At 36.1% G+C, this 122197-nt stretch overlaps 4 protein-coding genes and 2 pseudogenes across 5 annotated transcripts; 2 read left to right on the top strand and 4 right to left on the bottom strand.

The window, feature by feature from the left end:
- Positions 1–3919: 3919 nt before the first annotated feature.
- DAPP1 (dual adaptor of phosphotyrosine and 3-phosphoinositides 1) lies at positions 3920–46184 on the top strand. The gene is made up of 9 exons (XM_039848885.1): positions 3920–4183; positions 20419–20541; positions 24079–24212; positions 34156–34286; positions 41949–41996; positions 43242–43304; positions 43967–44052; positions 44573–44660; positions 45981–46184. The coding sequence occupies exons 1-9, from the start codon at positions 4086–4088 to the stop codon at positions 46047–46049; spliced, it is 840 nt and encodes a 279-aa protein (XP_039704819.1). The 5' UTR covers positions 3920–4085; the 3' UTR covers positions 46050–46184.
- Positions 45877–68448, bottom strand: LAMTOR3 (late endosomal/lysosomal adaptor, MAPK and MTOR activator 3). Of its 2 annotated transcripts, none has more exons than XM_039848887.1 (7): positions 68255–68448; positions 67889–67934; positions 65320–65354; positions 60577–60635; positions 58796–58929; positions 57611–57674; positions 45877–46131 (listed from the first exon to the last, which is right to left on the bottom strand). In XM_039848887.1, the coding sequence occupies exons 2-7, from the start codon at positions 67895–67897 to the stop codon at positions 46124–46126; spliced, it is 309 nt and encodes a 102-aa protein (XP_039704821.1). In that variant the 5' UTR covers positions 67898–67934; positions 68255–68448; the 3' UTR covers positions 45877–46123. The 2 variants fall into 2 exon arrangements, with proteins under 2 accessions (XP_039704821.1, XP_039704820.1); XM_039848886.1 differs by lacking the exon at positions 45877–46131 and adding an exon at positions 55316–56188 and having other exon boundaries at positions 68255–68447.
- Positions 51475–55174, bottom strand: LOC120591251 (glutaredoxin-3-like; annotated as a pseudogene).
- Positions 68449–73244: 4796 nt separating the features above from the next.
- On the bottom strand, positions 73245–113370 carry DNAJB14 (DnaJ heat shock protein family (Hsp40) member B14). Its single transcript, XM_039848863.1, has 8 exons — positions 113139–113370; positions 99156–99327; positions 92438–92583; positions 83395–83580; positions 81819–81913; positions 80922–81031; positions 79918–80090; positions 73245–78124 (listed from the first exon to the last, which is right to left on the bottom strand). Exons 1-8 carry the CDS (start codon positions 113269–113271, stop codon positions 78000–78002), a joined length of 1140 nt encoding a protein of 379 aa, XP_039704797.1. The 5' UTR covers positions 113272–113370; the 3' UTR covers positions 73245–77999.
- On the top strand, positions 109929–110047 carry LOC120591364 (uncharacterized; annotated as a pseudogene).
- Positions 113371–114723: 1353 nt separating the features above from the next.
- H2AZ1 (H2A.Z variant histone 1) lies at positions 114724–117017 on the bottom strand. The gene is made up of 5 exons (XM_039848864.1): positions 116800–117017; positions 116294–116371; positions 115902–116015; positions 115432–115561; positions 114724–115162 (listed from the first exon to the last, which is right to left on the bottom strand). The coding sequence occupies exons 1-5, from the start codon at positions 116800–116802 to the stop codon at positions 115101–115103; spliced, it is 387 nt and encodes a 128-aa protein (XP_039704798.1). The 5' UTR covers positions 116803–117017; the 3' UTR covers positions 114724–115100.
- Between the last annotated feature and the right edge of the window lie 5180 nt (positions 117018–122197).

Genomic DNA, 122197 nt, shown 5'->3' on the forward strand with positions numbered 1-122197 from the left:
ATTAAAGTGATGGGTCTACAAGCCAAGGGGTGTTAAGGGGTGCTGGCAACCACCTGAAACTGTGAGAGAGGTACAGGACAGGCCCTTCCCCAGAGCCTCCAGAAGAAACTTGCGCTGCCAACACCTCGATGTCACACTTCTGACCTCCTGAACTGCGAGAGAACGAATTCCTCTTGTTTGCAGGCATCCAGTTCATGGCGCTTTGTCATGACAGCTCTAGGAGCCAACGCGCAGCTCCTCGCTGTGCTCCGAGGCTCCCCTAGCCTTCCACTCTCCTGCTCCCCTCTGTCCTTCACAGGCACTTCCACCCAAGGTATGCCCTGCACCTTTCATTTCATCTTGGCATCTATTTTCCAGAAAGTTAAACTGACATAATGCCTCAAATAAAAAAAAAAATAGCCCAATTTTCAGCAGCTTTCAATCGAAATCTTCAGAAAGCATCTTTACCATCAATTGAACAAGAATTGTCAAGCTGCTGGTTCTTCTTAGGTACTGTGCTGAGTGGCAGGGGCATAAAAACGAACAAGACATAAGTTCTTCCTACGCGCTTTCGCAGCCTAATGAAGAGTTTGTCTTGAGGAACACTTCAAGAAAAAACGACTTTAATCTCAATACGGTAGCAACAGTCTTACCATCAAAATATGTAAATTCTATATGGCAGTATAGATGCTTGGACCCAATCAGAAAACCACCATGAGGACAGGCAAAACCTATGCTGAGACTTGAAAACTGGACAGAGTTCAGGGTGAAGGCGTTCCAAGCAAAAAGAGAATGTTACAACAGTGTATGTATTCTTTATGAGACTAAAATTAGGCAGCGTTTGAGTTTCCTCCGCCTTGGAGAAAAAGAAAGGAGAAAGCATGGCCAAGTAGTTTCTCAGAGGGGGCTTTGAGTTGTGCTGGAGTTGAACCTACAAGGTGGAGCGTCCCTAAACCTCCCCTCACGCCTCACACCTTGTTTGGCATGGGGTTTTGGAAATTCTGTCTGGAGTTGGGATTTAGACAGACATACATGTGAAAAACGGTCTGAGGATTCCAGGAGAATCTGTTTGCTTAAAATCAACGAGAGGAAAATTTCTAAATAAGGAAGGAGTCTGATATTATTTAACAGTGAGGCTCGAAAGAGTGGTTTTGGATAGACTATGAGAGAATTCTCAAACCTAGCCTTATCCAGTTCCCTGGAGGCACCCATGCTAAATCTGTCTGGATGTGGCTATAAGTCACCGACTTCAAGGTATGGGTCACTTCCAGCCATTGCAGTGCTGTGACCACTTCCTTCTTCCCACCACACATCTTCACAAGAACGAACCCTGTAGAGACAGAGATAAGGACTGTACATAGCTGATTGAGTAGCTATCCGAAGGAACATTGGAGGTCCGGAAGGAGCAGTGACACCACATAGACAGAACATGGAACATGGCAGCCTGGCGCAGTCCCCTTAAATAATAAGGGATCTGGAAGCAGACTGTGATGGGATTCCACACGCAGCAGCAGAGAAGAGAGGAGAAACTAACACACAAGTCAAGGGTAGGTCAGTACAACACGTGTCCTATGCAGGTTGGCAGAAAAAAATTTAACCAAAGGCAAGTAAAATGACTCCCAAAAAGCTGTGGTAACCTCAGTTCATGATAATCTCAAACCACAGTGTCCCTTTCCAGAATGTATTCTTTACTCCTCACCAACATAAATAATTGAGAACAGATCATGCTTGGTTAACAGAAAACAAGTAACAAATGGAGCTCAGAGAACCACTCCTGCTGCAGAAGGCGTGAGTAAAATGGCCACTGCCAGGTTGACCAGATGACAAACCGACATCGTGGTATGCGAGCTTTCTGTAGAGATAAATAAATTAGAAAAAAAGATCAAAAAGGGCCTTCAACTACATGGAGTTGTTTCTATTAAATAGTTTTCCTTAGAGAAGTCCTGACTGTTAGAAGCCCATTACCCTAATAAAGAAATTTGAATCTGGACGCAACAGTTCTCCTTTATGAGAAAATTGATAATTTGAGTGTGATCGCCATTCCAAAAAAGGTCTAATATTTTTGATAAATGTTTTCTAACAAAGAACAAGAAGTTCCAAAATTGTTAACGTAAGCTTGATTGTGTCAACGTCTACGTCCAATATTAGCACAGAAAGAGTTAGGGGCTATGAATCAGCACCACTGACAAGAGATTATCGAAATAGATAAGAAGTGAATTATGTGTTATTTAAATATATACCTTGCACTCATTTGAAAGGTGTGTGGAAGCAGAAGTTGCTATTTCTTTAACAAAAAATAACATCCAAACAATCTCATGCAAAATATACTACCGGATATTTTATGAATGTCCAGCATTGTGTGGAAGCCATCTAGTTCCACCGCAGCAACGGCTCCTGCTGGAACGCTGAATGTGTACTTAGCCGAGCAGGAGGACGATAGGGAAGGGAAGCATCCTGGGGAAAATGGAATGAATGATAAAATGAAAGAATGGCATTACAGGAGAGAACAACAGATGGGAAAGCAAAACGAAAAAGAGAATGACAAGAAGACCGTAAAAGGGAAGAGAGTCATCTTAGTAAATTCTGCTACTTTTCTGGGGAAAAAAAAAAAGGCTAAAAAAAGAAAAACCAGAATTTGCTAAAACAAGATCAAAATAGATACTAAGACATTGAACAGAGGGCTGTAGAAAGGAAATGGGAATCTGCTGCCCAGCTGGTCCCCTATCTCTGCTGCAGGCACATTTGGCCCCTCCCTTCCCCGGTTTCTTTGTGAGTGGATCCTGCCTTTCTCTGCGAACATAAAGAGAATTTTAAATGCTCATATACAATCAGTTAGTGTGTGTTTTATCAGAGTCCAGTCTTCCCCGGCTGTCTCTAGACACTCAGGAGTTTCTCCCTGACCGTCAGAGGAAGTCAGGGTCTCACCAAACGCTGACACGCAAAGGTGATAGGCAAGGGCCTTAAGGAAAGAGAATGATGCCAGGCTCAGATCGCCCTCTCCTTAGGAACAGCTCTGCTGTCTTGGTATCCTGTGAAGATGTCTCTTTAAACTTTAAAGTGCAGGGAGTCATCTTGGGAATCTGGTTCAAAAGAGCTGGGATGACCCAAAATTCTGTGCTCCGATACACTCCAAGTGATGCCAATGCCACCGATCCTCAGATGGCACTGGAAGAAGCAAGTTACAGAGCACTCTGGTGAACCCAGAGTGAGGAAACAACACATGTCCTTTTCTCATTTATTACTGTATTTTGTCTGATTCCCAAAGATTCAGAGTTATGACAGTTTTCCTTTAGGACTTCCAAGCAGATGGAATTCTCTACCCATAGCGCGGGACCCAAAGCAGTACCAGCTGTGAGTAAGCCCAGCGAAGAAGAAAGTGGCACTCAAAGACTCCGGGAGTTCTAACACGCCCCGGCAGCTGGCAACAGGCTGGCCCCCTCCCACATTTCCCACCCTCTTCTCACTTAATCCTTCTGCCATGGGAGGAAACAATATTGAATCATTGTTTCTGAATCGTGCCAACCTGAACGTCAAGGGTATGTTGGAAAGCCTGGATGAAAAAGGCAGAAATATCGAGAAACTGCTAAAAACCGGACTTCAGGATCAAAGCTAGTGGCTTGACTGATTCCTAGATCGACTCTAAAAGTGTTATTGAAGCTTCCTCATTGTTTTGTGTGGGATATGGAACGTGGGGGTGAATGACTGCATGAACCGCCCTCTACAAACCAGAGGTCAATAGCACTAAGGAGAAACTGTGGTCTGGCCTCATGAGAAGAGTTTGAATTAACAGTCCAATCCCAGTTGAGTGCCGTCTTTTCATTTCCTTTGACAGAAACTGCAGGTTGCGTGATGAAGTGTGGGTGTCCTGAGAGGTGGCTACCTAGTTTGCATACTTCCTGACTGACTGCACACTCCTGCCAGTGCCCTGGGGCTAGGGTGGCGAGTGTCAGTGGGAGGGGTAACCAAGTTTCACTTCCTTGCTGGTTGGAGACTCACAGCCACAGCTGGCTTCTCTTTCAGAGGAGGAGAGTGTGAGGAGCTGCAGAGCCCATCTCTGCCTCTTCCCACAGCACCTGGCAGGGGCTTCGCAGACGAGAGGAGCGCGAATGGGCAGAGCAGAGTCTCTGGAAGAGAAGATGAGCGCCCAGGATCCTTCAGACCTGTGGAGCAGATCAGACGAAGCTGAGCTGATCCAGGACTTGGGGTAAGAGAAGAGATCTCCTTTCAAAGCCTCTTGGGTGAACATTAACTCCCCACCCCCACCCAAATGCTCACTTTGATTAAGGATTACCTTTAGCACTCTGCACCTTAACCTTCTATCCCTTCCACTTGACTCATTTGCGTCTGTTAGGTGTCTCCCTGCTTGGGGACAGTTGCATTGTAAAGCATATATTATTTTTCTGGATGTGAGAACAGGTAGATGCAGAAAATAGGACAAAAATCAAATAAATGTAGGACATTCTTTGAGACCAGGGACAGAATTGAGTTGTTGTTGCTCAGTCTCCTTTATATTGATTCTGGTTTATGAATAAATGTGCTGTGAAAAATTTTGAGTTCTAAGCCTTTGACAGTAAAAGGACCATAGTGTCGGTAAGATAAACAGAAAGCTTACCCTACTGTACAGGAGAGGGACTTTTTCAAAAGAGAAAGAATGAGGAAGTGTCTGCAGCCACGTCCCATACGCCCTTCTTTCTCCTGACGCCGCATTTGTGAGCTCTTGTGTGTGTGCATGTCTGTGTATGAGATGGAAAGTGGGGGTGAATGAGTTTAAATATAACAAGGCAGAAAGAGGATACAATTTCTGCCTCCATCAGGTTATGAGTCTGGGTAGGGAAAGTCATCATAGTCTCATCTGTAAGAAGGGACCAGATGAGACAACTCATCAGTACATTTAATCAAAGAAATAAGTATTACACAAGAGGGGATTTCCTAGAGACACTGAAAGTTCACCCTAAATCACTGGGAATATCCTGGCGAGGCTGGTTTCAACACCTGTGCTTCATGAGGGGCAAGACCTGCACCCTCTGTCTTACTAAACAGCTCTCATCTTCACAACAACCCAAAGACATGGGAACTGTTACCATCTCCATCTTACAGAGGAAAAAAATGAGCACCAAAGGGGTTGCCCACATCATACATCCATTAAATGACAAAGCTGGGATTCAAACCTGCCAAAGCCTATGTTCTTACCCGAAAAAACACTGACAGGGATGAAATCTCTCTGCACTAAGATTGCAGAGATGTTGTCTTTTGTGTCGCATCATTGTAAAAGTTCTCAATAAATCCTGTCTTTAGATTTTAAATTTGGGGTCTCAGAATCAAACTCTACCTTCTAGCTAGATGATATCCCTTCTCCCCACCATAATGCCCATGGCAGGAAGCAAGTATAGGTGAAACCCACAAAAAAACAGATCTGTGTCCTCCCCCCATGCGCAAAGAACAGATGTTCAATACAATTCAGAAACACCACCCCCCAAAAAGGCGCGTTTATGTCCAGACTTCTCTATTTCAGAAGGCCTGGGAATTTATTAAACATTTATTAAACTGTTTCAGCGACAATAGACGAGCTACCAATATCTGGGGACATTGCTTCGTAGTTGTGGTTCTTAACCTTGGCTGTGCACTAGGACCACCCAAGAAGTTTTTAAAACTTCCTGTACAGGCCACAGGTCAGACAAATGGCTTCAGTCTTTTGGGAGTGAGCACTTTCTTTTTAAACTTTCCAAGTGAATTCCAGAGTGAGACCAAGGTTGAGAATCACTGCATAGACTATAAATCCATCAGCAGCACTAAGTAAATGTGGCTTTATTTTTATTTATTGGGTATGTACCTGAATCTTAAAGCCATTAATACACGTTGACATCTTGTTTGTTGGTGTAGAAGCATTTCATTGACTAATTTTATTAAAGTATATTTTAGAGATCATAAAACTCCTTCGTTTTAAGTGCACAATTTAATAATTTTTAGTGACTTGAAAGAGTGGTACAACCATCACCATAAATCAATTTTAGAACATCTTCATTCCCCTGAGAAGAACTGTCAGGATCATGGTTTATTTAAATATGCTCAGTGGTGGTGGTGTGCTGATAAACCACCTAGGCTGGGGGCAGCCCTGATTTCTATAGTCTGCCTATTTCCCTGATGTAAATATTCCTATCTTGGGCGATGTCGTGCTGCCAAGGATTTAACAGCCAGTTTGCAAAATTCCTGAAAAATAATCGACTCAAGCCCCTCCAGGACACACCTGATATAACTTTTACAGGTAATAATATGACCTATTTCCTCTGGCAGAATTCTCAAACATAAATGAAACGTTTTTTCCAACCTTTAAGTCATGGGCTAGGTATGACCTATACCAAAACTCCTGGTTAATTTAGTTTATAAAAAGCTCCAAAAAACAAAATGAAATAATGTACTTGATGCATAAAAAGTAGCTGGTGTTAATGACTTAATTTTTAAATTATTTTAAATATGTTACTTGATTAGTCAGGCAGATTCTTATGTTTGTATTTTTGATGGATATAAACAGATAATGTGACAGTTAAATCAGAGAGATAATATGTATCTTTGTTTTTTCAGTCCCTATTTTTCTTCAGGCTCTGGAATACATAAGCTCTAAAAATTAAACCCTGAACTGCAGCAAATCCGTTTCTTGCCTATCTAGGATACACATGACTTGCTAAGAGGACAAACTTACTCCTTTCTAAAGTACTTAAATCAAGTAACTCACATGGATTTCTTTGTCTCATTTATAGAGTGTCGAGCTAAAAACATTTATTTTCTTCCATCTTAAATATATTAATGTGTCCAAAAGCAAGAGGACATAAAACCATCTTCAAGTGTTGCTCAGCTTCACTGGGGGAGGAGTGGGCAGTGGTGGACGGAGGGGCAAGGGAGTGGAGAAGGGCCCTTGAGAAGTGAGAAGTGGGCTGGGAACTGTCAAGTTATTTGTTGTTTTCAAAAGGAAGCGATAGGAAAATGAAACAGTAATGAATATTAGAGACATCACCTAAGCAACAAACGTGTAGAATTACTAGTCAGTGAATAATTCAAAATTCCAGGGGGAGATAGATGGGGGAAAAAGTTTAAATCATTTCTTCAATTAAAAAAATTAATTAATTAAAAACTAAAAAATAATTTAAAATTCCAGAAATTCTTTGACTATAACAAAGTTTTCTATGAGATAGCGTAATAGCAGTATAGTTACATAGTTTATAACGGCTTACCTCTTTAAAAACTATATAACTATAGGTGCAAAAGGGATACCGTGAAATACAAATATTTTAGGATTTTTTAAATTAATCATATTATCTAGTCAGGCATAATTCCTTCAGGTGAGAAATACAATAACTACCCTCTTTTTTCTATACTTTCCCAAATCTCAAATTTTTTAAGGAAGTGTCAGTGTTTGGCTGTGCTGGCCAGAGACAAGAAGTGAAACTCTAAGCTCTGGATATATAAGTAAATAAATCAAAATGTCTCTCATTTCTCTGTCCCGTAACCTCCACATATAAGAGAAGGTTAGCATAGATCGGGGATCAGCAAAATTTTTTTGTAAAGAGCCAGGTAATAAATATTTTAGGCTTTGCAGGTCTTATGATCTCTGTCAAAACGACTCACATCTGCCTTCGTGTGAGAACTGCCAGAAACAACACAGAAACAATGACAATGACAGTGTTCAAATAAAATGTTGTTTCTGAAACCTGAATTTTATATAATTGTCATGAGTCACAAACTATTCTTATTCTCTACCCCGCCCCTCACCCCGACCCCAGCCATTTAAAACCATAAAACCATTCTTTGCTTTTAGTCCATACAAAAACATGTGCTCTGGCAGGAACTGGCCCTCAGGTGGGGTTTTGCTAACCCAGGGAATAAATGATAATAACCAAAATGAGTTTTTATTAGGCAGACATTTTGCACACACTCGCTCTAGTCTTCAAAAGGTACTGGTATTCCAGCTTTAGATGCCAGCAGACTCATTAGCAGACATCCCAGTGAATCTGGGTCCCAAGCTCTTGCTTATCCAACCAAACCAGCATTCTTTCCTGTCGATGGTCATTCTTTACTGACCTCCTACTCTGTGCCAGCACCATGCCATTTGTATCCATTATATCATTTAGCCTTCACAATAACACCTTTCATACGTACAATTATACTCACTTCATAGATGTAGAGGGTGACTTCAAATAAGTTAAGGGAACTGTCCAGGTCACCAACCTCATAAGTGGTGCAGCTGAGGGACATGCCTAGATTTCCCCAAAGCTGAAGCTCTTTCCGCTGATTCAGTGAGGTATATGTTCTAATCACGGCAATTAGTAATTACTTGATGCTCACCATGTGCCAGGCACTGTATTAAGCCCTTTGCATGTATGACTTATTAAATTCACACATCTTTGTGAGGTAGATACTGTCACTAAAGTCATTCTCATTTACGAATGAGAAACATCAAGGGCAGAGCTTTTATCTCATGCCCAAGTTTACATGCTCAAAAACCTTTGAATCCAGGTGATTTCCTCCAGAACCCACATGCCTGTCCACTAATGCAACTTCTTAGTTTCCATCAAACTTCTGTCTTCTTATACTAGCACTATATACTAGTGCTAGCGTAAACTGAGAGAGAAAAAGAAAGTTCTGTGATTATTATGACCAATAAATTTTATTACAAAAGACATTATTCTTCCACATTCTTCACATAATACACACGCACATGCACACAAAACCAGGTCAATATTCTAATTTATGAGAACTTTATTAAATTTTGTGTAGGCTTCATTTTTGTGGGCTACACAAATTGACAAGGCTAGAAAAGTGTAGTCAAGTCAAAGCTTTAAAGGAAACTGTTTACAGATCTGTGATGCCAAGTAGAGCAATAATGCTTGTTCCTCTTCTGTGCACAATTCTGTAACCTGGGAGTGAAAACGGAAGGTGAGTCTCTTGTGGCTGTAGGAGAGTTTGTAACTAGTGTATGATTTGATCTCTCTTTGACTCAAGCGAATTTCCTCTTCGGTTGTTTTGTTTTTTGTTCCTCTGTGGGTGATGGTGACTTCCTTCTACTTAATGTGGAAATCTGTCCACACAGGTTCTCCACACTGAGGAGGGTCACTTTGTTTCATTCATTCACTCTTCCATTCATTCATAGGTTCATCTGTTACTGATGACATGCAAGGGAGTGTGGGGGATACTGAAATTAAGAAGAAATGACTGTCCCCTTGAGGACTTTACAAGACAGAGGACAGAGAATGCACATGCACGTAATTAGAGAATGCAGAATAGAGTGGGCTGAGGGCCGTAACAGTGCCTAGATAAGGCACACAGCATGTGACTGGACATAGAGAGGATGACCTTGTAACCAATAGGATTTTGTCAGTTGAAGTCATAAGACATTTTCTAAAGAGAAAATGGCATAAGTCAAGTGGTAAAGTGGCAAAATACATGAGCGTTTAGAAGATAAAAAGAGCCCACGTGGACTCAGACCCTCCAGTCTCTGAGACCCAGTGGTCAATCAGCGTTTAATCACTCTGGTTCCGGTGTTCACCTCTCAGAGTCCCTATCTTCAGCCACATTCTATGAGAAAGCTTCTACCTGGCTTTCTTCTTCTGGTTTCTAGTACACTTCCATTTTTTTTTAAAGCCTGAGTTAATTTCTTCCTCCCATCAACTCCCCTAGAGAATAAATTCCTATTCTGAGCCCACACGCTTCTGGCTCCTTGCCCCTGATATGAACCGGTCTGAAACTGACCATAAAATACTTTTTTCTAGTCAGTCTTTGAGCTTTGGGTCCTAGTGTAAATCAAACATTCCCTGGCCCCAATCACTAGTGATGATGCACTAGCCTTGCACTGTGCAGGCTGACCTGGGGACAGCAGCAAGGACTTCTGCTGGAATGAGATGCGATTGGCCACCCCTTCCTCCAGTCGGTGGCTCTGCCCCTCCAGTCTCTCCAAGTTTCTGACAATTCACCCTTGATCTACCTCTGAGTCAGGCTCTTTCAATTTCTCTTTATGCATCTACATCTTTCTCTCTCTTTGGCTTCTGCCTCTGTCTCCTTGACCACTCTGTTTGGGTCTATGTTTGTGTTTTGAAGTCACTGTCCTGTGTGCTTCTGGCTATCTATGTGCACTGGTGTGCCTTTCTCTGTCTCCAAGTTTTGATCTCTATCTTTCTGCCTCTGTCAACAGTTCTTAACTTCCATGTCTCTGACCTTGTGTCACTCTATGTCTCTGAATCTCTGAGTCTCTCTCTCTCTCTCTCTGTTTCCATCTTACCCCATTCCTCAGACTTCTTCAAGAACAGGTTTACCTGGCCTTCAACTCCCATATAATTCTCTTCTTCCTTTCAGTCCTATTTATCTTTAGCTGAGCATTGACTGCCACCAAAAAAACTTGGGACCCGCCTTTAGTTAGTTCACTGTTTGACCAGATACTCAACGTAGTCTGCCTCTGTCATCACTCAAGTATGCTTCCTAAAGCCTCAGGCAGCTGGCCTCACCATTTAGCTCTGCTATTAGCACGTGCAAATGTAGGCATTTAGAATGGCAATATAGAAAGCCACAGGTAAGCTACTTCCATCACAGAAACCTCCTTATTTGAAAGACTGTGGTGAGTCTTTCTTTCAGCCTCCCCTATGCATTACAGTATGCCTGTCTGAAGCCTCATTAGAAATATAAAAACTTTGCTCAGCTTTCTCTACTGGACGAGTCCACTGCTATGATCAATGAAAAGATAAGCCCACATTTGTGAATATGTGACTTAATGCATGTCTATGGATGCCACTATCTTGTCTTAGATATGTCACAGCCTGACTATAATGCAAATTACAGCATTGTTAGATCTTGAACCAAATCAGACAGTTCCTTATCCATGATTTCTGTTGGCATAGAGGGCCAAATGCTTTTGCCCCCCAACAAAAAGCAAAGAATCTAGCACCAACCCTATAAACAAATGAACATGAATGAAATCAGCAGCTAAGCAATCCAGTGGAATGACTCAAGGGCCTAGGACAAGTTAACCCAAGTTAACATTAGTTAGAGTGGAATTGCTTAGTAGAGTCATCTTATGTTCAATCACCACTGTTTTCAGAAGGATTCTGAGGCTGAGTATAGGCTTAGCAAAAAAGAAGACAGATCAGTGAGCTTTATCTATGGCCTTAGAAAAGGGGAGTGGCATCATGTGCTATGTATTTGTCATCTTTGGTGTGGGGAGTTCAGAAAGTGTGTCACATCATTCGAAATTGAGAATAACGAAGAAAATGAGAAAAAATTATCTAGAGTTCAGAAGGTGTGTCTGTGTCATTCAAAATGTCATTGAGAAAAATGAAGAAAAAGAAAATTATCTAGAGAACAGTGCTTTTGTTGACTGTTCAACTCCAGGGCCTTTCAGCTGCTTTTACATAATCTGGAGTTTCTGTTCTTGCTTTGTATGTCCTCTTTATAATTCTAATGGGACAGAATCTAGGTTCTATGGTACGTCTCTTTGCCAGGAAGGAGAAAAATATGTCATTAAATATACAAATCATTTATAGACATTGTTTACTAAGGAATTTTCTCACCAAAACTATATAATCTAAATGGGTGTGTGGCTTATGTCTTAATATGCAAGATCCACCGTGCTCACTATTCTAGTCGTTTTGCATTACTCCTCATCATAGTCCCTCTATTTTAGCCAGGCATTCTGTTTCCTGAATGTGCCATGCACAGTCAGCCTCAGTGCCTTTGGTTATGCCATTGCTCCTTTTCTCTCACTACCTAATAAGTCCTATATTTATTTTTCAAGCTCCAACTCATGATCTTCTTCCTCCATGAAGCTTTCCTTGATCATCCCAGCCCCCTGCGAGGTCTGCTTCTGGTCCATTTTCTGTCCACATCACTAAGAAGGCAGCTATTTGGGCATTTTCTGATAATATTAGCCTGTAAGTCCTTCTCTTTTCCTCCTCATTGGTACTGTAAAGCCACTTAGTACTTTGCTTTGTCCTCTTTGTCCTTTGCTTCAGATGCCACACACTGTGAACTCAAACCATCAAGTTTATTGAAACAAATTAAAGTTTTCAGGACCAAGAGTCCTTCACTTCTGTGCTTCCCAAATCTAAACTGCATATCAACCACACAAGGCTGTTGATGAATACTGACTAAGACTCAGCAAGTGTAGGGGGCCTGAAAATGTGAATTGCTAACAAGATCCCAGGACACGGAGTGCCAAGACTTTGCATTGTTTTCAAACACTGTGTTCAACCCATTAATGTTCTTACAGTCAATTTAGTTAGTCACAATCAATATATGTTAAAAAGAAATTAAAAAGAGAAGAAGAAACTGCATATAGAATAGTGTTTCCCATAACACTTTTTGGCTTTTTCTGTATGTTTATAACATATATCTGTGTGTATCTATGTCAATCTATCTATCTATCTATCTATCTATCTATCTATCTATCTATCGAGAGAGATTGCAAGATTGAGAAAGAGAGAGAAATGTATTTTATACCATGAGCTAATTCAAAAAATTTAAAAGCCTCTCCTTTAAAGGACAGTGCAAAATGAGATATAAATTTATATCAGCGAATTAAGACAGTAAAACCCAATGGGATAAGAATCTATGAAGGTTCAATATGCTAGGGAAATTTCCCAGAAGTTTCTAGCATGAAGGGGCACTGAGAAGACCAGAGAAGAGGCTGAATTTGGGGACCAGCTTTCTGGATCTAGCTTGTCTACTTTCTCTGTGGTTGAGCTTATTTCCTGTGCCTAGCTGAGAGGCAGCTATGAAAATTCTTTAGTGGGTGGATGTTTCCTAATTTACTACTGTATCATAGAAGGGATAATACCACTGTTTCCTTCAAAGTCAACTGCTGGTTTTGATAAATAGTAGTTTCTTGATCTTTTTTTATTTCTTCAGGGAAAACAAGACCAAAAGAATTTTAAGTTTTAGGACAATGAAACTTATCCCAAATTATTCCCAGCAGCTAGCACAATGTCTGGTATATTCATAATATGCTGTATAAATCAGCAAATCTTGTATCTTATTCTCTTCTGCAAAAGTGGAAGAATCATATAAAAAGTTTATAAAAGAAGACAATATTCCAACTTATGAAAATAAGAGGTTTTTCTTACTAGGTGTTATAAATGACTTACTAGGGAGATTAAATCAACATTCAGTTTAGAGCAAATCAGCAGCAGGATGGAACTAACTGCCAAGAAACTAATGCAATCTTGGGTTGCCTTATCCAGCAGCTAGAATGAGGGAGACCTGTGAGGATTGGTTTTGCTCACCAGACCTTAGTGTTAAAATAGATTATAAAAATTTGGAAGGTATTCAAAGGAGATAAGGCTTCTGGGTGATAAGGTCTCTGTGTCCTAAAGGGACTGATAGCCTGTCATAAATGGAGAAGTTGAAGATGACGGAAAGAGAAGAAAGTACATTCTAAATGCTTTTAACTATTTAAATACCATCATTTTTTTTTTAAGTTTAACTTTTTCTTTTTTTTTTAAGTTTAAGTACAACTCCAAAAAGTCGTTTTTGGACCATCTGTTGAAAGCAGGAAATAGCATTTCAATATAGGTAAGAGTTTTCTGGCATCAGTCATAGAAGTATGGAATGAACTTACCTATAAAATAGTGGGCAAAGATTAGATGAGAGTCATATTAGGGTTTTGATTTTATTCATACATTTTACAAAAATTAAAAGAATTATAAACCAAGCTTATGGAGGATTCTACGTGGCTTTTACTGATTAAGTTAAGCATTTAAAAAAATTTTTTTTTAATAAAAAAAGCATATATAACTTTATAATCACCAGAGATGAGTTTACTGTGAAGACAATGAAGTTTCAGCCTCAAGGCCCCTCCCTGGAGCAGACCCTAGCAATGTAATTAATAAATGTTGTCAACTTGAAGAGCATTTAATATTAGTCCCTGTACATGAACATTTAAAATGCCCTGGAATCTTACAATTCATATTGGAGAGAAATTTGATGGAAGTCTCCAAATTTGCCAACAATCTTAAAAACTTCATTACCAATAAAGCTGAAAATAACTTTTCTACACTATAAATAATTGTTTTAAATATTCGAGGTGAAAGATTGAATTATTGTTCTTTTCTTTCTCTAGAAAATTATATTATAAAATTATTATTACATGAAGAAATAATCAAAGACAATACAACCAAAAATATAAAGGGAAAAAGTATTGGGGTGTGTTAAACAATAAATGAAAATAAATTATTTTTGTTACATTTGTGATGTTTGCGATCTTTGGCTTTTTAAATTTGTAATTCTGATTTCATATTCTAAATAATTAATGTTTTCTTATTTTTCGTAAGTTTATATTAAATTTATTAATGAGACTTCCAAGTTTTACAAGCTTAGAGCCCCTTAAAATCTGACTCTTCCTCCTAAAATCAGCATAACAAAACAAAAACTTTTAAACACAGTTCCAATTACAGGAAATTTAGGTCCATGCAATTAGGGTTCTATGTAATGAGCTGTTGGACATGCGTATTAAGCCATTAAAAGCCCTTTATATAAAGCCTCTGTAACAGCCAAGGATCTGTAGGTATCCAATCTCCTTTTGGCTTCATGACACCAGGCCCAACACTAGCTCTTTGGACACTGACCCTGAATTACTCACACCATCATGTAGTGATCTGACCCTATGCGCACCTGGTATTCTCTTGATTCAAGCCCTTGCTCTGGTTATTCCCTTCTCATGAAATAGCTCCCTGAATGGTTCTCTCTCCAAACCCTACCAGACATTAAATAGAAGAAAACTTCTGTCGCCCGCATGTGAACATGTTCATGCGCTCTCTTTTTCTCTCTCCTCCACCCCCATCCCCACCTCCTTTACCCAAGTGCTGGGTCAATTCCAACATTCAATAAACTTAGATGAATAAGTGAAAAAATAAAGCAAATTATTAACAAGGTTATCTCTGAAGGTTGTATTTAGGGAGAAATTAACTTTTCTTTTTTCAAATTTTAGTTACCCAATAAATATGTTACTTGATTTTATTATTGTTGTTTTCATTAGAACAGATACATTAGGAAAATGTGATCAGATTAAAATCTCCTTTAACAACACTCTCAATCCTGATTCCTTCCATTAAAGAGAACATACTTATGAGTTTGTTGTGTATTTTTTTTTTCGGATTTTATGTTTTTGTAATTCTTTATATGTACACATATATGTGTTATACAGTTTTGAGGGAGAAGGGATGATTTTCAAAAACTAAGTGGTATTATACTGCACCTGCCACTTGTTCCTCTAATTTACCAGTATGTTTTGGGATCTACCAACTTTTTATTTTGCAAGTTGCAATAGCAATGTTTTTATTTTATTTTATTTTTTTATTTAGTTTCAAGTATACAGTACATTGGTTAGACATCTACATAGATCATAAAACGATCCCCTCAATCGCACCCTCCCTCCCCTGACCCTCCACCTAGCCAACATATTAAAGCTATCTTCATTCCCTCTGCCATGCTCCTCATCCCTGTGACCATCTATCAACTACTAATTTGTACTTCTTTAACCTTTCACCCCATTCTCCCAGCCCCGCAAACCACCCTCCCCTCTGTTCATCACCAAATTGTCCACTATATTTGTGAGTCTGTTTTCAATTAGTTTGTTCTTTTTATTTTTTAAATTCTGCATATAAGTGAAATCATATAGTGTTTATCTTTCTCTCTGTGACTTAAATACTTTCTAGGTCCATCAAAGCAATATCTTTTTCCATCCCCTTCCTTTTCATATGTAAGAGTCGTGTTTTCTTATTCTTTCAGCCACTCTATCTTTTGGTTGGAGCACTTAATTCTTTTCCATTTAAGGTACTTATTGATAGGAAAGTAGTTGTTACCATTCTTTATTCCTGTTTTTGATATATGTTTTTTCTTCTTAAAGAAGTTCCTCCAGCATTTCCTGTAATACTGGCGTGGTGGTGATAAATACCTTTAGCTTATTTTTGTCTGGGAAGCTCTTTATCTGTCCTTCAACTCTAAATGGATAAAGTATTGTTGGTTGTAGATTCTGGGTCTCCATCCTGTCGAATATTTTTTGCCAAGCCCTTCTGTCCTGCATAGTTTCTTTTGAGAAATCAGCTGCCAGTCTTACGGGTGTTCCCTTATATGTAATTATTTGTTTTTCTCTTGCTGCTTTTAACATTCTTTCTTTGTATTTAATCTTTGGCATTTTAATTATGATGTGTCTTGGTGTGGGCCTCTTTGGATCCCTGATTTTTGGAATTCTCTGAGCTTCCTGGGGTTTTACGTCCATATCCTTCACCAGGTTAGGGAAGTTTTCCATCATTTTTTCTTCAAACAGCTGTTCAACATTTTGATTTTCTTCAGTAACATCAATCGGACGCATATTTGGAGCCTTAGTAGTGTCCCATATCCTCCTTAAATTATTTGTATAGTCTTGGCATCTCATCTCTTGCCATTCTGATTGAGTGTCCTTGGCTTTCCTGTCCTCTAGATAGGGCACGTGATCCTCTTCTTTATTCACTTTGTTTATTCCTTTGTTTTTCTATTTAATGTACTTCTCATCTCAGATAATGTGTTCTTCACTTCAGACTGGTTCCCTTTCATAATTTCCACTTCCATTTTTATGTTTTTTATCTCTTTGTTGAAGTTCTCACTGAATTTATCTACACTTCCCAAAAGTTCATTGAGCATCTTTATAACCAGTTAGGTTATTTGAAATACATAATTCCTCTTCTGTGAAAGACTCTTTCTTCTCTATGTGCATAAACTCTGCATTTGTTAGGTTACTTGACTCCATTATATCTAGATCTCTGTTCTTTTTTTCATATGGTTTCTGTTTCTTTGTCTTCCCATTTTTGCTGCCTTTTCATGTCTGTTTCTATGTACTAAGCAAAGCTACTAAGTCCCCGGTCTTATTAGTGTGGATTTGTGAAGTAGATGTCCAGTGGCACAGTCCTGAGAGGGGTTCAGCTGAAGGCCAAACTTAGCCCAAGCCTCTACTTCCCTGGGGCCACCTGTTAAGATTCAGCAAGCAATCCACGAATGCTGTGCTTATAGTTATCTCAAAAGGCTACACCAGAAACCAAGGTCAGCTGCCTCCAGTATGAGTCTAGGCACTTCCCAGCAAGGAGCACCTGGCTCTCTGGGGATGTACCAGGTTGTGGCTTGGGTGGAGCTGTGAGTTGTGGGAGGTGGGGTTTCAGGGAATCCTGGGCTGAGCGACCTCTGTTACCCGGTTTGATGACATTACAGCTATGGCAGTGATGTGTCCGTGCACTGGGAGTTGGGGAGGGCTCAACAGGGAACAATAGATACCGCTGGCACTTCTGAACAGAGGGAGTCTTGTCGAAGCCCTCACTCTGACAGTGTCTCCCTGTAAGTCCCTGGTGCCCCCTGCGCGCAGCTAAATCAGCACCGGTGCTCAGAGAGAGCAGGTCCATCACCGCAAACGTCCGCTTTCAGACTCTTGGCCCCTTTATGAGGCGTCTGCCACTGCTGCAGCCTCCGTCTCACTCAGCTGCTGGAGACCGGGCAGCCCCACATCCTCGCCCCATCCTACCTTCTGCTGTTGCAGAGTGACTTCTCCCTAGTTGTATGGCTTGTTCCTCTAGATCCCAGGCAATTTTTCCTTGCTGCTGCTCCTTATTACTGTCACAACTTTGATTTGGTCGCCAGAGGGATGAACAGAGCCTCTATCATCTACACCATTTTTTTCTCCTCTCAGGATCTATCAGCTTTTAATGTGTGTGTGCGTGTGTAACACCCTCAGTGTTTCTCAGTGGGGATGCAGCTGGCATTCTGAGTAGGACAAGTCTTGATTGCTCAAAACTGTATCATTCTTGAAATGATGTTAAGTCTTCCTCACCTAATGCTGGTAGCACCCAATCCCCTGCCTTCATCATCTGACAACCAAAAATGTTCTCACGCCTTTTCAAACACTTTTGGATGAGTCTTTACATAATCTCATCCTATGAGCACTCAAATTTATCATCTCACTGTTACTTCATATTTACAATGGCTCCAAATTTTTACTCTCACAAACACGACTGCAGCAAACCCCTTTGTTCATCTTTCCTTCTGTTTGTGTGTGAGTGTTCCACTAGTCAGACATGAGAAATGGAATTGCTGGTCACCTGTGCGTGTTCAGTTACAGTGCATGTGCTAAATTCCCCTCCAACTTACACCCCTACCAACAGCAGACAATAGTATCCATTGTCTCCAAATTCTCCAGTACCTAATACTGTCTAACTCTATTAGCCAATGTAGTGGATAAAGAAAATAGCACATTGTTGTTTTAATTTGCATTTCTCTGATTAGTATTGAGTTAGATTATTTGAAATACATAATTCCTCTTCTGTGAAAGACTCTCTCTTCTCTATGTGCATATATTTTAATTTTTACTACATACACTTTATGATCAGAAAAAAATTATACACACTTTAAAAAATAACTTACTTGTCCTTTGAGGCCCACTTAGATGTCGGCTCATTTAGGGAACGATCCTGATCTTTCTCCTGGAAAGTCTGTTGGGTGCTTCCCTCTCCGGTGTATAGTTTGAAAAGTATTTGTCTCATCCTCCTGACTAGATTAATGGTTTTTTGAAGCCCATCCTGAGGCTTTTCCATTTTTGTCCTTTTTGACCTGCCTAGTGCAATGCCTTACATGATGCTTTGCATAGATTTGAAGCTTAATAAATAAAGATTTATACTGTTGAATGATAGAAGGTAGAGAAAGTTGATTATGGGAAAACTGCCAACTTCACTCTATTATATTTTCGACCTTTAGTTCTTCATGCACACAGGTGGACATATTCCTACAAAAGATATGTAGTGTTGTTTGGATTGATAGTCACTTCCCTGGAAGACACGCTCATCATAAGTTTCTGGGAAAGAAATGCTTAACGCAATTAAAAGAGGAAATTTAGGAATTTGTAGAAGAGCTATTTGGAGAATGAGGATCCTCATTGTCCCATAAACATTATGAAGTGTAGGTAGCCATGCGGCAGGCTCTGTCTTAGGTTTGCCAGGGCCCAGGACTCCATCAAATCCAAGAGATATCAAGATTCACTCAACCAAGCCTCCAACCATTAATTAACACTTACTGAAATGTTCCATATTGGAACACAGTGCAATTCTTCTTGCTTTATACTCAAGTATTTCATGTGTGTTTATGGTATATAGTTATTATTTAAAAGATTGCCATAAAAATTTCTTAGTAAAAACTACCATCAAGCTGTAATTATCAGAAGAATTCTGTAAATGCTTGAAACACACACTTCAGATCTCATTGAAAAGAATCCAAAGGAATGTCGAAATCCTTTACATTTTAGAAATTTTTTGATCAAATTTTGTTGCTTCGAATATATTGCCTACAGGCTCAAACTGAATCTTATTCTGATACATTCATCCAAAAATTAATTATTGGCAAAAGGCGTTTAAGAACTGTGACTTTATGGAGATTTCACCTATCCAAAGAAATAGAATTTTGGCTGTAGCCAAACCTGTTTTTTGTTTGTTTGTTTGTTTGTTTTATAGTTTTTCATTTTTAATTCCTCCAATTTTTTAATTGACATACATCATTAGTTTCAGGTTCTAATTATCCTTTTAAAGCATTTTGTGGTGAGAAGATTTGAACTTGTCAGTGAATCAGTTCAATGAATGAGGCTGCTTTGTGAGTAAATAACTCAATGAGTTTTCTAATTAGCTGTTTTTTCTTGCCATTGCTTTCAGCTAGCAAATACATTTCCAGTACAGGATGGAGGCATCTCTGCCCTCCAAAGGAAATATGCTAAAGAAACATCCATTAGGAAATGCAGATTTAGAATAGAGCTTGGAAGCTTATGTAGAAACTTCCTTCCACAGATGGCCTTATGTTTACTGTTTATTATCAGGCTAAAATTTCAGACCATGGGGATGTCTCAGTGGATACCAGTGTGGCCCATGACAGCAAGACTCCTCACCCTCAGAGTCAGTCTCTTCCTAGAAGTTCTTTTACCTTATACACATCCTGCTTACAGTCCTTTGTTCACTGACAACATTGATGTTATTGCCCGTGTTTCTTTTCTGAGGGTTGTGAGGGAGAGATCTGTTTCAGCCCTTTCTCCTTGGCTTGCAGACGGTCATCACCACATTCACATGGCATTCTCCCTGTTTGCAAGTCTGTCTCCAAAATGTCCCTTTTATACAAGAAGACACAGTCATATTGGATTAGGGCCAACACTAATGATGTCATTATAATTTGCTAAGGACCCATCTCCAAATAAAGTCACATTCTGATGTACTGAGGGTTAGGACTTCAACATATGGATTTTCAGCTTTGCCCAGCAATTTCCTTGTCCTGATGTTCTGGCTGAGAGCTTGGTCCCTGCGCTACTTGTGTGGGGAATGTTGCTAAGGTAATCTCTGAGGGGAAGAGCTGGAGAAGGAAGTGTCACCCTGTGGTCTGCCCTGAGTGAAAGCCCTGTCCTCTCCTTCCCAGGTGGTACCACGGCAACCTCACCCGCCATGCGGCCGAGGCTCTTCTCCTCTCAAACGGATGTGATGGGAGCTACCTTCTGAGGGACAGCAATGAAAGGACCGGGTTGTACTCTCTCTCTGTGAGGTAGGATGCTTAAGAACTCTATAAATTCAACATGGTCCCCAACTCTTACTTACATGGCCATCACACTCAAATTGCCATATAACAAAATTCTCTTGATTCCTGTTAGACCAGCAGACGTGAAGATTCGAAACTCTGAGTGGTGACACTATAAAAACAAAACAAAACAAAAAAAACACTCTTGCTCCTTCCATTGGCAGGGGAAAAATGTTAGTGCTGAAGAAGACTTCATGAATTGTTTAATCCAAGCCTCTTGCTTGACTGATGAAGAAACTGAAACCTGAAGTGGTAAAGTGTCTGGCACCCAATACATCAGCGATAGAAACAGCACCATATCCCTGAAAGCTGGTCCGGTGCCCTTTTAATATTTCTTGGTTCCTCTGGAAAATAAGAGTGATTTGAGGCTGTGTAACATTCATAATCACAAACTCAAGCAGGCAAAAGGTCAACTTTTTTTTTTTCCTGTGAATGGACTGACCTTCCATCTCCCCTGAATGTTAACAAAATTAATCCAGTCCCTCCCAGGTATACCCAGCTAAAAACTGATTGTCCAGTCTCCCGGGGTCTCTCTCCTCACCCATCCCTTCCGGCTGGACTCCCTGTCAGAGAAGTTGACCTACCCATGAGATAATCAGGGGGAGTTGTTGGTTCAGGATCCATCACCTTGGCGTTTGCTGGCATGTAGCAAGTCTTTGTAAGCTCGTGGGCAATTGCCCCAGGCTTAGACTGGGGATGTGAGGACTCCATGAAACTGCCCTCGGCCACCCACTCATTAACCTCAAACTGTCACTATTTTATTGCTGTTCTGAGGGTGCCCACAGGTGCCCTTGAAAGAAAGTCACAGGTTCCCATCCTGCTGCAGTCCCTCACACTGATCACTGACGGGGCATAAGTTTTTCTCTTTTCTTTCCCGCTCTGCGTGGTCCAGGTCTCCTCATCACTCAGTAGCAACTCCCTTCTCTCTGAACCCTTTTTTTCTATCCTACTATTCAGCTCAGCAACATTTTTTGTTTGTTTGTTTGTTTGTTTTAATCTCCTCTTCCTCTGATATGGGGGAAAACACTGGCTACAAATGCATTTTCTTAAATAATTGATGGCAGACCTCTATGAGCTCAAAAGCCAAGAATTAACATGTTTTCTTATCTTCTCTTTAGACTTGGGGCCTTCCATATTTTCTGTGCTACATAACAAATAACCTCAAAACTTAGTGGCTTAAAACAACATAAATTTATTTCCTCAGAGTTTCTGTATCTCAGAAGTCCAGGCATGATGTGGCTGGCTTCTCTGCTCAGGCTCCTACCGGGGTGAGAAAGAGATCTTGGTCAAGGCCATGGCTTATCCGGGGCTCAGCATCTGATTCCTTCAGTCTCTCTTTTCCTCTTCATTCCTTTTCGTTTATTTCCTTGCTGCTGTTGGACTTAGCTCCCCATTTTCCATAAAACTATGAGCCAGAGACCACTCTCAGCTCCCAGAGGCCACCTGCAGTTCCTTACTGGTGGTCCCTCTAGGCAGTTCACATGGATATTTGCTTTTTTCTAGGCCAGCTAGAACAGGTCTCTCTAATCTCTTCTGTGACAACCAGAGAAAACTCTGCTTTTACCAAAACGTTTGACCTCACATGATTAGGTCAGGTGCACTCAGACAAGCTTCCTATTTTAAGGTCAACTGATTTGGGGCCTTAATTATCTGCAAAATCCCTTCACAGGAGCATTTACATTAACATTATATTGAATAATTGGGGAAAGTTATGGCAGGTGTGGCAGGCAGCATTCTAATATGGCCCCAGGGGCCAAGAACCCTGGGGCCATATTAGAATGCTGCCTGCCACACCTGCCATTCCCAGGATTATCAGAAGGAACGCTGCGGGCTACTTTAAGTGAAATGGGAGAAATCGGTGGAAAGGTAGTCCAGTAAATACAAGGGTGGGGTGGGGGGACACATTAACATTTTTATCCTACTCTGCTTTATTTTCTTTACAAACTTTCTAAATAACATTAATGGGGAAATTATTAACCAAAAATAGAATTCTGTTTAAGCGGAAGCAGGAATTGTGCTTTTTCTGATCAACTAATGTTAAAAGTTCATCAAGTACTTAGGCTGCAGATCTTTTATTGCATGGATCTCCCCAAAATCTCAAACAAACCTGTGGAGTAATGGAATCAAAGAATGTTAACTTTTCACTTCTATATGTCTCATCTGAACAATTGAATCATAAGCTCATTACAAATAGATGGCATATACATTACATCCATATAAAATTGTAAATATAAATTATTAATTTTCATCACAAGCACTTAGAAATGCCTTTAAAAAGGATGCACCATCGGAGGTGACAGAAACCACAGACCAGCTCAGGAGAATGACTGTTTTCATTCATTCATTCATTTATTCCTTAAGAATAAATATTTAATAGTATCTGCTCTATGCCAATCACTTTGACACGTGTTGCAAAAGATTCAAAGACCTTGTCCTCAGGAAGTGTAGCCTAGCAGGGGCAATGAGACCATTTACAAATACTTCACTACAAAGGAGAGTGTGGTAAGTGATGTGAAAGAAAGCAAGATAAGTGCTTGGGCTGTTGAGAAGAGAAAAGCGAGTAACTCAAGCTGGACGAATCTTGCAATACTTGATAGAGTAGGTGGTATTTGAATGGACACTTGATCAGAAACAAAGGGAAGAAGGTGCAGGCGAAGGGAACTGTGTGAGCTAAGGGTCAAAGTGGAAACTCCTAGGGGAATTGCAGGTTTGGCTGGACTAGAGCAGCAGATCTCAAGATGTGATCCCCAGACCAGTAGCATCATCTGAGAATGTGGTAGGAATGCAAATTCTCAGGCCCGACCCTGGACTTACTAAATCATAAAATCAAGGAGTAGAGCCCAGAAATCTGGGTTTTATCTAGGCCTCCAGGTTATTCTGATTTCTGATGCATACGAAAGTTGGAGTGTGCCCTGCACAAAGAGAGGAGAAATAGTGGGAGTCAAATAAGGTACATATACTATACATAATTTATAATTTATTTAATGTTCTGCCTCATTCCAAAAGTGAGGTGAAAAATGACAATGTAGGAAATTTGATATTTTAGTCAGTAGGCAGTGGAACAGGCGTGGAAGAAAAAGGGCTGGAATCACATAACTAATTAAGTGACAGAAGCAGAATTCAGACTGACTCCCAAATTAGAAAGGGTGGAGGGCCAAGGCCAGAGGAGAATTTGGGGAAGGTGAGTCCTGCCATTTCTGTCATCTCTCTTTCCTGCGTTTCTTAAACTCACGCTCCTTAAGGGGGTTAATGTTCAAGGACTCCTTCAGTAAGTCAGAGAATGCACAGGGAGAATTGTCTCATCTTCCATTAGTGAAAAATGGAGAAAAACGCACTCTGCCAAAAGAAACTGTGCTTTAAAAATGCCAATGGTTTCAACAACTGTGTCATAATTCTCAATTTTTAAGAGGGTTTAATGGTGATACTAATACCTAAAGTTATTATTTCCCTTCAAAAATGATATTTATTTATTAAATAATGTTAAATATTCCTTTTTTCTTTCAGAGCCAAAGACTCTGTCAAACACTTTCATGTTGAATATACTGGATATTCTTTTAAATTTGGTTTTAATGAATTTTCATCTTTGAAAGATTTTGTCAAGCATTTTGCAAATCAGCCTTTGATTGGAAGTGAGACAGGTAAGTTATGAATTTAACTTATGAAACATTGTTTCAGAATGCAGGAGATGCAAGGCAGATATCAATTAAATACTGTCACTTCTATTGAAGTATGTGCATGTGACATGCAATTGAAATATCTTTTCCAATTACTGTGCCCTATCCTACATTAATCATTACATATATCATTATTTCAATAATATCTTTAGAAGAAAATATGCTTTGCACAAAGTAGATCATTTTTTCAGAATATTATTTAAAGGATTGATTAAAAGTACACAATTTCTTTAAAATGAACTATTCACTTTAAAATAATATATATAATAAACAAAGGAAGAACAAAGGTAAGGACAATGTTTTGATTCTTCATAATTTTAGGTATGGGTAGTCCTTTTATCTTCTAACATATTGTAGTTTGCATATCAGGGATACCCATGAAAGATAATTTTGAGCATTTTAAAAATAAATTCATACTTAAATTTCCATAAAGATCACTAAATATTGAAAATATTGACTTGCAATTGCTCTCCTGAGCAATTTCTTCATTTCATCATAAAATATGTTTCTCTTGTTTTGGTTTCTCCTAAGTTTTTAAACTGTACTTAAGTATTGCTGGAAAAATTTGAATTTTCCTGTTCGAGTGGTTAGAATCAAACCAGAAAATTCAAGTTAATAAAGAACCTGTGGCGGAAGAGGAACTAAAAATTGAATAACACAACTAGTTACCGTGAATTCGTACATATTCCTTTTCTTGGTAAACATGGCCAGGGGGCTTTTCGTAAATTTCAGTGTAGTGGGAAGAGATACCACCATTGCTTTTTTCTTTTCAGCTATTTCTGTGGTCTGGATAGCCCCTGATATGAATCATATAGTGTCGAGCATAGATGAAAAGTACAATGGAAACCACAAATAGTTGCCTTACTTTCCACTGACCACACAAAGCCTACGAGAGAATATTCTAAACTATAAAATTAAAACTATAATTTTCTTTCTGGTGGAAATTTTTCCAATCAGACCTGAAAATTACTTTATCATTTAACCAGCAGTAGTTCTCATAAACAAATGGCAGGCAAAGATATATTTCTTTTCATTGCTACTTTGACTTTGAGAAGCATTTGAGTTTCTCAAATCCCTTCACTTCAGACTTATTTTCTGTGTGTGTTTAACCCTACACTCAATTTTGTTCAATTCTTGGTCACTGGCAATGGAGAAGAGATTTTTGAAGCCAAGAACTTTATTTTGTCTACCTCTGTTTTTGTTCTTCTCCATGTCCCCCAGGTCCTGGTACAGTGGATGGCACTTTGAGTGAATGAATGAACAAATAAGTGAATGGATGACTATGAATAAGACCACTTTGTAGCTTTCAAAGCCATTATAATTGTTACCTTTCAGCCTTATCTTCTTTCTCCAAGCGAAGTCAGCTTTCTTCTCTTAAACTCTCCTCCTAGACTCTATTTCAACTGCATTGATCATTCTCTGGACTCCTTCCTAAAGTTTCTTGAAGTTAGGGAAAAGGCACACATTCTGCCTACCAACAGGTTTCAAAACACTTTAAGATCAAAGTGAATGCAGTTCTTTTTGGTTGAATCTTTTGGCACTGATCTAATAACCAGGCAATGAGATCACCTAAGACTGCTCCAAAGTAAAGGCTCCTTGATATTGAGTTTGAGACAATGTTCAGCTTCCCTGCAAATACATTAATTTAGCTAAAGGTTTATGATTGATGTTTTAGGGATTGTAAGGATTTGTAATCCTGACTACTAGTAGTTATCTCCAAAGCTAAAGCTTGCTATATCATTATCATTACTATAATTCTTTTATTTATTGCAAAAAACCCAGATAACTAGGATTTTTATCCTTTCCACTGCATCTCTTCTGTTCTATTCATTATTCAATAGGGAATTTGTTGTCAAGATCTAAGCCTCCTGACAACTTTAAGATTCTATTATTATAATTTCCCCTTTCCCTGGCTATCACCTGCATTTAATCTCTACAAGCTCCATTAAAATTTCTGTTCACTCTAAATTTTCTTTATTCACACCCATAAACACTGATAAATGTTTATAATCCTCAAAACCCAGTCATTTCCCAAGTACATCATAAACGTATACAATGTACTTTCTTGCTTTCCTTTCCTTAATAGTCCTTTTATCTTCTAACATATTGCATATTTCACTTTTTCAAAAATCTTTGCACTAGTATCTAAACTTTTTGAGAAAAGGGATTTTTGTCAATTTTGTTCCCTGATATGTCCCCGGACCTAAAAGGATAAGTGCTAATAATTATCCGGAACGTTTCATGTTGAGTATCCTGTTACGAATGCCTGCATTGCGGCTTGCATGGCCACACCACAACCAGCAAACTTCTGACAATAAATTTTTACTTCCAAAATTTATACAAGGCATAATTTGAAATGATGTTTTGTGTTGTATGTATCTCAGTAATGATTAAATTCAGAATTTGCCTTAAATTTATAATAGTAAGATGTTATATAAAACTCCTCTTCATATTTGTAAATGGCTTCTAAATTCAATTCAAATGAACTTAGAAATTTGTGACTTTTTTATTAGTATAGATATGTATGGTCCATTATTAATTTTGATCGTATCCCCTTATAATTAGCTAAGTTTCATATATTTACTCTTAAGAATGTAAAGTGTTTATCTTTATGTTTAAATGGCCAAATATTTTTTAAAAATTACCATTCCCATTACCTTTTGTTTCTGTTGCAACACTCATGTACATGAAACTGTCATATATATATATATTTATTATAGGAATTACTGCGTTGTGACTTTAACCAACTAAACAGCATGAAAAATTATGATATAAGTCAAGTGCTGTGTTTGTGCTTACCCTTTATAGAAATTGGTTCTCAGTTTTAAAGATCCTATCTGGTTCTTTTTAAAATGTTGAATTTCCACGTCGCTTTCTATTTTGATGTGGGGATTCCGAACCTCTCAATAACTTCTATTGTTACTATTATTTTATTTAGTGATACCAGCCATTTTACCCAGGTGGCATTATAAAATAATTATGTTAAAATTAATTTTAATTTTAGAATTATGTGACATTTCTAAAAATAATTGGTGACTACTTGGAATTTTGCCAAACCATGACCAGGAATCACTTCTTTAGCTTATGTTTGCTAAAAATGTATATTTTCTTAGTTTGTAATGAGGTGTGTTTGCAAAAGGAAAAAGCATGCAAGGAAGAGAATGAAACCAACATTTGTGGAGCATTTACTGAGTTCAACGCATTCTATTAGATGTTTTGACATATATTACATTATTTAATCTTCTGAACCAACCACAGCAAATGTGCAAAGTCATCCCATTTTCAGATGAGAAAATAAAAACTCAGAGTTTTTAAGTTTTTTGCCTAAGTTTGCACAGCTAGTAAGCACCAGAGCCAAGGTTGGAATCCAGGCCAACCTAGCTCGAAAGCATAAGTTCTTTCCTTGCACCTAGCTGTCTCCTGAAACTAGTCTCGTGGTGACGCTGTAGTACAATAGTGCCACAGCACAGCATAGCCTTAAATAGATTCAGATAGGAAGAATCTCTGCCACAGTGATACAATAGGATGTTTGTACGATATGGAGGACTACAATACGTCTTATCTCTCTGTTTCTACATTTAGTCTACAATAATATTTTTGGTTGTGATAGAAAGCCATTGCTCTAAAACTGTGAATCAACTTGAACTTCTGTCTTTGTATTTATTGCTGTTCTTCTTTTATTTACATAAGTTGCCATTTAAGAAATTATTCTAGAGGATCTTAAAACATGAAGAGATGGACTAGAGAACATCCAAATACTTTGGCCCATTTCATTCATGTCTCCCCTGAAAGGATATAATACAGCCTATGTAAATATAAGAAGGTAAAATAAAATGTCAAGTTTGATGGAGAAAAAGGAAAGTGAGACACGAAGATAAAATGGCATCAGGAGTAAAGTATTTCAGATGAATATGGCATGTCTCCAGTAATAGGGACACATATTTGGTTACGAAGCATGCTAATATTTCTTGCCCCCCACTTGGGCTTCTGTGTTTAACTAGATTTATGAATGTTAGAATACACAGAGATCTCAGATCATTTAATTCCTTCTTAAAAAATGAAGAAATTAAGCCCTTGTGAGAAATGTTGAGACAAAAACTCTCATCTCCTTTCCTGAAGTCTCCTCCTAAAGAATCCATTTCTTTGAATATTGATTTATACATATATTCTCTTGCTCACAATAGACAGAGTGCAACATTTCACCATAGAAAGTTTCCATAGTGGTGATCACACCAAGGCTGAGAACAATATAAGGTCTAATGAGTAAATATGAATTCCCAGTTCAACTCTGGTCTCTGCCATTCACCAACTCTGTATCCTCAGGCAAGTTATGTAACCTGTCTGAGTTTCAGAATCATCATGTTATATGATTGATCTAATGGTATAATAGTTTATACCTTAAATGTTTATGACTTGCTGTGAAGATTGAATTAAATTAGGTATGTAAGACATTTAGAATGATTCTTAGCATGGCATAATTACTTAATCATTATTATTGTAATTTAATGAAGCCCTTTTATGGTAAGTTATTCTATCATATTATACATAAGAGCTGTATATTCTTTGGTATATCATGAAGAGATTGTTTAGGGACAACTGAATTTGTATTTATAAAATGTTTATATCTTCTTCAAATTTTAAGCCAGTTCCATAGTGAATTTATATGAAAGGTAGAATCAACCTTTTGACCATTCCAAAAAGGGTGAACTGACTTGGCTTGGTTATTTTAACAGAATATTATATATTTTCTCTTGCCCTGGTTGACTGGTCTGCTTCTCTTACCTCAGTATATTTCTCCCTGTGAAACTAGAAATTGAATATTAAAGCTTCTTTGTATGTAAATGAATGTGGTTTAACTAGCACCATTTTATGATAGGTTAAATAAAGTCCATTTGCAAAGCAGGTTGCAAAGAAGAAAGGAGAAAAATCTTGAATCTTAAATCTTGTTAACCCCGCCTCCAAAAAGAGCCACTTCCTATTGGCAGGAAGAGACAGAGGAACCCACATGCATAAGCCAGTTGCAGTGCTTGTTTTCTGAATTTGGGGCAATAATGAAACATGAATAGGTGTGGTCTTATTTTAATTTAATTCATCAAAGAGATACTGAGTCTAACTATGAACTAGGCACTATTAGCCACTGACAATATAGTGATGAATCAGATATCATCTTCACCCTCAAACACCTTATAGTCCAGCTGGGGAAACTGATGGGTAAGCAGTAGATTTAGTCATTCAAAACAAAATTTTCCCTTTCAAGAGTGATGTGTGCTCTTGCACTACACTCTATTTCAGGTATCAAACCAATGCCTGGGGCTTGAGACTGTTCTTACTCTTCCTGCTGGAATACAAAGTGGATCCTTTCAATGCAACCTCACAGTATTACATACAGAGTAGGTGTCCTTAAAGTTACAGTTCAGTCAAAGCAAATTGAAATGCCTGCTTTGGTCCTGCTCTGATTACCTCAAAAACGAACCTCCGCTGAGCATTTCTGAAACCAGGTCTCAGTCAAAGGCAGGAAACAACAGTCTTCTTTATGTAGTTCAGAAACTGCAGTGAAACTTGCAGCCACATTTCCAAGACCTGTGGTTGCTAATCTTCCTTTCTCTTCTCCCTCTAGCAGCTTTGCCTCTTTTTGCCTTTTATCTGAATCATCCAGCCAAGTCCTAGAATTAATTTGATTTGAATATCACTAACCCAGAGTTTCTCTCCTATGGAGCCAAGGCACTATCTTGGACCTTGGGTAAAAATTAGGAGTCTGTAGTGGCTACATTAGATAAGTTTCTTTTGATTGCAAATCACAGAAACCAACCCTGAGTAGCTGTTTTTGTTTTTATTTTATTTATTTATTTATTTGTTTGTTTATTTATTTATTTATTTATTTATTTATTTATTTATTTGAGGGGTACAGGGAGAGAAGCGGAATTTTTTGGAAGAATATTAGTATTCCCTCCCAGAATCTAAGGACAAACTGAATAACAAGACACAATAAGAAATTAACCCAGTGATCATGAAAACTCTGAAGCTTTCAGCAAATTAAAATGCCTGCCTTGGTCCTGTTCTGATCACTTTGAAATGTACCTCCACTGAGCGTTTCTGAAACCAAGTTTCAGTCAAAAGGCAGGAAGCACCAGTTTCCTTCCCATAGTTCAAAAGTTGAAGTTAGTGAACCTTCTCTCCAGAGAAGTAACTGAGCAGATCCCTGGGAAGTAAATCCAATGAGTATGGTCCAGGTGAGGAGCTCAGAAGGACGGCCAGGGTCTGTGGGGCTCTACCTCTGTACTGAGGTGACACAGTCTTTACAGAAGGAGAAATTATTGTAAGCCTAGCAGCCATATGAGGAAGTCTGTATATTGGCCCTTTCTTGGGCAGAAAGGTCAGCTAAGGAGACCTGTTGTTTAGTTGGCCAGATTTTTATCAACGGAAATTATCATTTTATAAGTAGCTTCTCATTTTCTTCATTTCACCATTTGATTTAGCCTCATTCACAGTCTTACTAGTGAAAGTCAATCTATAGTCAATTCTTCTTTCCTATTGACTCAATATCATTTCCTTCAGTTTAGCTTTTGTTGGTCTAAAGTTTAATTTAGAGGAGGCTTTCAAAATAAAATTTGGATCCCTGCAATGGAGATCTGGAGAGCCAAACTTGAAGTTGTTGCCCTGTCCTTGCCCTTGGCCAGGGCAGTTGTGGACCTTGGGAGGCTGGTTCACCTCAGGTTCTTCCCTGTCCTAAACTGAATTATTGTGACATCCAGCCATCCATCCAGCCATCCATCTAACCACTCATCAAGACTTCATTTTGTCAGAAACTCTATCAAGAGGTGGGGATACAAAGATAAATTTGGAGTCACACCTGCTCTGAAGGAGTCCACAGGGCTTGGAAACATGCCTATTGGAAAGGCAATCACTTTATAATACCAAGTGGTTGTAGCACCACAGGCCCAGGGAGCAACACTGGCCCTGAGATCCTTACATGGAAGCACAACTGGCCCCTAAGGCTATTCTTGTCTCCCCATGGACTGATATTGTGGTAGGCAGGATAATACCCCTGCCTAAAGAATCCCACATCTCTCTCTGGATCTGTGAATATGTTATGTTACATGACAAAAGGGAATTAAGCTTGCAGGTGGAATTAAGGCTACTAATCAGCTCACCTTGAGATGGCAAGATGATCTTGGATCATCCAGGTGGGCCCTGTGTAATTATAGCATCCTTATAAGTAACAGCCAAAGGCAGAAAAGGAAGAACCAAAGAAATGGCAGCATGAGAAAGACTTGGCTTGCTGTTGCTGCTGGCTTTGAAGATGGAGGAATGGGGCCACCAGTCAAGGAATGCAGGCAGCCTCTAGAAGCTAGAAAAGGCAAAAGAATGGACTCTCCTCTAGAGCCTCCAAAAAGAAACAAAGCAGTCATGACAAAACCTTGATTTTTAGATTAGTAAGACCCATTTTTGTCACTATGTTTGTGGTGATTTGTTATAGCAGCAAAGAAGGAGTATTCCTAGGAGTGTGCCTAGTTATATGCAAAAAGAGGATTGGCTAGGTGCATCTTTCTAGAGCATCACTTAAAAATTATTTTCATACTGAGCATGTGGAATAGGATAAAAATTTGAAGAAAAAGCACAAGGTTTTACATTCTTTCTCATTAATGAGCTGCGTTGATCCCTGGGCTCCTCCATTGTCTGACAGAAAGGTCCAAGAGGCACTGATATGTCTTAGAAGTGTGGTCAGTGACTACTAGATGACTGCCATTTTCACTCTTAGCAGAATGTTACACACTGGTCATTTTTAACTTAACGTTTTCAAATTCATGTTCCCAAAGATGTGATTATTGGACTTTCATTTAAGGATTTAAAAATATCTTTATCAAAGCATAATAACATCTAACATTTTAAAATCCTTTCACAAACACTTCCTTTTGATGCTTAAAACAGCCTTGTGAAGAAAGGGTAATTATTCTCACTTGTCAGAGGAGGAAACAAAAGCTAGAATGATTGTCCAAGATCAGCAGGTACTGAGTGGCGCCACGGCGATGCTAGGCACATCACTGGAGGTATTTCTCTATGGTAGGTCACAGAGGCGCCAGCCCCAAATTCACCAAGCATCTGCCATGTTATGACTGTTCACACAGCCCTGAGCCTGCACAATGGCTGCCCTTGATTTAGGTGGTGCTGCTTTCATTATGACTGTAAAACTGTAACCAATCCCTTTTCCTGATATGACTAGATCTGTTCTCATGAAAGGATCACATTGATAAAAGAGAGCACAGACAATCTGCAAAAGTGGACTGGGGCTTCAGATAACTGCACAAGTGCTTTTTCATTGTGATTCCAGTGCTACTGACGTGAGTCAGATGCAGGAAGAGGAGGAGACCAGAGTCTCATTCTTTTCTGGGGCCGAGTTCAGAGATCCTCTTTTGGCTTTTCTCAAGGCCCCTTTCATTTCACAGCAGTGCACTATGTGGGCCCAGGTATCAGAAGCCACGGTTGTGTTTGTGCAGTTAGTACACTATGTGTACTCAAGCACTGTAGAAAGGTTTGTTTTGTTTGTAGGTTTATCATTATTATTAAGCATTTGATAGCTGCAGAGGAACTATTTTTCTTTCCTCATTGTCTTTCTCTTACTGCAGTTTAAGGTCCATACTTTCTATATTCTTTCAAATTACCTTTTCGAAGAAGTCGTCTTTCTGACCACCCATAGAAATATCGCTCTCACCCAACCATACCCTTTTCATTCGCCCTGTATCCTTTTACCTTGCTCTCTTTGTTTGAAACACTTCTCTCACCTGACATATTTTTTTAAAACTTTTTTTCTGTCTCCCCTGCCACAAGAGCAGATGCTATATCTCCTTTGTTTGTTGTTGCATCCCAGTGCCTAGACAAGTGCCTGGCACATGGTAAAGCTCACTAAATATTTGTTGAATGAATTATTGAATTCTTTATGTCTCCCCAGTGTCTAGTACAATCCCAAGCCTGCCATATAAAAGACTCTAGTGGAATAAAAAGCAAGAAGCCGTAGCAAGGGAGACAAAATTCTTAACTTACTTTTTCTTTGGTAGTCAGTTTCTAGTTTCTGATTGACTGATTAACTGGGGAAAGGGAAGGATCGGCAGGGGAAAATGTCAGAAGTTTTGTGTCAGAACCGCTTTCAGCCCCGGAATGGTGTGCCCAAGCCCCAAACCGGGCCGCTGGGCAGAGAACATTTCCCACCTGGACAGACTTCCTCCAGATGGAAGTGCAGGCGATCATGCATGAGCGCAGCCCACTCACATCATGTTCACGTAAGATTAGCAAAGGCTTCATTTAGTTTATTTTGTTAATTAGATGGTAGAAGACAGTAGGGAGAACACTGTGAGTCCACTTTTTTGAGATCCACTGATTTGTTACAGGTGTTTTTAAAACTAGTAAGAAATAAGGGCAATGAAATAATACTCCTGTATCCTGATGCATTTGTTGGGTTTTGTTTTCATGGTTTTTGTAAAGCCTACCTGGAAAACTTCCAGTTATTGCTTAAGGTCTAGATCAATGCCGCCTCCTCTACGAAAGCTTTTCTGAAGTGTTGTGTAGAAAGGTTCTTCAGGGCCTCCGGGCGCCACCACATGAGCGTGCTGTGTTCACGTTGCTGACATCGGCCGCTTACCCCATTCATTTAAATGACTACTCATTGAATATATCGGTTGATAGTTCTTTCTGAATATTAGGAGACCAGAAATCATCTCATCACCCTTTATATCTTCAGTGTCCAGCTTAAGTGCCTGGCACATCATTGGTACTCGATACCCGTTGAAAAATAAACAAGTGAACAGGTGCAAAGAGCAAGAGACTACAATCTAGCCACAGTTATCTGGTCATTAGCATTTGGATCGTCTTTCTGGGGAAACTATTTGAATATGGGTTTTTTCCCTTCATTCAGGTACTCTGATTGTTCTGAAACATCCTTATCCAAGACAAGTGGAAGAACCTTCCATTTATGAATCCGTCCGGGTTCACACAGCAATGCAGACAGGAAGAACAGAAAACGACCTGGTGCCCACTGCGCCTTCTGTAAGTGGCCATCAATCTGACATAGCTTTCTCACTGTCTAATAGAAAAAAAAGTAAAATAAGAACGATATACTTGTTAAAGTATGTTTGCTCACATAGAAATTCTACTTGAAATTTAAAACTTGTAAAGGAACATGAGGGTTGAAGCTTATAACTTAGAGTAAATCATAAAAAAAGTACAATGAGATAGTGAGAGGATTTTAAATACTTAGAATGCCCATCCTTATTTAGCCAAATTAGTTCACAGTAGAAGGGATATTTAAGTTCACATAGTTGGTTAAACTGTTATTCTTCAACGAATTTCTGAAATGAAGAAAAATATTTTCTTTTACATTTCAACTGTCTATGGAAGGAAAATATTTTCCACCCTTGCTGTAAACCCCTGAGATATTATTTTTTCCTAGTCTTGTTTTCTTTCACTGAATGAAGGGAACAGACAGAAAACACTTGCGCTTCTTTGCAACATGAGCCATTGTTCAGCTTCAGTGACCCCGGAGCACTCACTGTTCTTCTAAGAGTCCATTTCTGTTTATTCTGTGAGCTATGACCCTGCAGACTCCTCTCCAGCTCCCTCTTCCCTTGATTATGCTCAGGGCTCTTCTATTCTTTTTCTCTTCTTTGTTTGCTAAATATTCCTAGTATAAGACATCTGGATTTTTGCAGATGATAAAGGGGACAACACAAATGGAGTATCAAGAGCTAATTCTAGACAGCAACCATTACACTTGAAAAATAATCAGTTGAAGATGGCCACTGCAAATTACATTAAAATATGAATGGCTTGTCTGTCTCTTTTCACTCTGCCACCAGAAACATCTCTCCTAAAAAGCAGATTTGCACATGCCCTTCCTGCTTAAAATCCTTCCACAGTGCCCATGATCTTCTCAGCTGGCCTGGACCCTGCTCACCCCTCTATCCTCACCGCATGCCATTCACGTTGTAGAACCTGCCTCCTCAACGGTGTGCATTTCTGTGACTGTGCTCCCTCTCTGCTCCCTGAATCTGGAATGCTATCAACAGCGTGCTGTCTCCTCATTTTTCAACACTTGCATCAGGGATCAGTATCTTCCAGGAAGCCTTCCTAGACCTCTCCTATAAAATGCCCCTCTTCTCTGCTCCCAAGCATCCTCTGCAAACCTTTATTCTAGAAACATCATACTGGAAGTTGCCCTCCCCAGCAGCCTAACACTTAAAAGGATAAGGATTACATCTTGCCTTTGTAGCTTTATAGCCTGGCCAGGTTCATGGCACACATTGTATTTTTGTCACTATGTTATATCTACTAAAAAATAAAAATCTTGGAATTTGATTGAGAAAGATAGTTTAGCTTTGTTAGAGTAGAAGGAGGAAGCATCAGATCTCAGAACTAAAAACACTTATGAAAGGAAGATAATAAATAGTTGTCAAGACAGACCAAAAAACAAAATAAGATCTACCCTCTGAACAATTCTTTGTTTCCCAGTCGATCCCATCATTTCTAACTTTTCTCTTTACCCATCCTTGCCCCACCATCGATCACTTCAACATCTTTTATTTGTACTCTCAGTTTAACTTCACAGTCTCCTCGGTTACCCTTCCCCTCAAGATCTCCACTCAAGGCCAATCGAACCATACCCTGCTATGTGTGTCCTTCATCAACAGTAAAATGTAGGTCATTGCTAATATGTAGAGTTGGCGTGAGTGTGAGATGTAGCATACTTAGACCAAATCTGAAAGCCTTATTACTTACCTTTTTGCTCACTCTACATTATCATATGAATTCACTTGCCCAAGTATCTAAATATGACCATACATATATAATGGAGTTTTTGAAACAGTGGTGAGTGAATGGTTGAGAATGACTGTATTCACACTATATCATGAGAAGTCTATGAAGTTTATTGTGCATTACTATAGACAGAAAACTATAAAAGTTTTTTTAGTGGATACTAACATGTCTTTTATTACTCTTAAGTAAAGAATGGTTGATAATTGGACCAGCTGGCCGGGGCAACAGTTCTGGTCTGATCAGGGGCTCTTGTCCCTTACTGAGCAGAAGGGCTCTCACCCTCTACTGTCTCCCCCAATGCCCACGCGGTCCTAAACTTCCCTCTCCAAACAGAGTTCCAAGGGCTTCCAGACTTCTGTCTTCTTTTTGGGAGATGCAGGTCTTACACAGCTCTGGCAGTGGAGAAAGAGAATTAAATTAAGTTCTATTTACAGAAAAAAGAACTTCTTGCTTGAAATGAAAATGAAAACAGATGTCCTATTGCCCAGAAATGCAGATGCTTGTGTAACACTGCTTAACATCCTTTGGCAGCCGCATTTGGGGAAATTACATATTTTATAAACAACATGGGTTTGGGTTTCTGAGGTAAGATAAAATTTAACTAATTCACTTATTTAACAAACTTCTTTTTTAAGTGCCTACGATATACCCAAGACTGTTTTAAAGACTTGGGGTTTGGCAGTAAATTAGGCAAAGTCTCTGCCTTCATTGAGCTCATGTTCCAGTGGGGAGATCACAGACAGTGATCAGTGTAATAATACAAAACCAATAGTAACCCGTCATAAAAAGAAAAAGTAGAATAAGGGAGGAAGGAAGCAGGGGAGTATCTTTAAGGAGGTGACATTTGAACAGAGTCTTCTCTGAAGGGAAGGAAACTCATTTCAAGATGTGGGCAAGTGTTGCAGGCAGAGAGAACAGTACAAAAGCCCTGAGGTGGGAACTAAATTGAGGTGTTTTAAGAACTAGCTAGAGGATCATTGTGACTGGCCTGAAATGAGCTAGAGGGAAGTGGTAGGAGATGAGATTATTGAGGCAATGTGGGGTCAGATCACGTAAGACAATGGAGTCAGTCTTCAAGGGTTCGTACCACCCAGCCGAGCATCTGAAAACTTCTATTTTAGTTGTCATGGTGCTTTGGGGCACTACTAGCGTTAGTGGGTGTCAAGAACTGCAAACAGTCTGAGAACTTACCCGACTTGCAAGCTAACAGGTTAGCCTGCTACTTACTGTTTCATGGGTGCTGATAGACGGCACCAGACTTCCAGTTGTCTGCCTTTCCCTCCAGAGGGTGACACTGTTTCTATCTTCTAAGGCTGTTTGCTATACAAACATGCTTTAAAATTTGGTCTGGGATGAAGGGCTGTTAGTGTTTTGCTCATAAGATGTACAGAAACATGAGGGACACCCGGAGAATTGTTTCCCAACAATGAGCAGGAGTCACGGAGGCAAAATATGCTGCAATGTATAGTGAAGAAGTATCCTGCCTGAAACGTCAGTTGTACTTCCTTTACACGACACGAAGGACCTATAGGACGAGGAAAAGAATTTATTTTTGTTCTAAGTGTTGACAAGAAATTTTGAGATTTTTGAGTAACATAATTTAAGTTTTTAAGTTTTAAAAAAATCGTTCTTACTACTAACTGGAAAATTAAGTGGGGACAGAGTTGGAGGCAAGGAGACCAGCTAGGAAGTTTTACCACAGTCCAGGTAAAAGATGATGGCAGTTGAAACCCGGGGAGAGGGATAAGAATGAACAGTTAGACAAAGAGGAAGGGATAATTGGTTAACTTCAGGATGTGTGTTGAAAGTAGAAGAGATAAAACTTACCGATGGATTGAATGTGGTAAAAAAGAAAGAACAACAAAGTAAACACTCCTCCATTCACTGAGACTGCTAAGATTGTAGGAAGAGTGGGTTTGGGGGTGGGAAAGAGGAGTTCTATTTTGAACCTGGGAAATACGAGATACCAGTGAGTTATGTTGGTAGACATTAAGTGAGGTAATATGTTTCAAGTGCCTGACGTAGAATATGTCCTATCTAAAATGTTAGCTTCCTTAGCTTTCCTTTCATGGTAGTGGATATTTTTAGCAACTCCCTCCTACAATTTCAACTCCCTTTGCTTCTGCAACATCTTTCTCTCTTTGAAGCTCTTCTCACAGTTAAACTTTTAGTATCTATTCTTCCAGGCTTCTTCTTGAATAAATATATATTATACATAATCAATATGTAATATATACACTGAACTCTTCATTGTAAATAGAGTTACAATGTTTGTTTAATTATATATTGTGAACATTTTTCCATGTCATTACATAGCCTTCTAAAACATCATTAAAACAAATTCCTTAATATTCCATTATTTTGATCTATCATACTTTATTTAATTAATCCTCTGTTATGTTTTTACATGCTATTTTTGTTGTTGTTCAAGCTTTATTGAAAATTCACATGTGGTATTATTTTAAATAATTTCAAAGTTGCAGAAAAAAATGCAAGTATAGTAAGTACAAAAAAATTTATTTGTTCCTGAGCCAACAAAGAGCAAATAATTACCTACGTGATGTCCCATCACCCCAATATTTCAGTGTGTATTTCCTACACAGAGGGACATTTGCCTACAATGAGGGACCTCATAGAGCCATTCAAATTAGGAAGTAACTTCGATAGAGAACCACAGTCCCATCCACAGATCTCATTCAGGTGTCATCAGTTTTCCCAGTAAGGTCCTTCAGAGCAAAAGTATCCAATCTGCAATCAAAAGTTGCATTTATTTGTTCTACTTCTTGAGTCTTCTTCACTCTGGAACACCTTCACAGTTTTTCCTTGATTTCATGACTTCGCACTTCTGAAAAATTACAGGCCAGTTATTTGTGAACTGTTTCTCAGCTTTGATTTGTCTGATGTTGCCTCATGATTAGATTTAGGTTTTGCATTTTTAGTAGAAATACCACAAAGGTGATGCTTTGCGCTTCTCAGTGTACTGTCTCAGGTGGAACATAATTTCAATTTGTCTCATTATGGTATGTTTGATTATTTTATTAAGTGGTGTCTGCAAGGTTTCTTCACTCTAAAATCACTTCATTCCCTTTGTTATTAATAAATATTTGGGAGGAGGTTGAGATTAAATAAATATCCTGTTACTCATTACACTTTTATCAACCAATTTTAGCATCCATTAATATTTCTTTGCTGTTTAATTATTACCCTATTGTTGCCAAATAATGATTATATATATATATATATATATATATATATATATATATTGTCATTCTATCAGAGAAAAAGCTTTATATTTTTTGAATTTCTCCAATTATTTATGTTTATATCAATGGGTTATAATCATGACTATCATTATTTATTTTGATCCTTCAAATCTTCCCAGATTTCCCCAGTAAGAGACCACTCAAGATGACTTCTGAATAGCCTCTTAATCCTTTGAGGATTTTCTTATTTTCTGGTATGGCAAAATGTTCCAGGCTTATCTTGCATATTCCTTATGTCCAGCTCTAGAATCAGCTATTTCTCCAAGAAATCCTGTTTCTTTTTTCCAAGAGAGCAGTACTTTAGAAATTAAGATCTAGATGCTACATGCTTATTGTTATCAGAATGTTACTCTCCCAGCCCACTCTGAGAACAGAGCTAGGAAAAATATGTATGCATATACATATGTACACATACCTATTTTGCTGTCTATATTTATTTCTCTTTCTATCTATTTTTATCTATTATCGTTATCATCTATCATCTGTGTGTCTATCTGTCTGTCCATATATCTATCCATCTATGTATCATCTATCATTCATCCATGGCTTCACACCGGTAACTCCAATTGTAATTATATACCACAAGGCTCATTGTAGTTTTTTTGCTTTTCATATTTGTAACTCCTTTCTCCCTCAGTAAAGAATATGAATTCCATTATCTTCAAAACACTTACTTATTTGTGATCAATCAAATTTAAGCAATCTTATTGCCCAGGAAACACTCTCTGGCCACTGCCATTCCCACCTGCACCCTAGATGCCCATCTAGCCTGACTTGGCTCTGAAATTGTGCTCTGGCTGCCACCTCTACCCCTTCAGGCAGAAGTTCTCCTCACCCTTCCAGGCTTCAACACCTCTCACAAAGCTGCTGCCACCATCATTGTCCACATAGATGATCTCCGTACCCTGCTTGGGTCCCTCCTGTACTAAGATGCATGAATACCCTGCACACACTCACAATGATGCCTACCTTGCTCTACCCCACCTGGTGGCTTTTGACTAAATTTAAGGCAAACAGGTAGGCAGGCAGATAGAAAGAGTGAGAAGAAGGCTAATCCTTTATTTTCAAACATTTAGGTTGTTTCCAATTTGGGAACACTTTTCCTATTACAGATCATAGATTTTTTTAAAAAAAAGATAAATGTGCTACATAATTATTTCCTTTCTTACCTCTTGAGACCATGAATAAAATTAATATTTTCAGCTCTTTTCACTGCTGCCTTCCACTTATTTCTAAAAACTTAGAAAATTACTAACCATATTGTTTGGATGGAGGTAAGATGAAGTGAGTAGCATAATTTCTTAGCTCAATTTCAAGAAACAATTCTGTGAGGATATTCTACATAAGAATTTACCCTTAAGTATTTTGCCTCAGCAGACATTAACCTGCAACAACCCAAAATATTAATTTTTGCCATTTCCATAATATAATAACCAAACTCAGTTCAGTCAGTTCAATTTCTTTTAATATCAAAATAAATCAAACTGATAATGTGAAATCAAATTCACTAATATTGTTTAATAATATTTAAATGAATACTTGGGAAATTCATCTTTACTTTAATGCCTTAAGAATTTTAAAAGAAGTGGTCTATACTATTTCTTGCTTTAAGTCTTTTCACTGTGGTGGTAGTTGTTCCTCTTTTTGTTTGGTAGGGAGAATTCACTTCATGAAAAAATAATCTGGAAACTCCCATAGAAATAACCTTGACGTCAAATAAGTTATTTCCCAGTTTTTTTCATTTTTTTCTTATTAATATGTTATAACACCATATTAGAACAAAATGTACTACCAGAAATTCTATTTCTATGGAAATTTATGAAATTATACATTTCATCATTTTAGGGTCCTTGTTTTATACAAATTTCTATTAATGCAGTTTCCCACCATTCCTCACATTTCCTAGGTGCTAGTGAAGTTTGTGCTGTTGTTACTCTTGAACCAATGATGTGTGAGTTAAAAGAAATGACTCATTCTCACTTCAGATCCCTTTTGAATGAATCAAGTGTAAATAAATCTGCACTCTTGGAAGTCTTTCCCATGGAATATAAGTCTCAAGAGATGGCCTATGAAAAAATGGAGAGGGGGAGGGAGTAGTGGAGGATTATGTGATAAAATAAATGTTGGAAATGTGATTTATAATGTTCCTTCTTAAAAATTCACAAAGCATATTAGCATAATATAGACTCTAGAAAACTCCGACGTAAAGAAATCCTTTACTTTGGTTAACCCGGGTTTCCCAGATGTATAGACCCAGTGTCAACCTTTACGTGCATGTATATGTGCCTAACGCCCCTGACAATCCAAGCCGCGGGGTTTTGCATGACGCCCTTTGCCCAACACTAATCTTTATAAGTGATACGATATGGTTCATTATTTACAAATAGCTAACTCCAGTTAGAAGAGAGTATTTCAGTTGTTGCCTGTTGCTACAGAATTATGCCAGACTGTCCAGTCTTACAGTCTCTAACACCACAAGGAGGATTTTCAAGTGCCTAGGAGAAGAATGAAAGGTGATTATTTGAAGACCAAAGGCAAACTTGTGTTTCATTTAAAAACAGAACAGAAACAGAAAGACAAAAATCATGTCGTAATGGTTGTTGGCTTCACTTGGTGCTTCTTTCTTTTTCAGCTGGGCACCAAGGAAGGTTATCTCACCAAACAGGGGGGCCTGGTCAAGGTAAGGCGGCATGTGTTTGCTGGTGCCAGCCACCGAAAAAGGGAGCACATCAGTGACACTCAAATCTGACACTTTTTAAAGCATAATTGCCTAATTATGATATTTACCTGTTTCAATAGTTCATCTTAATGGCTAATATTCATTAAAATTCTGTAAAATTACCTGACTATTCTTTGGGAAAACCATATGTATGAAAGTAGCCTACGCTTGATACCCAAGGAAAAACTACAGTCCTTTAATGGAATGATTGAGGATGAAAGAAGCAAGTGAACTCTAGCATATTTTTTTTTCTTTTTAATTTTTCTTTAACAAAGAAGAAGTCAAAATTGTATAAAATGTTACCCAAAAGTAGGCCAAAAACATCACTGGCAATGTAACTATGTTAAAAAACTTAACACAATTTAGTACTTTACTAGTCTGGGGGGTGTTTAATTGTTTCTTTATTTATGTGATCGTACCTTTAAAGTCACTCTATGTCATTTTACTATGCCAAGAAGACCTTCGTGAAATATCTCTACTCCTTCCTAAGTACAGGGCACTTAACCTCTCTAGCAGATACTGGCCTGCTTGAATTGAACCTAAATATTTAGTTATTTGGGACCCTATTAGACTAGATGCTTCCTAAGGACAGGAAGTTTTCATATTCATAGCATATTTATTTTTAAATCCATTGTTATTTATTTTAACTGGGAACCTTGCCACCCGGGACAAGATGAAGGTTCTGTTAGTAAATAAGAAAGAGACAGTGAGAAACAACAGTTTTTGCCACCAATGCTATGGAATTCTTAGGCAAGTTTTAGAAGATCATGTAGTTTGAGGTTCTGAAACCTCAATTTGCCTATTTATAAAACAAGAATAATAATATTTGGCATTATATGAGGATTGGCTATAATGTATAAAAACCTCCAAGGATAGTATGTAGCTCATAGTAGGTACATTCTTATTATCGAGTTAATAAGAGAAATTTTAGCGGTTTGTTATGAAACACCTTGAATATTTTATGATAGGCTATTTCTTTTTATTTGTTTAAATATGCTAATGATATCTTTACTTTCATGATGACCTAATGCACAAATCACTTTCATTTTTGTAGATATTTTGAAACTTTTTCTTCAGAAATGACACCAGAAGAATATTTTATTTTATCGAATTTTTTAGATACTTTTAAAACAAAAGGACAATATTTAACTCACATATTGCATTCCTGCATTCATAACCTACATGTTCTAATTATTTTTTTCTCAGACTTGGAAAACAAGATGGTTCACTTTACACAGGAATGAACTGAAATACTTCAAAGACCAGATGGTGAGAAACTTGGTCATACATTTTCCCTTTAAAAATCAGCTCCCTAGTCAGCTCCCTAGATGAAAGGAACATCTGCCTTTAAAATCCCTACGTTTTTCCTTATGAGCATCTGAAACACCCAAATAATGAGTGGAGACATGAGTTCTTTCTTGGTTCCTGATATGAGCTTGGTTCCTGATATTTTGCAAAGACGAGATGTGTATCCCATGAACTTCTCTCTGGGACTGCTAAACTTGGGCAATAGAATTGTTCACTTGCCACAATATATTGGCTGTCTCTTGCAGCAATTTCCCTGTTTGTTAAAAACATGTTCATTTCGTATGCCTATTTCATTAAGCCAGTTTAAATTTATTTTGTTTCTTCTTACTTTCCCTATACAAAATTTCTGAGAAAGCAGAAGTTTAAAAACGTAAGAGAAAAATGACTCCCATGTGTTAAAATCTACCTCCACCAAATTTAAATTGATAAATATATGTCTTCTTAGTGCCTAGTTTCACGAAAGGCCAACTTCCAAACCAGGAGTGTGTGACTGCCTTTGTAGGTTTTCTGTACCCTTGGTGAAAGAAAAATTGACAGTTTCACATAGTGGAAGATTTGTTAGGGGAAAAAGTGATGAAAAGATTTGTGTATGTTTTGTGATGACATAGGTTTTTGTTTTTAAGTCACCAGAACCAATTCGGACCCTAGACTTAACAGAATGTTCGGCCGTGCAATTTGATTACTCACAGGAAAGGGTCAACTGTTTTTGGTAAGTTGTTTTATAAAGGAAATATTTTTTAAAGTCTTCTTGTCAGACACTTTAGCTGAGGAATAAAAATTTATATGTGTTGTCCGTGGCCATGCCACCCTGAACGCGCTCGATCTCATCTGATCTCGGAAGCTACGCAGGGTTAGGCCTGGTTAGTACTTGGATGGGAGACAAAAAAACTATTGTCTTAATGTGCACAAATGTTCTGATCTGAGGTACATGGATTTAACCATTGCAAAGGGATCTGGGGTGGGGGCGGGGAAGTCCTGAACATCATTTTTTCTTCTTTGAATTCTTGTTAGAAAATATAAATCTGGCCTGTAACAATAGCATGAATCTACAGCGTCCTCAACACTTCTGCACAGTGGCAGGAACAGCTCCATTCATACCAGTTCTACACGTTGCTTTCCCAGGCCCGTTGTCAGTTCTTGTTTCCTTGGGATACTCTAATTAGTGTTCAACTAATATGTATTCGACTAACCATCTGGAGTATCTTACTTTCTTTCTTGTGTCTTATCAGCTTAGTATTTCCATTCAGGACATTTTATCTCTGTGCAAAGACAGGAGTAGAAGCTGATGAGTGGATCAAGATATTACGCTGGAAATTGGTGAGTTATACAAGTCTTCCGGTTGAATGCCTAGTCCTCAGACATAACATGCTGATGATTTGAGACTTACTTCTGTTGAATGAGTCAGACCCTCCCTGAGAATTGCTGGGATGTCTACTTGCAGGCTTGTGGAATAGTCTGTTCATTCTTCTGGGACATGGAAGTGATGGAGACAGGGGTGAAAAGAGAAAGGATGGACCTGCACCGGGGTCTCACCGCAGAGTCTTAGCCTTGCTGCTATCAGCCTTCCTTTAAGTGTGCAGGCTAGCCCAAATTTGCCTGGAGGAGGGCATGTAGGACCAGAAAGAAGGTCGGACAGAGAAAAGTTGATAGATTTCTATAATAGGAAATCCTTTAAAATTGTCAGAGAAGGAAGCTTGCCAGAGGAACTTAATTTAGTTTCCAGTGTAAGCGTTACTTTGCGCGGGTCAAGGACAAAAGGTGATTTATTTTATCTGCTTTCTACATACCTCCCAGGGGGAAAGACAGAATGCTTAAACAAATTTACCAATCTCATACTTTTTAAAATATGTTTGCAAGTTAGTGGATTGTGAGCCAAGAGCTTGTCTTTAAAGCTTTATAAAATTTCCTATAGATATCATCTTGAAACCATAACTTATTTTCAAAAGTAAACAATTTTTCTTAATTATTTTTATGAAATTAGCTGATATAGAGCATCTTGTTGACTGTTCCTTTCTAGATACTGAAACTTTTGCTTTTGGCTCTCTTTATAGCTTGAAATGCAAATATATATACCACTCATTTTGAGATGGTTCCAATGTATTTGATATTTAATGGGAAATATTTTGCTTATGACGCTTTTGCTCAGATATGAATCAATTTTTTTATTCTTTCCGTTTTGTACTTATGCAAGTGACATATAAAAATTTAGGTAACGATATATCAAATGCACACTCTTTCAGACTTCTCCCTGTGCAAATAAATACTTAAAAAGAAAATACAATCATTCTCTAGTGTTCTTTACCTGCTCACTCCACTTAACAACCTGTTATGGACATCTTTCCATACCAATACATTTAGATCTATATCTTTACTTTGATTCATTGAATAGCATTGCATTTTATTGATTACTATAGGTATTAGGCCGATTCCAAATTTGTACATGTTTTAGCAATCACTTTACTGTATTTCTCCTGAAAAAAATATAAAAAACACATTAAAATTGGGGCATGATAATTAATTTATAGTTGTATGGTTTCCTTATAATCAGCAGGTCTTATTTAATATCTGTTAAAGTCAGAGTTTGTTGTCTTAAAATTGCTTAATAATACATACACATGTATGTGTGTTTTATTACAGTCTCAGATAAGAAAACAGCTCGAGCAAGGAGAAGGCACAATCCGGTCTCGGTCATTCATCTTTAAATAGACCTTCCCTGACAGGAATGTCGTGGCCCAGGAGTGGGACAGCATTCTCCCTGATATTGTGATCCGTAGCAGGCTTCAGTTTTCTTTAAAAAAAAAAAAAAAATCAAAGGCAGATGCTGATTTGGATCTTTTGGAACATACTACATTTGCTGACTCATGGAAAACTGCTGCCTTTCAAGCTGTTGTCATGTCCTTGAGAATATGCAATAGTCAGTCATCGTTCTGATGGAAACCGATGAAAGCACCATGCCCAGTGTGCTCACTCTTAGAACACACAACGTAAGACGAAGGGTTTGTGTTTTCCCACATTGTGGTCCCCAGGCTTGTGGACGTTTTTGTCCTGGAGTCCCGCTCTGTGTCCTGGTCATCTTGTCTGACATCCAGGTTGTACTGTGAACCACGAAGAAAGCAGCTGTGTACTTTGAGGCTTAGGCTGCCTCTTCAGAAAATATATTGAGACAGCATACAACAAAGATTGGGAGGGCAGAGTTTTTTTGCTTTTTTTTACCCCTTTATACAAAGAACAAAACAATTTCCAAAACTAAAATGGAAAATGTTTGCAGTATTTATTTTCTCTTTGTAAAAGGCTCAGAAATCTAGTGGGGCCTTCTTTCTCTTCTAATGATGAACCTGTGAGAACTAAATGTCTTATGGGTGATTAAGTAGGATGATAAAGATAAAAGAAGGTATAATCTAAAAAAATCTCTTTGTAGTCATTTTGGAAGAAATGCTTTATAAAGTGAGAAAACATAAATTGAGGAAGGGTAATAAAGTTGTAGATGACTTGTAGGTAACAATAATCAATCACTTGTAAGCACTAAGTTATCTTCATTTAACATTTCTCCAAACAGACTGAAAGAGCTTTTTCAAGGAGAGTGTGTTATAACAATCCCTTTCTGAGAGTGAGCTGTAGGTGTTGGCCCGAGAGAAGTAAGAACCACGTGGCACCAAGACGGCTGAGCACCCTGCACCACATTCAAGAGCAACTTCTGTTGCCGGTTGAGGGAGCAACACTAAATCCACATGAAGTGGGATAGCTACTACTGCCCCTGCGTTTATTACACAGAATTTTTAAACTAGAATAAGGGGATTGAAATAGGGGAATGAGAAACTGTCATCCAGAGCTCATAAGTAGGTTCTATTACCTTTATTAACACTGGTTTTTAATATAGTTTGGAGGAACCCAAAAATAAAAAGATTATGGTGCAAAGCTATGATAGGACACTGTTCTTGTAGTCCAAAGTGATACTTTGTTAAATAAATTTTTTTTCTGTTATTTAAACATCTCGGACTCAGAAATTGCATTAAATTTTTGTGTATTACAAAAAGGTTTTAATGTGTTTTGTTATGTTTTTATCATATGCATAAAGCAAATGTCAAGTAAAAATGTATTATGTAAAGTCTGAAAAGTAAGGAGTTACAGAGGAAGCCTTACTGAGCTGTATGGTTTTATGTTTTGTTTTCTTAGAACCACAGGTGTTCCTTGTGTAGGTAATATTGTTTTTACCTTTTGTAAAGTATGTCATGTTTATTTATACTATTCTTTGGTTATGTTCATTGAAAGAGCATGTTTTTTCTGTGTCTGTAATATTTTGCTATTAAAATATATTTTAATATCTTTAAAAGAAACACAATTGATTAATATCATAAATAGCAGTAAAGAATACAGGTTGGTTGGACTATGAGCCATGAAGATTTGGAGTTGAAGAAGTAGTCTCATCCTCAAGGATTTCTTAGTTCAATATGGAAAAGATAATAAAAATACATAATAATGTTTAGAAGTAAAGATAAATATCACCAGTGAGGTACACAAAGCTATATGATGGAGAGTGTGCTGCGGTGGAGATAAAACCATTTTTTAAAGGGTTTAACATGAAAAGGCCGAGCTAACATATATCCACTATGCAACTGGTACTAGGCTTTACCTGCTCTCACAGCCTTGAAAGTGGTCATGATTTCGCCTCCTGAGAGGAGCCTGGTGAAGGACCCTCAGCTATTTCTATAAGCCCAAGATGAGGGAAAATGTTTTGTGCCAATTGCCAATGCAAGTAGGGTTGTTTGGGAATAGAGACAGTGGGATATCTGTGTCAGACCACGTCTGCTAACAGGTATGTGCTTATCATAAAGGAAGCACTCACTTCATAAGACACAAAGTATTAGCAGTTACAGTAGTCCCCGTTATCCATCGGGTATATGATCTAAGCCCCCCAGTGGATGCTTGAAACCACGGATAGTACCAAATCCTACATATACTATGTATTTTTCCAAAAACATACATACCTATGATAAAGTTTATAAATTAGGAAAAGAGATTAACAACTAATAACACAATAGAATAATTATAACAATAGTGTAATAGAAGTTATATAAATATGGTCTCGCTCAAAATATCTGGAATTTTTCATTTAATATTTTCAGACCATGGTTGACTACAAGTAAATAAAACCATGGAAAGCAAGACCACAGATAAGGGGGGACTCCTGTAGTCTCAGAATTCCCACTAAGAATATCTCGCCCCACAGAAGCACCATTCCTTCTGGACCAGAAGAGTCACCCCTATGGTGGGGATGGCTATTACTGCCCCTGGAATAGCTACCCCCTATTCCAGAGCCACTGGACATCAAAATTCTCAGTGGCCAAAGCCCTTCTCTTCCCACCCAAGTAGCATCTGAGAGAGTGGGCTCTTAGATTATCACCTCTCAAAAATGTGAGGCAGGCAGGTCAACTAGTTAACGCTGTGTCCCTGTTTGAGGTAGGGAGCAAGAGAATAATTAGAGTGAATGTCAATCCTACCTCCCGCCCCCTCTACTACTTTAAGTCAGCAGCAGCAAACCCATTTTTGTCAAACTCTTCCCAGCCAAGTACTGTATCTAGCAGAGTTCCAGGCTTGAGCCTATCCTGCTTACTACAGATTCAGGCTGTCTGGATGTGATGTCAGGCAGTTTCTTTAAATCATCTGTGGTGAAGGATCAGATTTTCCTTTTTAAAAAATTTCAGACTGGGATTTTGTAATAGCTGAAAAATGAAATAAAAAATACAAATATCACAGTCCCATTTTTTTATCAGACTCTGCAGACCTAAAGTTACTGTCATATTGCCGTAAGATTTTAAACTCTTTGCTCTCAATTTCTGTATTTCACTTGTCACGTACTACAGATGGACAGAACAGCCCAGTTTGTGGACCACATTCTGAGGAGCTCTGGTCTGACGGACTGGCAGGTAAAAGGAACCAAGAATCTTCTTGAGAAAGAATTCATCTGAAGGTAGAGAGGATTGAGGCGCGTGTTTTACTGATTATGGACATCGGTTATAGGGTGATTCTGAACACATTCTTCTCTGTTCCTCAGCCGCTAAGCAAAACCTAAAGAAGTTATTTCACTAGACTCTTAAGGGACAGACACTGAGATTGTAAGTTGTGTCACATTTATAACTGTGAAGATGGTGCCCTTAGCCTTCAGCAGGCTCTAGGCACCCATATTCTCGGTCAGGAGCAGCAGCCATGGCCTGGGTTTGCGGGCGGAGCTCATCCAGGAGAATAGAAGAGCAATTGGAAACTGGTTAAAGGGCTCTATGGGGACTCCCAGAAATGTGTGAAGGCATTTGAGAGGGACTGGATTTTGCACAAAAGCAGCAAGGATGGAACCAGAGAAGTGGCCCAGTGGACTCCTGAACCGGTGGTCATTTCCCCAGTTCCAGAATGCAATATTGGCATAGACACACTCAGCAACTGGCAAAATACCCACATTCGTTTTCTGACCCGTGGAGTGAGGGCTATTATGGTAAGAAAGGACAAATGTAAGTCACTAGAACTGCATCTGCCTAGGAAGAAGTAAAACCAAAAGCAATAGCACATTTCTGGAGGGATTTCAGAGATTAGTGCTACCACGGAGGACCGGAAGGATGCAAGGGCGGCGATTCTCACAACATCTCGCTCAGCCCACCTATTTGGCCTGTGCAGAAAACAGATGAATCTTGGAGAATGACAGTGGATTATCACAAATGTAATCAGGTGATGACTTCAATTGCAGCTACGGATGTAATTCTATTGCTTAAACAAATTAACACATGCCCTGATACGTAGCTATTGATCTGGAAAATGTTTTTTTTTTTCTTTTTTTTCCTTAACACTTTGTTAGTAAAGAGAACCAGAAACAGTTTATCTGGCAAGGCCAGAAATATATCTTTACCATCCTACCTCAGAGGTATATCAGTTCTCCAGCCCCATGTCATATTTCGTCCACACAGACCATGATCATCTTCCACAAGACATTCTCACCCTGGTCTACTGCACTAATGACGTTATGCTAATTAGACAGAGTGAATAAGCCGTTAACAACTACTCTAACCTTATTTGTAATACATTTGTATGTCTGAGGGTGGGAAATAAATCCAGCAAAAAATTAACGGCCTTCCACTTCACTGAAATTTTAGGGGTCCAGTGGTGTGGGACAGGTCAAGATATCTTTTTAAATAAAGATTAACTTGTTGCATCTGGCTTCTTCCACGACCAACCAAACAAACCAACAAAAAGGCACAGTATCTAATTAAACTCTGGATTGGAGAAAATATATTTCTCATATTGCTCATGGAAGTTCATGGGTCTTACCATGTTCCCCACCATCCTGAAGCATCTGGCCTGACAGAATGATGGAATAGCCTTTGAAGACTCAGTTTATGGCACTATCTAGATGGCAATACTTTGCAGGGCTGGGGCAGTGTTCTCCAGGAAGCTACATATGATCTAAACCAGCACTCAGTACATGGTGCTACTTCTCCCATAGCCGGGATGCCCAAGTCCAAGAATCAAGGGGTGGAAATGTACATAACACCACTCACTATTAACCCGAGTGACCTTCTGACACAATTTTGCTTCCTGTCTCTACGTCCTTAGGCTGTGCTGGTCTTGAGGTCTTTGTTTCAAAAGGAAGAATGCCTCTAGTTACTTTGGGCTTTTTGTGCCTCTGAATCAACAGGCAGAAAAGGGATTACTGTCCTGGCTGGGGTAATTGATGCTGATTACCAAGAGAAAATGGCTGCTACTGCACAGTGGGAGTGAGGAAGAGTATATCCAAAATAAGACCTCTTAAGAGATTTTAGTACCACCAAGCCCTGTGACTAAAGTCAATGGAAAACTACAAAATTCAATTCAGGCAGGACAACTAATGGCTCAAATTCTTCAGGAATGAAGGTTTGGGTCACTCCATCAGGCAAAGAGCCATGACCAGCTGAAGTGCTTCCTGAAGGCAGAGAGAATATGGAATGAATAATGAAATATAAGTTATAAATACTAGCTATGACCATGTACCCAGTTGGAGAAGCATGGACTGATTATTGTGTTTCTTCCTTATTTTGTAATGAATGTTTTTATGTACATATATCAAATATGTATATATTATAAACGCACACACATATATATATAAAGCAAATGTCTTTCTTCTTCTCTCTTTTATTCTCCATCATAGGTGCATCAAAAATGGTTACATTATAATATTTAAGCTAAAGTATTACAAGGACAAAAGTGAACAACACCCAAGGACTTTGCATCCTCTTTCAGAGAAAAGGTTAACATGTTCTCAGTTATATGCAACGTAGTTGTATCACATTAAAAGTATGACTTGGTTTTTGTCTTTATTTGGAGATTAAATATGAAGATGTGTACAGGTGCTAAGCTGACAGGGGTAGACTGTGAAGGTTAGTTACATGTGTCATCTTGGCTGGGCTACTCAGTTGCTCATTCAAACATGAATCTAGCTCCTGCTATAAAGGTATTTTGTGGATGTGTTTAATATCTACAGTCCACTGATCCTCCATAAAGTGGGTGGACCTCACACAGCAGGTGAAAGGCCTTAAGGCAAAACAGGTTTCCAAGGGGAAGAAATTCTGCCTTAGGATGACAGCACCAGATCCTGCTGAGATTTTCAAGCCTTTTAGCCTGCCTTATAGATTTTGCCAGTTCCCACAATTACATAAACGAGTTCCTTAAAATAAATTTTATAGATTTTATCTTACTAGCTGTTTCTTTGGCTAACCCTGTTAAAACATTTTCCCCCCAATATCTCATCATTTTATTATAAATTTTGTTTGCTGAAACATTTTTTTATTTTGTAATTTTTGAATAAAAATTCAAGTGTAATTAAATTTACAGTGAAAGCCTCACTTGGGATCCCTGTTCTCCCAGGTACCTAGTCCACTCCTTGGAGGCTACCAACGTGACTAGGTACTGTGTATCTAAAGAGATAGTCTATCACATATAAGCAAATATAAAAACAAATGCATATATTTTATTTTCTACATAATTGTAGCATACATTGTTTCATACCATGCTTTTTTTCATTGAACATTGTCTTAGGGATCATTCCATCTCAGTACCTAAAGTCATCATTCTTTTTTCCATTTTGCAAATGTAGCAATTTAACTAATCCTCTATGATTGTATCCATATAATGCATCTAAAGTGGGATGCCTGAAAGTTGAAAGGAGCTCCAATAATAATTATACCAAGAGCAAGTATAAAGTGGTACTATTTTTTTTTAAAACATATGGTCACTCTATCTATGCTGGATATTTTGTTTCCAATCCTTTAGTAGTACTAAATTGCAATGAATAGACTTGTACATAGATAATTTTGCACACGTACATATGCATCCATAGGATAAATATCTAGAAGTGGAATTGCTGGCTGTGATGGTTAATTTTGTCAACTTGACTAGCCATGAGGTACCTAAATTAAATACTATTTTGTGTCTGTGGATTGTTTCTCTGGACGATCTTAATACATTGGGTCAAAGGTTATGTATATTTAAAAGTTTGACTGCCCAATTGTCCTTCATAAAGGGTATAACAATTTTCACTTCCATACACAGAGTATCAAAAATGCCTGCCCTACTTATTAATCATTGCCTCACTGACCTATATGTCATCTTTATGTTTTAAGTCCATATACGTACTAAAGTCTGTTCTTGGGTTAGTCCGTTCCATCGATCTCTCTTGTGCACCTCATCTAGTTTTATACCATCTTTTAGAAAGTTAATCTAGTTTTATATCACCTTTTCAAAAATTTATTAGATTTTCTATAGAATAATTCATCTATTATACTTCAAATAGAAATTTCAGATAGACGAACTATAGAATAATTCATCTATTATACCCTTTCAGATAGAAATTTTAATAGTAACAATATTCACCATGTAAAGGTCAAGTATCTCCATTTATTAGTTTTCTTTCCTGGGGTTTTTTATTTTTTATAATTTTTAAATTGAATTTGAAGATGTTTATTGCATTCTATTTTTGGTGGAAAAAATGAAACCTACATTTATATAGCACAACCTTGTGAAATACACAAAGTGAAACTGGGAAAGAAGCATTTTTCCTCTCCTAGTCCTTTTCTGAGGACTAACTCATGAATGGCTCCACTGTAATTAAATATTTCTTGCAACAGTTGGGCACCAATTTTAACATTTATTCATTCCAGTACAGGCAACAATTCATCACTTTCTTTCAGTTACTTCGCAATATCCAACCCTCCAACAAACTCCCTTTCACATACAGCTAAGGGTATATCGGTCAATTGGAGTATGTTTTTAATCCTTGCCGAACTTCTTCATCCTCCAATATACCACATGTCTCATATTAAACAGTACTATTTAGTATTTCCAAATTTGTCTGCTGAATCCACAATTAGCTTCCTGTTTCCTTTCATAAAGAGCATCACAGAAGCTTTATTTGTCAATTCTTTGAGCCCTTCCTCTAATTTAGGAGCTCTGGGGCAAATTTTATCTAGTTCTTCAGATGCTTCTAGTTCCTTAATTATATCAAGTCCTCCTATGAGCTCTCTGGAAAGAGCTGGAGATAGGTGGGCCAATTGGAATAGGTTTTGAGGCCTTGATGAACTTCCTCATCTGAGAAGGTATCAAAACTGCTAAACTGAATGTTGTTTGTTAAGAATTTCCACCATGTTTGCTGAAACCACAGCGGCTCCTGTGGAGTCCTTTTCATAAACAGCATGCAGGGAGCATCCTGAGTTAACCTCTTCAGGTGCAGGCTGAGGTCTTTAAGGTGCTCCTTACTGCCGGTGGGAGGGAGCCCACAGATGTGTGTCATTGAACTTTTTTGGTCAACTTTGGGGCATGTGCACCATCTAATTAGTCAATTTTCTGTGAATTCTTGAAAAACAGAAAGGTGGAACAGAACTAAATTCATATTTTTCAGATACTTCAGGAACAGCTTCTACTTATAACTTAAATAAAACTTGGGCGTGTTCTTTCGGTTAACTGTCATCGCATTGTTCATCTGAACACTGTAGAGCCCATGGTGCCCAAAAATGGAAAAGGAGGGACGTGGCTCTGAAATACAGAAGGTCCTCAAACTACTGGGCTGAGCAGACCTCCACACCTGCAGCTACTGTCCTAGCCTCCCCCACCACCATGAAAATTTTGGTCACCTCAATTATAAAAGAGCTTTTTTTCATGAATCATTGCATTGGCAAAAATTTCCTAGATGCTACTAAATAATCACCCAGATAATGGAAATTCTAGATTTTAATGGGTGTGTCTAGTGCTTCATTAGGTTGTAAGAATTATTTTTCCCTACAGCTAAAATATATCTCTTGCCTCTATTTCATTGTAAAGGCTGTTGGTCTTGTCCAATTTAAATGCCTCTATTCTGTTTTTATAGCATCATCACAGAATTTCATATACATATTTCATTTACTGAGCTATAAATTCTTTAAGGGGTGGGTTACCACAATTTAGTTTCATATTTGCATAGGATGGAAGGAGGGAGAGAGGGAGTCAGGCAAAGAAGCATGCAGGCACAGTGCCTGGCCGACCACCTCACTGCACAACTCCACGAACTGCATTAACACACATTCCATGTAAAATGCACTCCTGGAGTACAGTAATAGATGTGAAATGTGTTCCTTAGAATTCTGCACTGTGGTAGCACCGGTGAATGGTACATACTAGGTGTTCAGTGCATTTGTACTGAACTGTACCAGTGACTGACTGGGAAAGAACCTAGGAGGAAAGTAACAATTTCTAATGATGGACTGTATTTCTGAATATAAAGGGCATATTCTAGAAGTGTGTTAGCAATTTCAGAGATTAAATTAGGCTCATGGATAAGGTTTATTTTCCAACTGAAAATAAGTCTCTAAACCAATATCTACAAAAAACACTCAGTACTTACTCATGTGGTTGAAAGGAATGAATTATATTCTTTAAACTTTTGAAAGAAGTCAGGAGAAAAAAACTATATAGTAATCAAACTATACTTTTAAAAATACTATTTTATTTATACCCATGTATGAAAAAAATGGCTGTACTATCATGTTTACATACCAATACTGGAAACAGAGTTTGATAATAAATCACATCTAAATTTCATAAAGAAACAAAAAAAATAACAAATTTTATAAAGAACACACAAACATTAAAACACTGATTGGTTATAGGAAGCAGAGTGGAGGAAAAAAACATTAGCTATCATTTTCATTAAAGAGCAGCACCCTCTGAGAAGAATCATATCGATTAGTAATATTCATCTATAATGCAAAATAATATACATAGAAAAGTTAGTGATTGTACTGATTTTATTACTTTTACTAAGCCATTTTATCTTCCTCACACTCAATGCAAGAACTAAAACAATATGAAAAAAATATGTCCTCATTATTCACAATAAAAAGGGTCTGCTTCATTCTGCAGGCCTGGGTGTACTATACAATAGGGACATTTCATGGCTCAAATGGATCAAAGTACCATTTTGATTCTGACCCACTGCATAGAATTTCATGCAGATTTGGTGACTGGACTAACTCCATGGGAGCTGTGAACAGCTGAACCATTTCTGTATCCCCAGATCTCAGTAAATAAGACTCTATACAAGAAAGGATAATAATCAATCCTTCCATAAATTATATCTACAGGCTCTTTCTCTAGTGTAAGGTGGAAGAAGGGGCCCTTTCTTGAGTACATAGATACAGGTATTGGTGTGGTCTAAAGATTGCTGGGTATGACATCGTTGTCTATTAAAATCAAGATATGATAGACATCAAAACCACTGTCAGGTTAAGAAACTTCCACAACTTGTCTCAATTCTTCAAATAATGGAGCAAGTTCTTTTTCTAGGCTGACAATTAGTCCTAAAACAAAGAGATTAAAAAAATCAGAACATCAGAAAAAAAATGTGCCTAAGACAAAAAGTCTTTGACTTAAATTCCCTCTTGTCAAAATTTGGTTGCTAAAGAGTAAATGAGACATAGCTTATTTCCCATAACTAAAACAAATATTCTAGGTAACCAAAAAACCCACATTCATTATGAAGTTTACATACACTTCCACGTTTAAAAGGAAGTTCAACGATGAATCTAGAAGACAACCAAGTCTAGAAATTAGCATATCTAGCCTTCTTAGTTTACCAGAATTAAAAGCTATACACCTTAGACGCTATTATTTTATGTTCAAACAAATAAGCATCTTCCTCTGTCTCAAAGAATATTAAAAGCATCTGGGGTTCCCAAGGAAATGTTCTAAGTACTAAAATATAATTCTGTACATTATCATAATTTATAATACAAACCGATGATTTAGTATTATAGTTGTGGTGATTTATCACAACAGGTTTAACATACTTAAAATACTGACATCATTACAATCCTATATAATTTACAAAGTGTTTTCACATTGAGTATTTTACAGCTTTAAAATATTTAGAAATGGAAGAGACCTAATAGATCATCAACTCTAAATCCTTCATTTTAAAGACGAGGGATCTAAGGACTGGCTTCAGTGACACGGGTAGGAATAGAACTAGATCAAACAACTGGGAAAGAAAAACAACAGAAAAGGAATGTATAATAGTTCTAAACGGCAGTCTAATCTGAAGTAGACAGACCTTTTAAATCCTACTTTAAAAAGAGTAAAAAAAAATTACAATTCAACTGAATATTATCAGTTTATACATAAATATCCAGGGAAGGCTACTGGATATAATGGGATCTTACTATCTTCTATAGAAAGTACAGCTTCCTAGTGTTTGTTTTCAAATTCTTCAACACTCGAGAAGAACATGAATTATGTCCATCCTATTCATACTCTTTTAAATTCCCACTTGCATTCAACTTGCTATCGTTCAAGATTTTTAAAATTCTAATAGATTGGTCTATACAGAATTTAACTCATCCTTGCCCAATTTATGTGTTTTGTTTGGTTATCTTCTCTTTTTGTTTTCTTAAGCTGTTCTAATGTGAGCAAGATGTAGCATTAAGAGTTAAAGATAAAGTTTAATTTTCTCTTTCTATTTTAAAGGATCACTTACCCATATACTATCTCATTTGAACTAGAAAATAACCCCATAAGATGGAGAAAGCAGATATAAGCTCATTATACAGATATGGAAAACAGAATTCGGAGAAGGTACTTCTCCAGAGAGCAAGGAACACATGGTGGAGCCAGACCATGAGCTCAGGTTTTTCAACTCTAAATTTACTATTTCTATCATATTAGACTGTTCAGATAAGTATTATATAGAATTAAAAGATGCATTTAAGGTAATTAAAACACACCTGTATTGGCACTGCTGCTGGCTATGAAACTCACCACCAAAGGTAAACGATTGAACTGAACCACCTAAAAAGAAAATAAGACCTAAATAATATGCTGTATTGTTAAAAGGTAGCATAATTCAAATGCAGTATCTTAATCTTTCAAAAAAATTTCAATAGTCGATGTGTAACATACTAGCCCAACATCATGGCACTACATCATGAAATATGAAAAGAGCTGAAATTAAATATTTTCATAAAATGGTTACTTATTTTCTCTTAAAGACATTACTACCACTTAGCCTGGTAAGTTTTTAAGGTGGGACTGCGTCTTATTCATCTTTTTACCTCTAAAGCCCAGCCAAGTGTCAATTACATAGTATGCGCTCAATAAATATTGATAATTAAATGGCTAAAAGCAGTATTTCTCATGCAAGTAGTTACACTTTCATGATTTTTCTGCCTCTTGTGTATCACTATAATTTAAATGGATTCAAATTACCTTTAAATTAACTATCTTTTTAAAACACTTGGCTTCAACCTAATCCTTATCAGTGAAATTAAAGGTCAGATGGGTCTGTTATCTTTTGCCTAATACACATCAGAATATATAACTTTTAAAATAAAAAGATGTCAATTGCTTATCATCAGTGATACATAAATGATACTCTGGGAAACATTGCTGTAAAACACAAACAATTAATTTATTCTAAAAAAGAAAATACGGCTGGAGATCAAGAGGTATGTAGCAAGTAATTTCTTTCCCACAATTAATAATCTCACTTATTATATATATATTCCAAATCAAATGAAGGTATTAGCAGCAGTAACAAATTTAAATAACTTATCATTTGACTTTCTAGAGTAATTCTTTATCTGTCATAACAACAAAAAAAGTGTGTCATTTGAGAAATCAGTTGTAAAGCTAAGGGCACCATCTACTGGAGGTAACAGTGACCTAAATTACCTTTTCAGGGTAACATGTACTTTATTGTTAAATCTTTTAAAAATACTTTTCCATATTAATTCCTAGTGTAAAATATGAAAAAAAGTACTATAGTTTAATGTAACTAATTTGAAAGCTAAGATTTTAAAATTCCATCCCATTTAAAATTAAAACTTAGAATGATAACACAAGCTATTTTCTATAGAAGACATAACAATAATAGTTGAAATCAGCAAATCATTAATTAGTTATGAACTTACCTGGTAGGTATTATAGTAACAGATGATGCTTTTATTTTTTGAAAGTCCAAGTTTGCTCCCTTGATCTGTTGCAAGGGCAAAAGTAGATAAGAAGCCAGGTCTCAAAGCATGCTCTGGAGCATTATCATTAGCCACTGGAAATACAAATAATTTAATCAAAGCTTATTCAGTGAATGTGGTAGGAAAAAGATTTACAGTACCAAATATATATATATATATATATATATATATATATATATATATATATATATATATGTATGTATGTATATAAATATATACACACACATACAGATATAAAACATATATCCATAAAAATATCAAGCACAAGGGTTCTGCTTTACGATATTTAAAATCTTATGGCTAATTGGGTCTCATCAATTTAGGTGGGAAATACTGCTCAATCAGAAGCTGAGTGATTATAACTAAGGGAAAAAATGATTCTCACAGTATTTTTTTTATTTTTAAAAGAATACTAAATGCTGATATTTTCTTAATATCAACCCTAAGACAGATTAATCAGTACATTTAATAAGTTGAATATTCTGGTTAACTGAGAGCCAAGCTAGAATAATGAAAAAAAGCTTTAGAAAACTTTGCTCTCATAAAATCAACAGTAGTATTGCCTATAGATATTAATAATTCTGCAGCTGGCTATTTGTTTTCTTAAACTCATTAAAATCATGTAGCTGTACCAGTTAAGTGCAAGCTTAAGGCTTTAACACAGAATCCTCAGAAAAAAACATACGAGCTGGAAAATCTGAGATTATTTTGTTCAAAGCCCTTCTTACAGAACTAAGAAAAGGCAAGTGACTTGCTCATGGCCACGTATGTTTTATGGTGAGTTAGAAAGCACACTGGAGACGGTGGTTTCTACTATATCTTGTCACTCGCACGTGCAACTTAGTACTGACAATGTACTCTTTGCATTTGACCATCTTTGCTTATAAAAGAAAAGAACTAAATTAAGTGATTTCTAAACTTCTTTTCAATTCTAAAGTCTAAAATTACGTGACACGTGATAACTGCAGGTGGAAAACAGATTGGAAACAAAATGTACAGAACATTATTTAATCTTTCTTTACTGGGAAGCTATTAGTTTCCCAGTATAACTATACACATCCATTCTGATACCAGACAGAAGTAGTAAAAATGGTCTTAACATATACTGATTCTGTGACAATGCATACATTTAAAAAAAAAAAAAAAGACTGAAAATCAGGTGAAAAAAAGTTATTTTGGAGGTTAACGAGCTCTTCTTTAGGTGAAAAATTCTTGTTAGATTCTGGTTAACTAAATTATGAAGTTAAAAGTTAAAAAAAATCTCATTTCCAGTAAACAAGTAGAAAAATCAAGAAAGATTAAACGACGCAATAAATATGTACTGATTCAAATGTATGGACGTTTATCCTAAAACTACCAGCAATATGATTAAAAATATATATACTAGGGGGAGTCTGTGTGTATAACATATACAGCTGCGTACATACCCGGTGTCATCACTTAGACTTACTAATATTATACCACAAAATGTCTTTAACAGGAAACTGGGCCTGTGATAAATCCATCCTTAAACTCTGGATGGTAACATGATATATTTAACATGTGATAACTTATGTTCCAATACAGCTTTCAATATACAAAAACAAATATGTCCCCCCCAATTAAGACCATCTCCTGAATTTATTGAAATGAGTTTTATATGCTTGCCTCTGTACTACTCAGATATAAATAATTTTATTATAAAAGAAACATGACACTGGCATGTAAGTGCTCAGTTTTACCTTTTATAACAGGCACTCCATCTCTATCTGACACAACAATAGCATGGAGCCCTTCAACACTAGAAAGAAAAAAGTTAAAATATTATAAAACATTTCATTTTCTCAAAATATGTACCTTAAAGTTATAATGGTATTTTTCAAGCAGATTTCTGAAAAAACATGGAAACTCAATTATTGATAGCATAAGCTCCTGTTTGCCAAACTATTCCAGAAACTGAATGTGTATTTCTGACATGTTCTTAATCTTTACAAATTTATGCAGTTTATCAATAAAAAATCTAAAATACAGCTGATTCTCCTTAAATTGCTAATTATCATTACAAAAGTATGACACGTTATCAGTAGTGGTTATAGTGACAAAAAGACTTTCTCTCATTCATTCCAATATCAAGTGCCCAGTATTTGTGGCACTTAATACTTATAATACCATGCTAAGCAAAAATAAAAAAAGTCGCTTCCTTCACAAAACTTAACAATCTAAAAAGAGAGTGGCTATCAATCAAATAATCCCACACTAACAAATATAAAACTACAACTGTGGCAAGTGCCATTAAGAGATCTGTGGGGACATGAGAGCCTATCAAATCAAAGAAGGGCTTGATTTAGACATTTGGGTCAGGGAAGGTTTCCCTGAGGAAATGATAGCTCGGCTGGGGTGTTATGGCACTGATTAAGAGAAGATGTGCAAAAAGATTGTCCCTTCTAGGCTGAAGGAACTAAACGGGAAGGATGAAGGTCATGCAGCAACCCTGTCAGCCATGCCCACATCAGCAGCAGTAAGCAGAATGGTCGAGACGATAGCTCTGAAGTTAGACCTGGGTTCCATTCGGGCTCTCCTGCTTACTATTTATGCTGCCTTGGGCCAGTTATGAAACCTAAGCCTCAGTTCACAATCTGAAGATGGCAATAACTGTACTTATTTGGCTATGTGAAATTTAATAAAGTAATGCATGTAAAGTAGAGGCTGGTACACAGTTATATTAATTATTAGTTAACATCGGGGTGTCATCTGTGTATACTGACAATGACATAATTTATCAAGGCAGTTTAAATATTTAATTATTAGTGAGAATCCCTAGAGCACAAAAGTATAGTGTTAAAAATTATAATAGGACACATTTACACACAATCTATAGCTTTGTAACTATCTTGTAATATCTGTAGATTGCAACTCAGAAATATGTTCAATGTTCCTACTATAATCCAGAATTAGCCACTCCTTATTGTGTTAACCTTAATATTTTAATTTAGGGATGAAGAAAATTCATATTAACTTAAGATATTGAACTTAAAATTCTATTAATCCCATTGTCAAAAACTTTTAAATCAGAGAAAGGTTATTAAAATTTGAGGAGAAAATGTTATAAACAAAGCCATTTATCCGCCTTACATTAAAAATAAGAATGATGAAACCACTGTGTATAAATATTTACTGGTATTATTTTCTATTATCATTCAATTCCAAAACTATCTATGGATTAAAACATACCCTATAAGATTAATACATAAATATAGTCTTCTAAGTTAAAAACTAGGTTATAGTTTATTCTTTGTGGTTATAGTGACAAAAAGACTTTCTCTCAGAAGCAGAAACACTTTCTTTTCAAGGGACTGCAAATTCACAAAGATAAATGTCCAACAAAGTAGAAAAAATACACACTTACTTAAAATACCCAATTAAAGAAATCAGGTCACAAATATAAAAGGTATTTCTAATTTTACACAGTCAACAAAGAATAACATGAATACAGTTTAGTAATAACTAAAAAAAACTATGCTGCATTAATAGGTACACTATACAAAAAAAAAAACACATGGAATAAATTAACTTTCATGAAATAGTCTGCAGAAATCTAAACCTTAAAGCTTGCTAAAACAAGTGTTTTTATTCCAAAAGTAAATGTTATATTAGTATTCAAAGACATCATACTTAGTTTTAGTCATATAATGATGAAACATTTGGTTATTTTAAAACACATAAAGTTCTAACTATTAAAGCCTAAGACTGATTTGGGTCACAACTAGATTTTAAAATACAAGTCTAAAAATTAAACTTGCTGGAGAAAAAAACAAAACCACATATATTAACATCTGTAGCTGTCTGAGTTGGTTGTTGAGAGGCACAGCAGTCAAACGATTATAAAAGCATGGGCCCACAAGCTCTGAAGCCAGGCTGCCTGCATCCTAATCCCTTAACTTTACATATAAATAGCAACGAATCAAAGTGTATATTGTACTACTTTTCTTTATAAGTGTTCAACATCATTATTTCTTTATTCTTTTAGGATTCAATAAGCTGACTTTGAAGAAATGGTCATGAATAGGAAATTAATCTGGTCTCAGTCATGAAAAAAAAAAAACACATGGTAGTAATCCCTTTCCTTTCCTTTAACAATTATCAACTATAATTTAACAATTATAGTTGATAATTGTTAAAATGATATTTGTAAAAACAATGAAAAGATTTTCATTGTTTTTACAAATATCATTTTAACAATTATCATCTATGCTTCTGTTCCTCTATTTTGTCTCCAGTGTGGTATTTCTCCACTTCTCCACCATCACCAATTTTAGCAGTCTTTCAATATACTATGCCCAACAAGGTAAATACAGATTAATATAGAAAGCCCTCATTTTTGTACTTCTAATTTGAACACATTTCAGTTGTCAGTTTAATTAAATAACACCACTCCCCCTCAACAGCCCAGGTCAAATTTCAATAAGTATGGTATATTAACTGAATAAGTGTATAAAGTACAGACTTCTCTAACTCTTCAGGTCACAAGTCACTATGTAAATGGCTATAAATAACAGACAGGCATTGTGATCATTAACCAGTCACATCACTTCTTTCAAAGTATATTGGTGACTGGTCACTGAGCATCTGTTACTCAGTTTACGTGAGAGCAAAGTATATAGCTTTAGCTCATCTTTCAGTGATATTTAAAAAATAACTGAAATAAGGCCAATAAAGATGAAATACAGCAAAGAAATGAAAAGTGATAATGCTGAAAGTGAAATCTAAATAGAAAGCAGAGTTAACAAATAGCTGGCTGAGGAAATATTGACATTATCACTGCCTGGAACGAGATGTGCAGCCAGAGGAACTTAGTGAAGGCAGACATTGACATAAATGAGAAAAGTGGTTGTGATGAAAAGGATGATGATATCTCAGAGGAAGTGACACTGGCAAAAAAATCTCACATAAAAGAACTCTTGAGACATTTTACAACATTGAAAGCCTAAAGGACAAAAAGTTGGACATTGATCCAAACTTAAAAAGGAGTATGCCAATTTGCCAAAGCATAGAAAAGATGCCTGCTCTTTATCTTAAAGATACAGCTTTCATACATCTTAAGGTATATGAAAAGAAACATGGTAGGCAAACACTGTTCAAACTACTCTTGGTAAGTTTTTTACAAAGAAATAAACACTCTTAATTCTCAATGTTTCTACTGTTTTAAGTTACAGTGAATTAAGCAAATACTAGTTTTAGTATTTGTTTCCAGTCCCCTAAATATAACAAACAAGAGAGATTTCAATGTTTTGACAAAAACTTTTAAAGATCACAAAAAAAAGCTAATTTTTCCCTTTGATTACAAAAATTGCTTTGGACAATTTCAGCTTGTGTAGTCATTGCTATGGCCCTGCAGCACTGTGCCAAGCTAGGACTGCCTGTATTGCTGATCATAAGGTCGAGAACAGAAATCAGCAGCTGGTCTTTAGTTTGTCAATATTAAGAGAAAAAGAGTAAAATTAAATTTAAGTATTGCATTAACATAAAATCAACGGTAATTATTTAATACCTCAACAGTGTTTTATTCTTGATATGAAAAAAATATATAAATTAAAAATAAAAGATAATATCATCAATCACCAGTGGTCTGTAATCAGAGTAAAGGCACAAGTCAACAGCAAAAGCCACACCAAACAATTCAAGAAAAAATCCAAACAAGGTTTTTCCCTCTACCTACAGAAATAAACTGATGTCTAAAACCTTTTTAAATTTCAAAGATTTGGAAGATAAGAAATTTAAAAAGAAATAAAAAGACCTCGGCATATATTTTACTGTAGTCTCTCACCAGTTATTCAGTTATTCTGGAATGTGGAAATGAATGTCTCAAATTATATTCCTCTCTTTCATGTCCTTAACTCCAAGGTATCATTTTACACTAAACTAAATGTGAATTTTAATTAAACTAAAGCAACGTCATTTCGATCAGTAAATTTTCTAATATGAAGTTTCCTGTCCTCGATACAAAAGCCTAATTTATAAAATGTTACATCCAATGGACTGTGTGCAGGCAAAAGAAAGCCTTATGAGTTTTCCAAGTATAAAATGTTGTCTAAATCTAACATTTTGGGGTTTTGCAGACTCAAAAATTAGGTCTTAAAGTCATTATTAAAAAATAAAGACAAGTTCTTAGGTTTTTTTTCCCCCAAAATTACTCTACTTCAAAGTATAATCCAGTAAACTGCTATGATAGTATATTTGAAAGAACTCTAAAGTGGCAAGAAATCTAATTTCTAGTCCTCTGGCATCCACTTGACATTTAAGCTGGGATGTCTTGTAACTTCTCTAGATCTCATGTTATTTATCTGCAAATTATGTTATGTTAGGTATTTGAAAGTGAAAAGTAATAGCATAATATACACACAGTGTTAGTCTAAAATAGCTAGAAATAAAATGCTACACATAATGTTATATAGAATTTATATTGTAACAAATTAGCAATTTTTTACCTTGGTAATTTTTTATACAGGAATCGCTTTAGGTCCTGAAAGAGAATATAAAAATAAATCATATAATAATAATATGCCTTGCACTAGCTCTTTATAGCCTGTCCTAGCCATATTTCAGGTATCTTAAATCATAATTCATAACCTTTCTTGTGTTTTACTTTTTCTAATTTTGACACGTTTTGTGACTTGGAGCTAGTTAACTAACCCTTTTCTCTAAGCCTTAGTTTCATTTGTTAAGTAGGGATAATAATAGAATCGATGTCATAATATTGTTTTTAAAGTTTATGAGAAGATACATATAAAGTGATTAGCATATCTGAAAATGGGAAACACAAATACATATTAGCTATAAAACTGGATCATACTTTTCCTATTTCACATCCTGCTGCTACTGTTGTGTTCACTTGAGATTATATTATGAATCTTTCCACATCTACATACAGACTTTCTTACATCACTTTAACAATCTTGGTAAGTTGATTAACTTCTCTAAAATGCAATTTCCTCACATGACTAAAGATATAACAATGTATGACAAGGGTTTAGCATGGAACACAATTAGGATGAAAGAAATAAAAAATTATTTTATTTTATTCATCTAGGAGATTTCACTGACAATCCAGGTGTCAATTATGAGTTCTACATAGATAAACTAGATCTACTGTTTTGGAACTCGAATCCCTACTATTCTTCAAACCTAAATATTCATTTTATTTCATGTCACCACTAGTTTACCTTTGCTCTCATTTTAAACACACAAAAAATCTCAACTCATCATGTTTCACCTGAAATTCAGATTTCCTCAATCTCTTGTTTCCACTAATAGCACTACCAAGCCCGTTTATTCAAGTGACACTAAGAGTAATATTTAACCCTAATCTCAAATTTGTCACTTTTAAATCACCCGAGAAGTCAAATGTTTTTAAACTGATCTCTTCTCCTTATCAACTGACATTTTATTTATTTTCATTTTATTTTTTATGACTTGCACTAGCATAATTGGTATGCTGATCTCCCATTTCTATTCTATACAGTTCTACGCAGTGCCAATAATGGTATTATTCTTCTCAAAAGCCATAATTGCAGTGATTTTCAACTTCAGGTATGGATAACACATAAGGTGCATTAACAAACAAAACAAAAAAAACCCTGATGCCTGGGTTGGAGATGTTCCCAAGATGACTCTCTAGGTAGCTGATGTTGAGAACCAGTGTTTGAAAGCTTTCCATTGTTTATTACATAAAAATTCTTTAGACATTCGAGACTCTCTACAATATGGTTTACAATTAAGTGTATAGTCCTGCTTCCTACCACTCCCTCATACCTATCTGCAGCCCCAGCTAAATTGGGCTACTTATAGCTCCTCCACACCCACCTCTTTCCTATCTAATTCTGTTTATGCTATCATTCTGCTAGTAATATTCTCCCTCTCAATCTCACTTTTAAAAAAATTGCTTCTCATCATTTAGAGCTAATCTCAACTGTCATATACTCCAAATAAGCTTTACTGATAAACACAAACCAATGTAATCCCTCTCCTTTGCATTGCCACACAATAATGTATATATATGTGATCACTTGCCTACTATTTTCTTAAACTATCAAACCCTTAAGGAGAGGAATTCTACGTTATTCATCTTTATTTCACCCACAGCCCTTATTACAGCAACGACTGCAAGGCAGATGCTCAATAGATATTTAGTGATTTCATTATGCCTGAATAATGTCTCGAAAATATAATGAGACGCCCCAAAATGGAGTGATAAAGGCATAAAAAGTTGCTTAATGTTGAAACACATAATCTTGCAACCTAAAAAGAAAAATCAGATTCCTATTAATACTGAATGACTAGTGTAATAGTTAAGCGCATGGACTCTGGAGCCAAACTGCTTGGGTTGGTATCTTGACTCCACAAGTACTAGCTGTGTAACCTGAGGCAAGTTACTTGATCTTTCTATGCCTCAGCAGTCTCATCTATAACACAGGGATAACACTGCTTACCTCCTAAAGTTGTTTTTAGAAACAAGTACATGTTCAATATTTAGAACCAGGATGTATGTAAGCAAAGTAACAAGATATAAAATATAAACATTAGTACTAGTATTAATTTCTGGCTGTTTCTATTAACTAGCACAATTAAGTTACCTAAATTTAGAATTTGGCTTTTACTGCTGCGAAGAGGTATCAGTTGGAAATCACCTAAAAATGCTACAATGAACCCAGAAAACCATCACGACCACTGGCTAGGCAGGAAAAAAAAAAAGGGATTCCAAGTAGCAAACCATCATTTAAAATTGAAATGATAAATATTCGGAGCCTCTCTATGCCCGCAGGGTTGTGTTGTGGCAGGAGGCACCTAAGTGTCCTGCAGCCCAATTCCAGGCAGAAACTCAGGGCCCCTGAGAATTCATTCACATTAATCTCTAACTCCAGATCCTAGAGAAAATAAAGGTGTGGAGGGCCAAAACAAAAACGAATTTCTACTTGGGAAGAACCCACTCTCGCCTCCCAGTAGCCTCCTCCAAACTCCCCACCCTCTCCTTCCTCTTGTGCTGGGGTGTTAACTCACATCCGCCATGATGAACCCCTTTCTCCCGCAGGGTCAATATCCACGCCTGAAAAAGAAACTCCTGGTGACTCTCCGCTCGTGGCTTTCTCGCCCTCCCAACACCACCTTAATAAGCGCGGTCAGCTCTCATCAGGGTCAGAGATGAGTCTGCGGCTCTAGGGCTGGGCGCAGGGAGATCGATGGGAAACGGAGTTCCCAGATGCCCACACGGGTAGCCGGGATGCCTTACTTCAGCCAACTCGGCCTCCCCAGCCCCCAAAGTCTAAGGCCCAAAATAAAGGGAAAGGGTTGTCCTCTCTTCTTCCAGCTCACCGCCCTTGCCACCCGCGGGCCCAGGCCTGAACATCGGGCAAAGTGGCTCGTTACCCGGTTTCTGGGCCGCCTGGTTCTCTGGGCAGCAGAGTTCTGGGCTGCCTGCTGTCCTTCAAGGACAACTTCAGAAGCAGGTTCCTCAGAAAGCTACCCTCACATGACTTGTGACCTCTTCTATGCTCCAGGAAGCACTTCCTACGCCTCCGACGTCTGGTGACACGGGACTTCCGGGAAGGTGGTGCGGAAACTGGGAGCGCGCGGCCGTGCGTCGCGCCCCGCCCAACTCCGGCCCTCCGCGGCTGCCTCCTGCGCCTGCGCAGACACCAGAGCGTCGGGACACCGGCTGTACCAGGGCGGGTTTGTGTGAGATTGCTGCGCCTTAACTCCGTCCTAGGAAGGCATGCTAAAAGACATTTTTGTGCGGAGAGGGTGTATAAATTTCATTAGTTTTGCAGGATCTATTCCCTTAAAACCTGTTATTTTAGATGAAAAATTTGGTGTCGCAAACTGAACAGCAAGCAGATTGCCCGTGATTGCAAGTCCCACGTCCATAGGTTTCAGACCCCACTTTCTTGGTCTGTTTTGGCTTTCCCCTGTTTACCACCACCCACTGCTCTACTCAAGATCTTGTCTAGGTTGAATTGAGCCGTGGGCTTTCTGGAGTTCTCACGATTATGGGTGCACCTCAACATAAGCAGACATTGGATAACCTTTATTGGCTCTTGAATTAGAAGTCTGTGCATGTAAGAACTGCCCATATCATTTTTTGTTTGGTGCCTTGCTTGTTTGCACATTTAACAAAGACCTGCTGTTGGTGGCAGGAAAATGAGGTCTGCGGGAACTTGTTTACGATTTATCTTCAACTCCAATCCTTAACAAGAGAGCAAGAACAATTAACTCTAGCCCAAGACGTAGTGATAAGAATTGGATATTTCCCAGTTATTCCTGGAAGATGAAATGGTAAACAACAAAGCTCCCAAATGTTACAAATGACTTGTTACAAGTGAATTTAACAATTCCACAGCAATTGACATCATTGAAGATCACTTTTTTCATCATTTAAACCCTTTGTTTTCTTAGCCTCTGGGACACAGCTCTATTTATTTCAGATCCTCATCTACTCTAGTCTTCCAACTTTTAAATGATGGCATTTAAAGCTTGCCTTTGGTTTCTCTGTTTTTCTCTTTCCACGGTGTCCTAAGAATGTGAGTCTTAAATCCAACTTTCATCTGAGTTCTAGGTTCACATTTTCCGCTGCTTGTTGGATACTGGATAGATAGATATTTCTACGTACATGTCTTACTGTCAGCTCTAACTCAAAAGCTTTAAAAGGTTCTCCAGTAAATCTTTCTCCTGATGTATGTCTGTGTTGGTTTCTTGATTCTACTAGTCAGGTGTCATGTGTGCTCTTTCCTCACGTCATCTGTAGTTTTTCAATTCTTTGTTCAAACCATTATTCTATTCAGCAAGACTATATCAACAGCCACTTAATGGCCAGATAAACCTTCCTAGAACCATACACATTACTGCTGCTCAAACAAATCTTTAGTTATGCACCATTGCAGACAGTGATAAAGTTGACAGTCTCTAATCTGGCACTTTACATATGAATTTTACTTCTGAATACATTCTGATGTGAATCATACTCCAGCCAAATTGATTACCTCACCCTTCCATCAACACGGCCTTTCCCACACTGGTTCAGGAGGTTCCTTTCACCTGATAAGATTACTTTTCTTGTAGGGGAGGACAAATTTCCTCCTACCCTCTTAAGGTTCTGTGGCTGGGCCTAAGAATTAAACTGACATAGACAACAGGAGGAAAATCGTACAAATTTATGTAGCGTATTTATGTATACATAGGAGTCTTCAGAAGGAAATGAAAATCCGAAGAAGCTGTTAGGCCCAAAAGTTTATATACATTTTTACACAAAGACGATAAATTGTGGAGATGTGACAAGACAAAAGGGCTTAGACTCAGGGCAGTTAATTATGGGACAGTGACTACTGAATATACTGGGGAAACTAATGGGAGATAAAGGTTATTTTATTAGGTTTCTTTGTACAGGTACATTTTGGCATCAATTCCCTGTCTCTAGTGATAGGGATGTTCTCTACTGGGTAGAGGGAAGGCACCTTATGGAAAATTTAATGACCAGTGTTAGGTAGAAAAGAGGTCAGAGAGCCCTTCCTACATCTATTTCTTAGTGCTTTCAGCTCAAGAGTCGATATGCCGAAGTTGCATATTTTATGGTGGCATGTGCTGAACCCCTTCACTATTTAAATCTCATTTCCTTGTAACACTTTCTCACCTATCATTCTCTTGAATGCTACTATATACTACCAAGAATAATCAATACTTATTTGTGCTTAGATGTCACAGTTTTTGTTTCCCCAATGAGACCATAAAGTCTAGAAGACTGGGGCATGTTTTACTTTTTTTTTCCCAGTTTCTTGTGTAGTTCTTGCACTCAGCAACAGGCACTCTATTTGACATTTGTGGGAATAAAAGTTATTAAAGTGATTAAAGAAACCATTAACTTGGCCCTGACTTTCACCGTTTCCCCACTCCCCACCCCCACCCAAATTTAGAAACAAGTAAAAATATGAACTCTAGCAAGAATTTTTTAATCTCTGGAGATGCTTTTCATTTTTTACAAAATTTTCCACCTTAATTACCTTAATAAATGGTAGTTGACCTGGAAAATATTTTTTCCTTCCTCTCCAGTGGCAAAAAGGGAGGGCATAGTTTTCCAAAATCTCCAAACATCACTATGTTCTCAAATAGAAAGAACTAATAAGATTTCTAATTTCCAAGTGTGATGGTTTCTGAATTATAGCATGTTAATAGGAGAGTTCCTTATGTACTCATACTCAGATCGATCCATTTGCATTTACTCATTAATACCACTGCTGTTAGTTTAGGACTAAGGGAAATATTTACTGTTCTAAAAGATGATCAGCACTATGTACCAGTTCACCAAAGTGGGTGTACCAGATGATCCCCGAGGTTCAGTAAGAAACTAAGGAAAATTGTACACATACGTGCATACAATTTTTATCTCAAATTTTCTATTTTACTATGTACACTTCATACTAGTATATTATGTAATTAATAAACATACACGTTAAAGTTCTAACTTTATTGGTTCTATTGAAGCCTTTGTTTCTGCTTCTCTTTAGCTTGAATTTCTCTTAGCTGTTGTATACAGCAGATCTCTACTTTTTTTTTTATTCTGCTTTCCTATCAAAAAATCAACAATCATCTAGATTTAGGCTGGCTCCACTGTGTGAAAATTCTAGTTGGTATTCAAACTCGCATGGGTAGAAGAGTGTTGCAGATTCTCCAACATACAAAAACGAAAATTTTATCACAGACTGTCCAAGTCGGATATCCAGTCATTTTGATTCAGGCTGTGGTTCAGGATTTGGGCCCTTGAGAATACAATTATAAGGTCACATGCAATAACTTGCTCTTGTATGCTACCATCCATTGTCATCACACCCTGGACTTATGCTGTCACCTCAGAAATCACCAGTTCCCCTGATCTCTAGCTTACATCAAATAGTGGAACGCACTTGTCAACATCTTGAACTCCCCTACCAACTTTAGTGCCTGAACAGAACGCCAACTTTGAATGAATTAAATGAGTAGTATTCTCCATGCCTATGCCTAAGCTGCTGGGTTAAGCTGGAGAAAATACAACTAAATAGGTTGTAAATTCTGTCACCAACCTGGAATCCATAGAAATCCTACTTTTTCACTAGTCAGCTGAATCAGTGAAAAGAACTCCTTCAAATTATCTTCATTCTAAGCCTCTGCTTATCATTCTTCTCTCTCCCCCACTTTGTATAAACTGCCTATTTCACCAAGAGAATGCAAACTATAACATCATCCCACTAATGCTACAAATCTACCTGCATGTACCTATTATTCTCCATGCATTCCTTTCTGAAAAAATGCTGGTGGTGTCTCTTAGCTCAAGTAATTCTTACATTTTTGCAGTGGATCCTTTATCCTCTGAACATATTAGGTATTTAATGCTATTATCTCTTTTTCTCTATATTTACTCTTTCACTTTCTACTTGCCCCTTTCCATCAGAATAAGAAAAATTGGTAAGGTCTCTCCTGTAATAAATAGAAAGGTCTCATAAAATTAATAATTGGAAAAAAAAAAAAAAAAAACAACCCAGCCTTCTTTAGACACCACCTCCTTTTCCAGCTACTACCATTTTTCTCTACTCGCTTTATAACCAAATTTTTGAGACATTTTTAATTGCTGCCTCCATCCCAGATGTAATCACATTTCTCTTGATTCTGCCTCCTGGATCTCTCTCACATTCACTTATCTATGTTTCTACTCTGGTCTAAGATATGATCATCTATCCTTGGACAGTAACTTCCTACCCTTCCTACATTCACTTTTGCCTTCCAGTCTTCTCTGCACGGCAACTAAAATATTTTGAAAACTCAACTCTTATCATGTATCTCCCTCCTTAAAAATCACAGAGGTTTTCTACTTGTTTAGGATAAAGTGCAATTATTATCATCATGTTTTATATATGATCTTATGGGATCAGGCCCCTATTTTAATTCTAATTTATCCTGCCTTTCTTATGCCATAATCATACAAGTTTGTTTTCATTCCTGTAAAGTTTCTATGACTTTATCAACTTAGCATACTTTGCCTGAAACACTTCTCCAGCATTCTTATCTTTTGGGTTTCAGCTTCTGGTCAGTTTCTCAGAGAAACCTTCCCTGGTCCTCCCTGAGTAGGTTAAGTCTTCTAGATATATGCTCTCACTATACCTTGTAATTTTCTTTGTACCATTCATCATCATTACAATTATTTACTTGACATTTATCTTCCTTGCTACATGTAAATTTCATAAGTTATTATTATTATTTTTTTGTCTTGTTCCATGTCTTGTTCAACACTCAGCTAGCTCACTGGCATATAGTAGGTATTCATATATTTATTGAGTGGTTAAATGAATGAATGAAAGGGCATATTAAGAATAGAAAACATGATAAAAACAAATCCTTTACAGTGAGAACAGACCTTTTTATTCATATTTAAGATAAACTGCAGAGACTGAAAGACAAAAATTCATCATATATCATTCAGCAGAACATTCATTAAAAATCAAAATCATTTTCTTTAACAGAGTTCTCACACAGAAAATTTTATTTTATATAAGTCTGATATAACATTAAATATTTTACAAATCAGACATTTCATTTTTAAATCTAATTATATAATCTTGAATGCACTAGAAACAAATAAAGTTAAGATGTCCTTTACCAGTTTCACTTCATTTAACTTTTTATACAAGGCTTCCATTAAAATTCCATCACACCTTGAAAATTATCTGTAGCTTTTAAAAACATGATTTAAACTCTAAATGGAAATTCTTATGTAGCAATCCAAAAAAAAAAAAAAGGTAAGAAGCATTTCTTAATACAAATAAATTACAAAATATTCATGTGTGAGTTCCTTTCTTCTTATATATGGCATAGTCATCCAACTCCAAAAGAATTCATTTTGAAATTGATGCTTAAAATACCCAATGTCACTGAAAAATCCATGTTATTTTAGTGGTGTTCTTAAATAGCAAAACAGGATTTCAGAGTGGACTGTACCGATTCCAGTGCTTAAGTGAATGAACCTTGTCACATTCATGCCAGTTGTCTATCATCAGCTATGCAGTTTCTAGACAGCCTGGCAACCAGTAATCCCAATTTTCAATGGTAACACACTAAACTAAGACATTTCAATAAACACTTCTTACCCATACATATTTCCAGATTGCTAAATATAGAGAGGTACAATTATATTTGAAGTATGGGCCTTATAATAGGAATGTTTTAAAATATGAAAAATATCACAGAAAGAATTCACGTCAATGAAATTCTGTGGTGTGATTTTCAAAGTCAGCAATAAGAATATCCACTGATAATGGAAGCCCTGCTCTGTGCAAACGTGTCGTATACATTAAACAATCACACATTTGAGGTAATAGCTGGAAAAAATATATAGAGTTATATATATACAGCTATACATGGACACATCCACAGAATATTCACAAGTCTATTGGCCCCCCCAAACCAGCAGATAATAAAATTAAATAAGTAATCACGTACCAACAGGAAAAAAGATACACACAGGGAATTTACAAAAAAAGTGGCTACATAGTCCTTAATATAAGGAGTATATTTTGAATTGCGTTTTGAGGGAAAATAAAATGTTTCTACTTAAATGAAAGTATCTATTTAATAGTAATGAAAGCAAAAAGGAAGCCTGAATTCTAGGACTGTGTTGCCCGCCAGATTATTAAAGGGATGTACAAGAATTCCTTGAAGATCCTTATTTTACCCACTTTTTCTGTGTAATTAAAAATTAGAATAAAAAATATTGGAAGTTATTATCAGATGACTATTTTCTTTACCAGTGTATAGAGAATTTTATGGATTTTAACTAGGCAGTGGTCCAATGTGGCCAATAAAGATTAAAATTCTGATTTATTATTCATTTTTGGAAATTTTTCTGTTGAGTTGAGAAAAATTATGAATGCCCTTTTAGTTTGCTTAGCTCAGTATAAAGACAGTAGTAATATGGGTAGTACTAAACCCAAGCTTCATATGGGGAAGCTAAATAAACGCACGAATTCTCCATTTGAACCATTTGGTCCTTTGATGTAATACTTACTCGACTGGAAAGATGGCTCATTTGGTCCTCAGGCCAACATCAAGAAATATTTCACTGCCTGAATATCTTCAGGTGGAGATTTATTTTTTTATGAATATGAAGGAATACACTATTAAGTAATACTAATATGCCATATTAGTTAAATAACAGCTACATTTTAAATATTGCAAATCCACAAAGGGAACTGAACATGTCAATCATTTCTCTTGGTAACTATTTTACATACTAGTGTAACTGAAGATTTAACAGGAAGAAAATTTAAGCATAAAAGTGCAATTAAATAAAGGACTGGAATTCCACATTACTGTTTCTGTGAATGCCTGATTTGACACAGAAGCAGACTGGCTTAGTGCACTGGCATATATATATGCCTTAAGGACTTTCTTTTCTGTATCAAATCTCTGTAAATCATAAATAAGCATGTAATAATTATAAAAGGAATACTAATTTAAACATTGAAATGCAATGTTTCCAAAATATAGTGTTTTCACTTATTAGATGAACTATAATTTGAAATTTCCCATTGTTGAGAATTCTCAGATTTGATAAAAATAAAATCTGAAACTTACAAATTCCCCGATTTGATCAAAATTACTTCTGAAACTTACTAGCACCAGTCTATCTGGAAACCAAGGAATCAAAAAAGCAGAAGAAAAGGTATTATTTATTTTCCCCCCAAATCCTTACAAAGACAATGATGTTTGTGTATATATGTAAAAAGGGATAAAAATGTAAAGCATTAATAAATATAATCGCTGCCAAACTTCTAAAATGCCAGTAAGAGAAGCTGGCAAAGCAATACTTAGAGGGCAATCATTAAAATGAACAGTACAAGTTTTCTAATAAAATTGTAAAGCTCATGTAGCTAAAAATAAGAAAATGTTGGTATTATTAAGAGGGGCAAACATGAAAATCTTACATTTCAATATAGCTAAAGTCTCCTTACTTTGTAGGTAATAATCCAAAATTCTAACACACTTGGTTGGGCCTTTACACCATGATATAGGTGACATTAAGAACTTAATCTTATTTGCATACTCTATATGCAGCTTAAGTTGTCAGGCACTCAGTCGTTTCCCACATGTGTTTGAAAATTTTATTTTATCAAACACATTTCCCCAAATATTTCATGAAGTGGAATGATATAACACTGTCCAAAAGCCATGTATGACTTCATAATAAATAACTTCACTTAATTTGATAACTTTATCTATCTCCTTAAAGCCAGGATTAAGGGAAAAAGAATCAGTCAACAAGAGTTCAATTCACAGAAGCATCAATCACAATTGTGTAAACTTCCCATTAAAATGGAAAAATAAATGGATGAAATTTTTCATTTCAATTTTTTAAGTTTTCTGATGCATATGAACTTCCAAAGTTAATTAGAATGCTATTACCTTTTTTAAACAATTTATTCTACAGGCTCAAGAAAATATTTAAAATTGTATTTTCTTTTAAGCACTGCTATTTTTTAAAGGTAGCATTTCTAAAAGAAAGTTGGTTAAGCTTAGCTGTCTGCTTTTCCTAGAATAATATGTTGTTTAGTTTAACCTACTGATTCACTCAAGTATTTCTATTGACTCACCTGGAAAGGGGATATAAGAGAACATTTAAAAAAGATTAGTCATTTTAAAAGTTTCAACAGATGCTGTAAATTAACTACATTTAGAAAAATATCTTTAAACAAAATATTGACACTCTCAATAGCATTCTCTCAAACACACAAAAAAACTACCAAAAATGTGTTCATGTTCCATTAACTGAGTATAAAGCAAAATCATTAAAATATTAGAATTGTGAAACATAGGAAATTAGAAATTAAATAATTTCATACCCAATATACAGGCACCAAAAACTTCAATTTCCGGCTGACTTTTCAAATTTATATTATGAATTTAACTATAAAGAGCTTATTCCTATAGGATTAATTGAATTATTCAATGGTGAATAGATTTGAGCTCAGAATTTTGTAAGGATATCTTGCTATAAATTACTATTCTATCTGCTGCTATATTTCTGGCTCACTGTTGCATATGGCCAAACAGATCGTGCTCTGATCAAATAAGTGTACTGTAATCTATTTATATGTTTAAGAATTGGCAATCAGGTTAAAAGGCACATAGCAAAGTGGTAATTTTTCTTATCACTTATTTGTAATAAGTAATAAGAACTCATTTACTTTTGCATCCTGCTTAAATGATCACTAAGAAGAAACAGCAAATTTCCATGGGGAAAAAACAGGTAGATTCTTTTTTCCATAAATCTTATCAGTCTTCAAAGATAGATATGTATGAACATTTGGGGGCCCTTTGATTATTGGGATTGCAAATTTACTATAATTTACTGTTGAAGACTTTAATATCTATATAGCCATTTCCTCACATTTTCTTTAAAACTTATCAGTATAGTATTTCATTTCTACACATGGCTTAGCAATTCATAAAACTAAATAAATAGCAAACTGATATTCTACACCAGTTCATTTATCTTGATATATATTTTGGAATATAATGGCAATATTAAAAATATCAATTCCCTCTAAGCTGATAATGCTACAAGACTTTAAACAAAGTTAAACAGCTTTTGTATTTTTCTTTTTGAAAGTTTCATTGTTTTAAACTCCACACATTTGACATCTGACAAGGAAAATATAATTTTGTCATAGAACATTTATTCCATAGACTTAAACTGAAGTGTCTCATGGAGCTAAACACTAAAAGAATTAAAAGGCAATAACTGAACATACACAAAAAGATCATTCCATGAGTATTTACATGACAAGGGAAAAAATGGAGAATCACTAAAACTGGAAACTGCTACAGATGTGATAATTCTTTCTCGAGACATTTTTAGTAATCATATAAGCTTTTAAAGTGAAAATAATTGCAGAAGCATAACTATAATATTATTTTTAGTTTTCAGTTTCTTATTATTTAAAGGAGTCAGTAGGTCGTAAACAGTCCAAGATTTCAGGGACCAACAATTCAGTTTAGTTTTTAACATCAATATTTTTTTCTTTAGCTGTCATGATAAAACTAAACTCACAGGAAAAATAAAGAGTATGCTAAAAGATATAAATAAAATTCCAGTTCATCCTCCTTTATAAATACTGGTCAGCCGCTCCAGTTCTTTACAGTTGTCCATGCTCAAGGCATCCGCCTTCCTTCGGAGTCGATCATCACGGTATACTTTTGCTGCATATTGCATATCTGTTTCTGTTAACAAACAAAAATATTTTACTAAGTAAATAATTTAGATTACCTAGTTGTTTAAACTCAAATGATGTTTCACAGAAGCCCTTCAATATATTTCTATTAATTGACTTAAAAAAAAAAAAAAGAAAAAGAAATCCAAGTGCTACTCCTAAAAGCCATACAGAAGCCTAGCATACAAAAGAAGAAGGAGCTGCTCTGGAAGAGAAACGAATAGAATCCTATCAACCCTTTCCTTTTACTCTGGTTCTGGTTTAAGAACTACTGCTTTAAAGCATCACCTTGACTCCTTAGCCTAAAGATATATGTTCTTCAATAATGCTTCTGGTTGTTTTTGCTGTGACCTTTCATTAAGGTTTCAGATTACTTAATTATGCCAAAACTTGGAAGTAGAAAATTTTGAAACCTTGTTCTGAGTTTGCTTGAGTTAAAATGATATATAATGATCTTACTGAAGGAACAAAAAGAAAAAAAGCTTCCTTCACAAAGTAGTAAGTACTTCTGAGGCTTCCTTCAGTATGTGGAGAGCATTACCAAAGAAAAATAAATGGACTAGAAATCAAACATTCTTCAGGGAAGTTTTCTTTATTATTTTGCTGTTAATCTAAGCTATTTCACTGTTTGTTAATACTTCTAAAGGGTGGCAGCACTTAGAGAAGATGTAACAAAAAAGGGAAAAAAACTGGTTACTTTCTGGAAAACACTGACCAAAGTAGGGACATCAGTCAGGATCACAAACAAAACATACTCAAAAGTATGAGTATATTTTAATTGTAAAAAGATCTTCAGGAATGATCTTTATTCAGTCAATCAGGCTTGAATTTAACAACTAAATCAAAATCACTCCACCCCTTTTATTTACGAATGAGGCACTTGGAAAACCCCTTTGTGGCTGATTCTTCCCAAATGAGGTAGAAAAACCAAAGTTCACAGGCCTAGTGAATGGCAGAGTCTCTAACTCCCAGTCTAATATCCTTTCCATCATTTCAAATTACTGTTTTACCAATCTAGACATTAGAGTATTAAAAGTGACTCCAAAATAAAAAAAACCCTAGCAAAAGACTATATATACACTGGCCAATAATTTTTAAAAAATATTTATAAAACAAGATAATCTCATCCCAATCAACAAGTGAAACACTCAATGAATTAACTAATGTTATACTGAGACCTTCCCATTTCTATCTTTATTCAAAACCACTAACCCAACCTATAGATGTGCTAAATTTGAATTTTATTTTGAAAATTTCAAATCTACACAAAAGTTAAGAATATTTCAATGAATACCCTAAAAATTTTACTTTGATCAATTTTTTCACATTTTGTCAAATTTGTTTTAGCTCTCTCTATAATAAAGGCTGATGTTATTGTTGTGGTTATTATTCTGTAGAACCATTTGAGAATAAGTTACAGACATTAAAACCTTTCATTCCTAATTACTTCAGCAAGTTTTTCTTAAAAACAAGTGCATTTCTATATAATTTTCAAATTCAGAAAATTAACAATAATATCTAATATGTAGTGCACATTCAAATATCACCAATTGTCTCAATGATGGTATTATTCACTTATTCAATCAAATATTTATTGATAACAACACAAAAGCCATTTAAGTCCTTGCTATGTGCCAAATACCATTATAGGCCACATGTACCTTAAAACTTACCTCTCATTTAAGTTCTGAGCTCTGATTTGTGCTAAGTGTTCTAGAACAATCCTTGAGTGAGGAAATATACAGTAATCACTTCCCAAGACTTTGAATAAGTTTTTAAATGTTAAACATTAGATAAACTTACTCTGTTGTCTTTCTTTCCAGCAGTTATTTCGAATGTTAGTCACATAATCTTCTTCCACACTCTTTTCTACCTTTTGTAATAATATTCCTTTATATTCATTTTTAAAGTCCTTGTTGACATAATAAACGACACCCAAGTTTTCTGTCTGCATTTTAATAGTCTGCCCTGATCCACTGTAAAAGAAATGCTTGATCATTATTTTTAAAATTAAAATTGCACATTCTGATCTACTATAAACCAAGCTAACAATTAAAAATTTATAGGTTATTATTGGTTATCATTTCTTTACATTATCTCAAATTGCGAACCACTATCATCCATAAAAAAGTAGTCATATTTTAATATACCATACTAATATGTTCTTATAAGTTCTCTAATTTTTAATTAATAAAAACCTTATTTGGAAGAAATAAAGAGTTATTTCTTATTTTTAGACCAGCATGTCTTTAATACTGTAAAATCACTGGCAGTATGATTTTACGAAGTTTCCTATATGTTTATTGTATTACACTAAAGTTTCCTTGAATGGATGCTGTATTAACTTTCTTTTGTGTCCTGACCTCTTATATATATAGTATATTGGGGGAAAACACCTCATATAACAGAAAGAAATATTTGTTTTTATTTAATCAATATTTTATAAACAGAAACGTGAAGTCACTCTTAATAACTTTCTCCTTAATAACAGAAATCTTTATCAGTTCAATGAAAGTTCTATTTTTGTCTTTTGTTTTTTGACTTTAATGTCAACACATTACCTATCACATTACATTGCTATCGAGTTCAAATACAGCACTTCTGTCTTTATCCACAATGGAAGTGATATAAACAACATAAATTTATCAGTTGAATAACTATTTTAAAAATTAGACATTCTAAAATTTGGAATACTTGTAGTTATAAAAGATTTGGCACTTAAAAGTTTAAAAAAGAATAAGGCCCTTTAAAGAAAGCCAGATAAGAAACAACAATTCTTTTTTGCAACAGTTCACTTAGCTACTTACGATCTGGGATATAAGGAATAAGGAGGATTAGAGACCATCAGCTGGCTTAGCAATGACACGAGGATCAATACAATGATGGGCATCAGCTGGATGAACACAGAAAAACCTCCCTATAAAAAAAATCATCAAAGAATAACAAACTGTAATATAACTGTAGTTGTAAATAATCCAACAGCTGTCATACATTCTTAGGGGCAGAAAGAACAGCTGAGATCATCTGGTTCAGTGCTTTCAAATTTGCCTGAACATACCAACTTCCTGGGTTGATTCTTAAAAAGACAGCTTTCCAGGTGCTTCATCTAGTGATCCTGATTTGGAAACAGTGACACAACCTGATCTTATTTTACAGATGCGAAGTTCTTTCTCTCACAGAGATTCTATATGCATCGGGTTGTAAAACTATTTTTACTTTGGATTGAAGGTGAAACATAGAAGCTGATGAGTGGCAGAGTGGGAGCCCAAGCCTTCTGATTTCCAGTCTAGTGCTCCTTCCACTTACTTTTCTACCTTATGTAATTTAATTGCTGTGTATAATTAGATATAACTACATTAGAACGAGGAAAGTTACATCATCCTATTTAAGTTTTTCAGTATAAATTCTAAATTCTTAAGAATCAACAATAAGAAATTATCTGCAAAACACATGCACACTGCAGGTTATCTTCATTATAATCAGAGGATACCAAATCTGAAGGTGTTATATTGCCCAACCACCCTCCACCTTGACTTCTACTCCTGTTCCCCCAATATCTAAGGGATATTCTAGTCTGTTGAACACTTCTGGTTAGAGAAATTATTTTCTTTTAAAAGAACTGGCCTCATTTTCAGACAATTCTAATTGCTTTTCCTAAGCTGAAATTTGCCATTTTACAATTTCTAATCATATCATAAACATACATCTCCTCTTTCTTCTTCTCTTTCGTGTCCACTGTGTCGATGTTGATGTTGATGGCTATAACCAGCTCGTCCATTTGAAAATGAATGCACACTACCTAGAAATTAAAAGCAAGGTTAAATTAGGGAGATAAATGATTTTCTTTAATTTTAAAAAATTACTTAAAATAATGCATCTTTGAGTAGTGAATGCTTCTTGCTGTCTCGTCTTATAAGGAAAGGGTGGATGGAAACAGGAATGATTCTTTCCAGACATTGCACCCTTTAAAGTAAAGTAGAAGTTCTTTCTTTATGAAAACTTGAATACAAGTTCCTCCCTAATACTGCACACACAGAGGACTTTTGTTGTGGTTGGTTGCTTTTACAAACCTTGGATCATTACTCTGAAACTCTGCTTTCTGCATTTATCAATATATCACAAATATTTCTAAAAATCAAAGGGCAGTGATCTAATTCATTTTTTAAAAAAAACAGCCATATTGATATACTACAGTATATGTGGACCACAACTTATTCAAATATTCTCTTGGTGGTAGACATTGAAGTTGTTTTCAAATAAGGTGACCAATGAGAAATGGCTACCACAAAGTAAGCTGTGTTATAAAAGCAAAGAACTGTGAATCAACTACGGAAAAGTAACCTGCAAGATTTCTGATAGTTCTAGTCAGAATTATTAGTCTCAATAATTTTTCTGTGAGAGGTAATTATGTATCCTAATATATCAAAATACAGGTTATAGTTTTAATCGTTAATTTGTATTTACACATTCTCTTTCCTTCAAGGATTCTTTACAAAATGCTCTATCGATACCATAATCTTTCTCAATAATCCTTAGACAGAGCCACCAAGGCCAAATTATACTGCTACGTTCATAAACATTCTCCTAATGTTTAACTTAGCACTTAAAGAAATGTTGTAAATGAGACGAGCTATAATTTTAAACACCTTAGAAGAGCTGCTCTTAAAATTAGTTTCCACCCTAACAACAGTAAATGTAAGTAGAATTCAATATTACTTATGCTGGTACTATAAAATCCATTCGCTTAGTGGTGTCTCTACAATATTTTACTTCAATAGCCTAGTTCAAGTAATTATTTCTATCTCAATGTAATTTTTAAAACTCACTTTTTATACAACTTATAAGCCAGACATTTTAATATTTTGGTGGAAAGTACCACAACATACGTCCAAACTGGCAGTGTAGAATGTTATTAGTAAAACACCCATAAAGATCTGCAGAGAATCAATGCCATACAGTGGTCCACAGCTGTAACAGCACTTAGCTAAGATGCTGCCGCTGGATTTCCCACTTATACATCTTTCCTTCAGCTTTATACAAAATGTAGAATATCTGTACTCTTCATTTCTTTTTATTTTTTTAATTAAAATGTGTTCTTGGAAAAAGGCAGACTTAGTAAAAGCAATAACTCTAATATGTTTCTTCTACCTTCATGAAGAGCCATCACAGGATTATAAAACTATAATAAATGTAGGGAAGAAGGTAGGTAAATCTCTAAATAGCCAGCTGGAGGTAAGGATCTCTAGCTTCATAAAATATTTATAATTCCCATTAAAATACCTGAAGGAAATCCACCACCAAAGAATATATTAAACAAGTCTTCTGGAGTTATATCAGCTTCACAACCTCTATGGAAATTAAATCTACCATTGTTTTGGTGATTACATGCTTGTTCTTCATTGCCTGTGAGGTCATACTGTTTTCGTTTTTCTGGATTGCTTAAAACAGCATAAGCGTTTCCAATCTCTGAAAAAGTAATGAGTAAAAATTGGCAAGTTTTTATATTATAAAAGACTGCTCCCTATAAAAACTGCTGTCATGTTATAGTAAAACAGTAATAATTTCCTTTAAAGGTATTATACTTGCTTGCAATTACACATATTATTACCTCCCAACATAATTTTTTATACTAGACAAATAAGTCTCCCTACTGCCTTAAACATAAAGGAATGTCCATCTTAAGTTTCTTACTTTTGAACTCCATCCACTAATATCATTTTTCTTCATTTTCGACTAGCTAAATCTAATCGTTCATTAGTATCATTCAAACCAATAATAATAGCAGTAGCTACCAATTGCCAGGCTCTGAATACAGCATCTTATATTATCCATTACTATTTCCACTGTACAGATGAGCCCCCTCAAGCTCAAAACATTAGAAAACTTGTTCAAGGTCAAATTTTTTTTTTTTAGTACAGTAAGTATACTCTATGCAGCCTACACCATAAACCATTTTTTGTACACTCCAGGCCAGAGTTAGCTATTCTACATTCTATTCCTGAAAAATTTATTCTTCTTAAAAGTAAGCTCTATAAAGGTTTAAGGACTGTTTCTGTTTTCATTGCATTATCCCCATGGTTCAGCATAAAGTCTGAATTTGTTTTTGAATGAATCTAGATAGTGTCCAGTTTTCCCATCTCATTTTGCTACTTTCATGATATTTATTCATAAAGAATTCTATTTCCCATCTCATACTTCCATGTCCAAAAGAGGTAATGCTATCAGATGATCATTTTACCTGTAAGTTATACATAAATGTGTAATTTTTATGTTGTACATCTGAAACTAATATAATATTGTATGTCAACTGTAACTGGAAAAAATTATATATATATACATAAAAGGCAATAGTACATTGGTTATCAAAATGTCTTCTTGAGGTAATTTACAAAAGATGTAATGATTTCATCTAAAAGCAGGAACTACCCTAGTCTCATGGTGACATTTCTAAAAATCATTTCATAAATACAGCTTGTATCTTAAACTAGATCATAAGCTTCTTGCAATATGGGATATTTAAAAAATACTCTTTGGATCCCATGTGGTGGCTGCCATAGGTACTGCGTAAGCAAATAGATGCTCATTAGGTAGTTGTTTTTGGCTGATTACATATCACTAAAATTAATTATATATAGATATTCTGGAATTTTTCTTCTGATAGGACTTCTTAAACTTGGGATTCAGAGATAAGTCTCAGATGGTTTGTGAACCCTATTGTATGAAAAGTTATGTGGATGGTCCATTTACCTGAGATGGTCCAAACTTTCTACAGATTCTCAAATAGATCTATGACCCAGAAATACAGCCATCGTTTATAATGTTGCTCCAATGGGAGAGCATAATCAGAGATCCAAGCAATGTACTTAGAAACTACACCAAGGTATTAACCTATACCTAAAAAAGAAGCATATCTATCAATATCTGCCAAAGTTGTACTTCCAGTAATAATATCAATTTAAGGATTTGACCTCTATACACTAAATGGACTATCATTTCAGGTAATTTCATAATGATATTACTTTTTAAACTATTGATATATTGGTAACCTAATTCTATTTGCAAGTCTTTGCTTTTAAAAAAATAGTTTCCAAACATTAAGATATTTTGTATTTGTGAAATACTGTCATAATCCACAGTTGACTATTAAGATAATTTATTCTATCCACTGTGGCTAGAGTAATTTTCTATACACACAATCAAGATTTATTTTTCAGTTCCTTATTTTCTAAAAAATTAAATCCAAAATCCATTTTGATGTTCAAAAGACTTACAAAATACATTTTTCACCTCAATCTCACTTGTTTCACCAAAAGATACCTTCCACTTTATTCATTTTTCTTTAAACTTTTCATTTTGAGGGAATTTTAGATTCACAATGAAATTGTAAGAAATAATAAAGAGATCCCCTGTACCTGTTATCTGATTTCCCCCAGTGTAATACCTTACAAAATTACAGTACAGTATCACAGATAGGATGCTGACATTGATACAATCAGGATATAGAACATTTCTATCACCATCTTCATGTGGCCCTTTTATAACCAGACTGACTTCCTTTCTCTTCATTCCCTCTATAAACCCTGACAACCACTATTTATTCCCTATTTCTATAATTTGGGCATTTCAAAAGTGTTATATAAATGAAATAATACAGTATATAAATGGAATAGAATCTTTGAGGATTGGCTTTTTTCAATCAGCATAATTCTTTGAAGACTGATCCAGACTGTTATGTACATTCCTTTTTATTGCTGAGTAATATTCCACAGTATGGACATACCACTGTTTGTTTCACTATTCTCCCACTAAATGTTATTAGGGTTGTTTTTCTACTTTGGGGCTATCATGGATAAAACTGCTATATACACTCACGTATACACTTATATATAAACATAAATTTTCATTTCTATGCAATAAATGCCCAGGAATGCAAGTGCTAGGTTGTATGGTAACTGAATAATTTTTTGAGAAACCACCAAACTGTTTTCCAGAGTGACTGCGTCATTTTATATCCCATTACCAATGTTGAGTGATTCAGTTTTTCTGCATCCAAACCAGTAGTTGGTATTGTTGCTGTTTTTTATATTAGCCATTCTGATAGGTGTGTAGTGATAACCTCATTTTGGTGTTATTTTGCATTATCTCTAATAGTTAATGAATGGATGTTAAGAATATTTTCATATACTTATTTGCCATTAGTATATCATCTTTAGTGAAAAGTCTTACTAATTTTCTAACTGGATTGTCTTTTTTTTTAAATTTTGATTTTGGGGCATTCTTTATATATTCTAGATACTAGTCTCTTGTCAGATATTTGCTTGGCAAATGTTTTCTCCCAGCCTGTTGCCTGTTTTTTCATCCTCTTCATAGGGTCTTTGCAGAGCAATCTTTGAACAAGTTTAGATTAAGTCCAGCTTATCAATTTTTCCTTTTCTAGACTGTGCTTTTTGTGTTAAGTCTAAGAAATCATTGCCTAGCCCAAGATCCTAAAGATTTGCTCCCATGATTTTTTGCTAACAGTTCAAAAGTGTTCTACATTTACACTCATGATTCATTTTGAGTTTATTCTTGTATAAAGTGTAAGATTTAGGTCAAGATTTTTTTTTTTGTGCCTATAAACATCCAATTGCTCCAAAACCATCTGCTGAAAAGGCTAGCTTTCCTCCTTTATATTGCTTTTCCATCTCTGTCAAACGTGAAGAAATTGAGAAGTATAATTTGATAGTTATTAAATAGTCACAGGGATGTGAAGTCTTGATAACTGGTAACTGAATAGGGAATATAGTCATTAATAATATTGTATTAACTATGTATGGTGCACCAGGTGGATACCAGACTTATCTGTAAATTATATAAATGTCTAACCACTGTGCTGTACACCTGAAACTAATATAAAATAATACTGAATGTCAACTGAAATTAAAAAAAAAACAAAACAGTTGGATATATTTTTATGGGTTTATATCTGGGTTCCCTATCCTGTGATCTATGTGTCTATCCCTCTAATAATACCACAGTGTGAATACCTGCAACTGCAAAGTCAGTCCTAAAATCAGGTACACTGATTGCTACTACTCCATTCTTTCAATAAATCATTTTTATTTACTCAGGTTGTCTTTCTATGTGGGTTTTAGAATAAACTTGCTTTTATTTACAAAAAAAGTTTTGAGACATATATAATTAATTTAGAGAGACTTGGCATCTTTACTATGTTGAGTCTTCCAATCTATGACCATGATCTACCATTCTAATTATTATATCACTCCATTTATTTAGATCTTCTTTGATTTCTTTCATTAGTACTGTATACTTATTCTTGTATAAAGAATACATATTCTGTATAAGTTTTGTTAAATTTACATCCAAATATTTTATGTATGATTATAAATGATAATATATTTTTAATTTCAGTGTCTACATGTTCACTGCTAGCATATAGAAATATACTACTTCTAAATACAGAAATTGACTTTTGTATATTTATCTTGTATCCCAAAACTGCAGAATTCACTTATTAGTTCTGGAATTGTTTTTTTTTTTTGGGTGGGGGGAGTTATATTCCTTGCGATTTTATATATAATCATGCCATTTGCAAAGAGGGACAGTTTGATCTTTTCCTTTCCAATTGGTGAGCCTTTTTTCCTTCTCTCACCCTAATGCATTGACTAGAATTTCCAATGCTATGTTGAATAAGAGTGGTGAAAGGGACACTCTTGCTTCGTTTCCCATCTCGGGAAAGCATTCAGTCTTTCATCACTAACTATAATGTTATCTGTAAGTTTTTGTAGTTGCTCTTTTAACATTTTGAGGCAGTTCCCTCAATTCCTATTGTTTGGTCAGTTTTTATCATGAATGAGTGGGGTAAATTTTTCAAATGCTTTTACTGCACTGATTGATATAATCATGAGATTGTTCTTCAGCCTATTAATGCAGTGGATCACACTGACTGATATTCGAATAGTGAACTAGCTTGGCATGCCTGGAATAAACTCCAGGTGGTAAGGGCATATAATCCTTTTTTACATATTGCTGAATTCTAATATTTTTTAAGGATAATTGGGTTTATTCCATGAACACTGATCTGTATTTTTTTATGTAGTGTCTGGTTTTAATATAGGGTAACACTTACTATGTAAAATAAATTAGGATGTTTCCTTCTCTTCTATTTTCAGGAAGAGAATGTGTACAATTTATTTTAATTCTTAAAAGTTTGGTAGAATTCTCCAGTAATGGCATCTGAACCCAGAGATTTCTTTTAGGGAGTTTCTTAGTTACAAGTTTAATTTACTAAGTAGTTATACGGCTGCTTCATTATCTACTTCAGATTGAGTGAGTTCTTATCATTTTTATTTTTCAAAGAATTGGTCCATTTCATCTAAGTTGTAAATTTATATGTGTGGATCTGTTCATAGTATTCTCATTATCCTTTTGAGGTCTGCAGGGTCAGTATCTTTGTTTCTGATAGTACTTCTTTTCTTTTTCCTTTTTTTTTTAATTTTCAATTCTTTTTATTCCTTTTCTCTTGAAACTATGATTTTTTATACTCAATGCATTTTTTGAGTTGACCTCAATTTTTACCATTAATGTAACTAACTAGTAGCAAAGGATGCATTCCCACCATATTTTAAATTATTTGAATTTTACATCACTTCTATGATAGCACTTCTGATAATGGTCATTTCTTTTCCTTTGTCAGTCCGTCAATTTTACCAATCTTTTCAAAGAATTCTTTTGTTTCATTGATCTTCACTATTGTTTTTCTGTTTTCAATTTTATTGATTTCTACTCTCACCTTTCTTTCTTCTTGCTTTTGATTTATTTTGTTCTTTTTTTTTGGTAGGTTCATGAGGTGGAAGACTTATTTGAGGTTGTTTATTCTAATATATGCATTAGGGGTTATAAAAATTTCTTCTCGGCATTGCTTTAGCTGGTCCCCTCAAATTGTGATAGTAAACTTTTATTCAATTTAATCTGTTTTAAAAATTCTCTTGAGATTTCCTTGACCCATAGATTATTTAGAAGTGTATTGTCCAGTTTCTAAGTGATTGGATATTTTGCAATTATCTGTTACTGATTTCTACTTTAATTTCATTGTGAGAAAACATACACTGTATGATTCCAGCCTTTTAACTTATTGGGGGTTTATTTTATGACCCAGGATATGCTTTATCTTGGAATATTATTCTGTAAGCACTTGAAAAACAGATTTGCAGAGTGAATTAAAAGAATGTATAGTCTGTGGTTATTAGGTGGATTGTTCTGAAAATGATGATTATATCTTGTTGGATATGGGATGGTGTTTAATTCTTCTGTATTCTTATTTTCTGTCTAGTTGTTCAATCAATTGCTGCGAGAGAAGCAATTGCTTATTGAAATATTTTTATGATGAATGCTTTAAAATCTTTGTTAGGCAATCCTAACTTCTCTGTCATCTCCATGTAGGTATCTATTGACTGACTTTAAAATCATGTTGAGGTTTTTCTGGTTCTTAGTATTTCTGACTGAAATGTGATCATATTGTTCTTTGGGTCCCAAGGTCCCTAAGCCAGTCAATCTTCTCTCAACCTTTCAGAGTTTTCTTATATTTGTTTTGTTTTATAAATAATACTCAGTTGTACTTGATGTAAAGAATGAAAAAGTACATCTCCTCCATCTTCTTGAAAACGGAAGTTCTAATTATTATATTGCTTGCCTCATTCTCACAGCCAAGTTTATGCCATCTTCTCTCTTCCCTAACCATAGGAATCATATCCCTAACCATAGGAATCATAATCATCTTGAGAAAAGTCTTAATTCTCACTTATTATATGAAGGCTTCTCCAATTACTCTGATTATAATGCTACTTTATATTTCTAACTTTTCTTTGGACATCTTTATTCTATGTTTTGGTATTTAATTATATTCAGTATTCTGGAAGATCCTGGGTAAATTAGTTAATTTCTCTGAGCCTCAATTTTCTTATTTGTGAAAGAAAAATGACACTGGTCCCCTGACTATTTTGCAAGATTTTTAATAAGTATTAAATAAAAAATAAGGATGAAAAACTATAAAATGCTTATCATATGTTAGGTATTACTATTACTCCAAATGTTCTGTATGAGACTTCTCTTCCCTTTGTGAATTACAAATTCTTTGAGTAAAAGGATATCTCATATTCTCTTATTGAGTTTCTCTACGAGAATTAGCTGAAAGGGTAGAATACTGACCTACCAGAGTTAACACAAGCAATAGCATCTGACCTATTATTATTTATCAAGCAAACATATATACAGCTAATCTATGTCCCTTGTTATTACATTCATGTATATGTCAACAAACACAGATACTATTCAAATAGTCTCTCAAATATTGCAAGTCTTTGAAGATAATGTAGACTGTTCTGAAAATATTCATGTCAGAGAGAAGGAAAGGGATCCATTTCAATTACATATTTAAAAAATATCTCTTCTAATGTAATTCCCTAAACTAATTACTCCTTTTTCTATGAGGAAATACAAAGCAGGTCTTTTCTATGTTTTGTAAAATTCTATGTTTTGGTAATTACAGAGCAATCAATCTGTATTTACCTTTAAGAAAAAACTATAGTATTTGCACGGTACACCAAAAACAGAAGTTAAGGTTGATTGGTTAAAATTAAATAAGATGGCCCAGAAGGTAATGAAAAGATCCTGTGTGCTGAATGAATGAAACCTGACATTTCTGTATGATGACACTAGATGTAATATTTTCTTATTAACTATCTTTGTTCACCAAGTGTGGATTACAACCTGAGTTTTCTATAAAGTTTCAACTCAATGAAAAATGGGTTCATCAACCAACTCCCATTCTGATCCTCTTTGGGATTAATAAATTGGCATTCTGATTTCCAGATAATCCTCTGTGTATTGAATAATGTGAGCCTCTCCTCTAGAGATGAATTAATTCCCAGCATGCTGATAAATATTAAGTTTCTAGTTTTGTAAAGCCAGGCATTAAAATCTGAAATATACGAAACCAAAGTACAATCACTATGTAAAACCCCTTCTGAGTGTCTAGCTGGGGTGATATTTATGCTGCTCACCTCTTCAAAACGCAACACAGGCTGTGAAAACATTGGTTGATTCACTTACTGAAACTCAAAAACCAATAATGCTAACATGACTTCAATGCAGAATTGGGAGAAAGAAATAAATTAACATTCTTAATATTAATAAAGAATGAATACTGATATCACCCTAGCAGATCACGAACATGCAAATAACTCACTGCCAAAATCTTTTCCAATGTTTTAAAATCAACAAAAATTTTAAATTAAGTGATTTAAATTCATAATGTGAAAAATTTGCTTTAACTTTTAAGGGAGTATATGCTAAAGTAAGTGCTTTTGAGTAAAGAAACTTCCTGTACTATCAACATGCCACTTTTAATTTAGGAAACAGAGAAGGCTCTGTCACGGTAATATTTTACTTTCACCAGTACCACTGTGGCAGCTGCTTTTATTGGATTATATTAACAATCTCCAATGTATTTTGCTTGGCAACTTCCTCCAAGAAATAAAACTATTTGGAAAGTTTTATATGAAAGACCAATTGAGTCATCAATCTATAAGGAACATTTGAAAACTAAGTATCTCCTATCAGTTATTCCAAGACCCCAGCAGTCCACTGTAAACATTATACGTTGGCCCTATGAATGACAAATTCACAAGAACAAAAAAATCACAAATTTAAGCCTTTTCCTATGAATTAGAAGTTAATCTTTATGAATAAATTGTATGCAACAAAATGTGAATTACAAAATAAGTTCTTGGATATTTACTAAATTGGCAAAAATGGAAATGATATCGAGGAAAACAATGAAGACATGAGTAGTAGGTAAGAGAAATGAAAATAATTATTAAAAAGAAAAAAGTCACATTAGTTAGAACTACATATAAAAAATACAAAATTTGGCTAGAGTTAAAAGAAATATAAGAACAGAGAAGATAGCAATTCCAATTAATTTCACAAAAGCTATATTTTGCTTTTAGTTCCTGTAAAACCAGATGGTAATATACTAGAAGCTCATGCATAGTCATCACACTCCTTGTGTGTGGTAAAGTAGAAAGCATGCATGGGTATCCATAAGTTACTTAGGACTTTGCCAAAACTGGCATGTTGCGTTTGTGAAGCCAAACTGCATTTGTTTGGCTCTTGGTACAACAAGTTAATGGTGAGGTTTAAAGTTAAGATTTTGAGGACCCTCGTTTATGCTGGCTTCTAAAGGCAGAGTTCGACATTCTGAAACACCGTAAGTAGATTCTAAAAAGTGCTAAGTAAAACTGCTTTAAAAGGTTTACTTTACTTTTAAAAGCATCTGTTGCTCCAGGTGCATGGTTTTTGTCTGGATGAAACTTCAAAGCAAGCTTTCTATAAGCTTTTTTCAAATCTTCATCACCAGCATCTTTGGTAACTCCAAGTACTTCATAGTAATTTTTACATTTGTTTATGCTGTGAACAAGAAAGTATGTTATAAGGTAAATTTCAAGGAAGAAGTTCATGTACTACCTCTGATTTTTTATTTATTAGAATAGTATAAAGAACTGCCTATGGATTGTTATTTCAGTATCAAATGATAGCTTATCCGGTTAAGGGTTACTGCCCCATTCTGTTTTTCAACTTCTTCTCAGTTTAAGGAGAGTTGGCTACGAGAATGTCTTTGGTACAATTAATCACAACTAGAGAAGAAGTAAAGCAAAACTCATAACAACTGTAGATGAAGGACAGAGCATACATTGTAACTAAACTGAGAAGAAAAGAACAATTTTATAGTACTTTTAAGAGCATAAAGAAATTCCCATACTCTTCCCAAGTATGTCACAGCTAAGGATTAGTATGCATTGCACTTCAGTTGTCACGTAATGCAGACCTAACCAAATATCAAGGCAACGGTTCAGTGCATGTAAAACAATTATAGCACACTATGGATTAAATGTCAAAGCAAGTTAAGGCAGCTTGGCTATGCTAAAGAGAATTTATCTGTGTCACTCTCTGAGAAAGATAAAATATCATAATAAAATATATCAGGGGAATCAAAAATGTTGGTTACACCCTATTTTCATATCAATGTTGTTGACAGGTTCTGTGACTTTAAGCAAAATGACATATAATAAAACCAATTTTACCACAGGTTAATTAATAAAAACAAAGTTGAAGTTCCTACAGCATCTCATCAATGTTATTAACAAAACAACGTTGAATGAAACATCATTATTCGAGCACCTACTGTACTTAAATAGTTTATAATCTTAAATATGTAACCGATTTAAGCCTGAAATCTTTAAAACGTATTAGGAAAAGAAATACTCTAGAACAAAGAACATTAATACTTTTGGTTGCTAATATTCTCCCACAACCTAACAATTTTTCTTCACTAAAATCCAGGTACATCTTACACATTTTTTTGTGGCGTATTTTATGAGTTTAGATGCATTCTATGTGCAAGCGGCTTCATGACCAAGGTAGTAACAGGTAAAAGGATCTGAGGCTTAATTGTTCACTGACAGCTACAAAACTGCAAATACTGACTCAAAGTTTTCAAAGAAAAGAGACAATATTGATCTTTTTTATTTTACTATTTATCCTATTAATCACCACAGCACTTGGTACATGATAAGTTCTCAGTAAATATTTCTGGAATAAATGAGTCTCAGCTCTCCTTTTACAATGAAAACATTCATTATTTGGTATAGGAAATAGAAAAAAAAAGAAGACATTGTATAAAATTATAGAAATCTTATGATCACATCAATAAAAATTTGTTATGCAGTCCTCTTTATAGTAATAATAATTAAAATTGGATTGTTCTACTTTAGATAATAAATATTAACACAAGTCAATTTTATTTCATAAACATGACATTTTCTTTATTTAGTCAGTAATATTTACTGAGCAACAACCATGTCTCATATATATAGTGTTTGGGCACTTGAAATATATCAGTGAACAAAACAACGATCCCTGCCTTTGTAGCGACCCACTCCCCTAAATATGTTGAGAAACTATGCAAAAGGAAAAAAAAAAAAAAGGAAAAGGGACTTTATAGAACACCTACTATGTGTCAGGCACAGGTCCACAATCTCAAATCCATATTCCAATAACCATTAAGCTCTGAAAAACATTAAGTTACTCTATAACTAATGTGACTGCGAAAACCTGATTTCCGCTCTTTTAGAGGCAAAATTTGACCTGAAATTTTATCACCTTCATTTATCCCACTTAAGTGTGAACATTTGTACATTTTGTTGTAGAAATGTTAACATTAGGTTCTGGGCTGCTAACAGACCCTATGAGACCTTATGTAATGTATAATATATGCTCCTTGTTACCTGTCTAAGATATGAATTCTGAATTCTAAACTACATCTGGTCCACAAAGTTTTCACATAGAGTATTACAGAATCTTATTATGCTGATTATTTTACACAAATTATCTCATTTACTCATTAAGTAGGTATTATTCCTATTTAGTCAATGAGAAAATCAAGGCTTTGAGTGGTTATGTCAATTGCTGAAAGTCATATAACCAAATAGTAGATGGGAACTAGGATTTATTTCAACAAAAATTTACTGAACATCTACTTTTTGCTAGAAACTGTTTCAGATGTTATAATAGTAAATAAAAAGTCAAAAATATCCCTGCTCACATTAAATTTACAAGTGGAAAGGAACAATGAACAAATATACAAATAAAACATAAAGTATATCACACGGTGATAAATATATAGAGAAAAATAAAGTGCCAAAGGAAAACAGAAAAGGGAAGAGGAGGCCTGCAAGGGTGATGAGGAAAGACATCACAAGGAAGGATTCGCACCTCAGTTTGTCTGACTTGAAAATCTTGTACAGAACCAGAATAAAGAAGAAAAGGATCCTCTTAAGACTCCAGAACAATCCTCTTCCTATTTGCTTTTCCAATGAGTGCTTAAATAGATTCTCTTTTCTCATAGATATTTTCAAATGTTGCTTCTGGTACCCAGAACATGCCTTTTCTGCCTCCCTTCTTGCTTATAGTTTCCACAACTTCTTCAGACCTCAACTTAGATTTTTCTCTTCTCAAGAACTCAAATTCTTCAAGACTAGGTTTGGTGACCTTGTATCTTCTCAAAGCTGTACTGCAACTGTCTGTTTATTTGTCTGATCGCTCTTTCTAGACAATAAGCCCCTTGAAGGCAGGGAATGTGTCTTGTTCACCATATGTGGTGAATGGATGGATGGATAGACAGACTGATGACTGATTCAATTTGAGGGATGAAATGGGAAAGATCTAAAAGTCATTTTTGGACTAAAGGTGATAAGAGCTATAATGAAAACATAGTTGGCACCAAAAATCAACTGGGAATAGAAGAGAATTGACTATGAAACGAGAAATAGAGCTAAGAATTGACACTACCTGAATGCAGAAAACAAAAGGTAGTAATAAATGAAATACTGAACAATCCTAAAGTCATTACTATTTGGTTTGAATGCATAAGATGTTTAATTATATACCACATTAATCCTCTAAGTTCATTTTGTTGATATTTCTTGAGCACAAAAAGCTAGGCAATAGAAAAAGGCAGAAAACAGCTGCTGGAGAACGTAGAGATATTAGGCTGGAACTCACAGTCCTCTAGAGATAGATATCATAAAGCTAAGAATTGTCACAATGAGAAAAAAGGTAGAAAAACAATTATTTCACTAATTCTTAGCTGTATCTAGCTCTGCCATATCTTCCCTGTACTAAATTTTTCATCATATAGTAGAGGAGAAACTGTTTGAAAAACCAGCATGAAGGTATAAAGTCAACAGCACCAGAGGACAAGTTGAATACTGCACATTTCAAGTAATGTTCCAAATAAACTCATTCATCTAATTTTTCATGTCTGAATGAGAAATAATCATTCATATATTTATTTCAGTTTATATTTTGTTCATTATGCTCCTTTATACCAACTAAAATATATTTGTCATACTTTTTATAATTTGCTCCTTACTGAAAGATTCAAACCTTCACCACCCTCACCGAAGAATTAAAAAAAGAAAGGAAAAAGAAAATAAATTAAAAAGAGGTAACCCATTATCTACCCAGAAAGGAAATATTATACAACAAGGCCAGAAAGATCTGTCTGGGAGCTCAACAATGGAGAAGGATGTTTGGTTCAGTCTTTGTGTCTTCCTTTATGTGCATGAAAGCATAGTGGGCAGGGGAGAAGGGTTCTCTTTCAATTCTTTTTTTCATGTGTTATAGCTGATTATTTAAATAGATTCCAAGTTTGTCATTTAAGGAAATATTTGTTTATTCTTGAGGCAAAAGATTACTTATTTTATAAGTTTAGCAAAATAATTTATTTTCTTTTCATTTAAAGAACTACAACTTAGATCAAATCCTAATAAAATCCCCACAATTTAAATGACTTAATAGCTGTACAGAAATGTTCCGAATGGATAAATATGGCCCAGTTAATGATTTTCCATTGGTCTTGTAAACTTAAAAAAAAAAAAAAAAAAGAGGAGGCTTCTTTTCAATGAGATATTAAAAACTTTTTCAAATTAGATCCATGATACCTTTTTCTCAATAATTTTTCAATATATTTCAACTCAAAGCCAACAAACAGTGCTTATTTCAGAGAATGCTATTTTTACAGTTACACACTTTTTCTTCCGTCTTATTGTAAACTAGCTCTTACTTATGCAATGGATGCAGTATTATTGCATGGCTTCTCCCATTGAGCCAAATTGTCACTGAGCAACTTGTTTGCATAATCGTGCTAACCAACAAGATAACATGGCTCTCTTCAGAAAAATCCCCTGTGTATAGGTAAAACAAAAAACAAAAACATAATAGCATGTAAGTGTTTGCTGGTGATCTGTTACCTCACTAAAGCAACACTTATGAAAGCTAATAACATGAGTGTTACATGATTGAGCTAAACAGCTCTATATAAGGCACTGACTGAAGTATTCTGAGTAACTTAGGGATTTTATTAAAGAATGTTCCAATCACATTTAGTCCCTAAAAGAAAAAAACTACATTTAATAAAAAGACATAATAAAATTACTGACAAGAGAAACAACCTCTGATATAGATATACTACTAAACTTTTACCCGATAAGAATTCATGGTCTCAAACTTGGTTGGGTCTCCAGTGCTAACGAGCAATCCTTCCATTCCCTTGCCTTTCCCCTCTGCAAATATTTCATATGTTTACCACTCTCCTCAAGCTTTCTACTTAATTTTTTTTCTTATAACTCTCAGAGGATAACCATATCCCTAATTTCACAGAGAATATAGAAGCCAACAACAGACAGAAACTCCCTCAATGTTTTACGTTTCCAGCTGGCCAACTCTGGTCATATACAAAATGTATTGCACCCACCATCATCTTTCATTCTTCCATTCTTAATATGTCCCTCTGCCTAAATACTAAAACGAAAAGATAGAAAAACAAAGTGCTGTTTTCCCTTCCTTATTTCTACCACACCTTGAGCTATTTCTCTTTTACTTCCAAGGCTATAGTAAATTAACAAAATATATATTTAAAAAAATAACATAAGGTTTAGGATATTCCTATTCTCCAAAATTTTCAATTACATTGTCAAATAGTATTTTCAAATATATAGGTGATTCTATAGTCTTTCAAAAAAAAAATCACAAAATGATTCTAAATAAAAATCACATACATACAATTAACTTTAGGTCTTTCATTGTAAACATGTTCTCCCAATAAAAGGTAATTTCTACAAGAAAATAAAATTTGTTTCCTGATAGATGTGGTTTCCTGGAATTCATTTCAGCACACTATTTAATTAAAGCTTTTTCTTAAAGAAATTCAAAAGCAAATCTCATTTACTGACTTATCTCACATATTCAGCCACCTCTGACACAGTAGTATAGTTATAAAAGTGGTTAACAACATTATATTCTCAAAGTGCTTCACTATCGTTTGTGCTAATCAAATACCCTTGACCAAGGCTTTACCACGATTAAGGGAGTCTTTTACAAGCTATAGTATCTAAATATATAAAGAAAAAAGCAAAATATAAATACAATGCTATTTGATCAAAAATGATTTTAATTTCAAATTTTGGTGAGTAAAAAAGAGTGAACTAAAAAGCAAGAATGGAGAAAAATGGGTGAGAAAAGAAATGAAGAGAAAAATAAATGGATAAGAAAAGGCAACAGAAAAAGACAATCTAGTTTTACCTGCTCTTCACTTAAGCTAATTCACTATATTATAATTCACTCTCCATGTGAATTATCCAATTAATCACTGTTCAGAGTCCTTTATCTTTACACTTTAGTTTCCCTAGAGCAATATTCGTACAACATCAGTACAGCTTCCTTAAGCTGTAGTGAGAAATAAAACACTATTTTCTCTAGTGTTTCATACTCAAAGGTTCATGTCTAGAATTTTTTTTCTTAATTATAAGGTTATCTAGTAAAGTCAAATCCCTAAAACCCAGTTCATAATTTTTCAACTCTACCTAATTCTTCTACTTTAAGTAGAAGTGTATCACAAGGTAAAAATAAAATACTGAGACAATATTTAACAGAGTGAATAAACTAAAAGGAGAAGATATTATGGAGTTTGCCTATGTATAAAGATAGCTTTAGGAAAGAACAGAAACAAAACTACCATTAACATAAGTGGGATACTGAAGATGCTGTAGGTATTGTCCTCAATTTATCTCTTATATGAAATTTTCCTGCTTTCATATATACATAAGACAAACCAATTCTTTATCCTCTTTCAATATTATTATCTAAACTCTGTTCTGTATCAAAAAATTGAAATAATTTTCCTTAAAAATAATGATCTGGAATTTTATGGTTTTTAGTTACTTTAAAAGATGGAAACTTCCATGAAGTTGGAATTGTACTGACTGATTTTATAAAGAATATAAAGCATAAGACACTCAGAGTTCAATTCTTTGATGTCTATTCTTTTACTGACTTATTATTCAAACACTTTTTATGTGTTATAACATTTAAAAATTACTTTAGTATAAACTGTAGTTGAGATATAAATAATTTATTCCTACCTGAGAACTCCATCTACTTGGTCTTTGGTGTAGCCTTTTCCACTTTCACCACCACCAGATGTGCCGTCTTTTGTGCAATTAGGCTTGCTTTGATCACCACTACCTGATGGTTTTCTGCAATGAGGGCTATTTCCAGCTGTGCTTCCATTTTTCATAATTATTTCCAATAGTGCTGTAGAAAGATACAGAAAGCATACTATGCCTGATTACATCCAAGTACATACACAAGATCTTGAGAAGAAAGTTATAAAGTTGACAAAGAATCATGTACTCTAAAATATTCGCCATAAGGTTATTAAAAATAGTAAGTATTCCCTGATGCACTTAACTGTTTATAGACCACTAATCACCATTTAGAAATATAATATTAAAAAATTTACAGCTAATAACTCAAAATTACTACCTTTCAATTATGACCTACTTTTATTTGTCATATTATATGGTTAAACCAGAGAATACCAAAGGAAAAAAAGGTAGTTTTTAAAATAGCCAATGAAATATCTACAACTAACCGAAAATTAGACTTCCTATTTACTTCTCAATAGCAATTATGGCAGGTAAAAGACACTGGAGTAATACCTTCAAAATGCTCAGGGTAAAATAACTGCCAACTTGAGTTCGGCACTAATTTTCTAGAAAATGCACAAGATTAGAAAGATTTTCAAACAAACAAAAACAGAAATTTTACTACTAAGATTTCTAGAGGATACTGTAATCTGTATTTTTGGGGCAGAAGGAAAATGCTTCCAGACAGGCTGTAAAAGTTAATGGTCAGCAAATATTGTGATAAATGTATGAGTAAAACTAAACATTGGGTCTATAAAACAGTAATCGTTATGTCTAGAATTTGCTTTAAATACTGACAGGGCATAAAAAAGGAGGTAGAGAGAATATATGAAATAAGATTGGCCATATATTTTCATAATGGTTAAAGATAGAAGGGTGATAGAGGTTGATTATACTATTCTCTTTTCTTCTGTGGATGCTTGAAACTTCCCATAAGAAGTTAAAACTACATAAAAAAACCGAACAGAACTAAAAGGAAAAAAATGGAGAAACCAACCACAATGGTAGACAATTTTAACACATTTCAATCAATAACTAACACCAGGTAGATTTTTAAAAATCACTAAAGATACAAATGACACAAACATCTAATTTATCAAGCTTGGTCTAATAGATATAACAACATTATATCCCACAAATGGTGAATGTCATTCTTCATAGGTACACGAAGAATGAAAATTGACTACATTATACCTACGCCATAATGTTATCCTCTTCAAATCTCAAATAAGTATCACATATACCAATCTATGAGCCGAATGCATTTAAGTGATTACAAAAATGTAACTAGAAAGATTACAAAGGATTAGAAAGAAAAAAATTAGACAACTCTTGTATCAAAGAAATAATCAGAATAGAAATAAGAAAACAATTGAGTAAGAATGAACTCCTACATATCAGAACTTGTGCATCAACAAATGGTACTGGGACAATTGGATATCCACATGCGAAAGAATGACTTTGGATCCTTTCCGCACACCATACAGAAAAATTAGTTCAAAATAGACCACATGCCTAAAAGTAAGAACAAAAACTATAAAACTCTTTGAAGAAAACATAGGAGTAAATCTTTGTGACCTTGATTTAGGCAAGACATTCTTAGATATGATAACAAAAGTATAAATGACAAAAGTAAAACAGAGAAACTGGACTTTGTCAAAACTAAAAATGTCTGCCCTTCAAAGAATATTATCAATAAAGTAAAAAGACAATCCACAGAATGAGAGAAGATATTTATAAGATATTTACAAGATCATACATGTCATGAAAGAGACAAATATCCAAAATATATAAAGAACTCTTACAATTCAATAATAAAACCAAAAAACACAATTTTAAAATGTGCTAAGGACCTGAATAGACAGTCTCCAAATTGATATAAAGATGGCCAATAAACACACAAAGTTGCTTAATATCAAATAGCCATTAGGCAAATGAAAATTAAAACTACAATGAACTACCACTTCGCATCCATTAGGATGACTATAATCAAAAATATGGACAATAACAAATATTGGCAAAGATGTGGAGAAACTGGAACATTCATACATTGTTGATAGGAATGTAAAATGTTGTGGCCACTCTGAAAAATCATCTAGTAGTTCCTTAAAAGATTAAACATATAGTTACTATTTGACCTCACAATCCTATCCATGGGTATATACCCAAGAGAAATGAAAACTACACAAAAACTGGTGCACAAATGTTCATCACAGCATTGCTGATAATAGAAAAATAGTGGAAACAATCCATCATCTGATTAATTCATCAATAAAATGTGATATGTTTGTACAATGGAATATTATTCAACAATGAAAAATAAAATACTGATCCATACTACAGTAAGGGCGAACCTTGAAAACATACTAAGTGCAAAAAGCTGGTCACAAAAGGCCCATAGAATAGGCAAATCTACAGAGATAGAAATTAGGTTAGTCATTGCTGAGGGCTAGTGGGAAGGGAAGGATGAAATGGGAGAAATGAGTGATGGTTAATGAGTGTAGGTTTCATTTTGAGGTGTTCTAAAAGTGATTATCGTAATGGTTGCACAACTCCGTGCAATACATATATCTATATCTATAGATATTTATAGATATTTAAATCCTATCATTGGCAAATTTTCAAACATATATTTATTATTATATTTATATATATATAAATGAATTTATTTCTACCATATTTGTTCCCCTAATGCATTCAAGAGGTCACCAAAGACATAAGAAATTCAGTTTTTATAATAATGTAGTTGTAGCTGGTACAGAAAGGCTCTTAATTAGACAGCAATCTATTACTTATTAACAGAATAAGTATAACATATAGTACATAGCCAGCTTAACTATAGCTTAGTTCTTATTTAATGCAATCACAATGTTAACCTTGAGATCAGAAGCCATCATGGTCTATGGCTTAAAAGTCACAACTTTTAAGTATGAAAAACTTTATGGAAATTCTCAAAGGCCGTAATAGTAGCTTAAAATTTAAATCTCTGCAAATGCTCTCATAAAATCAGAGCAATTAGATAGCAAAATAAAAACTTCATCCACAAAACCCAAAATACAAGAAGATGGAGATGACCCACAACAGCTACAAGGTCGATGTGGGTATTATCATCTGCGTGGGAAGAAGTAGAGGATAGTAACAGGGCATGTGCTAGTCCACAGAATAAAAGAATTCCAAAATTATCAACAGAAACTCACTAAATAGCACAGCAGACAAAACTGAGAAAGGTGTATAGAAAGAAATGGGTTTTGCTCACTATAATAGCACGTGAATGAAAAGGTTCATGATAAACTCTTAAGGGCACAGAACGCTACAGTTCCTAAAATCTCAAAACAAATCAGTCAGAGCTCTCTTCCAGAACAAAGTCACACTGAGGAGAAACTACTGGAAACAGGACCCAAACTGAAGAGAACAAAGGCAATAGAAAAAAAGAGAAACTCCAGATAAAGTGGGGAAGGAGAAAGGAATGAGATCTTATACACCAAGGTGACCTATTTTCAACCATTACACAAAAAATGAAGAAAGATCTCTGTGTATTTAGAAAGGCTAAGTAACTTCACATAAAAATAATTGAAGGAAAATGATAGAAGTGAAATCTGATAAAAAGTTATTATAAGAAAAAAAGAGAATAGGAATAAGATAAATCCCTGAAAACAATGAAAGCACACTGCAAAGACTTGCTGACAAAACAGGTAAACACTATAACCTAGTACTTTCAAACCATGCTGAAAAGACTTCAAGAAATTAAAGGTAATACAAAGTAACAACATATTTAGAATTAAGACAACCCCCAAAAGTATCTATCTCTCTATCAGAAATAAGAAATCAATTCAAAAAAGAATAAACTAGGAGAAACAAGGAGTTAATAAACACAACATATAATGTTGCGTAAGCAGAACAGAATATAGGAGAGGAACTTTTTTTTAAATGAAAAAGACAAAAACTAGAAAGAAAATGGCAAATATTGTAGTTAAAGAAGATCCAACATACGTATCAGTCCTGACGAAGAAAGATAAAACAGATATACAATGACTAGAGAAAACTTTTGATATAAAAACAGAAACATCTGAAGCCATATAATGAAAGGGCAAATTACATGTCTAGGAATATTAACCCAGAATAATGCCAGAATAATGAATACCAAGATATAGTCTAATAAAATTAACTGGGCTTCCAGACAAAAAGACCAAATGACTTATGAAGGAAAGAAAACTAGATTGTTATCAGTCTTTGCTCATCAGTAGTACTTGCGCAAAACAACAGAACATATTTAGATATCTAAAGAAAGAAAACTGAAGCCAAGGATTTTATAACCACCAAACTAACTTCAAGCATTTAGACCACAGATGAACTGTTTTCAACATTCCAGAACTTAGGAAGCACAGTTCCTAGAAGGCTTTCCTAGGAATCTACTAGAGAACAAGTTTCAGGAATCCAAAATAATCAGAGATACATAAGGACTGATGGGAAAATTAAATGTATCGTGACCTACAAAGATTAAATGATGAATAAGAGGGAAAGCAAATAGTATGCAATGATAATATGTTCCAACACTGTAGATAGATTCAAACATTTTTAAAATGGTGGGCGTCCTCTTTCTTTTTACTTGGAAAAAAAAAAAAAAGATTGGTCTTTCCTTCCCTTTTCTTTCTTTTGGCAGCTGAGGCCCAGAGCAAGGAAGCTTACTGTGACCAAGCAGGCAGTCATAGCCAAAAACAGGATGACCTTGACAGGGCCTGCACCAATGGGGTCAAGGAGACAACTCGTTACAGATGAAAATGAGTAAGTAAATTGAAGATAGCAGGAGCCACGTTTTTCACTGTCAGAGAATGGAATTACAAATATGGAAATACAAGACAGAATGAACTATGCAGTGGACTAAAATGGGAAGGGGTGTGAGTCTTGCACAGATATCAAAAGTAATATAGATTAAACTAATATAGATTAAATTACTACGGATGTGTGTATTCCCATGTACACAGGACACAAAGATATATATACACATACATATACATACATGCATTCATACATATATTTCCTAGCTTTGTCTACTGAAGAGACCTAGAGGCAATGATATTCCTGTTGCAATGAGCTTATCTAGTGTCTAGAACTGTTTCTAAGCATAGGTGTCTACTAAAAGAATCCAGGCTCCTTGGAGAAACAGCTGATTCCCAAGGCAGAAAGTAAAAAGTGGGACTGAAAATATTTTTGTGGAATCAAGTAAGGACAATCAATGATGAGGACATGGCAAAAAGACACAGGGCTCTTTCTGAGGCAATCTAAGCATCAAAATAAATAACAATAGTTATCAGATTAAATAGGAATCCATGAATCCACACTAATAAATTAAATAAGTTAATGACAACTAATAAATTGTAAAAAGAATGATGGAATTAGAAAACCACCATTTGGCAACCATCAGAAATTTATCCAAGAATCATCAATGCATGCTAAAAGAAGTTAGTGAAAGTATGTTATAGAACAGGTCATTTACAGTCTCAAAGTAGTTTCCCACAAAATATATTTTTAATTGTGAAGGGAAAAAAATCTAAGTTTACAGTGGAGAAACCTGGCAATTACTAATTTAACCAAGTGATCAAAGTTAATCTCACCAGTGAGGACCAAATCAATATGCGTCTCCTGACATGTTACACTAAGAAAACATCTCTTCTATGGTATTTCTGCCAAAAGTTTGTATGTGGAAATATACCCCAAACTGAGGTAAATTCTATAAAATAAATGGCCAATACATATCAAAAATGCCACAGAAGAGAAAAGATGATACCTGGAGGAAAAAAATGTCCATAAGTGCAACATGTGCCCTTTTGACTATCACACATAATTGGAAAAACTGGCAGAATTTGAACAAGGTACATGCATTAATTTCATGAATCTGATGATTATATTGTGGTTTGTAAAGAGTGCCCCTGTCTTAGAAAACATACACAATTATTTAGGGGTAACAGGATGTCATGTCTACAACTTACTTTTAGTTCAAGAAAAATATATAATGAGAACAAATTGTGTGTATATAGGAAGCGATACCAGAGAGGGAGAGGAGGGCATGATAAAACAAATGTGGTAAAATTTTATTCAATAGGAAGCCTGAGTAAAATGAATATGGGAAGTTGGCACTATTCTTGTGACTTTTCTGTAAGATTGAAATTAAAAAAAAATTAAAATGGGGAGGAAAAATGGAGAAAATATATGCAAAGAAAATTTAACTGTTTTCAATAATTATATAGTAGGTAGTGTTAGTACTACTACTCTGAAACTATTACGTATATGATGTGGCATAAAGCAAATAAATAATCGTGACATATCTATCATTTACAATGGCCTTAAGAATAAGAATTACTACTATGGAAGGTAGGAGATAGCAGTATGAGCTAGAACAGTTTAAGTGAACACCACAAAGTACTTAACTTGAATCAGAATAATAGTAATATAAACTCATAAGCTGTTTCAGCATTAAAAAAAAAATTATTTCCAAGTCTGTATACAGAAAGGCCCATAGATAATGAACAATCTACTACCCACAGCATCTTTAATAGCCAGATGGTAATGCTGAAACACCATTTTCCACTAAAAGAAACTAGGGCTAATTGGTTGATTCTAGGTGTACAACAGGAAATGTATAAGAGGAGACTGAAACATTCTATTATACCAAAGAGCAAGGTAACTATTAAAGACTACTGGGAGTGTGTTGATCAGACTCAGGAGCGAACTAACCTAAAGCAGCTTCCACTGCTTTTGGAGAAAGGGAACCAACTCTTTTTCTTGAAAACTGATAAAAGCAATCAAGTCTTTTCTATGTGAATTATACCACTGCGTAATCCTAAAACAGGTGAAGGGGAAGTGTCTCTTTATAGAAGTATTTCACCTAATAAATGAAGAAATTATTTTTTAAAAACTGTGAACCTAGATATGAAAGTGGTTATATGTGTTTAGTATTTACAGGTGGCCATAAACTTCCCATGCATGCTTAGTTAGAAGTTATCTGTACGTTTGTTCCCTTTCATGTTGAGCACAAATATGTGTTTTTCTGGACATTAATAGCTATATGCTGAATATTGCTATAGCAGGATCATATAGTTTGTTTTAGATTTTCAATACTTACTATTCTGAAAATTTTTCTATAATTTCATGCATAAGAGTTCTGCTTAACAAGGGATATGTGTGTACATGTGCTCACACCAAACACTCTTTGGTTCCAAAGAGTGAAAATTTGCACAAGTTCGATTACCTCTGAGTCTCAATATCCAGTTTTGTCATCTTAAAAATGGAATCGGCAAGGCTTTCTATATTAATAATCAATGAAATCAATGCCTGAGAAGGTAAGATAATTCAGTTCAAATACTGCCAGAATTTAGAACACCTTGAATTTTTCTGATTTATTAAATGTCTTAACTATCACGAGATCTCATTTACAACAATGCAGTATTACAAACATTAGTTGAACAGATATAGTACTTATAAACCAGATTACATTTACTTTTAGTTTTAAAACTATTCAACCTTACTTTATGCATTCACTTTCCAGACATACTGCTTTGTTTGGTGTTTTAACATAGTCTGCATATTAAAAACCATTGAAAAAGTAAATATACTATTAAAAGTTTATGTGAATAACCCAAAAGTGAAGAACCAAGGTCTGTTTTTATTTAATAAGTTTCTGCCACACACCTGTTATGTATAATGTCCATCATTAGCAGACTCTAAAATAAGAACACATGATTTGTAAAACAAATGGATTTTCCCCCTCCTCCTCACAAACTTGAAGTAACTTTTACTTGTGTGATTATAAAGAGTAGTGTTGCTAAGTTCATGTAAAAAGACATAAAATAAAAATCATATATAAATCCCACACAAGAAAAAAAATCACTCAACCATTTTGGTATATTTAACTCTAGTTACTCTAGTTAGCTATCTGTATAGCTTTTTAGATATTTTTAACAAAACTAGAATAGTCTACATATATCTGCAGTCTACCTTCATTTAATTCATAATATATTGTGTGTATCATTTTATAGCAATAAATATAGGTCCACATCATCATTTTTTTAGACCTTATTCAAGACTATTGCAATAAAGGAGATAGATCAGGCTCAACTCAGAAGTCCACAAAGACAGCTAGAGATTTATAGCCAATGAGCAGAGTGAGGGGGTCAGAGGATAAAAAATTACTGAGCCGCATCATCTTTTTTAATACACCGTATATAAATGCAATGCAATTTATTTAATCAATTTCCACTAATGGACATTTATACTCTTTTCAAATTTTTGCTACAGTGACAAACCTTATGTATACATTTTTGCACATTTGTCAGATTACAGAAAAGTTTCATTTCAAAAATATATTACTGTGAAAAGTCTTATAGCTATAGATTTTTCATCTGATTATTTAATAAATCATCTTTATTAAATGGAATAAAATTATATAAACAGGTATTTTCTGGAAAATCCAGGCTTATAAATACCACAAGTACATGCAAAAGACTGTCAGGCTCCTAGGGAATAAAAAGATGATTAAAATTAAAATGGTTCCTGACGGCGAAAGAGTTTTTAATCGAGGAGAGAGAGAGAGCTATGTACTTAAGACAATACAAGGAAAGAATGCAGCAAGGCAGAGAGAATTACACGTTACTAAGCACGGAATGAGCATTTGAATCTAAATGGAGATTAATCCTAACTTAAAGCAATTATTTTGTGCTCAAATGCGTAACTAAAAAAATTATAGAAAAGAGATAGATATTACACTGTTAATTCCAAGGCAATATCCAAAAATTATACATGGCATTCTGACAGCACTTGAAATATTCTTATAAGAATGGGGGGAAGGTTATGGATGAGGAAACTGAGGCTCAGGAAAGGAAAAGAGAATGACAGGAATTGAGCTATTATTATGTTCGACAGATAATTCATATTTTAAAGGACTTTTATTTTTCACTTTTTGTGCCTGGCACGAAAAGTGTGCATTCAGTAAATATCTGTTGAATAACTATACCCCCATTTTATTGATGAGAAAATTGAGGCTCAGGAAGATAGTTATGTACGTAAGTCACACAATTACTAAATTAAGGTTCAAAGCCGGATTCAGTATTTTTTCTTCAACTATAATGTCTGAAATCATTTCGCTATTAGCTGAAATTTGGAAATCATTTTATTTTGGTGCTATCAAAGTAATTGTTCTGAATGTATAATTTGTACTTGTCCCTAAATTTTATTTAAGTCAGAAATAGAAAAAAATGGAACTGTCTTAAAAGGAATAGGTTGGCTAATAATACTCCAGATGTGTAATGAGTTTAAAAAGCTTTATTTTACCATTCTGAGACAAAAGGAGACAGAACTTTGAATTTTTAAATTAGATTTAAATTTCAAAGTAATGTAGCAAAAAAAAAAAAAGAAAAATCTAAACCTCTCTCACATGAGGGAAAAAATTAAAATAGGACTATTTTAATTGCTACTATGCAGAAGATGCTGCAAATTATACATAAGCTATCCATTCATTAAAGCAGACACACAATGGCCTTTTTTGAAGCTGTAGGCTGCCATTTGGTTCAAATTACTGTGAAATTCTAGAAAACAAGAAAAATGCTTTTCTCTAAAAAAAAAATCTATAGTTCAAACTACTTCCCAATTAGCATGAAACACTAATGTATTAAAATAGCAATGTAAAGCATTAAAACAGTGAGATTGTATCCTTCTGTGAAAGTCTAAAACACATCTATAATTCGACAAATATACAGTTTAAGAAACTAAAATGTAATTTACTTTCTTCTGCTGACATTTTTCCAGAATATTTATATTCCCTATGTAGTCGCTACTCATCCTTTCAAACATAAACTAAACTCATTGTATGAAAATATTTGAAAGCTGTAAAATTCAATTCACTTAGAACGGCAATAAATTGCAAAATAATATTCTCAACTAAAAACTTAGAAAGCAACAATGTCCTAGAGCCATTTGAAGATCAAGTTTTTCCTCAAGGAAAACTCTTGTCAATTTTTAAAACTGTTTTATCAATCAGATTTTTCACCTGGCAAGAATAAAATGTAAAGAGGACAAAAATTCTGGAATTTAGCTAGAATTTAGTTTCGTATTTTCCCATTCACTGCATAAAAATAATGGAGATCAATCAAAGCGCAGTGTTTTCTTTTGCCCATCTTAGTATAAAAACTCATCTACAGGAACATTTAGTCAAAACTCTTGAGTTATAAGGGTTTGATGGCAGTCTAGAGTAGGTGAAATTCAGAGATAAAAATATACAATTTCATTTTAACCAAGAGCTTCAATTTCCTTCTACACTAAACATTTCATCAGGAGCTTACAAAAAGGTTGTAGATCTTTCCCTCCCCTGAATTTTTAAATTATTTCAATAAACATCTTCTGAAACATTCTATATAAAATACACTTTACCAAGTATTTGCACATAGCTTTATTTTAGCTAATGCTCATATCAAACCCGTGACTAAATTTTCACTTTACGCATAACTAAACACGGCTTAGAGAAGCTAAGTAACTTGCCCCTGGTTACAAAGCTGTCAGAGGCGAAGTCTGCATCTGAACTAAGGTTTTTAGACTACACAGCTGTAGCCTATCACTTTATTTGATAATCATATACTGCCACCTTATAATACACTGTACTAATTTTCACTTTGTATTTCTTAATTTTTCCTTTGTTCATGTCTTTAAAAGCAATAATTGGCCTACGGCCATGTCATCCTGAACAAGTCCAATCCCGTCTGATCTCAGAAGCTAAGCAGAGTTGAGCCTGGTTAGAATTTGGATGGGAGACCACCTAAGAAGACCAGGTGCTGCAGGCGTAAAATAATAAAAAAACTAAAAATTAAAAAAATAAGAGATTGTAAACTGACAAGGTCCTTGCAATCTGTGAGGCCAACCAAGGGTTGCTTAACCTAAAAAAAAAAAGAAAGAAAAAAAGCAACAACTGTATTGGGCTTTAATGTCTTAAAGTATCCTTTAGCAGAATGATTCAAGTTGCTTGTCTGATAGAATGACAGACTACAAGTTTTAAATTTCTCAGAGGCTCACACTTGTAAAATGGAAATGATACCAAAATAATTGAGAGCCTACTGTAAATGCTTTCCATGTATTAACTCATTTAATCCTCACAACCCTATAAAATCAGTACATTATTGTCCCATTTTGTAGATAAAAAAGCTAAAGGCTAAAGAGGTTTTCTAATTTGCTCAAGATTAAGGTTCCAAGTTAGTAGGTGGAGGAGTTAGGCTTCAAAAGCCAAGGTATTCTGTCTCGAGTGTTTACTTGCTTAATGTTCAAATTGTCCCTCCAGGAGTAGATAATGACAAATAAATGACATCATGTATTCATATAGTAGGAAGTGTCAAAAAAATTTAACTCTAGGCAATGGTTTCTTAGATATGACACCAAAAGCAAAGGCGATAAAAGCTAAAATAGACAAATGGGATTAAAAACTTCTGTGCATTACAGGACACAATTAACAGAATGAAAGACAACCTATAGAATGGGAGAAAAAACACGCAAATCATCTAACTGAATATATAAAATACATAAAAAACTTCCACAACTCAACAATCAAAAAAATACAAATAACCCAGTTAAAAAACAGGCAAAGCACTTGAACTGACATTTCCCCAAAGATGATATTCAAATGGCCAACAAGCATATAAAAAGCTATTCAATCATCACTAATCATCAGAGAAATGCAAATCGAAACCATAATGAGATATCACTTCACATTTGTCCGAATGACTACTATCAAAAACAAACAAGCAAAAAGAAAATAAGTGTTGGTGAGGACGTGGAGAAACTGGAACTCTTGTGCATTGTTGGTAGGAATGTAAAATGGTGACACTGCTGTGGAACAGTACAGCTGTTCCTCAGAAAAGTAAAATAGAATTACTACCAATATGATCCAGCAATTCCATTTCTCCATATCTATCCACAAGAATTGAAAACAGGATCACAAAGAGAAATTTGTAAAGCCATATTCATAGCAACATTATTCACAATAGCCAAACTATAAGAACAACTTAAATGTTTACTGACAGATGGACAATGAAAATGTGGGATATACATGCAATGGAATATTGTGCAGCTTTAAAAAAGAAAATCCTACTACATGCTACAACGTGGATGAACTTCAAATACATCATGCTAAATGAAATAAGCCAGTTAAAAAAGACAAATACTACAGCAGGTCCTCGAATAACATTGCCTTGTTCAGCTTCATTTTATATATAATGTTGATAAGATGCTGTAGGAACTTAACTCTTGTTTATACTAATTAGCCTATGGCCAATGTGGTTTCATTACAGTCATTTCACTTAAAGTCACAAAGCCTATCGACAACATTAAGTGGGAGAATTGCTATGTATGATTCCACTTATATAAGGTACCTGTAGTGATCAAATTTTAAAAGAAAGTAGAATGGTGGTTGCCAGGAGCTGGTGGGTGGGAAAAATAGAAAGTTGTTTAATTGGTATAGTTTCAATTCTGTAAGATGAAAAATTCCAGAGATCTGTTGCACAACGATGTGAAAACAATTAACACTCCTGAATTGTACACTTTAAAATGGTTAAATTGGAAAAAAAAAATTAAATTGGTTAATTTTATGTGTTTTTTGTCACATTAAAAAAAAAATTAACTCATTTCTTTCACTTCCCCTTCCTGTCCTCTCTGGCATAGTATTCAATAGCAATGAAAGGATAGAGAAAATCAAAGAATACAAGAGCTTCAGCAATGTAGAAACAAATTATGAAAGCAATAATAAAACAAAACACGTAGCCGCACATTCTTATCAATAATTTTCTTCTTAACCTAGAAATACCTTGAACCTTCAACAAAACAGTATCCTATTGGAAAGGCAATAGAGAGTAGCGGTTAAAGGCCTTTTGGAGCTGGAAAGCTCAAGTACTATTATGACTTTGCTACTAATTTCTGTGTGACCTTGGCTAAGATACTTTCATTCATTCATCCATTCATCCATCCAATGGTCCATCCATCAAAAAGGCAGTCTGTTTCCCTACAAGTAAACCTGGTCAAATGAATCCTGTACCTCTACATAAGATTGTTTTGAGGCGTAAATAAAGTAATTCATATATAACACTAGGCACAAGACCTGGCACTTTGTAAGTGCTCAATAAATGTTGGCTATTATTATTACTTTAAAGCATAGAGATCAGGACATGAACAGGGTGAATATAATTAAAAGAAGTTCCTTAGAGATGTACCCATTTGTGGATAATTTTGGTGTTATCAAATCAGACACTATTTAATAAATCACCACCTACTCTTTATCATTCTTGCCAAATTTATGCTTTTCTCTTCTAAATGAACTCCCTCCCAGGGAAAAGCAATTGTTATTTCAGGCATTCGAAAATGCTTGCTTTGGGAACAATGTTCTACCCCAGAGATGGTGGAACCTGAGACCCGTACCTTAGCGACTAGAGTTCCCAGTTCCTCTCACTTCATTAGGGGCCTAGGCCTTATTTGGGAGTGAGTATAGGTACAGGGAGGGCCGCAGAACCAAAATCCCAGATATAAAGCCGACACTCTGGTGAGACTGAGACAAGACTAGACAAATATCCCAGGCACACTCTCCCGAGAGAATGGCAGCCAGACATTTCCGAAAACGGATCAGAAAGCCGGCAACTCTCGCCGGTTAGCTGAGAGCCGGCATCTTACAGGCAGGGGGAGTCTCGGCAGCCCGTCCCGGGCCCTCCCGCAGGCCGGCCCGGGACGGTTGGGGCCGGAGCTGAGGTGTGTTGGGATGCTCCCCCCACGGTCCCGCCGAGGGGTCGGCTGACCCGCGGCCCTGCCGGCTCCCGGAGGAGTGATGGTGGGGTCGGAGGCGGGCTTCGCGGCAGTGTGGGGTACCAGCAGGGAGGGAAGGGACATTGAGGGCCTCACCGCGGGCCGACGGCAGTGGATAGAGCTTCTCGGCCTTCTGCAGGAAACGCTGGGCCTTCTCGCGATTACCGGCGTTCAGGGCCTCCCGGGCTATTTCGACACATTTCTCCGCCTCATCCCGGTTCCCCTCCATGGCTTACACCTTCTTCCGTTTCCTCCGGGAGCGCAGCTACGAGGGGCGGAAGCCACCGCCGAGGAGGCGAGGCCGGCCCGCGCGGGGGCGTGCGGAGGCGAGCGGGGAGGAGCGCAGGGACCGCGGCGACGGCGGCGGCCGCGGCGGACTGGCGGGCTCGCAGCTCCGCCTCCGCGCAGGGGCCTCCCCGCCCCCCGCGGGCGGCTACTGCGCGAGCCGCATCTCCCAGCCCCGGGGTCGAGCTCCAGGGCCTGGGTGTTCGAGCCGACTCCGTAGTCCGTGCGCGGCGCGGGGAGGCTCAGGGCCGCACAACCCGAGGGGGCGGGCAGGCGACACTAGCACCGCGGCCTACTGGGGTATTCCGCCGAGGCGGGGACCTGCCACTAGCACTGGCGGTACACTGCCCCATTACCAACGCGCGCGGCCCTGAGTCCGCGGGGGCGACGGATACATGCAAACTGAAGGATGCTTGTTTCCAGGAAAATTACCAGGAATCGAAGGCCCCGACTCCGGAACCCTATAGCCTTTGGAGGATTCAGTCAGGTGAGGACGCGGTCAGTCCCTACGCAGGGCTTCCGGCACAGGTGTCGAACACATTACAGCGTCCTTACACCCTAACTCTGGGGCTTGTTTTGTTGCCTACTTCAGCTACACATTTTTCTGACCCAGATTCCATTAAATTCTCAGGATACCTAGGAGGTACAAAGCAATTTGCAATTATTCTGGTGAAAAGCCTTTAACCCTAACCCTTTATGACCAAAACAAGGCAGGAACCAGCTCTCCAGGTACCGTCATAGAACTTGGTTTTCTCCCTTTTTTCATGACATTGCCCCTGTGAAATGCTTACCATATTATGTTGGTTTCCTCAGTGGGAGGAAAGCGCCACTTAATTCTTGGCAATGTCCTCAACCAAATTTTAAAAAACTTGACTAATTTGCCAGAAACCATAGTGCAAAACAATCCGCTCGACCTAATCATAAAATAAGTATTTTTTACAATATTCAGTCAAGTTGTTAGCCATGCAAGGAAATACCAAAACTCAGGACTTCCTAAGAAATCCTCTCTCCTGTAAAATGAGAATAGTATTTCCCAAAGATGTTACCGATTGAGCAATTTATTTCAGATGGTTTCAAAAGTGTAGCACACAGAAAGCATCTCCAGTCTAAGCTAGACAGGACTTTCCTACCTGCCTGGCTCTCCACCACAGCAGTTGCACAACAGTGTAGTAGGGCTGTCACATACAGAAAGCTGTCAAAAGACTTAGTCAAACAGCCTAAAATACTTGTGCCAGTTTAAATTATTTTAATAGCTTATTACAAAACATTAAAATTTACAGTTGGGCCTTCTTTGTTGCTCTTGAGAAATTTCCAGAAAATACACTTAAATTATTGCTAGATGAGATACCCATTCAAAAGAAAAGTTCCTATTAGTGAAGCAAATTTAAAACACAACCAGTTTGGGATATGACCTTTATTGAGCTTATCCACCGGAGTGGAAATAATGTCTGTACAAAACCAAATGTTTGTTACTATAACTTCTGCATCACAATTAAAATCCGAACAGTTTTTTAAAAACAGTCAACTCAATCAAAACCCACTACTTCAGAATCAATAGCTTCTTTGAAGCCACAGTAACACTTAAATATGGTTAAGACTCGAATGCAGAAATTTGGTTGGTTGGAAAGCTAATTAAACTTCCAACTTGCTCAAATAGAATTACAAAAAGGCAAAATTGTGTTTTTCACAGAGATACAGTCCACTGGAATCACCAACACTGGACAGCTGTTAGAGTATTTAGAGTCCTGAGATGATAAGAAATCCAGGCATCCTTTAGACAGTCTTCTGTTGTCCTTTCTTCCCAATCAGAGATTTGTGGATGTGTGGAATGACACCTACGAGAGGGACAGGAATAAATTGTTTTATACACACGTTAAAAAAAAAAAAAAAATCACACTGGAAATGTCTTTAAATCTGAAGATCAAGTATGCAGAATAAAAATTCAGTTATGTTCGGAAATCATATTTCATGATGCGACCATGCTGCATATCAGTGAAAATATACTCACGTGCCCTCTTCTAGACTAAAAATTACTAATGGAAATTAAAGCAAAGAATCCTTTCCTCTTAAAAGAATTTAAAATAAAATTCTAGTATTTACATACCACCACCAGCAATTGTAGCCTTGATGAGAGAGTCCAATTCTTCATCTCCACGAATAGCAAGTTGCAAATGACGAGGGGTAATACGCTTTACCTTTAAGTCTTTTGATGCATTTCCTGCCAATTCAAGTACCTAGAAGGCAGAGTATAATCAATTTCCTTCCAACTCTCCTTAAAGCCAAGAGCCAGAGCGGAATCCAATCTCCATGAACGACCAATTGTGGTTCCCCCCACTACTTGGACGGCAAGATACGCAAAAGCTATAAAAGGGACACGCAATTTTATTTCCAAGAGCAGCTCAAGCGCAGGATTCCTTCATGATCTCCAGCTCCCTCTAGCGTTCTCAGAGGCTTCTCACCGCATTTAGGGCCTGGGAGTTTTCTTGCATCACTTTCCTCCTTCCCTCTCGCCGCTGTCCCCCCGCCCCCTCCACCACCAAACCTTTTCCAGATTATAGGCGTACACCCATTTACCTCTGCGGTGAGGTACTCCAGGATGGCTGCGCTGTACACAGCAGCAGTCGCGCCCACACGTCCATGGCTGGTCGTCCTAGATTTTAGGTGTCGATGAATACGGCCCACCGGAAACTAATGTTAAGCACATACAAACATAAATGCACGAAGATATGAGTCGAAGATAATAATACGCACGCCAAAACAAGGGGCACGGACGCTGGTGCAGCAAAGCGCTCCAGCATCGACACACGTGATTGCTCCCCCCCCCACCGCCGCCGATATTTATCGTTATCGGCGAACCAAGTCGCGACACCGTACCACCCACGCAAAGATAAAACGCCCATCTAGAGCGATAATAAACAAGGAGGAAAGAAAAACACAATTTCTAAACCGCACGAACAACCACTGACCTGCAAGCCGGCTCTCTGCGAGCGGGAAACCGCCTTTGTCTTGGCTTTTCCGGAGTCTTTCCCAGCCTTACCGCCAGCCTGCAGCGCGCACACGCCCGGGAGCGAAGGAGGAACGGAGAATATAGGATTACCAAGGCGGAGCGCCCCTCCCCCACCACAGCGCGGCCTGGGCGCGAGCGCGCCCCCGAGCCCCGCCGGGGTCTCCGGCCCGCCGCGCGTCGCAAGGGCGACCCCGCCCGCCCGTCCCCCGCTGCGCGCCCGCCGCGGCCGCGCGCCTCCGTCCGCTGGCCCCCAGCGGCGCTGCGTGCGCCACCCAACCGTCGCCGTCCGCCGCGAGATCGCAGGCGGCTCCGCTCGCCGCCGACAAATCACCTCCCCCCGCTCTTCCAAATCCTGTCTCCGCGCGTTCCCAACCGTCGCCACTTCACCCTCATCTCCGTTTGTAACGGGTTTTTCTCCCACTGGCAAAAACCCGCGGAGTCTTGGAGCAGCTCGGCGAAGTTTACCATTTCAAATTCTGCTGAAGCTCAAACAAGCAAGGCAGAGAAAGGACTAGTCAAACACCCAACGAGATCCCACCGCCTACTCCTTCGTCGCACCGCGATTCAAACTGCGCTGTCTCCCGCCTTCCCCGCTCCCTTTATACTGCAGAATGTTCCCTCATCCGGGAACTCGGATTGCTCATCCCACCAATGGCTGCCAGCCGCCCTCGGGACGCGTCCTTGACACCTCAGCCAATGAGCAATCTCAGAAAAGGGCGGAGGGGCGGGCGCTTAGCAGCTCGAGCCACTATTGGGACGTAGGGAGGGAGGTGAGGAAGGGAGGTGGGATGGGAACAGGGGAGAAGAAGGGCACCGCGGCGGGAGGGAAGAAACAGAGCGAACTACGCTGCGGGAGCGAGGACACCCACCGCATGTGGTCACGTGTCTGGGAGGAGGCGCTGAGTAGCTCAGGGGAGGAGCACGCAGTCGCGCTCCCCCCACCCCCGCCTCGCGTCCCGGTCTCCTAGCCAGGTTCCGGTAACCATGTGAAGTCGCCTACGGGTCTAGCGCGCCCTCGTACCCTTTTCCCGCCCCCTAGCGTATCGCTAGTGGAGATTCGCTGGCCTACAGCTTTCTTCCAGGGCATCCTCCTCCCCACCCACTCTCCATCCCCGGCGGCTCCTCTAATCTGACAGGTGGCGCGAACACGTCCTATGAGAGGAGCCCCGACTCCTCCGCAAACCACAGCCTCGATAGAGATTCCACGTTACTTCCCCGCCAGGCCAGTCCCCAGCCATCGACTGATCATGACCCGCTTCCTCTACTTAATTTCCAGCTGTATCTCCCATCTCCTTTCCTCACCACTTTTGAAACTCCCCACAGGAACAAACGGCGGAGCAAAGTCACCTCGCTGGGCATAAAATACCTTTTGGTTTGTGCACGGAGGGCTTGGGGTGAGGCAGTATTCTTTAATCAAATCATAAACCATATTTTCCTGGAGACCACACATCAATGTGTATACCTATAGCGTGGTATCTAAAGTTGATTTAGTAAAACCTTAAAACGATTATGTGTCCATTTTTCTGTACTAAACATTTTGCTACATGACAAATGTTCGATAAATGTCATTGGATAACTCCTAACATGATTCGCAGGCGGTTACAGATGGTCCACCTAATCATTTGCAAATGGCAGACTTAAAAGAAATAGTACTGTACCCACAGTACTATCGTAATGCCAACTATTTAGTCTTCCAGCTAATAGATTAATAACACCTGTGTACATCTCCAGCTGCTTGGAGACAAGGATCTAAATCTTTCCTATCTGTAGTGTTTAATAGTGTATTACATAACATATTTCAATATTTCCGACGTGAAGAAATTTAAAATTATGTATTCAAGTACTTTCGACTGGGTTTCAATTTGAAAGACTTTATTAAATTAGAGGACCTCTCTATTTTTGGAAGATAAATTCTAGAAGAGGTGTTCCCAGCAATTTTCACACAAGGGTTATTATTTCTTCCCTTTGGAACTGAGACATTCTTATGATACCATGAATACCAAGAATTAATCAATTCCCCCATTTAATTGATATAATGATCATAAAAAGCCATGAAACCTGATGGAATAATTAACCTGGGCTCCACTAAGGCTTCCTCATGTATAACTCACAAGCCAACATTAATACCTTTTCCTGTTTAGAGAATATGTACTCTGCTGTGAGGCCCAACTAAAGAAATTCACTATTGCCTCCCTGGGTATTGGTTGAGAGAATGAGCTCAGGAGCAGCTAAATGTGAATTCTACTCTGTTTCCTTCTCACTATATCATCTTTGTTACTACCCTTTTGGAGTTCAAGTTCTTCTGTAAAAAAAGTATAGTAATGCCTGTTTCATGTGGCTGTTGAAAGACTGAAGGAGAGGTATGCAATATATACTCTAGCATGTGTTTTTCACACAATAAGCAGTCAATGATAATTGCTGTTATCTTCTGCAGTGGATACCGGGATTCTGGGAAGGGATGAAATAAAGTATCTTAGATTCCTAAATCTTTTTTTTTTTTCTATTTACTACATTGTCTTCCTTTGCTGTGAAAGCAGCAAGTCTGAAACCTGCCTAAAGAAATATAACCAAGTCATCCAACATCGAAACTAAAGTCCAAAATTGGCTTAATACATTCAATAGGTTTCTTCTTCCTTTGGAGAAAAGGACAGTATCAGTTTCTCCACTTTTCACAGCAATTGTGTGAAAATTTCTTACTCTCTTTGCTGCTCTGAAAAGGCATGGAGCAAATATGTTAATATTCTTGGCCTATCTCTTTTCAACTGGTGTTTATGCTAATACTTGTATACAATATACGTAGCCAGAGCCATATAACTCTTATCGTTCAATGCCATACCTGTTAGTTACTTAATACAGTCATGTCCTGCTTACTGATGAGGAGGCATTCTGAGAAATGCATCATTGAGGATTTCGTCATTGTGAGAACATCATAGAGTGCATGTATACAAACCTAGGTGGTGTAGCCTACTACACACCTAAGCTATATGGTTTAGTTTAATGCTCTTAGGCTACAAGCCAGTACAGCATGTTACTATATATAAAACAATACAAGATTAAACCAAGCACAAGAGAAATTCAATCAAGAGACGTAGTAAACATGAGATGTATGAGGCTGCTGCTGGCATACGTAATGGCATATGGTTTTACGCCGAACATTTTTTTAATAAATAGAAAGAGTACACTCTAAAATAATGGTAAAAGGTATGATATATTAAATACACAAACCATACATAAACCAGTAACAGTCATTTATTATCATTATCAAGTATTATGTACCGTACATAATTGATGTGCTGTGACCGGCAGCACAGTAGGTTTGTTTATACCATTACCACAATCGCATGAGTAATGTGTTGCACTATGACATTAAGACGGCTACAAAATCACTAGGTGTTAGAAATTTTTCAGCTCTGTTGTAATCTTATGGGACCATTGTAGTTCATGCAGTTTGTCATTGACCAAAACCTCATCATATGGTGCATGATTGTAACTCCTCTTTTGTCGTAAAAGCTCAACTAATAAGAAGTAGATGGCTCCGCTATTATTGACTCTCTCCTTGACAGCTTTTTCTTAACTCCAGACTTTTTTCTAACTCAGCCAGTTACTATCTCCTGTCAAACACTAGCATATATATTAACTACCATTGTCCTTGACTTTTGATTTTGAGAATTTGGGAGATAGTTTTGCACTTGGGAATCTCAAATTTCTCAAATACATCTTGCTTTAAACACCAATTTAAAGCAAATACGAACAGACTTTCCGGTTATTTCAGAGGATATTACCCTAGATAGATAATGGCACGATTCTTCAGGAAATCCACATTAAAATCTTGGTTCTCTTTACCTAGGGCATCCAGGAAAGAATGTGCCTTCAAAGACTCAGTTGTCAATAACTGAGGTTCAGTGAAGTATAATGCAAAATATTGACCTAGAGTAAAAGAACCAGGAATGAGTCTGGGCAGCCACTCACTTGCTATATGGCCTGAAGTAAGTTTAACTCTAAGCCGCAGTTTCTTTATTTGTTAAATAGGGATAGACAGTGCCAGGTAAACCAACCTCATCTTGAGGAGAGGGAGGCATCACAAAAAAAGAGTCTAAAACCACACAACATATACTTCATACCCTTCCATAGACTCAGCCCCAGGGCAAAAACCATATAAAAGATGTGGCCATAACACCTGTTGTTACAACCTTATACAGATAAATGTGACTTCTCAGCCCTCTCAATTAGACTCAGAGAAGAATCTAAAGGTTGTTCCACCCCCTTAGACTTTCCCAATTTCATTTGGCGAAGTGTGTGTGTGTGTGTGTGTGTGTGTGTGTGTGTGTGTGTGTGTGTATGCAGGGTAGGGTGGGTAGTTTGAAATTGTTAGCACAGAATAACCTATTGAAAGATAACTAAAGGTAGCTAACAATACATCTGAGAATCATCTTGCTAGGTATTATAACTGCTCTAAGGAGTCTTCCCCATTTGGTTATAGAATGACTTTTATTGAGATTTAATATTGTCAGGGCCCAGGCAAAGAATGAAATAGCAGTGCTTTTGTTCATAGGCATAGATATATGATTATCAGATGATGATTAATGAGTCAGTAGATTTAGGATATTTGAGACATGATATTAAGTAAGATCAATTGCTCAAAAATATTCCCTAATGATTCTTTACATTTATATGGTATTTTATGAGTTCTCAGTGGAATTTAACATAGAGGCCCATTTCAACCTAAAAATGTATGAGGTAGACATCTTCATGGCTTATCTTCATTTTAAAAGATGAAGAACAAACTTAGGGGACATTTAGGGATACAAGGAGGAGATGTAGATTCTCCATGCTCTTCCTATAGCTTTGTACTTCTGTATGAAAAACTTCTCAGATTTTTTTAGAAGAGGATTTAATTACTGCCTATAACCATACATACCTGTGATTTTCTGTCTTAAACAAAATATGTAAACTCTCTAATTGAACCCTTTTTAAGACATCAATATTATTCTTTCTAGATACTCTTTTCATTGTCTTCTAGTGTCCTGATTTTCATGAAATAGTCATTAATTTCTTCAATTAAGACATTTTTACTGCTCAGAATCTCAACAGGAAATAGTCTGAGAAGATCTCTTCCTCCATTAATAGATTAGTCCAACTACTCTAGGCAAGAGCTAAGTCATTTATCATATTTCACCACAGGATATGGAAACTTACATGCTGGCTCTTTGTTTTAAAATTAAAATATTTATTCATCTTAATTCTCAAAAGTGAAACAAGTCACTTTTTCTCCAAACTAAGCCAACAATTCAGGAATTTTACAAAATCTATAAGTAGAGTGAAAATCCTGGTAAATCAGTGCTATTGTATATCGTTATAACGTGGAAGCATTTGTTTCACATTTTATAATGTAGTAAAACTTTACTAAGAGTAAAGACCTTGTTCAAATTAATATCATGAATTATAGAGCACTTTAAGATAAATACAATATCTTGAAGATAAATACATATGATATATATAAATATATAACAAATTTATAGTACTTTTACATATGATTTACAATTTATAGTACTTTTACATATGTAAAACTCCACGTGGCTGCTAAACAATTTTGCCAAGAACAAATATTAGATTTGCTTAAAAAAAAAGAATTTATAATAGCACTAATTGTAATGCTATTATAACTGATACATTTATACTTGTAAATGCATCAAAGCTCAAGAACTTTTAAAGTATATATTTAAAAATTTCTATATTTTGTGTTTTCTAAGTTGGTTTATAAATATTTTTATGAATACTGAAAACTATAGTTCAATTTCCAATGACATATTGAAAATTCCAAATGAATAGGACCTGAGGTATTGAGGCTCTACTCTTGGTTGCC

Source organism: Pteropus medius, unplaced genomic scaffold (assembly GCF_902729225.1).
Source record: "Pteropus medius unplaced genomic scaffold, Ma_sr-lr_union100, whole genome shotgun sequence".
NCBI classification, from domain to species: domain Eukaryota; kingdom Metazoa; phylum Chordata; class Mammalia; order Chiroptera; family Pteropodidae; genus Pteropus; species Pteropus medius.

What these genes read in the sequence shown, in the direction of transcription:
- DAPP1 (XM_039848885.1), top strand. Translation starts at nt 4,086, where the DNA reads ATGGGCAGAGCAGAGTCTCTGGAAGAGAAGATGAGCGCCCAGGATCCT. An exon ending in GAGCTGATCCAGGACTTGGG is followed by an intron (nt 4,184 to 20,418) that starts GTAAGAGAAGAG and finishes TCTCCTTCCCAG; the next exon opens with GTGGTACCACGGCAACCTCA. An exon ending in GAAAGGGTCAACTGTTTTTG is followed by an intron (nt 44,053 to 44,572) that starts GTAAGTTGTTTT and finishes GTGTCTTATCAG; the next exon opens with CTTAGTATTTCCATTCAGGA.
- DNAJB14 (XM_039848863.1), bottom strand. Translation starts at nt 113,271, where the DNA reads ATGGAGGGGAACCGGGATGAGGCGGAGAAATGTGTCGAAATAGCCCGG. An exon ending in TATTCCTTATATCCCAGATC is followed by an intron (nt 80,091 to 80,921) that starts GTAAGTAGCTAA and finishes TTTCTTTTACAG; the next exon opens with TGGATCAGGGCAGACTATTA. An exon ending in CTGGAAAGAAAGACAACAGA is followed by an intron (nt 78,125 to 79,917) that starts GTAAGTTTATCT and finishes GTTTGTTAACAG; the next exon opens with AAACAGATATGCAATATGCA.
- LAMTOR3 (XM_039848886.1), bottom strand. An exon ending in CTGTATAAAAAATTACCAAG is followed by an intron (nt 60,636 to 65,319) that starts GTAAAAAATTGC and finishes TTTTCTTTCTAG; the next exon opens with TGTTGAAGGGCTCCATGCTA. An exon ending in TGGAGTGCCTGTTATAAAAG is followed by an intron (nt 58,930 to 60,576) that starts GTAAAACTGAGC and finishes TTGTATTTCCAG; the next exon opens with TGGCTAATGATAATGCTCCA.
- H2AZ1 (XM_039848864.1), bottom strand. An exon ending in TGGAGTACCTCACCGCAGAG is followed by an intron (nt 115,562 to 115,901) that starts GTAAATGGGTGT and finishes TCTGCCTTCTAG; the next exon opens with GTACTTGAATTGGCAGGAAA. An exon ending in GGCTACAATTGCTGGTGGTG is followed by an intron (nt 115,163 to 115,431) that starts GTATGTAAATAC and finishes TCCCTCTCGTAG; the next exon opens with GTGTCATTCCACACATCCAC.